General features: G+C 43.3%; 3 protein-coding genes and 2 pseudogenes across 5 annotated transcripts in view; 1 reads left to right on the forward strand and 4 right to left on the reverse strand.

Moving 5' to 3' along the window:
- The window catches only part of ANKFY1 (ankyrin repeat and FYVE domain containing 1), a 102,293-nt gene extending 88,932 nt beyond the window's left edge, over positions 1 to 13,361 (reverse strand). Inside the window, exon 1 of one of the 3 annotated variants that reach the window (XR_002724901.1) lies at positions 13,305 to 13,323. Coding sequence is in view for 2 of the 3 variants with exons in the window: in XM_023184509.2 (XP_023040277.1) it covers positions 13,305 to 13,314 (10 nt within the window). In the remaining variant the exon portion in view is untranslated. Of the gene's footprint in view, positions 1 to 13,304 lie in introns of all 3 variants that reach the window. The other 2 variants (XM_023184509.2, XM_023184508.2) reach the window with 2 other exon arrangements.
- Positions 13,362 to 19,659: 6,298 nt separating this feature from the next.
- On the reverse strand, positions 19,660 to 121,522 carry UBE2G1 (ubiquitin conjugating enzyme E2 G1). The gene is made up of 6 exons (XM_023184506.2): positions 121,118 to 121,522; positions 59,381 to 59,483; positions 45,581 to 45,678; positions 38,065 to 38,243; positions 31,057 to 31,180; positions 19,660 to 22,931 (listed from the first exon to the last, which is right to left on the reverse strand). Exons 1-5 carry the CDS (start codon positions 121,161 to 121,163, stop codon positions 31,094 to 31,096), a joined length of 513 nt encoding a protein of 170 aa, XP_023040274.1. The 5' UTR covers positions 121,164 to 121,522; the 3' UTR covers positions 19,660 to 22,931; positions 31,057 to 31,093.
- Positions 29,374 to 29,485, reverse strand: LOC111521390 (annotated as a pseudogene).
- Positions 51,665 to 52,875, forward strand: LOC111521242 (annotated as a pseudogene).
- LOC111521245 (60S ribosomal protein L23a) lies at positions 53,423 to 54,012 on the reverse strand. The gene has a single exon (XM_023184507.3). The coding sequence runs from the start codon at positions 53,990 to 53,992 to the stop codon at positions 53,522 to 53,524; it is 471 nt and encodes a 156-aa protein (XP_023040275.1). The 5' UTR covers positions 53,993 to 54,012; the 3' UTR covers positions 53,423 to 53,521.
- Positions 121,523 to 126,509: the final 4,987 nt, after the last annotated feature.

Raw genomic sequence — 126,509 nt, forward strand, 5'->3', positions numbered from 1 at the left:
AGGTTCTAGGGTGAGACTGACTGGGATCAAACCTAGTTTGGTTACACCTTAGGCAGGTGACTCATTCTCTTCATCTGTAAGGATGCTGTAAACACTGAAAGTGCTAATACACGTAATAACCTTAGAATACAATCTGCCCCGCAGTAGGTGGTCAAAAGATATTAGCTATTATTACAATTCTTAGAAAGGCAACCCGGGGTGGTCAGTCCTGTGCTGTAAGATTCTCCCTGCACACTGATAGCCCAGAGCATGCATTTGAGAGCCTCACTGACTGGGTTTGACCCCAGCTTACCCATTTACTAGCTGTGTGACCTTGGGCAAGTTACTTACTCCTCTCTGTGCTTCAGTCTTCTCAAGTGGAAAATGAGACTAATGATATTATCTCAGAGCAGGGGACCCCAACCTCCAGGCCGTGGACGGGTACTAGTTTGTGGCCTGTTAGGAACTGGGCCACACCCAGCAGGAGGTGAGCTGCAGGGGAGCCACCTTGCCCACCTGAGCTCAGCCTCCTATCAGATGAGCAGCAGCATTAGAGTCTCACAGGAGCGTGAACCCTACTGTGAACTGCGCATGCGAGGGATCTAGGCTGCACGCTCCTTACGAGACTCTAATGCCTGATGATCTGAGGTGGAATAGGTTCATCCTGAAACTACTCCCTTCCCTACTCCATCTATGGAAAAACTGTCTTCCATGAAACCAGTCCCTGGTGCCAAAAAGACTGGGGACCACTGTCTTAGAGAACGATGTGGAAAGTCATTAGGATAGGTTACATCACTCGGAACAGTGTCTGGTTTAGTAAGGTTTACCACTGCTGCTGCTTCTCCGCCTACTTATTCTTCATCCAGTGCCCAGTTTTCAGCCGTGGTTTTTTCTTTGTCCCCTTCCAACTTTCATTTGAAAAGCAAGCCTAGAAATTTAATTAGCTGGGCATGATGGCGCATGCCTGCAGTCCCAGAGATGATGCCACTGCATTCCAGCCTTTGAGACAGAGACAGCCTGTCTCAAAAAAGGAGAGGAGAGAGGAGAGGACAGCAAACCTAGAAATTTAAATAATAGATAAAACTTAGAGTTTCACGAAAAAAGCTACACTAAGTATCAGTGAAGAATGCCAGGAACTTCCAATTTTCTCATGTTTCTTTCCAAATAATATCTATCTGTTCTCCATGAGTGCAGTCTATGGTCAGACTTTCAGTAAGTATCCTTTCTGAGAGTTCATCACTGTTAACAAAGCATGCTTAAGACAAAAAAAATCTGCATTCATTATGAATAGCCTAAAATAAAGACTGTAATGTCTATTGCAAAAAAGTAGTTAATCAGCAAATTACCTCTTCAGAAGTTACATGGCACAGTCAGGAGAGAAACCAAGAATGGACTTTTAGAACACTCTTCCTTTTAGTTCAGGAGTTGGCAAACTTTCTGTAAAGGGCTAGATAGCCAATGTTTTAGCTCTGGGAGCCACACAGTCTCTGTGGCCCTACTCAACTCTGCCAGTTGTAAAACAAAAGTACAAATGAATGAGTGTGGCTGTTTCCCTAAAAATACTTTATTTATGAACACTGAAAATGGAATTTCATGTAATGTTCACATCATGATACACTGTTTTGATTTTTCTTCAACCAGTTTAAAATATTTAAAATACAGTTAATATGTATAAGCTATTTTTATATGTTACATCTATAACATATAAACAAATTCTTAGCTTAAGGACTGCACAGCAACAATTCAACAGGTTTCAGGTCAGATCTGGCTGAGAGGCCATACAAGCCCTGCTCCCCTGCCGGTGATTTTAAAGAATTAGGATGTTAAAATGACACCCAGAGCCAAATGAAAGGGCAGAAAGCAGTTTATCTATCTGGAAGGCCTAGAGTTCTGTAACCTCTCACTTCTTACCACACCCTAAGCCACAACAGCAGCCACTGCATCTTCAAGATATGCCTCTCTCGAAGCTTACCTCCTCACCCTCAGAAACGAGCTCACAGTACCGCCTTCCACCCCTAGACAAATACCTCTTCCACACACTTACGCTCTTGACTGCCCCGTCTATCATACTTTTTGCCTTCTCTACCAATTTCTGAAGAGTCCTCTTTACTCACTACTTCCTCCCTTGCCTCCAGAACCTTCTGAAACTTGGCTCCTACCCACACCCCTCTGCTAAACAGTCACAATGATCAAATCACCTACTTCGATGACCTTTTCTGTATTCTTCAAGCTCCCCAACCTCTCTGTAGCCTCTCAATCACCCCATTCTTAAAACTCTTGCTTTGGCTCCCTAACTCTGTACTCTAGCTTTCTTCCTAACCTTGTTACAGACCCTTCATCTATTCTGACTACCCACTTTCTAAAAAGGCAAGTGCTGCAAGGTTCACACCTACAACGGAACTTTTCCTAAATCTTCTTCTTTGAATGTGGTCTCATGCACACCCATAACTTTACTGTCACTGCTATAAAAATGGACCCAAATCTCTCTTTCCTTCAACATCTCCTGCTGAAAGAATGATTGACTGGTACTATAAACTCAACAAGTCCAAAATCAAACTTCATATCTTCCTCAAATCAAAGTCTTCTTCCTACTTCATTTCATGTTACCAAAGCCCTAAGTTATCAACGTACAGGCTATGGTAATGCGTTTATACAGCACATCAAACATACGAACTATTTAGAGATAAATTTAACACAATGTGCAATGCATGCGCACTGAAAACTATAAAACATTGCTGATAGAAATGAAAGGCAACCTAAATAACCAGAGTGATATACTACGCTCATGGATTGGAAGGCTCAATAGCTCAGTACTGTTAAGATGTCAGGTCTCTCCAAATTGGTCTATAGATTCAACACCTTCCCAATAAAAATCCCAGCGAACTATTTTTGTAGAATTTGAAAGAATGATTCTAAATTTTTTTTCTTAGAAACAGGGTCTCCCTCTGTCACCCAGGCTGGGGTGCAGTGGCCTGATCACAACTCACTGCAGCCTCGAACTCCTGGGCTCAAGTGATTCTCCTGCCTCAGTCTTCCAAACAGGGAGAACTATGGGTGAGCACCACCGCACCTGGCCAATTGTTTTGTAGAGACAGGGTCTCAGTATGGCGCCCAAGCTGGCCTTGAACGCCTGCCCTCAAGGGATCCTCCTACTTTGGTCTTTTAAACTGCTGGGATTACAGGCATGCACAAGCACAGGCAGCTGATTCTAAAATTTGGGTGGAAATGCAAAGTTCCTAGAATAGCCAAAAAAAATTCCGCGTGGGGGGAAAGAAAAAGGTTTAGCATTTACCTGACTCAAGGCTGCGTATAAAGCTACAGTAAATAGGACAGCATCATACTGGCATCAAGACAGATATCCAGAGCAATGAGTAAAGAGCAATGGGACCAGAACAATTGGAGATCTATATGGAAAACACAAATCCCTATTCCTAGTTACCGCTACATACAAAAACTAACTCAAAATCACACATATCTAAATGGAAGGGTTAAAACTGTAGCCCTTCCAGGCCGGGCGCGGTGACTCACGCCTGTAATCCCAGCACTTTGGGAGACCGAGGCAGACGGATCACGAGATCAGGAGATCAAGACCATCCTGGCTAACACAGTGAAACCCCAACTCTACTAAAAATACAAAAATTAGCCAGGTGAGGTGGCGGGCGCCTGTAGTCCCAGCTACTCGGGAGGCTGAGGCAGGAGAATCACTTGAATCCGGGAGGCAGAGGCTGCAATGAGCCGAGATCGCGCCACTGCACTCCAGCCTGGACCACAAAGTGAGACTCCATGGAAAAAAAAAAAAAAAAAAAGCAGAGGGAGATTTGACCCACTCAGAGTAGAAGGTCACGTGAACACAGAACAGAGAGAAATGTGAAGATGCTGTCCTTGAAGACTGGAATGACGCAGCCAATAGCCAAGGAATGTCAGCAGCCTCTTGCAGGTGGAAGAATCAGGAAACAATATTCTCCTAGAGCCTCCGGAGGGAATAGGGTCCTACTGAGAACTTGATTTGACACCAGCGATGCTGATTTCAATCAGACTTCTGTCCTCCAGAATCATAAGAACACGTTTCTGTTGTTTTAAGCCATCTAGCTTGTGGAAATCTGTTACAGGAGCCACAGGAAACTAAAACAGCTATACTTACAAACCAAAAATTCTGTTTAGTGGAAGATTTTAATGCCCTGGTAACTTTTTGCCAGATTAGTGTCAACATCATTTGATGGGGTAAAAGGAAATGTACACTTTCCTGTCATATTTTGCAATAAAGAGAAAGAGGGAATTAGTACTTTTTGTCTCCTATGGCAGTTAAGTTCTTCACATTCATCATCTCAGATTCTAACTATATTGAAAAAGTAATATACTAACAGTGAAATTCACTTGGGTTAAGTGGGTTGCCTAAAATCACACAATTAGCAGAAGACAGACTCGAGATTTGGGATCTCAAGCCAGAGCCCATCCCATTAATACCATGACGCCAGATTTCAGCTCCAATATCAGAACATCAAGATCAGTCATTAATTAATGCAGGAACTAAATGAGCTCCTTCCATTTCCTACCGTAAATGCACTCTACTGCCCTCTGGCCACTCCAGTTCTAACCCGCACTGTATTCGGTGTTTTTCGATTACCACCACCCTGGCATTGCCTTTCTCTACATTCCTATAGTTCTTCTATTCTAGCCAAAACTTTAGCAGTGAATTAGTGTTCGTCACGTAATTTTTTTTTTTTTTTTGAGACAGAGTTTCGCTTGTCGCCCAGATTGGAGTGCAATGGTACGGTGCAATCTTGGCTCACTGCAACCTCTGCCTCCCGGGTTCAAGCAATCTCCTGCCTCAGCCTCCTGAAGTAGCTGGGATTACAGGCGCCTGCCCCCACGCCCAGCTAATTTTTTTGTACGTTTAGTAGAGACAGGGTTTCATCATGTTGGCCAGGCTGGTCCTGAACTCCTGACCTCAGGTGATACCCTGGCCTCCATCTCCGAAAATGCTGGGATTACAGGCATAAGCCACCATGCCCGGCCTCTCCATGTAATTCTTTAATGACTAAATGACTTTATTCCTATTCTGCTTCAACTATGTCCATCAGATAAAAGAGAAATGATTGTAAAGGTTGTGATAACATTCTATTTGGAGAACTACAAGAATAATTTTTTGTTTCAGGCTTATATTAGGATCTTCCACATAAAATATTTCATTAAAGTGTCAGCTTCTCAGAAAATACTATCTTCCTTGTTGGCATCAGATTACAAGAGCTCTTCACTGGTGATGAATTACCACCACTACTACTGTTCTTTTTTTTTTTCTTTTGAGACAGAGTCTCACTCTTGTCACCCACACTGGACTCCAGTGGCACGATCTCAGTTCACTGCAACCTCCGCCTCCTGGGTTGAAGCAATTCTCCTGCCTCAGCCTCCCGAGTAGCTGGAATTACAGGTGTGTACCACCAAGCCTGGCTAGTTTTTGTACTTTAGTAGAGACGGCGTTTCACCATGTTGCTCAGGCTGGTCTCAAACTCCTGACCTTGTGACCTGCCCGCCTTGGGCTCCCAAAGTGCTGGAATTACAGGCATGAGCTTCCACCATGCCCAGCCCACAAATCTGGATGTTTAAAAGGTCCCAGGTGACTGCACCGTGCAGGGTTCTCCAGGTTGAGAACTATGTACTAAAGGAATGAAGGAGAGAGGAAAGCACAGATGTGAGAGGTGTACAGCATCCAGGGGATTTGGTGACTAATGCAGACTTAGGGGGGAGTTGGGGATAACTTTTTGGTTAGTGACTTGAGAGTCTGGCCGAACAGTAGTGCCATTAATCATGAATGTAGAAGAGAAAACCCAGTATAACTAGAAAACAAAACACGCATGCTTATTTGAAATACTTTGCCTTCCCCTCTCTGTTCTGCAAGTTCCATTAAGGTTAAGGTTGTGTCTTGCTCATTTTGTCATCTCTGGCATAGTAGCTTGCACCTACCGTAAAATACATTTTTCCTGAATGCAATTCAACTCTGTGAGGTTCATCTGCCTCATGTTACAATCAGTGGCATGACTTACACATCTTTCAAAAGCTCACCGTGTACAGCAGTGACGACTGGGCTGGTTTCATAAGAGATGCACAACAAATATTAGGTAACTAGCTACTTCCACCCCAAACTCCTGACTGGAAACACTTTCAACTTAGACACCACCACATAGAAGTATACTGGGCAAAGCAAGTATGTCCAAAAGTGAGGTCAAAATATTTGTTCTCAAATCTATTCCTCCTCTACCTCTTAGCAGCTCAGCCATTTGGCTGAGTCATCCAGACCTAGAACTCTTGAGTCATCTTTGATTCCCTCTCAACATTCAACCAGATTTCAAAAGTCCCGTCTTTCATATGTTCTGCGGTCTTTCTCCCATCAGTCCTCTCCAGCCCCACAGCCCCTACCAAATGGTTCACTGCTACAGCTTGCTCTCTGACTTCCTTTCTTCTCAATCCATCCTCTACACTGCAGTCATTTTGTCATGTTCCAGACAATTCCAGTTATGTCGCTACCGTGGCTGATTCCTTTCAGTAGTATTGCTCCATGACTCTCAGAATAAAATTCAAATGCTGAACCAATGCCCTTAATAACCTGGCCCTTAACTTACTCTTCCAACCTCACATCCCTCTAATCCTTCCACCTAGAACAGTGACCTTTCCTCAATCTCATGTCCCCACGTCCAAAGGAGGGCCATTTTTCAAAGCTCAGCTCAAGTAATGTCTTCTGCAACAAGACTTTCCCTGAACATCTAAAATACATTCCCCATTACTTCCTTAAAAAATCTCTCCCTGGCCGGGTGCGGTGGCTCAAGCCTGTAATCCCAGCACTTTGGGAGGCCGAGATGGGTAGATCACTAGGTCAGGAGATAGAGACCATCCTGGCTAACAGGGTGAAACCCCGTCTCTACTAAAAAATACAAAAAACTAGCTGGGTGAGGTGGCGGGCGCCTGTAGTCCCAGCTACTCGGGAGGCTGAGGCAGGAGAATGGCGTAAACCCGGGAGGCGGAGCTTGCAGTGAGCTGAGATCGTGCCACTGCACTCCAGCCTGGGTGACAGAGCGAGACTCCATCTCAAAAAAAAAAAAAAAAAAAAATCTCTCCCTATTCTGAGTTTTCAAAGTAACTCCTAAGCATTTTTTACCTTTCACCTTACAATATAGTTTTTCATACACAATCTCTTTTATCACCCCTCCTACACTTCAGAACTCCCTGTGAATAAGCTTTAGTTCTGGCTATTCTTGTTTAACTACCAATTACTTCTCCCTCTATACCCATTCCATGGTTATCTCCTCTTCCTCCTGACAGTACCTTACCAAATGGAGTTTAATAAATACCACAGGTTCAACAGGAGATTCTGGGGACACAGCAATTTCTCATTTTGTTCAGCAAGGCTGTAAATCATGATAATATCTCAAGTTGCCCACAGCAAATCACCCTGCCAGTGACAGAATCCTGTGTATCTCAGCACAATTCAGTAGCTTTATTTTGAAATGTCCACTAATGGATAAATTTTATTTCTCAGTAAAAACAATCCACAAGGAGAAAGCTAACAGCTACAGCTGGTGACAGCACTGAAAGCAAGGAAAGGGAGAGAAAAGAAAACAATGGTATAACAGGAACAGTCCTCGAGAGGTCTCTAGACTACATATAATTACCAATGACCTGGGACATTTGTTCAGTAAGTAAAACAATAAACAGATAAATTTCAAAAGTAGAAACAGCAAAGTTCCTTCTTTCCTTATTTCTACCAACCTACACTAATGAGGCATTTTCTGGAACGGTACTATCCAAAGCACTTCTTCTGGCAATGAGGCAAGTGTTCTATTAATCTGTGCTGTCCATTGGGGGAGCTACTAGCCACATGGCAACTGAGTACTTGGAACAGGACTAGCACAACTGAGAAGTTAATTTTAAATTTTATTTAATCAAATTTAAGTAGCCACACGTGGCTAGTGACTAATGTGTTGGTCGATGAATGCCCAGGACATGGAATGTTTTCCCCATGTTACTCGGGTTGTTGTCAAAAGTATTTTTCTGATCAAATTCCATCAAGTTAATAAAAGTTTATGATAAATTTTCTGTTCAATATACTATCTACCAAAAAAAAACCTTATTTTTTTTTTTCAATTTTTACTTTTACTGAGAAGAAGAAGTGGAGAGTGATTTTAGAGGAGACTCGAGGGAAAGACTGCACGCCAGGGTGAAACCATCAGGCGCTGTGGGAAAAGCATCAGGCGCTGTGGAAAAAGGCTCTTCCTGCGCCTGAGAAATATCCTAGGATCCCGACAGCTACTTGTGAGCTACAGATGATCCCCCTTTTAAAGCTGAGGACACTGAGACTGAGAGCAATTAATTGACTTGCTTATGATCATAGCTTGAACTAGGATTTAAATCTATGTCCAGCCGCAGTCTGAGCTCTTAATACATTTTATTTTATTATTATTATTTTTTGAGACAGTCTCTGTTGCTCAGGCTGGAGTGCAGTGGCGCAATCTCGGCTCACTGCAACCTCCACCTCCTAGGTTCAAGTGATTCTCCTGACTCAGTCTCCTGAGCAGCTGGGATTACAGGCATGCACCACCACACCTGGCTAATTTTTGTATGTTTAGTAGAGATGGGGTTTCACCATGTTGGTCAGGCTGGTCTGGAACTCCTGATCTCAAGTGATCCGCCCACCTCAGCCTCTTAAAGTGCTGGGATTACAGACATGAGCTACTGTGCCCGGCCTTAAACATTATACTTTAGTTGCTAAAACAAAAATGGGCAGGATGAAAAGTAGGTTAGGGCCGGGCGCGGTGGCTGAAACCTGTAATCCCAGCACTTTGGGAGGCCGAGACGGGCGGATCACAAGGTCAGGAGATCGAGACCATCCTGGCTAACACAGTGAAACCCCATCTTTACTAAAAAAAAATACAAAAAAAACTAGCCGGGCAAGGTGGCGGGCGCCTGTAGCCCCAGCTACTCGGGAGGCTGAGGCAGGAGAATGGCGTAAACCCGGGAGGCGGAGCTTGCAGTGAGCTGAGATCCAGCCACTGCACTCCAGCCTGGGCAACAGAGTGAGACTCCGTCTCAAAAAAAAAAAGAAAAGAAAAGTAGGTTAGGTAGCTCTCAGCAGACTTGTTATCCAGAGCATAATAAAAGCTGGACCAGCCAGTTTGCTTGGCAAGAAGCTAAGGATGTATCCAGGCAACTTTTCTTGATGGCTAGCAGGTGATGCTTGTTAATTCACACATTCCTTCAACCACAGCCATGATTCTAAGCTGGGCCATACAGGAGTGAGCAAAACAGAACAAGTCCCTGCCCTCATGGGGTTTATATTCCAGTGAGGGACGCTCTCTAATGAGATGACAACTGAACAGGCACTGAGTGAATAAAGTGGGTCAGCTGTGTGGAGAAGCAGTGGAGGACTATTCCAGGCCAAGGCAACTGCAGGGACAAAGAGGCAGAGATAGCAGCATGTTGGGCACGCACAAAGAACAGCAACAAAGTCAGTGTGGCGGGGCACAGTGAATGAAAGCAGGAAACAAGCTCGAAGTGTTAGGTGGGGCCCACACCCTGTTAGTACTTAAAGGTCATTGGGAGAATTGGAATATATTTTAAGATTACGGAGAACTGTGAGAGTTGGGCATTGAGGGGCAGGAGTATTAAGAAGAGCGGGAGAGACATGATCTGACTGATGTCTTAAATGAAACACTAGAAACTGTGTGAAATTAGAGTGTGAGAAAGCAAAATCTAGGCGGAAAAGTTAAAAGCAACCTTTTAATTGGAACTTCTGAAGTAGTTCACTTGGGTTACAAAGGAAGCTTAGGGCTGGGAGCGGTGGCTCACACCTGTAATCCCAGCACTTCGGGAGGCCCAGGCAGGTGAATGGCTTGAGCCCAGGAGTTCAAGACTAGCCCGGACAACATCGCGAAACCCCAACTCTACAAGAAATACGAAAATTAGCCGGATGTGGTGGCACGCACATCTGCACTCCCAGCTACTTGGGAGGCTGAGGTGAGAGAATCACTTGAATCTGGGAGGTGGAGGTTGTAGTGAGCTGTGATCACGCCACTGTACTCCAGCCTGGGTGATGGAGTGAGATCCTGTTTTGGGGGAAAAAAAAAAAAAGTACCACAAACGAAGCTTAGATTAGCAGGACAGCTACAGAGATGTAGAGATGGGGAATAAAACTAATTTTACGACAGACTTTAGCTAAATATATATGGTCAAATCCATAGTCATGGATAGATGGAAGGAAAGAAGGTTGTCCTCTAAACAAGTCACATAAGAAGCTGTATACTCAGTCTCTCAGGAATTCTGTTTACTATTCCTAGGCACTATCTCCCACATTCTCACACAGCCAACCAACCATTATCAGGGCAGTTCCCACAGTGTGTTCACAGATCATTCAAGTTATATGACACAGATATCTGCTATTTATTTATATTTAAATATGTCTCTCCAAACAAGCATAGCAGGCTCTGAGAATCTGATTAAAGCACAAGCAGGATTAACATCCCACAAACATTTTCTACCTAATCTTGTCTTCCTTGGCATAGCTTCAGGTTAATGAGCTAAATGGCCCAGAATGCCTCCTAGTTGAAGTGTGCAACATCGTTTCTAAAAAGCTTAAACCCTAACAAAAAGTTGGGACACAAAAAAGGTAAAAGCAAAACTGGCTTACACCTGCAATCCCAGCACTCTGGGAGGCTGAGGCGGGCAGATCAGCTGAGGCAGGGAGTTCAAGACCAGCCTGGCCAAGATAGTGAAACCCTGTCTCTACAAAACTTAGCCGGGCATGATGGTGGGTGCCCGTAATCCCAGGTACTTGGGAGGCTGAGGCGGGAGAATCACTTGAACCCAGGAGGTGGAGGCTGCGGTGGCCGAGATCGCGCTATTGCACTCCAGCCTGGGCAACAGAGTGAGAGGGGGGAAGGGAGGAAGGAAGGAAGGAAGGAAGAAAAACTGCAAAGTCCAAACTTCATGACTGCTTACCTAGCTATCCCCCTGCTAACCCTGAAAGGATGTTTTCTGCGTGTGTTTAAGGAGAGATACCCCACTGACGGGATGTCTCTCGAGGTACTTGCCAGATGATGAGTATGGATGATGAGCATGCTGACTCGGCCTGTATGCGCTCCTCAGGGGTTGGAACTCCACTGCATAGCACAGCAGGGGGTCAGTAAAGCTCCTGAATGAAAAACCCGCCGCCCTCCACAATCTCAACCTTGCTACTGTATTCCCAAAACACTGAACTTACCTTCCTAGTGTAAAAGCGCCAGACTACCCATTACCTCACAGAAGACCTTCCTGAACCTTTCTACCCACCTCACTCCTGTGAGGAACAGCTATTTGCTGTGTACAACAACATTCTGTGATTGACCCAAAAAGTAACTTCAGAGAATGTCTTGGGTTTTCGCTCCTTTTCTTATTCCCCTGCTTTCACCTCAAGTTTCCCCTCCAGGGATATGGCAGAAAAAGCAAAGACAAAAACTGGCTGCCTGCTAGGCGCAATGGCTCATGCCTGTAACCGCAGCACTTAGAGAGGCCAAAGCGGGTGGACTGCTTGAGCCCAAGAGCTGGAGACCAGTCTGGGCGACATAGTGAGACCTACTCTCTCTCTTTTTTAAGACAGGATCTTGCTCTGTCGCCCAGGCTGGTGGAGTTCACTGCAACCTCCGCCTCCCGGATTCAAACGATCCTCCTACCTCCCTAGTATTACTGCTGGGACCACAGGCACCCACCACCACTCCATTCACTCCAGGCTGGAGTGCAGTGGCACCATCTCAGCTCACTGCAACCTCCGTTTTCCGGGTTCAAGTGATTCTCGTGCCTCATCCTCCCGAGTACCTGGAATTACAGATACGTGCCACTACACCTGGCTAACTTTTGTATTTTTTGTTGATACGAGGTTTCGCCATGTTGCCCAGGCTGCTCTTGAACTCCTGGCCTCAAGCGATCCTCCCACCTCGGCCTCCCAAAGTGCTGAAATTACTGGCGTGCGCCACCACACCGGGCCAAGACCTTGTCTACACACACACAGACACAACTTTTTAATTAGCCGGGTGTGGTGGCGAGCGCCCGTGGTCTCAGAAGGCTGAGGCAAGAGGATCGCTTGAGCCCAAGAAGCTGAAACTGCAGTGAGCCGTGACCGCACCACTGTACTCCAGCCTGTGGGACAGAGCGAGACCCTGTCTCAAAACACACACACACACCCCAAAACCAACTGGGTGCCAGTGCCAGCTATCTCTGTAACTTTGCCTAAATTCCTTTATCAATAAAGGGCAAATATACACGTCAGGCCTCCTTCACGAGGTTATCTAAAGTCTAATGCAAATGAAAAAAGCCGACCAACTGTCACGTGCTGCCCAAATCTAAGATCCATCAAGAGAGAGGTTCAGTCAAAGCTCAAAACCAACAGGACAAGTCGTGACCAAGCACACTGCAGTCACTCAATAAACAAGGGTCAAATAAGGAATATTCTTCTCCAATAATGGTGTAAAGAGGAGAACCACGCTGCCCAGATACAAAAATGTCGCTGCACGATTCCTGACAGGTAACTCCCAATCTCTGGGCCTTCTTTCCCCCCCACCTACGTGTACAATAAGGCTTTGACAATGAAGGCTTCTAATTACTGCTACATTAAGAGAGGCAGATTCTGAGAGACCAGAGTGCCTTAACCTGCAATGTCATAAGAAGTGCACCAGACCAGAGGGTAGGCACTGGACTGGGAGGCAAAGGCACAGAGGTCTGGTTTGAGCAGCCCTCTTGTGAGCAGTGTGACCTTGGCCAACTCCCTTCCCGCAAACCCCTTCCTCCCGTCTTCATCGGTACGCCTGGCCTGAAGGCAGGGGCTGCTGCGGAGCCGGAGCCGCCAGTGCGCCCGCCTGCTTGACCCCAGCCCGAGGAGTCCCACGCTCTTCCGCAAGCAAGGGATGGACCCCTTCCGGATGCAGGACGTGCCAGGACAGCAGTTTCGATTTCCTAAAGAGAAGGCTTACTTCCCCCGGCGTCCCGGCACCGCCGGCAATCAAGAGCCTCCCCGGCTGCCCTCGGGGCCCCGCGGCTGCACGCTGCACCGGCACGAGACCCGCCAGCCCCGCTCCGCAGCCGGCCGCAGTCCCGCGGGGTCGGCATCGCGGGAGGGGCGTTGTCATAGGAACCGCGCTCCGGACCCCAGCCCGAGCAGCTCAGAAGAGGCCGCACAGAAAGGCTCGCGAGACCCGCGGAGCCCCCATGCAACCACGCCCGGCCTTCCCCTCCCAGGGCAGCTTCTCCCGGCCAGCAGCGCCCCCACAGCTCCGCGTCTTCCCGCGCGGCTCCACAAAAAACCCTACCTTCCGCCATGTCTGGCCCGGCACTGCCTGCAGCCTCGCGAGAAGTGCGCGGCTCAGCCGGGGCGGTGCAGAACGGAATCACCAAGTCTCGCGAGAATCATGGGAGGCGCGGCAAAGGGCGGAGCCGAGGGTAGGAAAGGGGTGAATGAAAGTGGAGGGGGATGCTGGGCTCTGGGGGAGGCGGAGAGCCGGGTTTATTTTTACCGGGTGTTTTTGAGGCTCGAGATTTATTTTTTTTTTTTTTTTTGAGACGGAGTCTCGCTCTGCCGCCCAGGCTGGAGTGCAGTGGCCGGATCTCAGCTCACTGCAAGCTCCGCCTCTTAGGTTTACGCCATTCTCCTGCCTCAGCCTCCAGAATAGCTGGGACTACAGGCGCCCGCCAAATCGCCCGGCTAGTTTTTTGTATTTTTTTAGTAGAGACGGGGTTTCACCGTGTTAGCCAGGATGGTCTCGATCTCCTGACCTCGTGATCCACCCGTCTCGGCCTCCCAAAGTGCTGGGATTACAGGCTTGAGCCACCGCGCCCGGCCGAGGCTCGAGATTTATTAAGCACTGACTGAGCCCTGTCATATTCCACGTCCTTGGCAGGGCACGGAAAAGGATGACACAACGAATGCAGACTACTCCTCGGAGAAGCTTGGCAGTGAGAGGGTCAAGAGAGGGGGTTTGTTGGTCCTTAGCTTGTAAAGATAGGAGAGGCTGGGAGAAAGGAGCCAGTGGAGAGGTGCCTGGGGACGTGGGAAGCTCGGCAGGCGATGCAGAACTCAGGAAAACGGATTAAATTTGGCCTAGAGGGAGGTCACCTGTTATTCCACTAAAACGTTAGGAAACAAGAACATGCGTGCAGATACATAGGGGAGAAGAAAATCAGGGAGATTATTTGATGACATCGATTTTATGGGTGAAGTTATGAGACAAGGAAGGAGACCAAGAAGAGCGAAGAAACTTTGGAAGAGGACGCTGAAGTTGGAAGGCCTGGTTTCAGAAAATGCCTCATGTATGTCTTGATGGATCACTTTTTTCTAGAACTCAGCCACCAGGCTGTAGTAGCAGATACATTGAATTCTAGCATTTGTCCAGGGCTTGGGATTGTATTGCCCAAAATAAATTGAGGGTGCTATGAGACGACAGCCCAGGCCATCAAACATGGGATGCAGACTGGCTAGGAACTGACGGAGGAGCCACGAAACTGCAGGTCTCTAATAACTGAAGGCCAGTGCAGTGCAGGCAATGTTGTGAGAGCTTGGTGGTTACAGTAGCAAACAGGTTCATAGTGAAGTAGCACTAGGAGATGACAGAAGTCCAGGACAGGCCGGGCCTGGTGGCTCACGCCTGTAATCCCAGCACTTTGAGAGGCTGAGGTGGGTAAATCACCTGAAGTCAGGCGTTCAAGACCAGCCTGGCCAACATAGTGAAACCCCATCTCTACTAAAAATACAAAATTAGCTGGGCATGGTGGTGCACGCTTGTAATCCCAGCTACTTGGGAAGCTGGGGCAGGAGAATCGCTTGAACCTGGGAGGCGGAGGTTGCAGTGAGCTGGAGGTTGCAGCCAGCAGGAGGTTGCAGCCAGCCGAGATTGTGCCACTGCACTCCAGCCTGGGCAACAAAGTGTGACTGTCTAAAAAAAAAAAAAAAAAAATGTCCAGAGCCACGGAATAGAGGGCTGAAGTGGAAATGAGAAGCCAGGAAAATTAGATGTTGGGATTTAGAGGTAGGAAAGGAAAGGAGCTTCAAGTGCTAAAACCTTTGGCGAATATGGGGAGGACTAACTATATGATTAGTTAGACAATTGCAGAATGGAAGGCTAAACAGTAACATAGCTGAATAGAATGAGACCTTTCTTGTTTTTGTTTCTGTTTGTTTTTTTTTTCAGAGATGGAGTCTCTGCATTGACCAGGTTGGTCTTAAACTCCTGGTCTCAAGCAATCCTCCCACCTCAACCTCCCAAAGTACTGAGACTACAGGCATGAGCCCCCCTGCCCGGCCTGGCATGAGACCTTTTCAAAAAAGACTTTTACCCAAGGGAGAATCAAAAGAATGCATCAATAGTTCAGGATTGCTGGGAAAGTGGTGGCCTTGGAGGACAGCCAGAAGTAAGAGAGAAAAGGTTGGAAGGAAGGATCTAAATTAGCTATACCTGGTGATGTAGGCGTTTAGTTGTTGCTACTTGGGAGGCTGAGGCTGGAGAATCGCTTGAGTCCAGAACTTTGGGATTGCAATAAGCTATATCCTGCCGCTGCCACTGCAGCCTGGGTGACAGAGCAAGGCTCTGTATCTAAAAATAAATAAGAAAAAGAAAAGAAATTTTAAAAGAAGGATCTGAAAACGGAATTAGAGTGTCAGAAACGAAAGGGAGGATTTTTTTTTCTTTTTGAGACAGAGTCTTGCTCTGTCGCTCAGGCTGGAGTGCAGTGGCCCGATCTCGGCTCACTGTACGCTCCGCCTCCCGGGTTCACGCCATTCTCCTGCCTCAGCCTCCCGAGTAGCTGGGACTACAGGCTCCCGCCACCATGCCTGCGTAATTTTTTGTATTTTTAGTAGAGATGGGGTTTCACCGTGTTAGCCAAGATGGTCTCGATCTCCTGACCTCATGATCCGCCCACCTCGGCCTCCCAAAGTGCTGAGATTACAGGCGTGAGCCACCGCGCCCGGCCTAAAGGGAGGATTTAAAGTTGGAGAAGCTTTAGGTGCTGTTAAGGATAAGCATTAGTGGATAGTGAGGTGGAGTGGAGGAGGAATTTGGAGCTGAGATCATGGAAACATTGAGTCAAGCACTAAATTTTTGAGGAAGAGTAGGAATTCTGGCTGACAGGTACCTGGGAGATAAGAGACGGTGTTGAAATGTGTAAGCCTTTTTGTTGTGGCAGGAGACCAAAGGCGTGAAGATGGTATGAGTTAGGGAGGTGCTTAGAGGAACTGCACTGAGCAAGCAACACTGAGACAAAAAGGGTAGGGGAGAACTTTCCAGGCTCCATGGAAGGGCCATCGCTCAAAGCGTCCCTCTCTGTTGAGAATGGTTTATAGGTGTGCCCAATGGTGAGTCTTTGGGGCCTTCAGAGTGGCCAGGCAGGCCAGGCTCCTCTGGATGCAAGCAGCCTCATCTTTTTATTGTGGAGTACCCTGCAAATATTGCCTGGGCCATAATGTAAAAGCGACATGGAAGTTGTTGTAAAGTACTGGCACAGCTGACTCCCGATTTTGCGTGATGACTATCATTACCTCAGCAGCAGCAGCCTAGGGTCTGGAATATAGCAGGCGCTCAAGATGTTTGATGAAGTGTTTCCACTGCGTGCTATTCTGGGAGTTAAGAGACCTGAGTTCAAGTGTGACTCCACAGCTGACTTGCTGTGTTGATGATGGGCAAGTCCTTGCAAGCCTTATGCTGCATCTCAGATTTTACCTGTTTCCTGAGGAAATGGGACTAGAATCCATGGTTCCTAAAGATTCGGAGAGCCGTGACCCCCTTTGAGAATTTGATGAAAACCAGAGACCCTCTCCCTTTGAGTAGCACACATGCAGGAATAAACAAACGTGTGCCCTTTCAGAGTGTGCTTGGACGAGATGTCCATGATCGAAGAAGAACTCGCCTGAAGGGATTGCTCAACTTGGGGGCTTGACTGCCTCTTCATCACAACCTCACGCTCAGGAGCCCTCTACCAGAGGTGAAAGTACCCATCTTAGAAATGACTTAACGGTATCCCTGGGCCCTTGTCTGTTGTTTTTGTTTGTTTGTTTTGTTTTTTTGAGATGGAGTCTCGCTCCGTTGCCCAGGCTGGAGTGTAGTGGCGCAATCTCAGCTCACTGCAACCTCCACCTCCCTGATCCTCACTGCCTCAGCCTCCTGAGTAGCTGGGACTACGGGCACAGGCCACCACGCCCAGCTAATTTTTTATTCATAGTAGGGACGGGGTTTCACCATGTGGTCAGGCTGGTCTCGAACTCCTGACCTTGTGATCCACCCACCTCGGCTTCCCAAAGTGCTGGGATTACAGGCGTGAGCCACCACGCCCAGCCACCCGTTGTCTTTTGAGGGAACTCTTACTGGCCTGTAACCCCAGAGTTACAGAATGTAGTAAAGCCTGTGAAATAAAGCACTCGTAGTACTCAGTAAACTACAACACCCACCAGGTTTGGATGGAGCTATAACATTAGCTATAACCAGAAGTACAGATGTCTTGAAAAAGCTGAGCACTGGAGCATGGTTCAGTTTAGACCCACTTCAGGTTTTGCAGTCAGATTCAGAGGAACTTAGTGTGGTGTTGTCTCAGGCACGGTCCATGAAGAACAGGAAAGGAATAAATGCTGTCTGCCTTAGCTTCAAGAGCACAGGGGAACAGACGGGAGGCAGTGCGGTATTACGGCAGGGTGAGAAGAGGAGGACGCCTCCGCTGGTACTCGGATGAACTGGGTCAAGCACCAGTCTCAACACATCCATGCTCTCTCTGACCCTAGAAAAGTCAGTGTTCCTGGGCTCTGGTTTGCTCACCTGTGAAGAAGGGCTAATAGCACCCAGTAGGTCAGGGAGGCGGTGGAACTGAATCCCAGCCATGCAACTTGTGTGCTCTACAGCGATGGCAAATTAACCTGAGCCTGTTTCCTCATGAGAAATGATTACTTTGGAAGCTTCTTCTAAGAATGTGACTAAAACCTTTAGGAAAAACACATAGCACAAGCTTGCCACAAAAGAGAGGCTCGACAAAAAGAAAAACCTGATTTCCAGTGCTCTTGTTGGGAATAAATGGAAGTCACTGTGAACATTGGATACTGCTGAGAAGAGGAAAAAAATCAAGTTTCTTGCCTAGGACTGTCTGTGCTGCTCCTATGTCTTTGGATGTGTTTGGTTGCCTTTTGTGAAAGGCTTTTCCTTCAGTTTGTTTACCTGTGTGAACAGAATTCAAAATTCTTTCATCATTTCACTAAAGCTCAGTGAGGAGTACCAACACAACAAGCCAAAAAGCCTAATCCTGCCTTGGCAGCCAGATTACACACATCTGAAACTGACCAGAAATACCATGCCCAGCAAATAATGTGATCTGTGAACTGAATCCTGTGAGGGTTGTGGGCCTCTCCAAGGCAGGAAGGGTTGAATTTGATAAGGTTGTTATTAGCCCTATCCCATGAGAGGGAGAGGGAGATCCACATCTTTCCTGGAAGCCTAGTAGTGCCTCACATACACCATCGAAAACCTGTTCATTTGCAATTGAAGCAGCATGCAAATAAAACGTTTTGGCTCTATACCTTGAGTAGCTGATTATGTCTAAAACTGATGTAAGTTTGGGGATATTGTCTAGACCCTTCCACAAGTTTATTCTAAATATATTTGTCGAGGATTTGCACTCTGGAAATAACCCCTAATCTTCCCAAAACTCCTCTTAGGGGAATTCCTTGTTTATAATTTAGCTGAATAAGAGGTGTGACTCCATGTTCATTTCTCCGAGTTTGTAAGGAAGAGGCCTTAATAGTCACTAGCGGCCGGGCGCGGTGACTCAAGCCTGTAATCCCAGCACTTTGGGAGGCCGAGACCGGCGGATAACGAGGTCAGGAGATCGAGACCATCCTGGCTAATACGGTGAAACCCCGTCTCTACTAAAAAATACAAAAAACTAGCTGGGCGAGGTGGCGGGCGCCTGTAGTCCCAGCTACTCCGGAGGCTGAGGCAGGAGAATGGCGTAAACCCGGGAGGCGGAGCTTGCAGTGAGCTGAGATCCGGCCACTGCACTCCAGCCTGGGCGACAGAGCGAGACTTCGTCTCAAAAAAAAAAAAAAAAAAAAAAGTCACTAGCAATTTATATCAAGGACAAAGAAGCTTTCAACACCTAACACTAACTCCGTACGAACTATCTGTAAGGATTCAGGATAAAAAGCTGGATGTGGATATCTTGTATATCTTGTAAAGAAGGTCCTCTACTCAGTCTTACCTCTTTCGTCAGTAACTTACTAAATGACCCCTGGGCAGATATTGGGGCATTTTCCCATCTGTTTAGAGGACAGAGGTGGTGACTGTGACAGTTCACATTTGAGTCTGGGTTCCTCACCTTCTAGCTCATCTTTATGGTAGAGCCAGTTGAGGCCAAAGGCAAAATCCCCAATAATGTTCTAATATGTGCTCACTCGAAGGTTCTAAATCACAGTGCACACAGACTCTGAGTTAAAATGGTGCGTGGCCAAGTCCTGGAAATCTAAAGAGCATCATTATCAGGTTGGAAGGTAAGCTAACGTCTCTGGTTCCTTCTTTAAAGTCTGTGAAATTCGAGGTTTCCCTGTGGTCCCTTTGGCATCATATGCTGTTTATACAGAAAGAGTCCCACAATTTGCTTTTGAGACCTGCATCCTAAAACCAAAATAGCTCATGATACAGCCTCTAAGTCGTCATTTATTGATTTATAGAGCACCCATCACATGAATGAGGTGCTTTACAATACAGTCAACATCACAACAGAACTCACATAGTTAAATACAATCAACAAATTACAGAACTAAAAAAACTGAAACGAAGCAACATTTATGTCAAATTTCAAAGATGCTGAGAAGTGGCAGTACAAAAAAAGGTAATTCCACGAACTGGAGACCAGAGGGGCAAAGATACACAGGCACCACAGCCCAGAGCGGGCCAATTTGTAGAGGGTGAGCAAGCACATCAAATCAAATTTCACAACCAAGAATGAAGGCCGTTAAAGATACTGACACCCACGTGATCACAGTACTAGTGGAATAACCTCACACACGTTACCTTAGAATAACAAGAAGTCAACCTCATATGGATTTTAAACTCAAGAGGCCAGAAAGCCACTGAGATTGTCTATCCCATACGAGCACAGACTGCAATCTACATGCCTCTACGAGAACTTGGAATAAATTCAGGAAACAGCCAACAGTTCTACAATCCGTAAGATCTAAGGAGATGTTGTTGATGGTTGGCACAAGTTTAGGGGGAAAATATCGTTTTCCTAAAGCAGAGAAGAATCGCCTCACATCGACGGTGAGGCACTGGTGGAACAAAAGCCACCTGGTTCAGTGTCACCTGAGTGTGGGTTTCATATCACATGTAGAGGCATTTAAATTTACATTATCAGATGAACACTGAGAAAGGCACAGATGACATCTCTGACAGAGGAAGGGAAGTCGTAACATCTAGGTAGGCCTGTTTCAGTGTGTAACAGAGTCAGGGCACTAGATGGAAAAGCACGTGGAGAGAGACGCACTCATTCCTGGCTCTTCCACTCCCGTAGAGCTAGCCCTAAAAAAAAAAAAAAAAAAACCACATGGTTTTATCAAAGTAACTGCATTAAAGTGGCACTTAAAGTTCAAAAATAGTTGTCCCTGAGTTACTAGGTCATTTGCTGCTTGCTGAAGAGTCAGATCCCAAGTTTCACCTCAATAGATTGCTGGTAGAATTACAGCAATAGGAGAGCAAAATTCTAACTCCATTTTGCCACAAGCAACCACCATGTGAACAATTTCTGATTCAAGAGTAAAAAGGGAGGGATCCCATCTCTTAAAAAAAAATTTTTTTTTTTATTAGCCAGGCATGGTAGCATACACTTATAGTCCTAGCTACTCAGGAGGATCACTTGAGCCCAGGAGGTCAAAGCTGCAGTTAGCTATGATCGTTGCCACTGCACTCCAGCCTGGATGACAGAGAGACCCAGTTTCTTAAAAAAAAAAAAAAAAAAAAAAAAAAGAAGTAAAAAGGATTGCATTCCAAGTCCCTTGAGGGTGTACAGTGCTGACATTTTGGGGCAACTATTTTTACAGAGTCTTTGGAAATAAACCAAGTCACAAAGTTCTTGAAGAAAACTGGTTTCCAATGAATCAATTTCCAGTCACAACACATTTATGGGTTTTTATAAGGTTTCTGGGTTTGTATAATGTTTACGGATTTTTATAATGCTTCAGAGTAGAGAACAGACAGGGGTTAGAAAAAAAATCACTCTCTACTGTGACGACATCCTCAACCATTTTATTTCTGCTTAAAAAAGGACATACAACGTTTGTAGAGGTCTGGGCTCTTGGCAGCACTTCCTTCACTCTTCTGCCAAAGCATTTCTGCAAACCCCACAGAGCAGAGATGCACGAATTCTCACTGATTCTCACAATCAAACACCATGTCCCATCTGCTACTGTTTCAAGTTCTATCCCTTATAAGCCAAAGACTACTTCCCACACACAACCTCACAATCAACATAAAGGAGCCTAGGGCCTGCCTTTAACACTGCACATGTTCATTTTACCAATTGCTTAAGTTGTTTCAGAAAACGGTATGATATGAAATATAAGCTCAAACATTAATCAAATCCAAGTGTACTACTGTTAGTGATGGGATACGTCAAATAGCAAAGTGTTTACCCCTGTAATGCTTTTAGATTCACATAAGAGTCTGGATAGAACCAAATACATATACTGCCATGGCCATGTGATTTTCAAGTATTAAAAGTTCATTTGCATAAGGAATCAACCTGAGATTTTCCTAAACCACTTCTCTGGCATTCAGTATTATAGCCTTCATTCAGTACAATAAAAGCCAACAACTTGACAATTATTGAAAAAAAAATTATATTTTGGAAGAACTCACTACATAAGGTGACAGAATTCCAAAATCAAATTACATGAAAATATACATCGCAATTTCTTTGTACAATAGGTGAGAAAAATCTGCAGTATAGAAGAATAGAGGCAAAGAAATATGAAGGACTAAGGAGAAGAGTATGAGAGTAAATAGTATTTGTAATAGCAAACCCAGAAGTTAAGGAGAAAGCCTGTAGCTGTGCATGCTTCATTTATCCAACCTTAATACCAGGCAACTGAAGGGGGAAAAGTCAGATTTGCTATTGTTTGGGGGAAATTTTCCGTAAGTTGAATTAAGAACCATCTATTTTTAGTTCTCGGGGGGTAATGACTGGGATCAAGAGCTCACAACAGCCAATAAATGTTATTGCTATATCCAATCCAAGAGGTGGGTGCAACTAGAATACAAAAAGGACAAAGCACCTAGTGATGACTCCTTCGAAGTCATCATTAAAAATCAAGTAATTGCTCATTAAGTATTTCAGTATTGGAACTAAATCATTTGAGAACATTCTGGCAGATAAGAGATAAAAGCAAAGGGGAGTGTGTCAAAACAAAGAAGATACAAAAGTTTAGTAAGTGAAAAGAGTTTAATGAAGCCTCAATGGTTTAAGGGAAATTAAATGGAAACTTTTAATCCTAATTGCTTTTCATCTGACATGCTTAAAGGAATCCTTTTAAACTGATAAGAAACAATGAATAGGAAAGAAAACCTGCTAAAATCTTTTAGAATTTACATGATTCTTATTCTACTACAAGAAAGCATTATTTGGTACAAGGTGTATTTGTGGATGTACATGAACAGTATATATATTATCCGGATCATGTTGTGCTATGTACAGGTCTTTACAATTCTTCCTGAAGGTTAAAACAGTTCATTAGAATTCCAAATGCGTAATCATCTGTAAGTTGGCACTTGTTAGGCTCTTGTCAGCATTGATAACTGGCATGTTTTATTGCAGCCCAGTTCCAGCCAGTGTTTGCCAACTTGTACAACAGAAGTCCAGCAATAGGTGGGTAGAGTGCAGGAAAAACAGTGCCATGTTTCTCAATTGGAGACCTACAACAACAAAAACAACATTATATAGTCAATTTATCAATTACAAAAAAAATTAACTGTAAGTAGGTTTTCTCCATATTAGATTTATTGGGCAACAAATCTTTAATTTCATTCTGAGCTCACTTTGTTTCTGTCTATTATGGTAGCTCACAGCCACGTGGGTCTATTTAATTTTAAATGTAAATTAATTGACATTAAGTACAATTTACAGTGTAGTTCCTCAGTCATGTTAACCACATTTTACGTGCTCAACAGTCACATGTGGCTAGTGACTGGCAAGCTGAACAGCACAGCTATGTCTTTATCATCACAGAAAGTTCTAATGGACAGCGCTAATTTAGATTTTTCAATACTTCAAATGTCTTTCAACTTATATTAAATCTAGAATCCATAAGAGAAGATTTAAAAGTCAAGTGATTTGGAAATTTACAAACATTTGAGGATATTCAGAGAAACAACTTAAGATTGCCATACTTCCCAACTTGCTAAATTCTATCCAACTCACTATAGCTCCCTTCAAACCCATTTTCTCCACAAAGCCTGCCACAAATGACCCTCCATCCCAATTACAGTTTCTGTTTTCAATCTGTTGGCCTCGTATCATCAAATTAGACTGCAAGTCAAGAACACATATACGTAAAAAGCAGGACCATCTCATCAAGTCTTACATGCCCAGCAGCATGCTAAATGCTTTACAAACTCATTTTCTGAATGCTCACATCACCATTATGAAGGCATCTCCCCGTCTAAAGGTGAGATAAGTGCACATAGCCAATAAATGGCTTTCCTGTTCAAAAAGTTAGAAAAACACTAGGTTGAAGTTTTTGTTTGTTATTTATTTGAGACAGGGTCCCACTCTGTCCCTCGTGCTGGAGTGTAATGGCATGAACACGGCTCACCGCAGCCTCCATGCTCAAGTGATCTTCACACCTCAGCCTCCCAAATAGCTGGGACCACAGGTGCACACCACCATGCCCACATAATTTTTAAATTTTTTTTGTAGAAACAGGGTCTCACCACGTCACCCAGGCTGGTCTTGAAACAGGCCCCAGCAACGCTGCCACCTCAGCCTCCCAAAGCATTGGGATTACAGCCATGTGCTACTGAACCCAGTGGTTAAAGCTTTAAAAGTCTCGTCTGACCTATTAGACTTTTCAGAGTCTTTATTATATTAATATGCGCTTTGAAAGGGGGGTGGGTGGGGGCACCAAGGACAGCAGAAAAGGAAACACCTATTAGGATTACATCTTTAAGTCAAGTGTTCCAAAGAACTCAGAAACTCTGAATCTATTGCCATGCACAATTTTGGGCAAAAGAATTCAAACAGAAGATGACTAAGAAATCAAGGGATATAATTTTAAATTCCTCACAGAGAAGCCAAATATACTTAAGAGTTATGGCAAATTTTAACTCACACCAGACATGTTCAAAATTCAGCGTGCCTTCTGAAGCCCAACATGAATTTATCAATCTTTTTTTCTGTTTTCTTTTGAGACAGAGTCTCGCTCTGTCACCCAGGCTGCAGTGCAGTGGCGAGATCTCAGCTCACTGCAAGCTCTGCCTCCCCGGTTCACACCATTCTCCTGCTTCAGCCTCCCAAGTAGCTGGGACTACAGGCGCCCGCCACCATGCACCACCATGCCTGGCTAATATTTTGTATTTTTAGTAGAGATGGGGTTTCATCCTGTTAGCCAGGATGGTCTCGATCTCCTGACCTCGTGATCTGCCCACCTCGGCCTCCCAAAGTGCTGGGATTGGAGGCGTGAGCCACCGCGCCCAGCCAAATTTATCAATTTTACAATCACTCAAATGCAACCATAGCAAAAAGCTCTGTTGTGGGGAGAAAGAAAGCTGTTTAGACGACCTCCCTGCAAGATCCTGAGAGGTAGAACGACTGCTAAATGTCTTTCCAAAATACATGTACCCATCAATGTAAATGGCCCTTGGCAAAGCATGAAATGTACTAAATAACAAATATATCACCTTCACCAGATACACATATGCACATACATATTTTTATTAGAAAATCAAAAGACATACACTGAAACTCAAGAGATGGCCAGGCACAGTGGCTCCTGCCTATAGTCCCAGTGCTTTGGGAGGCCAAGGTGGGAAGACTGTTAGACACCAGGAGTTCAAGACCAGCCTGGGCAACAGGAGACCCTTGTCTCTACAATAAATGATATAATTAGCCAGCCACGGTGGCACATGCCTGTAGTCCCAGCTACTCGAGAGGCTGAGGTGGGAGGATCACTTGAAGCTCAGAGTTCAGGGCTGCAGTGAGACATGAGTGTACCACTGCACTGAAGCCTGCGTGACAGTGAGAGTGAGACCTTGTCTTGAAAAAGGAGCAGAACAGGGCAGGGGAGGATGCCGCTGCACTCCAGCCTAGGCAACAGAGCAAGACTCCCATCTTAAAAAACACAGAATCAGGTGACCTAGCCTTTTAATAGCATAGTTCCAGTTTTAGATAGCATTACCCTTTTCAGCAGAGGAAAAAGAAAATCCATCCCTCTTCCCTTTTAAGAAAAGTTATACTAAATTCTAAAGAGACAGGGCCTCAGTATAGAAAAGGCAGGTTTTGTCATTCTTTTCTCCAGAAAGGTAAATGTGAAAACTGAATTACCAGCACAGCACTGCAAATAAATGGTGCTGACTTGAAACAGTCATTTACATTTTAAGCATATCCACTTCATAGAATTTATGTTTCAATATTAATTGAAATTATATCAATTGCACCGGTCATTTGCCTCAAATTTTCTCATAATTATGCCTGCTTTTTTTTTTTTCTTTTTTTTTTTTTTTTGAGACGGAGTCTGGCTCAGTCGCCCAGGCTGGAGTGCAGTGGCCGGATCTCAGCTCACTGTAAGCTCCGCCTCCCGGGTTTACGCCATTCTCCTGCCTCAGCCTCCCGAGTAGCTGGGACTACAGGCGCCCGCCACCTCGCCCGGCTAGTTTTTTTTTTTTTTTTTGTATTTTTTAGTAGAGACGGGGTTTCACCGTGTTAGCCAGGATGGTCTCGATCTCCTGACCTCGTGATCCACCCGTCTCAGCCTCCCAAAGTGCTGGGATTACAGGCTTGAGCCACCACGCCCGGCCATGCCTGCTTTTTAACCTAAAAATCTGGAGATGGTTTACCACCAAAGAACTTGAGTGTCTTATTCCATTTATTAATATGTCTAAAACTAAAGTCTTTAATTTTCCATATGGCTACAAAACCTAATCTTCTAAAAAGATCTAAAAAAATATATAAAACAGACCAATGTGCTCCCAAATAGAAGCCACTTTTTGATGTTAATGACAAAAATAAAAGTAATTCTTCAATCACAGGCAAGTATTTCAATGATCTGAAGTGTTTCAATAATCTCGTAAGTGAAAAGAGCCAATACCAATGAAATTTTCCCCATTACCCTTCACAAAAAAATGCTTCCAAAAGTTCCAAATCGCCCTACACAGTCACCCAGTGTACTCTTGACCCGTCACCAATCCACTGACTTCTTCTCCCGCACTGGGGCCGTGCTGCTCCTCCTCTTCTACCATGAGATTGGTGAGCAGCTCTAACACCAACTTCCTTTCTGAGCTCTCTGTGAGAACTCACTCTCCTAACTCTCCTGCATGTTACCAAGCCAGTCTGTCTCTTCCTCCTGTCCCCTAAATGTGCAGTCTCCAAGCTGTTGTCCTTGACCCTGGTAAGTACTGCGCTCTCTACACCAGATCTTCATCTCTACTCTGGAGACTTGCAACGTCACCAGCAGCCCTACTTCTAACACCCAAAATTGAGTCATGGTCTGCTTCTAATCCCACTGAAGCCTTTTTTTGTTTTTTGGAGACAGAGTCGCCCTCTGTCACTCGGGCTGGAGTGCAGTGGTGCAATCTCCGCCTCCCAGGTTGAATTGATTCTCCTGCCTCAGCCTCCCGAGTAGCTGGGATTACAGTCGCGCACCACCACACCAGCTAATTTTTTTCTATTTTTAGTAGAAAGCGGTTTTGCCATGTTGGTCTCAAACTCCCACCCACCCACCTCAGCCTCCAAAAGTGCTGGGATTACAGGCATGAGCCACTGCCCCTGGCCTCCACTGAAGTTTTTAATGTGGTTTAACCTTACTTTATTTTATGCTTGGTCTACCTGGCTAGACAACCAGCTCTTTACAGGCCAGTATAATGTATCTGTCGCATTCTATGTGTTCCCTCCTTCCCCAAGAGGACAGTGCCTTTGCAAATGTGTGAGAAATTACTATGGATTCATGCCCCACATCTGCAACCAGGTAAGGCAGGCAGCCTTCTACCTTACTGTGCTGAGTTACACAATACATAGTACTTACTCTGGGTCAGTTCCCTAGGAAACGGATTCTGAGGCAGAGATTTGAGGTTTGTCAGGAGGTGCTCTCAAAAACAAGAGTGAGGGATGCAAGCTTAGACAAAGGGAGAAGATAAACTAATTCAAGGTAGTTGAAACAAAGGCCTCAGTCAATACTATGTTAGAATGACCTTCCCGAGAATTCCCAAACAAGACAAAAGAGCCAGTTGACCAGGCCTCTGTACCAACCCAGCTCCACCCACCTAATCCACTAGTCACCGAATGCAGCTAAGCACCAGGGATTCCAGAAGCTTGGGAATGACTGCTTCCCTCAAGGCAGTCTGCCGACACCGGGCTCACCCTTTCTCACCTGCTCCCTCTGATGAAGCCAACTGCCATGTTGTGAACTGACTTACGGAGAGGCCTGCAGGAGACAGAACTAAGGGAGAACTCTAGCCAACAGGCAGTGAGGAGGAACTCAGTCGTGCTTGGAAGCAGATGCACCCCAGTTGAGTCAACACCTTGACCACAGCCTTGTGAGGGACACCTGGAGTCAACCAAGTCACACCCAGATCCCATGGCCATGGAAATCATGAGATAATAAATGTTGTTTCAAGCCACTACGTTTTAGTAATGTGTTAGGTAGCAATAAAGAACGAATACAGTCCCTCTAGCCTTAATGCAGAGCAGAGCCCTCCTTTCCAGTGGTATACAGTAGCCATGGTGCTGATCTGTGCCAAGGGGAGGATTTGTTTCCTTTTCCTCTCTATTCTTCCTACCCCACAGCTGAATTAGAACATAAGGTATAAAAAACTAATAATCTCTATATAGGGTGAGGTGTAAACACTAACAAAATGTGAGATAAAGCCTGGGCCAAGCAGCATCCACAGTAATCCATGCATTTTGAGAAAATATGTGTGGCTCATGGACTTGAATGTAGATAAATATGTATTTTCAAATAATCTTAAATTGATTTCATTTTCAGTTCAGCCCAGACAGACTGTACATTTTTCAAGAGTTTATACTGAGTTTGCGTTCACATCTATGTCCCCTCGCATGACTGAAAACACAAAAAATACTCAAAGTGCGTGGTGACAAAGCTGTGAGAAAAGCCAGCCTCCAACAAGAGACAGGTGAGGCTGCTGACTATTCAGTCTACAAAGCCGGACTTGGGGAAACAGGTATCTTTATACTTTTTTTTTTTTTTTTGAGACAGAGTCTCACTTGCTTGGCTCACTGCCTCTGCCTACTGCAACCTCCGCCTCCGGGATTCAAGTGATTCTCCTGCCTCAGCCTCCCAAGTAGCTGGGATTACAGGCATGAGCCACTGCACCCGGCCGCAAAGGGAACATTTATCCTTGCCAACGGGACTATGTAAAGAAGGAACACTTTAGAAAATAATTTGGCATTATCTAGTCAAAATGACATACGTGTACCCTTGATTTAACAATTCCACCCCTAAGTATATACCCTAGAGAAACTCTTAACAGTACATGCAAATCAGGAAACAAGGAGAGCCACTCTCTATCACAGAAAAAGAAAAAACACCCCTACACCAATTCAGAAAATAACTGCAATGACAGTAAGGAGTAGAGCGGTAATTTACCAAATGAAACAGCACACTCCTGAAATATACCTATTTGCAACAACACAGATCAACCTGAAGAATGATGAGCAATAAAAGTAACAGAAGAATACATTCATTATCATTCCACATATAAACAGTTCAAAATCATGAAATACATTGTTTAAAAATGCAAATTTGGTAAAATTATGAAGAAAAGCAATAGTAAACCCAGAATTAGGAATCTGAGAAAGAGACAGAAGAAAGCAGTGGCGTGTAGGGGACAGAAGATAATGGTAATGTTCGTTTTCTTAAAATAGGTAGATTCAAGACGTATCATGAAGTGTGATTTTTTTGGACACTGTATTTCAGTTTCTCCCTTAACCCTCACAAATCAATAGGTCTTTTATTGCATAATTTAAATGTCACAAATATGTCTTATGAATCATCTGGCATCTTGTTTCTGTAGCTGGACAACTCTTAGACCTTATTCACAAACCTGCAGAACTATTCCTTTTTCAGAGACACAGATACTAAATAAATATTTTCTGCTATGTTTTTAACTGTTGCAGCTTGCTGAATCAGAGCAGCTGAATTTGAAACAAGCTCGATGTTGTATCCTTTGGTGCTCTAAGCCTTCAGTAAACTTCTATAGTAACAAACTATAGAAATGACCCCTGAAAGGATAGTCTTCATTTCAGTTTCTATCATTTCAATATTTAATTTTTTTTTTTTTTTTTTTTTGAGACGGAGTCTTGCTCTGTTGCCCAGGCTGGAGTGCAGTGGCCGGATCTCAGCTCACCACAACCTCCGTCTCCTGGGTTCACGCCATTCTCCTGCCTCAGCCTCCTGAGTGGCTGGGACCACAGGCGCCCACCACCTCGCCCGGCTAATTTTTTGTATTTTTAGTAGAGACGGGGTTTCACCGTGTTAGCCAGGAGGGTCTCGATCTCCTGACCTCGTGATCCGCCCGTCTCGGCCTCCCAAAGTGCTGGGATTACAGGCTTGAGCCACCGCGCCCGGCCTCAATATTTAATTTTTTAAAAGAAGAGACCAAATAACCCACATGTGGGCAATTAATCTATATTATTTCCTCTTCTAAGGTAGATGGGTGCCTTCTATCTTTGACTCCTTTCTAGACCTAACATAAATCTGTAGACAGATGTTATACAATGAAAGGGAAGTTTTTACTACTGGCCCTATCTGTAAAGACCAAGGAGATAGAAGACCAACTTTTTTTTGTTTTTTGCTTTTTTTTGAGATAGAGTCTTGCTCTGTTGTCCAGGCTGGAGTGCTATGGCATGATGTTAGCTCACTGCAACCTCCACCTCCCAGATTCAAGTGATTCTCCTCCCTCGGCCTCCTGAGTAGCTGGGATTACAGGTGCACACCACCACGCCCAGCTAATTTTTGTATTTTTAGTAGAGGCAGGGTTTCACCATGTTGTCCAGGCTAGTCTCGAACTCCTGTCTTCAGGTGTTCCACCGACCTCGGCTTCTCAAAGTGCTGGGATTACAGGCGTGAGCCACTGCGCCCGGCCAGAAGACAAACCTTAAAGGAATAGGTAGATGGCTAATAGTCTTGCCTATACCCTACATAATACAGTATATGAAGATATAAGAGGCCGGGAGTGGTGGCTCATGCCTATAATCCCAGCACTTTGGGAGGCCGAGGCGGGCGGATCAGGAGGTCAGGAGATGGAGATCATCCTGGCTAACACTGTGAAACTCCATCTTTACTAAAAATACAAAAAATTAGCCAGGCGAGGTAGCAGGTGCTGTAGTCCCAGCTACTGGGGAGGCTGAGGCAGAAGAATGGCGTGAGCCCGGAGGCAGAGCTTGCAGTGAGCCGAGATCGCGCCACTGTACTCCAGCCTGGGCAACAGAGCGAGACTCATCTCAAAAACAAAAAAAGATATAAGAAACATTAGCGCCCAAGTGATCAAGATGCTAGATCAAAAAGTCAAACAAAGAAACTACACTGAAATAAGAACCTTATTATTAGAAACTTTACCATCAGTGAAAAGTAAAAGGCCACCAGCATACTAACCATATGAAAGCAGAATATCTAGTCAAAAACAGTTGATGTCTTAGGAGAAAAGCAAGCAGATTATACAGCAGTTTTAAGAACCAGACTACTGGATAATACCATTAAAAAATGAAGTCAATGAAAAAATGTAATTCAAATACCTAGATCACACAATTTCCAAAAACTAATATGATACTTACAAAAAAACAAAAGTATGATATTTAAAATAAACTTACCCTGAAATAAGTGAAGTGACTAGCTGCTAAATAAATGTCACTCAAAAGCAGTCTCTTGGCTTTTTCTTACACAGCGGGCAACTTTTCTTTTAAATTCTCCATTTCTATCTTCCCTCCATTCTTTCTGTAGATTAAAAAAGCAGTATCAAGTGATTTCATGCAAACTCCTCTTTATAATCTTAAATATTTATTTTAATTTTGAATGTAATCCCTTGGTGACTTATCCACTTCAAAAATATTATAAAGCTGGTAAGGTAGAAAGCAGTTAGACATACTTTTGCAAGACACTACCAGGATATACAGGCAGAAATCTCCTATGCAAATTCCCTCTACATTAAAAATTATCTTTAAAAAAGAAAAAGGTCACAAAAGAACGTTTACAGTTTTGTATTACACTGAAAAAGAAAGTTAAAATACACAAATAAGACATTCAGGCCAGGTGCCGTGGCTCACGGCTATAATCCCAGCACATTGCGAGGCCGAGGTGGGCGAATCATGAAGTCCGGAGTTTGAGATCAGCCTGACCAATATGCTGAAAGTAAAAGTACAAAAATTAGCCAGGCGTGGTGGCCCATGCCTGTAATCCCAGCTACTCAGGAGGTTGAGGCAGGAAAATCACCTGAACCGGGGAGGCGGAGGTTGCTGTGACCTGAGATGGCGCCACTGCATGGCCGCCTGGGCGACAGAGCAAGATTCTGTCTCAAAAAAAAAAAAAGAAAGAAAGAAAGAAAAGACATTCAGTTGCTAATCTGAAGGATTACCAACTCTCCCTATTGGAAACTACCAGAATATAAACATAAATGTGTCTGCAACGTAAGGTAGGTAAGTGGGATGCATCATATTGAGATGATACTAAGTACCATTTCTAGTGTAGAGAAAAACAGATGACAGTTATCACTGTCACTGCCTGACATACAAAAATGGAACAGAACAGTGGGGTAATGAGGGGAGGGGAAGAGAAGGGAAGGAGAGAGAGAGAGCAAGAGAGAGAGGAGTTGGGGGAGAGTGAAAACAAAGGGAAAAGGGTCTATTAAACAGAGGCCTAAAGAAGCCAAAATTTGGAAATGGCAAATCTGAGAAGAGCCTGAATAAAAAGTGGGGCTAAGGCCATGCATGGTGGCTCACACCTATAATCTCAGCACTTTGGGAGGCCGAGGCAGGACCTCAGGATCACCAGAGATCAGGACTTCAACACCAGCCTGGCCACCATGATGAAACCCATCTCAACTAAAAGATACAAAAATCAGCTGGACATGGTGGCGCACACCTGGAGTCCCAGCTACTTGGGAAGCTGAGGCGGGAGAATCGCTTGAACCTGAGAGCCAATATTGCACCACTGCACTCCAGCCTGAGCAACAGAGCAAGACTCCGTCTCTCAAAAAAAAAAGAGGGACTGAAAATAGAGATTAACTGAAAGTCTGTATACTCAACATTTTTTCTCACCTACATCCAAAATGTTAACTTTCCCAAAATAATAATGATAATATATAAATTTTGTATAAATATACTGAAGAATACTATAATTAGAACTGCTAGGCTGGATGCAGTGGCTCATGCCTGTCATCCCAGCACTTTGGGAGGCAGAGGCAAGTGGATCACCTGAAGTCAGGAGTTCAAGATCAGCCTGGCCAACATGGTGAAACCCCCATCTCTAGTAAAAATACAAAAAAATTAGCCAGGCATGGTGGCGCACGCCTATAATCCCTGTTACTCAGGAGGCTGAGGTGGGAGAATCGCTTGAACTCGAGAGGCAGAGGTTGCAGTGAGCCGAGATCGCGCCACTGCATTCCAGCCTGGGCGACAGAGCAAGACTCTGTCTCAGAAAAACCAAAAAATAAATAAAAGAACTGCTAGTGTGGGTATTGGTGCCAAAAACAATTACTCCTTCATTTTGGAATTTAAATGACACCTCTTCCTCCAACCCTTACTTTCAGTTTAGTATCTGCTTTGTCTTCCATATAGCCATATAACCATACAGCTTTGAATGACATAAATACCATTTCTTTTTTCCCCAGACTGTCACTTCTTTTTTTTTTTTTGAGACGGAGTCTCGCTATTTCGCCCAGGCTGGGGTGCAGTGGCCAGATCTCAGCTCACTGCAAGCTCCTCCTCCCGGGTTTACGCCATTCCCTTGCCTCAGCCTCCTGAGTAGCTGAGACTACAGGCGCCCACCACCTCGCCCGGCTAGTTTTTGTATTTTTAGTAGAGACGAGGTTTCACTGTGTTAGCCAGGATGGTCTCGATCTCCTGACCTCGTGATCCGCCCGTCTCGGCCTCCCAAAGTGCTGGGATTACAGGCTTGAGCCACCGCGCCCGGCCTAGACTGTCACTTCTTTTTCTTTTTTTTTTTTTTTTTTTAGATAGGGTCTCACTCTGTTGCCTGGGCTGAAGTGTAGTGGTGATCATAGCTCAGTGCAGGCTTGAACACCTGAGCTCATGCAATCAATCCCCCCACCTCAGCCTCTGGAGCGTCTAGGACTACATGTGCACATCACCACACCCAGCTAATTTTTGTACTTTTTGTAGACTGGGTTTCACCATGTCGCCCAGGCTGATCTCGAATTCCTGGTCTCAAGTAACTCAACTGCCTCGGCCTCCCAAAGTGCTGGGATTACAGGCATAAGCTACCACGTCCAGTCTCAAAATAATTTAAAAGGAAAATTTCCCAGGGCTGGTAGTCTTTAAAATTAAAGCAAATTTTAATTTGGCATATTAAAAAGAGTTCACACAACTCTGTGAAATTTCCAAAGACCAACAATAAAGAAAAGAACCTAAAGACAATGGGGGAAAAAAAGAAAAGGGAAAAAAGAACAAGTCACCTAAAAATGGAAAAGAATCAACCTAGCATCAATTTTCACATCAGCAATAATAAATGGTAAAATATAAATTCTACGTAAATTTGATTTTCTCCCTATAATATTAGAAACCAAGCATCAATCAAGTATAAGAGAAGAATAAAAGCACCTTACATCATAAATAGACTAAGGATTTAATTGCCACATACCCTAAGACATTACTCTAGGATGAAGGAGGAAATCAAGAAAAAAAAGAAGAAATGGGATGCATGAAACAAAAGATTCAATTGAGAAGAGCAGTGAAGGGGTAATCTGAACAAGTCAGCTAAGCAGCAGGCTGAGAAAGTCAATCAAATCTGGGGCCAAAGCAGCCAGATCAGACATGAAGAGATCAAGACCATCCTGGCCAACATGGTGAAACTCCATCTCTACTAAAAATACAAAAAATTAGCTGGGCATGATGGCACGTGCCTGTAGTCGCAACTACTCAGGAGGCTGAGGCAGGAGGATTGCTTGAACTTGGGAGGTAGAAGTTGCAGTGAGTTGAGATTGTGCCACTGCACTCTAGCCTGGCGACAGAGTGAGACTACATCTTTAAAAAAAAAAAAAAAATGGAGCCAAAGAATAAAGGGATCCAGGAAAGAGGTGGCTAAGAAAAATGGGGGTTTCCTGGAATATGTACTGCTGATTGAGAGGTCAGAAAAACAATACTATGAAAACATGATCAAAGGTGTAGTATGCAAGAAGAAAAAGCAAGTAAGAACCGTAAACTGGGCCACGTGTGGTGGCTCACGTCCGTAATCCCAGCACTTTGGGAAGCCGAGGTGGGTGAACTACCTGAGGTCAGGAGTTTGAGACCAGCCTGGCCAACATGGCAAAACCCTGTCTCTACCAAAAATACAAAAATTAGCCAGACATGGTGGCACACGCCTATAATCCCAGCTACTCAGGAGGCTGAGGCAAGAGACTCACTTGAACCTGGGAGGTGGAGGTTGCAGTGAGCTGAGATTGTGCCACTGCACTCCAGCCTGAGTAAGAGTGAGACTCTGTCTCAAAAAAAGAATAGTAAACTGTTTATAAGTCATGGTTTTTGGTTTTAATATGAGACAACTAACCAGTTAAATCAGAAGGAAGAACCAGTGGGTTTCAAGAAAAAAAAAAAGGAATAGATTTTGCACAATTTGTGGTGTTCGGACTAGAACTCATGTTTGCATATTTCAACTTCACATTAAGGCCTATTTCAACACATAGGAAAATGTTTAGCATCAAGAGAATAACTTTACTTTGGCAGTACATTTGGCTTTTTTTTTGGATTCAGCTATTTTGAGGGTAAATAAACATTTTTGCATAGTCATGGTCCTGGTTATTGGCTATTAATTTACTCTTCTTTAAGATAAAAGAGCCAGGGCAGGGGCCTGTGGCTCATGCCTGTAATTCCAGCACTTTGGGAGTCCGAGGTGGGCGGATCACGAGGTCAGGAGATCGAGACCATCCTGGGTAACATGGTGAAACCCTGTATCTACTAAAAATACAAAAAATTAGCCGGTGGTAGTGGTGGGCACCTGTAGTCCCAGCTACTCGGGAGGCTGAGGCAGGAGAATGGTGTGAACCTGGGAAGTGGATGTTGCAGTGAGCCGAGATCACGACACTGCACTCCAGCCTGGGTGACAGAGTGAGACTCTGTCACAAAAAAAAAAAAAAAAAAAGAAGGGCTGGACGTGGTGGCTCACACCTGTAATCACACCACCTTGGAAGGCTGAGGTGGGCGGATCAGTTGAAGTCAGGAGCCCGAGACCAGCCTGGCCAACATGGTGAAACCCATCTCTACTAAAAACACACAAAAAAATTGCTGGGTGTGGTTCCACACATCTGTAATACCAGCTGCTTGGGAGGCTAAGGCAGGAGAATCGCTTTAACACGGAAGGCAGAGGTTGTGGTTGCAGTGAGGTGAGATCACGCCACTGCACTCCAGCCTGGGCAACAGAGCAAGAGACCCTGTTTAAAAAATAAATACATACGTAAAATAAAAAAGGCAACTTGTCAGCTCTGATTTTTTTTTTTTTTTGAGACAGAGTCTCGCACTGTCACTCTGGCTGGAGTGCAGTGGTGCAATCTCGGCTCACTACAAACTCCACCTCCCAGGTTCAAGCAATTTTCCGTGCCTCAGCCTCCCAAGTAGCTGGGATTACAGGCGCGTGCCACCACGTCTGGCTAATTTTTTTGTATTTTTAGTAAAGACGGGGGTTTCACTATGGCCAGGCTGATTTCAAACTCCTGACCTTGTGATCTGCCCGCCTCAGCCTCCCAAAGGGCTGGGATTACAGGTGTGAGCCACCGCGCCCAGCCAACTCTGATCTTATTATTAAAATTGCTGATAGTTGAGCATGAACCAAATAAACATTCATCAGTTCTCTCTCAAAATGATTCCCTAGGATTTCTTTTAATGCAGCTATCACCCCTTCTCCCTTATCATCTCTTACATTGTTTAGACTAATACTTGATTAAATAGATAGTTTTCTGCAGTTTTTAGTTCAATTCCATTATTAATTTCAGTCACAGTTTTCAAAGGGAGTTATCTATAGTGTCTTAGTCTATATGTAAGATTCCACCCAAGTTATTATTAACCTAAGAAAAAAGGTAAAGTTTATGCCCTGGCTTTGGTATACAGTACTAACAAAGGTTCTCAGAATAAGAATGAAAGGCTTTTCAAAGAAGGAGAGAAGGCTAAGGAACTAGGAACGATTCTAGATTAAAGCAAACTAATAAAACTTGAATACAAACATAACAAAGGTTCCTAGACTAGCCACTGGATTTAAAAAGAAAAAAAGCTGTGGGATAGGGGCGTGGCAGCTATAAAGAATACGGGACAATCCAATCCAATGTCAATATAGATTGTATATAGTACCACATCAATGACAGACTTGTACTGTGTAAGTCTATAAGTAAGTCTGTCATATGGAAAGATAGCATTGTTCTTAGGGAACAGATCCTGAAACATTTTGGGGTGAAGGGTTATGGTATCTATAAACTACTCTCAAACTGTTTAGAAAAAAGTGTTGCAAAATTTCTACAATTGGTGAATCTGGGTGAAAGGTATGGTGGTGTTCATTTAACTAATACATTTTTTTCTATAGATGTGAAACTTTTGAAAATTGAGAACTTGGGGATAATAACATGACCTTTAGACTAGGCATTAAATTGTCTTAGATATGACAATCGCTTTTGTTTTTAGAGTCCAGGTCTTGCTCTGTCGCCCAGGCTGGAGTGCAGTGACGTGATCTCGGCTCACTGCAACCTCCGCCTCCGGGGTTGAAGCGATTCTCCTGCCTCAGCCTCCCAAATAGCTGGGACTACAGGCGCCCGCCACCACACACGGCTAATTTTTTGTATTTTTAGTAGAGAGAGGGTTTCACCGTGTTAGCCAGGATGGTCTCAATCCCCTGACCTCATGATCCGCCCACCTCGGCCTCCCAAAGTGCTGGGATTACAGCCGTGAGCCACCGTGCCCAGCCCCAATTCCTTACTCTTTATCTTTTGTGTTAACTACTGTAGGATTTTGCTCTGTGGTTACCAAGAGGCTTACAAAAAAATTTCATAGTTACGACAAGCCATTTTAAGCTGATAAAAATCTGACTGCATTGAAAAACTACACTTCTGCTCTGCCCATCCCCCCCCCAATTGTAAATTGGGTGTCACAGTTTCCATCCTAATAACAACGTACAGTATTCTTGAAAACTGCGGAGAGGAGAATTTAAGTGTTCCCACAACAAAATTAGTAAGTATGTGAGGTAATGCGTATGTGAATTAGCTCAATTAGTCACTCCACAACATATACATATTTCAAAACAACATGTTGTATACAATAAATATGCACTTTTGGCCAGGCATGGTGGCTCACACATGTCATCGGAACAATTTGGGAGGCCAAGGCTGGAGGACCACTTGGGCCCAGGAGTTGGAGGTTGCAGTGACCCATGATTGTGCCACTGCACTCCAGCCTAGGTGACAGAGAGAGACCCTGTCTCAAAAAAAAAATAAATAAATATGTAAACAAATATATTTATATTTATTTTCTCAAAAATAAGAACTATGGAAAGAGATACATACACACACACACATGCATGCACACATTCATGCATACTTACATACATACTAACTATAGTTCAAGTTTTATCACAAGGGAAAGTGAAGGGAAGACGTGTGACCGCCTTACCGCAGCATCAACATTAGCAGGTGAGTCTCCATTAGGGTCTGCCAGCATAGAAATGACACTAATCATGATGGTTTCCACTGTGTGGATAGGCAGCCAGCGTTCTTCTGGCTTTTCATAACCATACTTATCTTCCCCAGGCTCATGAAGAATAGAAATGCACACATCACCATTTTTATCAACTGCAAAATTCAAGAAGAGGCTTGTTTCATATATTGCTAATTTGGTTATACACAAAATTATCAATTACAAATGTGACCCTGATTCACACAGTACCTTTATCAAACATGACACATACACAGAAGTTAATGTCCAAAATGGAACGTGTTGACTTTTTTAGGAAGACTATAGTATAGATTTTACCAAATACACAGGATCCATCTGACAAATCCAGTAGGAATGTAAGCTATCTTTTTCATTTATGTAAAACATAAAGCTATCTAGTATGTAGATGGTGCCTAACATTTACATGTCCTAAGTATAATATAATAAATGAATAAATAGCAACTATTGGATGCATTCTTCATTTGCAGAAAGCATATTTTTCCAAATACCAGCAACTGAGTTTCTATGTAATGGCTTCCTAGTTTCCCCACTAACTTACCGACTTAAATGAGTGATAGTCAAAGGCCGAGAGATTTTCCTAAGAAATGTGTTTTTACAATCATATAAAGGCAAAATTGTATTTTCTGGGAAAGGAGTATATTCAGATTCACAAAACAAACATGCCATACTGCCAATGAAAACTCATCAACATATATGACACTCATGAGGCCTCCTTTCCATGAACACATTTAATAAGAAAAACATCCTTATTTTTAGGAGACATGTATTGACCTGTTTAAGTGGTTCGGCAAAAAGTAAAATACTACTTATTGATTTAAAAAAACATCTTAATCCACTAATTCATTTATACATCATACAAATAATCCCTATTGTGAAATGAATCTTTTATGGTAATGTTTACCCACTGTAAAATTTTTTTAAAAGCATACTTTGAGGAAGAAATTTTAGAAAGGAATTTGAGTAGTGACAATATTTATGTATATTTCATTCCTAAGTTATCCTATATAGTCTAACAAATTTGTGAATAAATATAATTCTAAATGTTAGTTTTCATTTCATGACATCAGTATTTCTGCTGTTATGAACTCTGGGTAATCAGAATCAAAGTCTGTATATACCAATCAATATCACTGCTCTCTTAATTCAACAAATTCTTATTTTTTGGTGTTGTTTGTTGTTGCTGTTTTGGTTTTTTTCGAGACAGGGTCTCACTTTGTCACCCAGCTGGAGTGCAGTGGTATGATCACAGCTCTATGCAGCCTTGACTTCCCAGGCTCAAGCGATCCTCCTGCCTCAGCCCCTGAAGTAGCTGGGACCATGGGCACATGGCATGATGCCTGGTTAACCTGGCTTTTGTTTTTTTTTTTTTTTTTGGTAGAGATGGGGTCTCACTATGTTGCCCAGGCTGGTCTGAAACTCCTGGCTCTAGCAATCCTCCCACCTCAGCCTCCCAGGCAGTTGGGACTATAGGCACATGGCACCATTCCTGGCTTTTTTTTTTTTCTTGGTAAAGATATCGTCTTACTATATTGCCCAGGCTGGTCCCACACACTTGGGACACTCCCACAATCAGCCTCGCAAAGGGTTGGGATTACAGGAAAGAGCCCCTGCGCCAGCCAACAAATGCCTACTGCATGCCAGGCACACATGTGACAGAGAAGTACAGCAGTGAATGTATGACAGGAAAGGCCCGCGTCTTCAATGTTTTATGTATGAGTTTTTCTATAATTAAGGTTCCTCTTCCCAATCCATCCCTATCTGCTAGTAAAATCTATTAACTAAAATAGAATCAGGGCAAGAGTAACATTGAGGGCCAGGCGTGGTGGCTCAAGCCTGTAATCCCAGCACTTTGGGAGGCCAAGGAGGGTGGATTACCTGCGGTCAGGAGTTAGAGACCAGCCTCGCCAACGTGGAGAAATCCCATCTCTACTAAAAATACAAAATTAGCCAGGCATTGTGGTACACGCCTGTAATCCCAGCTACTCGGGAGGCTGGGGCAGGAGAACTGCTTGAAGCCAGGAGGTGGAGGTTGCCGTGAGCCAACATGGTGCCATTGCACTCTAGCCTGGGCAATGAGTGAAACTCCATCTCAAAAAAAAAAAAAAAAATCGAAACTTGTAACGCTACAAAGTTCAGCATAGAGTATTACTATTTTACAATGTTTTCTGTACTTATTGTGTAATAAGAATTTTTTCCAAATCATTTTTCTTTAAAAATATGCTATTAAGTATGTGCACAGAATTCTAACACCACAACGTAAGATCCATTTTCCTTTTTTAAAAAAAATCAAGCTATCGCTAATCCGGGATCTTTACATTTTTAACCTTCTCATGTCATTTTAAACATACAGTTTATTTTAGAATGAGAAGATTTTTTAGGCTTAATACCTATTATCAAACTATATTTTAAAGGATTGTATCAATTTATACTGCCATCAGCAATCTGAGATGTCCATTTCATTGCCTCGTCAAGATGAACATTTTCCTTTATTGATGCTGTTTAAATTTTATACATGACATCTGGTTTAATTCACTTTTCTAAATGCTTTGGGGTGACAACTTTCCACGGATCTCACCTGTATGTCTCTCCTCTTCTGTGAAATGTCTGTTCTTATCCTTTAGCCAGTTATGGACTTCATGTTTACTTTTCTCTTGCCAAAACGTTTCTCAGTTTTCCCCGTATAATTTTTGCCTGTTACTTTTTTCTTTCATTTCAGTGTTCACTAGAGATGGAACTAAGCTACCTGGGCCGGGCACTATGGCTTGGCCCACTGTAATGTACGGCTGGCCTGTAATCCCAGCACTTTGGGAGGCTGAGGTAGGCGGACCTCCTGAGGTCAGGAGTTCGAGACCAGCCTGGCCAACATAGTGAACCCATCTCCAAAAACAATACAAGAATTAGCCAGGCTTGGTGGCACACACCTGTAATCCCAGCTACTCAGGAGGCCGAGACAGGTGAATCACTTGAACCCGGGAGGCGGAGGTTGCAATGAGCCACTGCACTCCAGCCTGGGCGACAGAGTGAGACTCTGTCTCAAAAAAAAAAAAAAAAAAAACCACTCAAACCAAAACAAACAAAACCAAACTACCTAAACAACGCATACACTTCTAGCTATCTCCTTTTTCTTGAGGTCATGCATCTAAAATTCTGAAAAACTGATTTACCCTCATCTTCTCTATTTACTTACTACTCGGGTATTCCTTTATTCTCCTAGAAACTGGCTTCTTCTCCCTAGCAGGATGCTACAGCTGTGTCCACAAGTGGTCTGGATAACATATTTATTCTCCTGGGTACTTTTACCTACCTGAAGTCACCCCTCTGGGCCAAGACAACTAATACTATGACAACACTTTGCTGGATACATTTTCCTCCCCTGGCGTCTGTGGTACTCTTGTTTTCCCCAGGTTCTTGAACCATTGTCTCACTCACTTTCTAGTTTTCATCTTCCTTAATCTGACCTTGCATGTTATCCTAATCCCCAACATTAACTGTACTTTCCCTAGGAAAATTAACCCATTCATTATCATGTTATCTATCATCTTGATACAGTAACTCCCAAGGCCCTTAAGCTCAATGCTGAACCCTAGACTAGTTTTACCTAATTATCTAACTGGATGTAGCAAGTATACCACAAGAAAAACTGAATATATGTAAGGTCAGTCACAAAAAAACTATTTCCCTATAATAATTTTATAACATCTCTATAATTCACCTACTATACAATTTACCTATTTGAAGAACACAATTTAATGGTTTCTGTCTAGTATGTCTACAAAGTTGTACAATCAATACCACAATCAATTTTAGACTATTTTCACCCTACAATGAAACCCAGTACCAATCAGCAACCATTCCTCAATCCCCCCACTTCCCCTCCAGCAGTAGGGAACCACTAACCTACTTCCGGTCTCTATGGATCTGCCTATTCTTGACATTTCATATAAAGAGAATCGTAACCTGTCACCTTTTACGACTGACTTTATTCACTTAGTGTAATGTTTCCAAGGTTCATCTATGCTGTAACATGTATCACTACTTCATTTCTTTCTTTTCTTAAGAAAACAGTATCATGTAATTCATTTCTTTTTATTGCCAAATAATATTCCATTACATGGATCCACATTTTGTTTTTCTATTTATCAACTGATGACATTTGGGCTGTTCCTACTTTTTGGCTGTTATGAATAATAAACGCTGCTATGAACACTCATATTCAAGTTTTTTCTGGACACGTGTGTTCAATTTTCTTGGTTATGTTCCTAGGACTGGAACTGCAGGGTCATATGGTAACTATGCTTAACCTTTTGAGGAACTGCCACACTCTTTTCCAAACATCCGCACCATTTACCTTCTTGCCAGTAGTGCACTGGAGTTCTAATTTCTCTAATTCCTCATTGACACTTGTTATTATCTTTTTGATTATAGGAATCCTAGTGGGTAAAAAGTGGTATTTCATTATAGTTTTCACTCTATAATTATTTTTGCAAATGGCCAGTCAATCCTAAATTCTTACTTTTCCATTACCATCCACCTCTGGCAGTCAAGTCAAAGAAACTAAACTGCCCTTCCTGCGACACTATTCTTAGTTCAAGCTTTTATTGTTTTGTACTCAAATTATTGCTAAAATGCTCTACCTCCCTGCTATCTCTCTGACTTCCCCTTCCAATCTTCTATGAGTATAATCTTTCAAGAAGGAAAATGTAAGAGGAACCTATTACATAGCTTTTATATTTTTTGTCATTTTCTCTTTTTGTCATGACAACCTACTATTATGCACAGCTTTAAAAGTCATTAATTAAACAAGGCCTTACAGCCTCAAGAACAAAGTTCAAGCCAAGCATCATCTTCGTTCAAAATTCCATCTAAGACCGGGTGCAGTGGCTCATGTCTGTAATCCCAGCACTTTGGGAGGCTGAGGCAGGCGGATCACTTGAGGTCAGGAGTTTGAGACCAGCCTGTCCAATATGGTGAAACCCTGTCTCTACTAAAACTACAAAAATTAGCCAGGCGTTGTGGTGGACGCTTGTAATCCCAGCTACTCAGGAGGCTGAGGCAGGAGAATCACTTAAACCTAGGAGGCGGAGGTTGTAGTGAGTCAAGATCGTCCCACTGCACTTCTGGGTGACAGAGTAACACTCCATCTCAAAAAAAAAAAAACGAAAAAAAAAAAAAAGAAAAGAAAAAAATAAAAAGTCTCTTCAATCTGAAAACAAAACACAACACCATTTTATCAGTTGTCCTCTTAAACTACCTAGGTGATTGCTATCTTCTTACCAGAAGGGAATTCTCCCATGTATTTGCTTACATGTATGTTTTCACTTAATTTTCACAGATAGAAAACATAGGCCTGGCATGGTAGCTCATGCCTGTAATCTCAGTACTTTGGGAGGACAAAGTGGGCAGATCACTTGTGCCCAGGAGTTCAGGACCTGCCTAGCCAACAACATGGTGAAACCCATCTTTACAAAAAAAATACAAAAATTAGTTGGGCGTGATGACGTGTTCTTGTCGTCCCAGCTACTTGGGAGGATCACTTGAGCCCAGGAGGTCAAGGCTGCAGTGAGCTGTGATCATGCCGTTGCACTGCAGCCTGGGTGGCAGAGTGAGACCCTGTCTTAGAAAAACAGGACGGGAAAGGATGGGAGAAAGGGAAGGGAGGGAGGAAAGGAGCGAGAGAGGGAAGGAAGGAGAAAAGGAGGGGCAGAGTTGGGGAAGGAGAGACGGAAGGAGGGAGGGAGGCAGGCAGGCAAGCTAGCTTAAGGATCCAAGACGGTTTGCCTAGAGTTACACAGCTAATCTGTGGTGAAGCCAACATTCAGAATCTGTTTTATCTTCTTCGAAACAGGTACAAAACGATTGCCTATTATAATCAAGTAATGCAAGTGAAGGTAGAAAAGAAACTGCCAAAAGCCTAGGAAGAGATAAAAGTCAAAGCACAAGAGGCAAGTGTCACCCATTCATGCATGCCCGCATCATGCAGGAATACGGTTAATGCATTCTGCCACAAACTGTTAGAGATATTTTCCCCTTCTTACTGGTAGGAAAAATAACTCTCTTTTATGATCACTGCTGCCTTAGATGCAATAAAATATGCTAAGTCCCTTGGCTCCCAGTACTTTTCCATTTGCCAGTTCCAGTCTCTCATAATGCCCATCTGTTTTTCAAGCCTTGGCTTCTATTACATATTCCATATCCTTCTGATAAATCCTTGTTTAACTTCATTCAATCATTCATTCCTGTCTGATTCCAGCTTAAACTAATATATACGTGTTTCTATTCCCTGCACCCAGAAGTCTTGATGATGAGAAGCAAAATGCAAATTAGTATAATAGCCTAAAGCGACAACTCTGATTACACAGTCAAAATAATTAGAAAAGAAATCTCTGCAAGTTCTATCATACAAAACAAAGCCAAAAGTTCAGAGACTGTTTTACAAATAGAGCTTATCTAGCCTAACCTTTGGGGATTTTATTTTACTTTATAAAAACAGAGAAATTTTCTTTTTATTTTTTAAATAAGACGTAGCTACTGGGGGCTTATACACAGGGGAGAGGGTCCAGCGGCAGCTGGCTAGGCAGGAGAACTGCCGCCATGTGGATCTGAAGTGGTAGCTCTTCTTTAAGTAAAAAAAGTCAATGTCATCGCTACACGCACAGCCATACTAGACGCTTTCCAGGCTTAAAAAACATAATATGTTGTTTCATATGACACTGTCAGTAATCTTACACCTAAGAATATACATAGAAGAGTTGTCCATGGTATAAAAATAATAGGAAAACCTATAAATTACAAAACCAGGTTCCATAATTTCTGTGTTCTTTGTAATAGCCAGTGAATCACCTAATACCTTGATAATTATTCGCTTCATTATAGGAGCTCTATTGATGTCACGCTCCGTAACCATGCCTCTGGTTTAAAATACGAGTCTGAAACCAAACTGAAAACTAAGTAAATAAATAAAAAAATAACTTTTCCCCCATGATCTCTGTTTCTCTTTCTCTCTTTTTGAGACACAGTCTCACTCTGCTGCCCAGGCTAGAGTGTAGTGGTGTGATCTCAGCTCACTGCAACCTGCGCCTCCCGGGTTCAAGCAATTCTCGTGCCTCAGCCTCCAAAGTAGCTGGGATTACAGGTACGTGCCACCACGCGTGACTAACTTTTGTATTTTGAGTAGAGACGGCGTTTCATCATGTTTGCCAGGCTGGTCTCCGAGTCTTGACCTCAAGCGATCCGCCTGCCTGGCCTTCCAAAGTGCTGGGATTACAGGCATGAGCCATTGTGCCTGGTCTCTCCTCCTTTTACAGGTTTCAGTACACAGCCATGTGCACAATGAACACAGTACAAACATGCCAAAGCAATTTCACTGAGAAACAGATCTTTCTTATTGACCTTCAACACTTCAATGACAGGTCATCACATTTACAAACGTAAAAGTAAAACTAGATAAACTTACCATTTGGGTGCCAGATTTCTGTAATGAATTTCATTTTAGGAGGTCGGAGGGGATAATCTTTTGGGAAAGTAAGATGAGCCTTAAAAACACCACCTTCACTGGAAAAAAGAACAAAAAGAAGTTCTTGCCTATAAGTTCCTGCTTTTAAGTATAGAATTGTTAAAACAAATATAAAACAAGGGGGCTAGCACTAACACCGAAAATGAAGTCAACAAATAATCTGGATTCCCCACAGGCAGTTACTTTCTCAAATAACCAGTTGAAGAAACTGTCATCGCTATCACTTTAATTAAACTTTCAAGAGAGCTAGTAAAATGAAATCATCTGCTAAAAAGACATTCAGACCAGATCAGATCAGATCACATTACTGCTATGCTACAAACCCTTCCATCACTTCCCAATGCACTTAAAACAAAATTCAGAAGGTTTAACATCACCAGTTTCTCTACGCTGATTTCAAACTGTCATTCCTCTCTGTTCTAACCAGTCTTTTTTCTGTTCTTAAATACATCAAACCCTTTCTCATCTCAAAACTTATGCACATTTTCTTTTTCCTTATCTAGGAACAGATACACTGCCTCCATCTATCCGTTTATTCATTTGATCATTTAACAAATATTTACTCAGCATTTATGTGTCAAACTCTAGGGGTATAGCAGCGAAAAAAACCTCAACGAGTTGATATTCTAGTGACTTTCCAGAACAGCACTGTAAAAGAGAACTGTAATATTGGAAATATTCTGTTATTTGTGCTGTCCAATAATGTAGCCACCAGCCACGTGAAATAAGCCCGTGACTGCTACTTCAGACAACGCACCTCAGACCACTCACACTGAATTAGCAGTTACTCTCAAGGAATCACCAAAAGAACAATACAGTGACTTGTATACACTAACTAAAACCAAAGAGATCCAGTCAGCCTTAAAGGGCAAAAATACTAAATTCCTGTCTTGTGGCCTTGGCACTAAATGTTTCCTCTGTTGGAAATACCTTTCTCCCTTTGTCTTCTGATTAGCATTCAGTACTCAGCTTAAACGTTACCTCTACAAAGATTTTATTTGACTAAAATCTAAACTAGCCACCAGGTCCCCTCTAGTACATTGACCACTTAAAATTTCTTTATTGCAATACCATTTGTACATGTGATTCTTCTATTGTAATGTGTCCAACCATTAGAGTCATGATTGCGGTTGTTTCAGATCAGTGAGAAATGAAATTCTCAGCTCATTAAATGGTTTCCATTCACTGAACAAACACACAATGATTACTCAGGTACTCTAACCACTGGTCTACATAAAAGGATACAACAGAGAACAAAGCATCAGAGAGCACTGGGGAGCTTATCATTTTAGTGGCAGAAGGAAAATATCTACCAAGAAAAATTACCAGTAGTAAGTGTGGTCATAGCATGACATGAGGAATCTATTAAGTTTTTAAGAGCAGGTATTTCTAAAATTAGCTCACGTGTCTTTAAAGAAAAAGTGGGAGGCCAGACACAGTGGCTCATGCCTGTAATTCTAGCTACTCAAGAGGCTGAGGTGGGAAGGATCCCTTCAGTCCAAGAAGTTGAGGCTTCAGAGAGCTGTGATTGTGCCACTGCAATGCACTCCAGCCTGGGAAACAGAGCTGGGCCCTGTCTCAAAAAAAAAAGAAAAAAAAAAAAGAAGACAGGAAAGAAAAAGCGAAAAATTGGGAGTGTGTTGGTATACACATAGAAAAATGTCCAGAAACAGGACATCAGTACATAACAATAGTTAATTAACAATAGTGTAGCGTTACGAGATCTTTTACTCTCTGCTCATTTTAATATAGCTTGAACTGTTCACAAGCAAGTATGAATTTTTATCGCTTTTTCTGATCATAAGACATGGGGGAGGTGCAGATTAAGTTTAAAACAAGACACAGATCAGCCAGGTGTGGTGGCTCACGTCTGTAATCCCAGCACTTTGGGAGGCTGAGGGGGGTGGATCACGAGGTCAGGAGATTGAGACCATCCTGGCTAACACGGTGAAACCCTGTCTCTACTAAAAATACAAAAAAATCAAACTAGCCGGGCGAGGTGGCGGGCGCCTATAGTCCCAGCTACTCGGGAGGCTGAGGCAGGAGAATGGCATGAACTCAGGAGGCACAGCTTGCAGTGAACCCGGATTGCGCCACTGCACTCCAGCCTGGGCGACTGAGCAAGACTCTGTCTCAAAAAAAAAAAGAGAGAGACAGATCATTAACACCAAACATTCCTGAATAATTAGGAAATGTCACAGGACTCACAGTATAAAAAGTCAGTGACCTTGACCATACAATTTTTTAAGTAAAACGCAGTAAGAAAAAAAAACTGTAAAGGGTTAAAGAACAGGGTAGTAAAGTACTTAAGCATAATAAACAGGACAATTTATACAAAAAGTTTAACAGTTGAAGAAGATAGTAACTAGATGGGGAAACTGTACAAATCAAGGGCTTTAAAAGAGATATTCAGAAAAAATGAAGAAATGAAGTAAGGCCCACCATAGGGCCTTACTTTTCTTTTCTTTTTTTTTTCTTTTTGAGATGGAGTCTCACTCTGTCGCCCGGGCTGGAGTGCAGTGGCCGGATCTCAGCTCACTGCAAGCTCCGCCTCCCAGGTTTACACCATTCTCCTGCCTCAGCCTCCCGAGCAGCTGGGACTACAGGTACCAGCCACCTCACCCGGCTAGCTTTTTGTATTTTTTAGTAGAGACGAGGTTTCACCGTGTTAGCCAGGATGGTCTCGAACTCCTGACCTCGTGATCTGCCCGTCTCGGCCTCCCAAAATGCTGGGATTACAGGCTTGAGCCACCATGCCCGGCCGGGCCTTATTTTTCAAAACTGATGAGGTTGTCTAGTGAAGGGAAGAAGCCCGAGGGCTTAAGGGAATAGATACAGACTGGAACAGCTGTTGTCAAGAGGGCATTACACCAACAAGAGTTCAGTCTTTATCTTCTCATCCTGTTGCTCTATGTGAGTTAGTGCCAAAATGGGTCTTAAGATATATTGATTATTGGCTGGGCACGGTGGCTCAAGCCTGTAATCCCAGCACTTTGGGAGGCTGAGACGGGCGGATCACGAGGTCACGAGATCGAGACCATCCTGGCTCACACGGTGAAACCCCGTCTCTACTAAAAACTACAAAAAACTAGCCGGGCGAGGTGGCGGCGCCTGTAATCCCAGCTACCCGGGAGGCTGAGGCAGGAGAATGGCGTGAACCCGGGAGGCGGAGCTTGCAGTGAGCTGAGATCCGGCCACTGCACTCCAGCCTGGGCGACAGAGCGAGACTCCGTCTCAAAAAAAAAAAAAAAAGATATACTGATTATATTGACTATTTTTTCAAGCAGGGCTGCAAAAGCAATTTAATGAGTCACTAGCAAAATTTTTTTGTTAACAAAAATAGAAAACAGAGTTTATCACAAGTAGTTTCAGTTATATAATCCATGTATGTGTTTTATTCACTAATCTATATACACATATGTATGCACTGGGCCATGATGTAAAGTATTTCTAATTACAGGTTTGAAAGCCACAATTACACAAAACAGCCAATTGGTGGCACGCGCCTGTAATCCCAGCTACTTGGGAGGCTGAGGTAGGAGAATTGTTTGAACCTGGGAGGTGGAGGGTGCAGTGAGCCAAGATTGTGCCATTGCACTCCAGCCTGGGTGACAGAGTGAGACTCCGTCTCAATAAAAAATAAAATAAAAAAAAGAGTCTATGTAAAAGAACATCAAAGGCAGAGCCACAAAGCCCCTGCACTTGATTCTACTGGCAGCCACGTGCCACTTGATTCCTTGACAACATGAAGTCAGCTTTCCCATGTCACTTACTTTGGACTGGTTACATTCACTCAAAAGGTTCACAACAAACAGCTGACTGGAATCTTCATCGTGAAAAACTGATTTAGACCCTCTAAATTGTTTTCAATCTCTAAAATGTCAACGAAATTCAACTAAAAGGGTAGCCCTAAAGATTTAAAGCACACAACTTTCACTCTATCTGAAAATGGCCTTGCCCACTCTAAAGCAACCATGGTGTTTCTGTTTTCTCCTATCTGTGAACCCCTCTTCTTCTATTTTACCTGTGGAAATTCTACCTGTCCCTGCCTTTCTTTTTCTTTCTTTTTTTTTTGAGATGGAGTCTCGCTCTGTCACCCAGGATAGCACAATCTTGACTCACTGCAACCTCCGCCTCCCGGGTTCAAGTGACTCTCCTGCCTCAGCCTCCCAAGTACCTGGGATTACAGGCACCCGCCACCACGTATGGCTAATTTTTGCATTTTTAGTAGAGACAGGGTTTCACTATGTTGGCCACGCTAGTCTTAAACTCCTGACCTTGTGAGCCACGGCGCCCGGCCTACCTGCCTTTTTTTTTTTTTTTAAATGCTTAACTCAGTATCAGTAGTACCCGACTTGTGCATGCAAACTTCTACCAAGCAGCCAAATTAGCAAAGAGAAATCCCAAAACCCACAGAGAACAATAACACTGTTGACTAAACATTAACATGCCACATATTCACTCTTGATATACAAAGATGATTGTGGCCAGGCGTGGTGGCTCATGCCTGTAATCCCAGCACTTTGGGAGGCTGAGGTGGGCAGATCACTTGAGGTCAGGAGTTCAAGAACAGCCTGACCAATATGGTAAAACCCTGCCTGTATTAAAAATGCAAAAATTGCCAGGCGGCTCAAGCCTGTAATCCCAGCATTTTGGGAGGCCGAGACGGGTAGATCACGAGGTCAGGAGATCAAGACCATCCTGGCTAACACGGTGAAACCCCATCTCTACTAAAAATACAAAAAACTAACCGGGCGAGGTGGCGGGCGCCTGTAGTCCCAGCTACTCCGGAGGCTGAGGCAGGAGAATGGCGTAAACCCGGGAGGCGGAGCTTGCAGTGAGCTGTGATCTGGCCACTGCACTCCAGCCTGGGCGACAGAGCAAGACTCCGTCTCAAAAAAAAAAAAAAAAAAAAATTGCAAAAATTAGCCGGGCGTGGTGGCAGGCGCCTGTAATCCCATCTACTTAGGAGGCTGAAGCAGGAGAATGGCTTGAGCCTGGGAGGCAGCGGTTGCAATGAGCCAAGATCGCGCTACTGCACTCCAGCCTGAGCCACAAAGCAAGACTCCATCTCCAAAGATGATAATAATAATAATAAATAAAATAAAATTTTAAAAAGGCATCAATGAATTCAAAATATCTTTCATTACACATTATCTTCATCACAGATACTACAATACACTTACTATCATGATATTAAAAAGAGGTGTGTATGCCGGCCACAGTGGCTCACACCTGTAATCCCAGCACTTTGGGAGGCTGAGTTGGGTGGATCATGAGGTCAGGAGCTCAAGGCCAGCCTGGCCGAGATGGTGAAATCCCATCTTTAGTAAAAAGTACGAAAATTAGCCAGGCACGGTGGCAGGTGCCTGTAATCCCAGCTACTCAGGAAGCTGAGGCAGGAGAATTGCTTGAATCTTGGGGGTGGAGGCGGCAGTGAGCAACAGAGTGAGACTCTGCTTCAAAAAAAAAAAAAAAAAAAAAAAAGGAAATATGTAACCAGCAGTTTCAAATTTGAAAGGGTTGAAAAACCCGGGCCTAGTTCAAGTTTCTTCCATGAGGCCTCCTTTACTGTTTTGGTGTTAAATTATAAAAATCTTACAAGATCAAGTCCTACCTACCACTCTGCCATATTTATTTTATTTAAATGATGTGCTGCATGCTGCCGTCTGAAATTAGCTCAACATTTCCTGTTAATCTATAGTCCTGTTGTACCTGTCTCTTGTCCGATCATTTTATTTCCCACAGTTCACTATCTACTAGTCTAAGATATGTGGGAGTCATGTGATCACTGCCTTGGCTGTGCTCTGCGGGCACTGCTTTCCGCCGGGTTCTGGAGCCATCACCCCTTTCGCCTCTCGGTCTCCCGCAGGTGCAATGGAGGAGAAGGATGAGAAAGCATGGCTGCCGCTGGCCCTTCTGTGGCCTCCAGTCGCCTGTCTGTGACTTTTGATGCTGTTATTGATGTTCTTCCTTGGCTTCAGCAGCTATTTTTGCTATAATAATCCTGCTGCCCTTTAGACTCAGGATAAACGGGATATGCAGGTGAACACCATGAAATTCATGCGGCTATATGCCTGGTATGCTTGGCCCAGTGTGGTTTTGTGTTTCTTTGGTGGCTTTTTAAAAGACCAAGTATTTGGAATATGATGGGGCACAATTATTTTTAGCTGTTTCATTTACATTGGACAGGTTGTTTTTGTTCTGGGTGGAATATTTAATGTTTTTTGGCTGATGGAATTTGAAAGATTTGTGTTTGGGATTGGTGGGGAGTGCTTAGCAGTTGCCCAGAATACATATGCTGTGAGCTGGTTTAAAGACAAAGAATTAAACCTGGTGATTGGACTCCAACAATTTAGCCTGGCTAGAATTGGAAGTACAGTAAACACGAACTTCATGAGTTGGCTGTATTCTAAGATTGAAGCTTCATGGGGTTCTGCTGGTCACACAACCCCTGGAGTCACACTTAAGACTGGGGGTAACATGTCTTCTTTCACTAATATGTGCCTTCCTTGGCTCTTGCTTACTTAGATCCCAGAGCAGAGAGAATCCTTTATAAAGAACAAAAAAAGGCGGGGGGGGGGGGGGGGGGGGAGTTTTTTAATTAACTGACGTAAAGGATTTCTCCTTACCCCTGTGGCTCATATTTATCATCTGTGTCTGCTAGTGTGTTGCCATGTTCCCTTTTATTAGACTTGGGAACGTTTTCTTTACAGAGAAATTTGGATTTTCTTTCCAGGCAGCAAGTGCAATGAACAGTGTTGTATATGTCGTATCAGCTCCCACGACCCCGTATTTGGGCTCCCGGTGGACGACACAGGGAAGAACAGCATCTGGGTTCTGTGTGTGGTCGCAGCCACTCTTGTGTCCCACATGATGCTGGCCTTTATGATGTGGAGCCCTTGGGTTGCTATGTGTCTTCTGGGAATCTCCTAGTCATTGCCTGCCTGTGCATTACGGCCAATAGTGGCATCTGTAGTTCCTGAACATCAACTGGGAACTGCATATGGCTTCACGCACTCCATTCAGAATCTTGGGTTGCCCATGATTTCCATCACTGCTGGGATGATACGGGGTACTCGGGGATATTTGTTTTTTACAAGTTTTCTTCATTGCCTGTGTTTCTATGTCACTGTTATCTATGGTCTTACTCTTATTTTGTGAATCATGCCCAGGGTGAGAACCTCAATTACTCCACAAAACAAAGGGGAGAAATAAAATTTGCCCATACTTAATAAGTTTAAATGACTGTGTCATGAGAATGGGCTTTGTGCATCATTGGTTTGAAAATCTCCATTTTAAAAAATTTAGTCATTAGAAAAAATAATGGAATGGCAAGTTATATTTATATCCAAATACACCTATTTCAAAGTGTATCTGTGAGAACTATTTTAGCCTGGGTCTTCCGTACTGTATGTTGCTGAAGAATTCTACAAAAGGCCAATCAACAATGAAAGGTTTAGAAAACTGCTCTGGAACATCCAGGTGAACTTCAGAAAAGAACAGTGAAAAAAGAAAAACACTGGAGCTTCTGTTATCTTCATTAAGTATGTATCTTAGGGATACGATCTTTCCTTTATCTTATAGCAGAAAAAGAAAATGGCATTGTCATAGGCATTCCCTGTAGTGGTAGGGAATAATGCCAGAAAATATGTGAAGATTTTTATGAAGTCTCTTTCTGTTCACAACCAGTAGCTTGTGCTCTACTCTGTGGTTATGTGGACTACTGAGCAGTGACCCTTCTGAGTTTATTTCTCTGTTACTGAGGACCCTAATTTCTTCTTTTTTTTTTTTTTTTTTTTTTTTTTTTTTTTTTTTTTTTTTTTTTTATGTTGAAAAGATATATATATATATATTTAGAATTGGGCAGCTGGACTCAGTTTAGATGATCCCAATTTTGTTGGCAACATCCAAAGCGTCGTAATCAGGAGCTAGTCGAACATATGCCTTTTTCTCTCCATCAGGCCGAATCAGGGTGTTGACCTTGGCCACATCAATGTCATAGAGCTTCTTCACAGCCTGTTTAATCTGGTGCTTGTTGGCTTTAACATCCACAATGAACACAAGTGTGTTGTTGTCTTCTATCTTCTTCATGGCAGACTCAGTGGTCAGCGGAAACTTGATGATAGCATAGTGGTCAAGCTTGTTTCTCCTGGGGGCGCTCTTCCGAGGATATTTGGGCTGCCTCCGGAGTCGCAGTGTCTTGGGCCGCCGGAAGGTGGGTGACGTGCGGATCTTCTTTTTTTTGTGGCTGTGGACACCTTTCAACACTGCTTTCTTGGCCTTTAAAGCCTTCGCTTTGGCTTCGGCTTTAGGAGGGGCAGGAGCTTCCTTCTTCGCTTTCGGCGCCATCTTGTGAAAAGCGAGGACCCTAATTTCTTAGGGACACAGTATTATAGTACAAACTCTCCATACAGTTTTTCATATAATCTAATTAGTAACTACAAAGTATCCTTCAAATTATAATTGACATTTACAAAGATAAATAACAAAACCGCAAAAGGGGGAAAAGTAAGATTTTTTTTTTTTGCTATTATAAGCAACAGAACATTGAAAGTTTGAAACATTTCCTAAGCATAGGGTTTTTACCCTAGAAACGAAACTGTTAAGACCAAATTTAAGTAATTGTTCAAAGTCACTCAACTAAGAAGAGTGGTAGAGTTAGAGAGCTAACCAAAGGCAGTCCCCAAAGTCCATGTCCTTGAACACTACATGATAAACAGCAAGGCATTACCACTGATCATTCAATTTCTAAGCAATGCAGGCACTAGGTTCATTCCCTCCAGAATTTCATTACGGAACAGATGGCTTCTGCCTCTACATCTTACATAGGACAGTAAAATAATTCATAACTGGAATAGAATTTTGCAACTGTAAAATAATGTAATTCCGAGTTTTGGTTAACTGATTCTTCATTTCCTACATCCACCCAAGGTAAGGCAATATTATAAAACACATAATCTTAAGATTCTCCAAAATTTTCATACCATTGCCAGTGCTTTAAAACAAAATAAATAAATAAGGCATACTCCTTGAACAGACCAGCCACTGGTGATGAAAGGAAAAGAGAGATAGAAGATACACAGACATCGTTCATTAATAATTTATAAAATGTTATAATTATACAGTGATATCCAGGTTTCTTAAACTTTCTGGGTTTTTTGTTTGTTTGTTTAAGACATGGTCTAGCTCTGTTGCCCAAGCTAGAGTGTAGTGGCATGATCTTGGCTCACTGCAGTCTCCTGGGTTCAAGTGATCCTCCCACCTCAGCCTCCTGACTGCAGGCATGCATCACCATGCCTGACTTATTTTTGTATTTTTTGTAGAGACAGAATTTCACCATGTAGCCCAAGCTTGTCCCCAACTTCTGAGCTCAAACGTTCCACCCTTGGCCTCCCAAAGTGCAGGGATTATAGATGTGAGCCACTGTGCCCATCCTAAACTTCATTACTGCAAACCTATTGCCACTTCTACCTGAAATTTCAATTTCTGTGGATGTGAGTGGTTATCCATACTGCTTGATAATCAGTCTGAAAATAGTTGGTATACCTTACCAGTTCACAATGTATATTTCCTAGAAAAACCTTAAAGACTACTGCACTGGAAAGACTCATTAATAAAAATAAACATGTAATGCAATATAAAGATGAGTATGACTGAATTAAGACTTGTGGCAACTATAGGAGTCTCAAAGTAACCCTTGAATGTACCAGTTATCAATCACATAGACTGAAGAGAGTGGAGTGCCCTCTAGTGACTAACTGAGGGCTAATGAGGGCACGGTGAGATAATCACACCAGCTTTTACAGAATTTTGGTTCAGTATTATTTCTATTACCTAATTATAAAGTAGTGAATTAACCACTTAGGTCTGGGTACCATCTGAGCCTATACTAATTTATTTTCAATCCTGTGACACCCCTACCCCCCAGTACAAGCCTCTACTTCCCTTCACAGGCAGTTATTTATACATAAGGTGTATACATTCACTCCCAACAGCGCTCTTCCAACAATTCCAAGATGGCCTCTACTCTCTCCATTCCACTGAAACAATTACAAGAACATCACTACTTTCTTACTTTCTGTTAAGACAACCTTTTTTTTTTTTTGGAGACAGAGTTTTCCTCTTGTTGCCCAGGCTGGATGGAGTGCAGTGGCACGATCCCAGCTCACCGCCAATGTCTGCCTCCCGGGTTCAAGTGATTCTCCTGCCTCAGCCTCCCGAGTAGCTGGGATTACAGGCACGCACCACCATGCCCGGCTAATTTTGCATTTTTAGTAGAGATGGGGTTTCTCCGTGTTGGTCAGGCTGGTCTCCAACTCTTGACCTCAGATGATCCTGCCTGCCTCGGCCTCGTACACCACCACACCCGGCCAACAACAAATCCATTCTATGAAGTACATGATCCTTGGTAGCATTTTAAAAGGCTTACTTCTAACAAACCTTTCTTCATCCCCCTGTATCTTCCTTTGCCTTTCTCAGGTCCTGACCCAGGAACATCTCTCTCTCTTTCCTGAGCAAAGGCTACTGATCTCAGGAAGGCACAGTCCAGAAGTGACCGCCAGAATTCTCAGCAGCATATACACACTCCAGAGGAGCTGCCAGAAATACTGCTGTGACTCACATCTCAATTCAACAGCCAACACTTTTAAAAATGTATACCAAAGACCAGAAACGGTTTTGTTTTCTTTTTTGAGATGGAGTCTCGCTCTGTCGCCAGGCTGGAGTACAGTGGTGTGATCTTGGCTCACTGCAACCTCCGCCTCCCGGATTCAAGCGATTCTCCTGCCTCAGCCTCCTGAGCAGCTGGGACTACAGGTGTGCGCCACCATGCCCAGCTAATTTTTGCATTTTTAGTAGAGACAGGGTTTCACCATGTTGGCCAGGATGGTCTCGATCTCCTGACCTCGTGATCTGCCCGCCTCGGCCTCCCAAAGTGCTAGGATTATAGGCGTCAGCCCCAGCGCCCGCCCAGAAATGGGTTTTTATTAGTGAAAAGAAAAAGTGTTTGTCTTTGGTGGAGCTGGAGGTACACAGCATACAGTCAGTTATGCGAGGCTTTACGACAGGGTTATGATCTGAGAAAGGCGTCCTTGGGTGACTCTGTACATCACAGTGAACATACACAAGCCTACAGGGTATGGCCTACTTACATACCTGGGCTTTAGGATACAGCCTATAGCTCCCAGGCTACAAACCTGTACAGCATTTTACTGTACTGTATACTGTAGGCGATTATAACACAATGGTGTACATCTAATCCTGAGAGGTCAGGGGTTCGAGACCAGCCTGCTCAACATGGTGAAACGGCATCTCTACTAAAAATACAAAAATTAGCCAGGCATGGTGGCAGGTGCCTGTAATCCCAGCTTCTTGGGAGGCTGATGCAGCAGAATCACTTGAACCCAGGGGACAGAGGTTGCAGTGAGCCAAGATCACGCCACTGCACTCCAGACTGAGAGACAGAGCGAGAATCCATCTCAAAAAAAAAAAAAAAAAAAAAAAAAATTTTTTTCAATGAGGCCCTTAGAATTGAGCTCCAATCTGGATTCCCAACCAATGCTCAATACAGACATCAGTTTAGGAGAGTTTTTCTTGTTTTCATGTACGTAATACAAGGGTAACTAGATTCTGTCACTGAAATGTTGCTGTGTCTCCCAAGATGGTGATGTTGAAAAACTACAAGAATAGATCTGAACTTCACCTGGCTCACATCCCAGGTGTGGTAAGTGGGTAAGGATCTGGCTGCATCAAACATCTTTTGGTGAAAAAATTGTTAGGAAATGTGCTTTCAAATAACAGTAAGGTTAGGAGGAAGCACTTCCAGATGGTCTTCAATGGCTACTGTTATCTGCCAAAAACCTTAATCATGTGGGGTAGCCAAATTCAGTTATCTCAGTTTGTAAAACTTATCAATGCAAACTACAATCAGGAAACACATCAGCAAAACTTCAGATTGGCAATCGTTATCACAAACACAAATGTCCACACTGTGGTTCAACTCTGTATGTATCAGCTTAGCCTGGCACAGAAATAGCTCCAAATCTTCTTTTCTATTAGCTGTTTTCTGAGGAGGAAAAGAGCTACTAACTAAGAAAACCTAAAAACAACTACTTGACCATCACCAAAAAAAATGTTTGATGCATCCAAATCCTTACCCACTTAGCAGCACTGAGATGAAGGTTAAATGAGAAAGTATAGTCCAGACCTCAAGAAACTCAGATCTAGATCTGTCCCTGTCACTCAGTTGTATGGCTTTAAGAAGGTCACTTCCTTTTTTTCCCCCAATACCTGAACTGCTGCAAAAAGCATGGAAACTTGTATCAGTCACCAATGTAAGGAAGTCTTGATGCATCTTTGTGTGTGTGTGTGTGGGATGGAGTCTCGCTCTGTCACCCAGGCTGGAGTGCAATGGCGCTATCTCAGCTCACTGAAACCTCCATTTCCTGGGTTCTAGCGATTCTCCTGCCTCAGCCTCCTAAGTAGCTGAATTACAGGCGCGTGCCACTACACCCGGCTAATTTTTTTTGTCTTTTTAGTTGGGACAGGGTTTCACCATGTTGGTCGGGCTGGTCTTGAACTCATGACCTCGTGATCTGCCCACCTCAGTCTCCCAAAGTGCTGGGATTACAGGCGTGAGCCACCGCGCCTGGCAGATGCATCTTACAAAACAATACATACTAGTAAATTTAAGTTAATCTGCAAACATTCAGAGCAGAAAATAAGACTGTGGTCTTTGCATCTAGAAATGTACTACACGAAATATTTTTAAAATTCTACTTCTCTTCTTCTACTCTTATTTAATACCACTACATTGTTGTCTATCCTTAAGTCATTGGTTTAACAATTAATAGTCAGTTAACAGATTATCATATAGTCTAACAATAACTTCCAACAAACTAGGAGAAAGTGACCATTAGTTTAGTTTAGGATAAGAACACCTAGATTCTAACCAGTATTCGGTGGGGACTCAAGTAGAGAACCACAAAAATAGACGATCTTGAAAATTCTCCTTAGCCTTCTTAAAACATTGATGTGTATAACACATTCTCAATTAAAATGTCCAAAAAATACATAATTATCCTGCCTCCTGAATTCAAGTGATTCTCCTGCCTCAGCCTCCTGGATAGCTGGGATTACAGGCATGCCACCACGCCCAGCTGATTTTCATATTTTTAGTAGAGACGGGGTTTCACCATGTTGGCCAGGCTGGCATCAAACTCCTGACCTCTCAGGTGATCCGCCCACCTCAGCCTCCTAAAGTACTGGGATTGCAGGCGTGAGCCACCACACCCGGCCTGAAACTATTATTTTTAATAGCAACAGGTCTTAGACATTAGAGATTCAAGGAGAACACAAAAACTCTTCAATGATCCAATTCAGTACAAAGGATACGGAATACAATCATTTCTCCTGCTCCCTAAAAAATAATTTCATTTCAGTTTGCCAAAATACTTGTGTTTTTGATTTGTTTTGTTTTGAGATGGAGTCTCATTCTGTCACCCAGGCTGGAGTGCAATGGTGTGGTCTCAGCTTACTGCAACCTCTGCCTCCTGAGTTCAAGTGATTCTCCTGCCTCAGCCTCCTGAGTAGCTGGGACTACAGGCGCGTGCCACCACACCCATTCCCAAAGTGCTAGGATTACAGGCGTGAGCCACCGCATCCAGCCTGCCAAAATAGTTTTTCATTCAATGTATTAAAAGAGCTCCATTTTGAAGATGTCAGTTCCATTATACTTACTAAAGTGTATCTGGAGGGCCAATAATAAGGACTTCCCATCGGTAGAGATCATTGTCATCTATTAAACCTGCAGAAAAGCCTTCCACTGGATTTTTGTTGAGTTCTGTGGAAAAAGCAAAGTTTAATCAATACATTTAAGCACATAATTTTCATCCAATAGATAAATTACAGAACTTGAGCATAAATGTTATATATAAGTTTTAAACCATCAAACAGATACACCTTGCTGGGCAAAATGCTACTTGATGGCCAAAATATTTTCATGTCTATACTGTAAGAAAGTCCTGGGTAAAGCAAACTCTCCAGAAGATCAACTTCTACTGGTGTCCAGCCAGGCTCGTGTCATTCTGGGTGGCCCTACAGTGGTCTTTTAAGGAAACTTATTAAAATGCAGATATTCGTTCAGAGGGAACCCCAGAAATCAAATCAAGTTGGCAATTCTTAAGCTGCTGTCTTTAGGGTATGCTTTCAGAGTGTCTGATCATACCTTTTCATTGGAATGTACTGAGCTTAATAACTTTCATTTGTACTAACATTTGTACACCTATTTGACATGGCCCTGTAGTCGTGGGGACCTGCTCCTACAGTGCTCCTGTGTGCCCATCCATCTCTGAGCACAAGGAGAGCAGAGGTCCCATAAGTCTTGTCTGTGTATGTTGACCCTCTGAGAGCCACAGCTTCTGGGACACAGGAGTAGCTTAAGAGTAATAGCTAGAGCATACAGGAATGGCTGTAGCATCATGAGGTTCTTGTCTTCTAAAGAGAGTGCCGCCACATGGAGAAAGAATGACAGGGTGGGAAACGAGAGGCGAGGAACTAGCGAGGTGGGGGCACACAAGCCAAGACAGGGACCTTAAGGAGCAGGTGAGCAGGGGTACAGGGCCCAAAATGTTTCCAGAGACACCAGACTTAACTAAGTACTGGCCTACTAATGGTGAGCAGACCATGTGAAAAATTTTTAAACAGTTTAATGAGGTATAACTGACATTCAGTGAACTGCACAGACTTAAATTACACAATTTGGCCAGGCACGGTGGCTCACACCTGTAATCCCAGCACTTTGGGAGGCCGAAGCAGGTGGACCACCTGAGGTCGAGAGTTTGAGACCAGCCTGATCAACATGGAGAAACCCTGTCTCAACTAAAAATTCAAAATTAGCCAGGCGTAGTGGCGCATGCCGGTAATCCTAGCGACTCAGGAGGCTGAGGCAGAAGAATTGCTTGAACTTGGGAAGCAGAGGTTGCGGTGAGCTGAGATCGCACCATTGCATTCCAGCCTGGCCAACAAGAGTGAAACTCTGTCTCAAAAAAAAAAATTAAAAATAAATAAATAAATACAAATTTAAAAATTAGCTGGGCATGGTGGCGTGCGCCTGTAATCCCAGTTACTCAGAAGGCTGAGGCAGGAGAACTGCTTGAACCTGGGAGGCAAATGTTGCATTGAGCCAAGATCACGCCATTCATTGCACTCCAGCCTGGGTGACAGAGCAAGACTCCATCTCAAAAAAAAAAAAAAAAAAAACCCAATTTAGTAAGTACTGATATATGTATACACCAGAGGAACCAACACAACAATCACAATAGTGAATGCACGTATCAATCATCCACAAAATTATCACGTTTTACCTGCCAGTGGAACTGGGTACTCATTGGCTCAAATTGGAAAGTGGGGACAAAGAACACTCAAGAGTAGACTGATTTGAAAAGGACTTGGTGGGAGTCTCAACAGGTGTATAATTCTCGTGTACGACCTGCCATCATTCTCACGCAGCTTTGTCTAAGGATGAAAGACAGTATAATACAACTCGGAGTGCTACCAAGGACTGAACCAATGTGTAGGTAACTGAGGAGATATTAATTTTGGGGGTAATCAGAGATAGTATTATTTCAACAACTAGGATTTAACAACATGCCAGCAAAATATGAGAAAGTCAATAGTGAAAATTTATTATTTAGGCCGGGCGTGGTGGCTCACACCTGTAATCTCGACACTTTCAGGAAGCCAAGGAGGGTGGATCACTTGAGGTCGGGAGTTCAAGACCAGCCTGGCCGACATGGTGAAACCCTGTCTTTAGTAAAAATACAGAAATTGGCCAGGCATGGAGGTGGACACCTGTAATCCCAGCTACTCAGGAGGCTGAGGCAGGAGGATCACTTGACCTGGGAGGCAGAGGCTGCAGTGAGCCGAGACCATGCCACTGTACTCCAGCCTGGGTGACAAAGCGAGACTCTGTCTCAAAAATAAAAATAAAAAATTTATGTTTAAACATGGAAGTGCTTCTTTTCTTGAAATTTGAGGGGAGATTTGCATAAGTCTAATATTTTTGCATAACAGGCAAACTAGACTTACAAACAGTTAAAATCAGCGCTGTATTTCAATACACAAGAAAGGTATTTTTACTTTAAAGTGGCTAATCTAAAATACTTTTTAAAGATATTGAAAGTGCAAACACATTAAGATGGGAATCGCATTTTCACTGTTACTTTGCTTATGCATGCATATGTGTACTGAGTGCCAACTATGTTGCAGACGTTCTAGTAACACAGAAAGTCACACTTTCCTGTCGACTGAGGGATGGAGTGGAGCACACACAAATGCGCTGTGAGGAGTTGTTTTCTACAAGCGTGATTTCATTTCCAATCTTTTTCTAGATAAACACCATTACATTACTCGGACCATTTTCTGCAACACTGTACGCAAGAGTCTTGTGAAAGATTCTATAATATATCCAGAAATTACCTAGTTGCTGCATTTTCCACCAGAAGTCCAGGGTTTATAAACATAGGTGAGTAAGCTCTGAAATAATTTATTACAAAATTACATGGTCAAAATTACCCTTGAAAATTTCCTTACACTTTCCATAAAGTATATCATTGCTTCTTACTCTTGTCAAAACCCCCAAGTTCTTGAAATATTTTGCCCATTCTTTCCATGCATCTCTTCTGCAGGCCTAATTGTGTTCTTTGCTTGTTCCATGGAAGTAAATACAAAAGCAATGCTGAAAAATGTCCAACGCCTCACTTTTGTCATGGCTTCTGCCCCCAGCATGACTCTTCCTAGGTCTAGATGCATGAATATTTAACAGGCTTAATCCACTTAAAGCGATAGAACCGTACCATACCTTCATGAACGCTTCCTTCAAGGTCCCTATCAATACTAGCCCCTCCATGAAGTCTTCCCTAAATCATTTATCAAATAATCTTTGGCTTCTGCTAAATTCCTATTGATTGTACTTCAGTCTGTCTACATCTTCTGGCACTTGACCAACATCGGCTCCTGATCCCCAGAGAAGTAAACAGGCAATTACAATGTGCTCCAACAATAGTACAAGAATTTGAGGGCACATAAAAAAGAAGGACACATAACATAATCATGAGGAATAAGAAAAGGCTTCTACAAAGAAAAGAAATAAAAGATTTGGGTGAAGAAATTCAAGGTTCAGAATCTGAACCTCTGCTTTAGATAGAGGAGCATGTACAAAAACTTGAAATAGGGCAATCAGTATATGACTGGAACGGCGGGGGGCAGGGGAGCAGCTGAAACTAAACAGAATGTCAAAAGCTGGACAGCAAAGGGCCTTTGTAAGCCCTGCATGCTTGGACTTCATCCAGAGGGCAATGATAAGCCTTTGAAGGGTGGTTCTTTTTTTCTTTTTCTTTTAAACAATGGGGTGACCTCATGAGATTTACATTTGCAAAAACCAATCTTGTAGTATGTAGAAGATTGTGTAAATAAGGCATGATGAGGACAAAGAAACAAAAAGCAAGCAATTCAAGTAATCCTGAAAAGTGTACCTCAAGTATATAGCCATTGAAACAATGAAGAAAACAGGGATACTTAGAAGACAGAATCAATCACCCTAACTTGGCGATGTTAAAGAAGTAGGGCTTAAAGTAGTAAGTCAAAAATGACATGAGCTGGGCGTGGTGGCTCATGCCTGTAATCCCAACACTTTGGGAGGCTGACGTGGGCAGATCGTTTGAGCCCAGGAGTTTGATGCAACATGGCAAAACCTTGTCTCTACCAAGAAAAAAAAAAGAAAAAAATTAGCCAGGCATGGTGGTGTGCACCTACAGACCCAGCGACTCACGGAGGCTGAGGTGGGAAGATGAGATCAGGAGGCGGAGGTTGCCATGACCTGAGATGACACCAGGGCACTCCAGCCTGGGCAACAGAGCCAGATCCTGTCTCAGTTTAAAAACTAAATATGTATTTTTTTTTTTTTAAAGGAAAATGACATATGATAAAAAAGTTGAGCAGAGTTACCATATGACCCAGCAATTCCACTTCTAGGTATATACGTAACATCTGTCCACACAGAAAGTTGCGCATGAATGTTTGTAGCAGCATTTGTTGTAATAATCAAAAGGCAGAAACTCAAACATCCATCGACAAATGAATAAATTGCAGTATATACATACAATGAAATATTATTCAGCCATGGAAAGAAATGAAGTACTAATATATGAAGCTCAATAACATCAGGCTAAGTTAAAGAAGCTGGACATATAAGGTCACACATTATACAGCTTATTTTATATGATATATCCAGAATAGGCAAATCCAGAGAGACAGAAAGTAGATTGCACAATGAGAGAGGGAGAAATGGGGCATAATTACTTAAGGGGCATAGGTGTGATGAAAAAGTTTTAAAACTAGAGAGAGCTGGTGGTTGGTTGCACAACATTGTGAATACACTAAATACTACTGAGTGGTACACTTTAACACCGTTACCGATAATGTGAATTCCCCCCACTTTTTTTTTGACACCAGATTTCTGTGCAAGGGTAGAAATCTGTTCATTCACTGAAATGAGAAACATAGGTAGTGGTACTGGTTTTCCAGGAGAGGGGAAGAAATGGTGATGGGCTTAGTCTTAAATGCCTTTTGTTAGGGACAAAAAACACATTGTCTTAAAAATAAATCTAGCCGGGCACAGTGGCTCACACCTGTAATCCCAGCGCTTTGGGGGGCTGAGGCGGGAGGATCATCTGAGGTCAGGAGTTTGAGACCAGCCTGGCCAACATGGGGAAACCCCATCTCCAGTAAAAATACAAAAATTAGCCAGGCATCCAGTAGTCCCACCTACTCGGGAGGCTGAGGCAGGAGAATGGTGTGAACCCAGGAGGCGGAGCTTGTAGTGAGCTGAGATTGTACCACTGCAGTCCAGCCTGGGCGACAGAGCGAGACTCTGTCTCAAAAAAAGAAAAAAAAAAAGGAAGCCAAGAAAACATTTTATTAAAGCTAAAGGAGTTGCATTTAAAGGAGAAACTATCCAACGATGATAAACACATACAGCTCAGGGAAGAAGGGGTCTATATTCATCCACTGGATTCAATTAAAAAAAAAAACAGGCCACAGTTGCCCTAGGCATAAGCAGTGTCAGCGTGAAGGTAAGAGGGAATCCATGCAGGAGACGCTGAGTCGACAAAGAGAAGATGAAGTGGAAAAACCCAAGAGGAAATTTTTTCTAAAAGTTTGACGGTAGATGGAAAAGTGTAGCAGTCACAGGTAAACGAAATTCAAGCAAGTTTTATTTTAACGGAAAAGGCTGAAAGATGTTAAAAGATCCTATCTGTGTTTAAATGTTGATATGGATACCTCACACTATATTCAAATCCAGACAGATTACAGATATAAACAAAGAGGTATAAAACCTAACTAAAAGCAAATACAGAATTGTGTTTTTTCACATCATTTTGAGTGGAGGTGGTCCTCCTATGCAGGACACAAAACAGTCAAATAATGCTACACAAAATACTTTAAGTGCAGTACAGCAATAAAGTCTAAATACAAATGACTGGGAAAGAATATTTGCAACATACGACAGAGCAAGACTCGGCCTCAAAAAAAAAAAAAAATTTGCAACATAATAGGGAGAAGTTTAAAATCCCTAATACAAATAGAGCTTCTGTAAATCAAAAGGGAAACTAAAACCAAAAAGTGACCATGTTTGACCTTTATATTCCTAAGGTATTAGGAGTTTCAAGAGTGCCAAAGATGAAGATAACATCTTTTCTGAATGCTATCTAGAGATAGAATTAAGACTTGGAAAGGGCCTAGAAGACCTCTCTTTCTCACAAAAGTCATGAATGCTAAAACACAAAAGTTTACAGTTCTAAAGGCGGCAAAACTAACCAATAGTATTGCAAATCAGGACAATAGCATTTTCTCTCTGTGTGTGTGTGTCTTTTGGAGCGGGAAGTGAAAGCAGTATCTGGGAAGAGGCATGGAACAGACTTCTGGTGTACTGGTACAGAGGCATGCTGTCCATAACATGTATGTACACACATATTATGTATATAGATACATAATATGTATGTACTTTCCTGTCAATGTTATACTTCAATTTTTAAAACTAGTAAATCCTGGAGTGTCTGGTGACTGTTAAATAAGAGTTGTGCTTGCATGCTATGAATCTGGAAATCACTGTGGGCCAGAGTGGTCTACAAGCCATGAATAAAAAAGAAACCCAGGGACAAGGAAATGTCTTGAGAGTAATGATTTCGGTAAGTGTTAAGTAATGGAAAATAATGCGTGAGCAGACTTGCTAAGATAGAGTCATTACCAAGAATAAGACTAAAAAGAACAGAAAGAGCACATGAAAAGTAAAAACCTTGTATTTCTGAATCGGAATTGGAAGAATCAATATAAAATGATATTGCTTTCAAATATATAGTTATCAGGATCTGTCCACTGAAAAAGCCTCGAAAAAATGAACAGCCCAGTAGTACCCAGAATGTGATCTCTAAATATGAATTTATCACTAAAACGGACCAGAGCTCTTCAGAGAAATGGCTGACTCCAGGTCTAGAGCAAGAAATGTTAGGTTCATCTCACACATAGCAGACAAAAAGGAAGCTATCAAGTAATACTATGGTATTGTGAAAGGGACTCAAGAGCCAGCTTGAAGAGGCCTCCACTGGTCAAACATGGGACAAATGACTGAATATGCAAGTTTAAATCCATGAGTTTATAACTGTGAAATCAAAAACAAAAAACTAATTTATCACCACTACAGGATGCTGGTAAATCAGTTTGTTATTCTGAAAACCAATTTTAAAAAGCAAAAGAATCAGTATTTAGTGTGATCCTTTTTTATTACACAAATTATATTGCCAAGTAATCAAAACAGTAATTACTATTTGATCAAATGAGGTTTTTCTCTATAAAACTATTCCAGCTAAAAAATGAAAAACAACTGAAACATTGGCCATTTTATCATTTAATCCAAGCATTTTAAAAGACAACCAGATATTACACGTCTCCTGAAAAATGAACAAACCCCACATATGAAGTAAAGTCACCTCACAAACCTAACCTGTTTGAGCCCCTAAGTACAATAACTAATTCACAAAGAACAGAAACAGAGAAATATGTTCGAGGACATCCTTGGGACACCATTAGCAAGATCTACTCTAGATATTCTAAAGAACAAGACCTGGAATCTTCAGCAAATATACTGAAAGAGCACAAAAGACAATGAATTCAAACATTTTTTAAAATTTATGAAAATTATGACACAAATGAAAATGTGAAGAGTAACAAGACATTAGACAATATCCAGCAATTGTTGTTTCCTTTTTTGAGTCTGGCAATGGTGTTGTGCTGGGGATTTTCCTACCATTTTTAGAGATACATACTGAAATATTTACAGAAAAATGATCATGCTTAGTATGTACTTCACAGTTATTAGGGAGAGGGCTAAGATGGGTGAAACGAGACTGACCATGACCTAATCACGCCAGGGGCTGGGGGAGCACACGGAGGCTCATTATGCCTATCTCTATCTGTCTACTTTGGTATTATTGGGCATTTAAAAGTTTCCTCAAAAGATTTTCTTTAATCTAAAAAAAGTTTAATATAGCCTAAAATAATGTTTTCAGTATTGTTGATCATTATGTAAAAATAAACCCTCACTGCACCTCAGCAAAATACAGATTCTCAGAATAACATTCCAAGACCCAACTAGATGTCATTTTGTACTTGACTACTAAAAAAATAAGCTACTTTTGGCCAGGCGCGGTGGCTCGCGCCTGTAATCCCAGCACTTTGGGAGGCCCAGGCAGGCAGATGACGAGATCAGGAGATCGAGACCATCCTGGCTAACACAGTGAAACCTCGTCTCTACTAAAAATACAAAAAATTAGCTGAGCATGCTGGCGGGCGCCTGTAGTCCCAGCTACACGGGAGGCTGAGGCAGGAGAATGGCCTGAACCAGAGGCGGGACTTGCAGTAAGCCGAGATCGCGCCACTGCACTCCAACCTAGGCGACAGAGCAAGACTTCATCTCAAAAAGAAAAGAAAATAAGCTCCTTTTAACTGTAAGTGTACTTTGCCAAGACCAATTGTTGGCTAAGTCTAACTTCTACAAAGCCAAATACAAAGAGGGGTTTATAGCCTAGTAACGATTTTCCTTTGTGTCTGGGTGACTGTGGTCTCCTGCACCGGGAATATGAGTTCCTGTCAAGTTTATTTATACAACACAGTTGGCTGCAAGGTGTATGTCTGTAAAGTAACTATTTTTATAGCAGCTTCACTTTGAACTTCTGAGATCATAGATAGACCCTTTTATCCAAACAGTACATAATTACTCCTAACTATTGAGATAATTTGTCAAAATAATTTTGACCTTATCATCAGAGGAATAAATTGCCATGTTACCGTAAAACATAAAAATGCCACAAACCAAGTCACCAAAGGTAATGGCAAAAACGTTCCCGTCCTTCAACCTTCCATTAATTAATACTGAAAAAAGTCAAGTATAGCAATCACAAAGGTTTATTTCCTCTTTAGATTTTAAGATGCATCAATTTAATAATCTTTTACAAATTTCTGGTAAACTTTAAAAATTTGCTTAAAATTAAAATTTTTTATTTATACCACGACATGGGCTACAGGCTAGCTGATTTCCTAATCAAAAACATTTTTGGCCAGGCACAGTGGCTCATACCTGTAATCTCAGTGCTTTGGGAGGCCAAAGTGAGAGGATCGCTTAAGGCCAGGAGTTCAAAACCAGCCTAGGCAACAGCAACATACAGTGACCCAGTCCTAGCTACCGGGGAGGTTGAGTCAGGAAGATTGTTTGGGCCCAGGAGTTTGAGGCTGCAGTAAGCTAAGAAGGTGCCACTGCACTCCAGCTTGGAGCAAGACCATGTCTCTTAAATTTAAAAAAAAAAAAAAAAACAAAAAACAATTCAAGGCCAGGCTCAGTGGCCTCTTATCCCAACAGCTTGGGAGGCCGAGGCAGGAGGATCACTTGAACCTAGAAATTTGAGACCAGGCTTGGCAATATAGTGATACCCTGTCCGGGTGTGGTGGCTCACACCTATAATTCCAGCACTTTGGGAGGCTGAGGCAGGGGGATAACCTGAGGTCAGGAGTTCAAGACAAGCCTGGCCAGCATGGTGAAACCTCATCTCCACTAAAAATACAGAAATTAGGCAGGTGTGGTAGTAAGTGCCTCTAATCCCAGCTATTCAGGAGGCTATGGCAGGAGAATTGCTTGAACCTGGGAGGAGGTTGCAAGGAGCTGAGATCGCATCATTGCACTACAGCCTAGGCGACAAGAGTGAGACTTCATCTCAAAAAACAAAACAAACAAACAAAAAAAATTAGCCAGACGTGGTGGCATGTGCCTATATAGTCCCAGTTACTCGAGAGGACTGCTTGAGCCTGGGAGGGAGGGAGAAAGAGCAGTGAGCCAAAACCACACCAATGCACTCCAGCCTGGGAAATACAGAGTGAGACCCTGTCTCAAAACACAACAAAACAAAAAATATCCAACTCAATTTCTTTTACCGTGCTTCAAAAACATAAGGAAAATGAAACAGACAAGCCAAGCAGATCAGAGATGATCTCTTAATAAGAATTTGTCAATATGCTTCCCAAAGGGATGTGCTTGGCAGAATTCTGGACCACACTGTTAAAGTAACACTTACTGACATTCTGCTACCTGCAGTAGTTCACCCTGCTTATCACAGCCTCTTCAATCACAGGTGTAAGAGTTCTTCAATATTAAGTCCTAAGTACGTTGTTGCTTGCGCATAAATTATATGCAATAGCATAAGCATACATCTCTGCCAAGATGTGTTGCCGCAGGAGCTCCTCGCAATACTGAAATTATGCCCTAGCGCTAGTCTACAGTGTCACACAAACAGCTTACTTTGATCTCGCCTATTGTATACAAATAAATTTGATAAAGATGATTTCTGGGGACTTCTGAATGTCACTTCACAATGGAAAATTTGGGCACAGCATATGATATTTTGTCAGTATTACTAGCCTGGACAACTTAAACAGATCATTTCTATTTTTTGAGTCTCATTTTCTTTATCAGTAAAAGATGGCAAAGCCCATAGTAACACAGAGAGTTGCAACACAGAGAGGAGACACTGTATATGCGAAAGTCTGACCCATCTTAAGGTACAATAAATGTTAGTTGTCCATTTTCTTCCTTTAAAATCGCTCATTAATTAGGCTACAGGATATAAAAGGAATACATCTATGTTCTTCAGAATCTTGAGAACAAGCCCATGCCTGAAATATTTATTTTGGAAAATACTACCCGGCTTCAAACATCACACCCAACTATGTTTCTAGTAGGACTGCCAGACAAGGCCCCCCGGACCCCAAGGCCACAGGAGGGAGTGGTCTTTCAGAGTGGGGAAGCTGGGCTATAAAGGCCTGAGAGCTGCCAATAGCCACAATTCAAGTCTCAAGGAGAATGAAGCCAAAACAAAGAATAAGCAACAAGAAGAGATCCAAACAGGTATTTGATTTCTTACACCTGGTACTACTCCTGCCCTTCTATAAATTAGTTAAAAGTCAGTTTTCCTTTTTTGTCTAAATTTATTTTAGTTAAATTCCTGTCACTTCCAACTAAGAATGTCACCTTCTTCATTTGTAAAGCCCTATTTTTAAGTTTACATCCCAGTTGGTCTCTAATCAGTTTCCCCTCGAACACACCAGTGGTTCTCCCCACATTACACGGAGCAAAAAGTGATTCTCAGGCTGCAGTGAGCCGTAAACATGCCGCTGCTGAATGAAGCAAGCACAGTCATGGGATTCTTCAATTTCCAATTCACTTTAAGTTCATTTCAACCACCGAATAATACATGTAAAAAAAAACAGAAGGACTTCAGAAAAACAGTCTCAAAGAAATTACAGAAACATATTTTTTAAAGAAGACTCAAAAGAAAACATTATAGAGCAACAGGAGACCTTATAGGAAAGCGAGAAACAGACAAAAAACAACTAAAAAAAAATCATGGTCATAACTTTAAGAAATACTTCTAATGAAAAGATAAATCAATATTTTAAAAGAGTAAAGATAATAAACAAAGGAGATTTACATAAGTTAAACTGGCATTCCTGAAGAGATCAGAATACGGCATAAATCTACAAAGCCTTCTATGATAAGTAAAAAACAGATTGAAAACATATCCCACAACTCAGAAAAAAACTGGTACAAAATAAACAGTAAAACATCTGTCAAATGAGGCACTAAACTTTAGGAAGGGAAAAAACAAGTCCAATATAGGTGGGTGGGTAGAACCAACCAGGTTAGCCTCAGATTTCCCCACAATACTCAATGTAGGTAAGTAACAGTGACGTGAATAAATACAGAATCCTGAAGAAGAATGTGATACAAAGAATGAGAAATGCAGCCAGGCACGGTGGCTCACACCTGTAATCCCAACACTTTGGGAGGCCCAGGAGTTCAAGACCAGCCTGGACAACACAGGGAGACACCACCTCTACAAAAAATACAAAAATTAGCTGGACATGGTGGCAAGCGCCTGTGGTGCCAGCTACTCAGGAGGCTGAGGGGGCAGATCACTTGAACCCAGGAGGTCGAGGCTGCAGTGAGCTGTAAGCATGCTGCTACACTCCAGCCTACGCACCTGTCTCAAAAAGAGAAAGAGAGAGAGAGAGAGAGAGAGAGAGAGAGAAAGCCCAAACAAGAAGTCAAAATAAGATGGCAATACACATTCATAAGTATTGTAAACTTTAAGGACTTTGGTACTTTTTGAAATAAATGCTGGGAAATGAATCAAAATAAAGAATTCTGTCATAGAAAAACGGAGGTGAAAGGGACCAGTGTAGTTACCAACCTCATGTAAATGCATAAATAAAACCAAACCACCATGAATGCTATAAGCTTTTCTATAAATATATATATATTTAATAATATATGCTGCGATTGCCAAGGGCCACACACACACACGTGTGTGTGTGTGTATTATTTTCTTGTTGCCATTGGTCCTGTTTTTACATTATCAGGATTTATATATAAATTTATATTATCAGGATTTTACATTGTTTTTTTCTGTATTATTGTAATTTTACATTATCAGGATTTCTATGTTAAAAAATAATAACAAATTACTAAATATATATATTTATGGTTAGAAAACGAGAAGGAAATGGAGGGAAGGAAAGGCAGAGAGGTACTAAGGAATACATATGTGTTTATTCCCTTATCCTGGACATCAATAAGTCAGTGGGTTCTGTCAAGAGTCTCAAAACTATTTAGAGGTTTTTATCAATTTTCTTCTCTCAGCTTTGACTCTTTTAGAAATTAATCTCTTCTCGAGATAAATATCTATCTATAGGTCAATAATTTCTTCAATATTACCTTAGCTGGGATGTCATTCACATGCAACTTGCAACTTGAAGTATATAAATGGCATACCTATTATAACCCCAGATTTCAGCCTGCATACATGCCCCGAAAGGTAGATGCAAGGACGTCCAACAATGGGAGGTATCTGTAGGTGCTGGTTGTTATTACCAAGTAGTAGAATATTTTCAACTTTCTTTTATATACTTTGATTTTTTTAATTATGAAAAAAGGCCATTTATCTTAAAGTAACATAGGAAAATAAAATAGAAGGTATGAGACACTCCACCTTCTTGCTCTCCAAAGACAACCACTGCTAACAATTTGCTGTGTATTCTTTCAGATTTGGGCTACACCACCATATACTATACAGAAAATGGAATCACCCTTTTCTAACTGACGGCCACTTAGCACAGTCTGAACATTTGATACTTCGTTTCCACCACCACACCTCTTTTTTCCCCCCTCAAATATAAATAATGCTGCCTAGGTATAAGCTGAGAGGAGTGAAAAAACAAAAAGAAAGGTAAAAAGAAATGATGAGTATTTAAAAGTCTTTTTAAAAATAAATAAAAGCCGGGTGCGGTGGCTCAAGTCTATAATCCCAGCACTTTGGGAGGCCGAGGCGGGTGGATCACAAGGTCAAGAGGTCGAGACCATCCTGGCCAACACAGTGAAACCCCGTCTCTACTAAAAATACAAAAAAATTAGCTGGGCGTGGTGGTGGGTGCCTGTAGTCCCAGCTACTCGGGAGGCTGAGGCAGGAGAATGGCGTGAACCCAGGAGGTGGAGCTTGCAGTGAGCTGAGATAGCGCCACTGCACTCCAGCCTGGGAGACGACGAGACTCCGTCTCAAAAAATAATAATAATAAAATAAAATAAATAAATAAAAAGAAAAAATAATGCTGCCATTGCCAGGCGGTGTAAACCTGTAGCCACAACTGTTCTGGGGGATGAAGTGGAAGAATCTCTTGAGCCCAGGAGAGTTTGAGGCTGCAGTGAGCTATGATCGTACCACGGCACTCCGGCCTGAACAAAAGAGCAAGATCCCATCTTAAAAAAAAAAAAAATTAATTTAATTTAAAAAGAGTACTTTGCACTCTCCTTGTACATCTGTGGAAGTATATCTAGAATATAAACTATAAACTGAACTCTAAGTCAAAGGAACATATATATCAAACCACAAAATGTTTACTTCAATGTATTATCCCAGAAACATTATAGGTAACTATTTCCCTCCAGTCTTGCTAACACTGGGTATTTTTACCACTGGCTAACACCGGGCATCCTTCTGCCACTGGCAATTTATCTTTGGTGCATTTATATATTTTTATTTCCCCACTCCTTTTTTTTACATTGAGTGATTCTCTTTTTTCTTATTATCTGGATGGGCTTTTTAAGCACTGTGGCCTTTTTTCTTTTTTTGGAGACAGAGTTTCACTCTGTGGCCCAGGCTGGAGTGCAGTGGTGTGTTCATGGCTCACTGCAACCTCTGCCTCCAGGGCTCAAGCAATCCTCCCACCTCAGCCTCCTCAGTAGCTGGGACCACAGGCACAAACCACCATGTCTGACATTTTTTTTTTGTATTTTTGGTAGAGACAAGGTCTTCCTATGTTGCCCAGGCTGGTCTTGAACTCCTGAGCTCACCTCCCACCCCTTACCCCACCCACCCAAGTGCTGGGATTACAGGTGAGCCCAGCCAATTTGCACAATGTTTGTTGCTATTACTTAGAGTCTAAGGTATGAAGGCAATATTTACATTTAAACCCCCAATTTTCCGAGGCTATTAGTGTGCCATTCAAATGTGTGTCTATAAAATTTATTATAATTAAAGCAAAAGTCTGAAATGTGAAAAAGAAAATTAGCAACATAATATAATTTTTCTTTTGTATATTTCGATTGGACTAAGTATGACATGACACTCAAAAGCTAAACAAGTCAGAATGACAGCTTTGTCTACATTTTAAAATACAACAATCTGAATGACAGGTTTCTAACATATGACCAAGTATTAAACTACATTTAATGCAAGTATAATAAGTAGATTCACATAAAATGCACAGTTAAAAACCGGAACAGGTAATACAAATACAAAATGTTCTACTCACAAACACATATTAAGATGGTGTTGATTCCTCATTCCTCTAAGTAGTCTCCACCCACTTCTTGACATAAGAAAGAAAGAATAATGTAAGCAGCAGACCATGCCAGGTCCAATCCAAGATTTCTTCCAAAGGGGAACAACAGGTGTGATTATGTCGAAGTAGCTGTGATATACTGACACTAATTCTGTCTCTGCTGTATCTTCCTATCATGCCTTGAACTCCTCCTCAAACCCTTCCCTAAGACGGCATTAGGAGATCATGTTTCTCTAATTCAAATAACTATTTATTTGTACGTGCTGCTTCTCCTTATAATCACATTAGCAAAAGAAGAGAGCCCTGTTGCATGATCAGAAATGTTGTGCATGAAATATAACTTCTACTGAAAGGCATCTTGTACATGATCTTCTCCATATTAAGTAAAAATGGCTTCTAAGAAAATGGGATGTCCTGGGAAAATATAGGTGAACCTAACTAAGAGGCCTAGGAAAGCACATACATTGAAAGAAAAAATTGGAAGTAACGCATTTGTTAAGGCAAGGGAGCCAAAAGTCAAGTCCATGACTCTAAGTATATCCCCTGCATCACACATAAGACTGTTTCTATGCAAGAGAAATACAAATGAAGGCAATGTTGATGACTTGGACATAGCATGGTGTTTTTCTAACCATTACAGTAATACTTTATACAACAAATTCATAACCGCAAGCAGCATGGAACCACTGAGCATTGTGTGGCAACAGCACTGTGCATTTATTATCTCCAAAGTTATGAAGGTGAAAGTGGAGAAACAGGAGAATCTGGTGAGCAGCTGAGTTGCAAAGCAAACCCTGAATTGTTTGAGAGGTTTAAGAACAGCACATAAATGCATAAATTAAATATCATTGATAAATAAATTAGCTTCTGCTGATAGCAAGACTGCAACAAACTTCCCCCCAATGAATTGCAGAAAACTATTTTTTTTTTTTTTGAGATGGAGTCTTGCTGTGTTGCCCAGGCTGGAGTGCAGTGGCGCAATCTCGGCTCACTGCAAGCTCCGCCTCCCAGGTTCACGCCATTCTCCCGCCTCAGCCTCCGAGTAGCTGGGACTACAGGCGCCCACCACCACGCCCGGCTAGTTTTTTTGTATTTTTAGTAGAGACAGGGTTTCACCGTGTTAGCCAGGATGGTCTTGATCTCCTGACCTCGTGATCCACCCGCCTCGGCCTCCCAAAGTGCTGGGATTACAGGCTTGAGCCACCGCGCCCGGCCAGAAAACTATTAATAAAGATAGAAATATTGGAAAGCAAATTTATAACTGACAAAAACAGACCTTTCTTAAGGAATTCAATTTGTGCTTTTTGTAAGATAAGAAAATGTGTCAGGCTAACATTGCTTTTCTATTTAAAAAACTGAGAGAGATGTTAAGCTAAATAAAGCCTTTGCTGATATACTCTGAACACCCAACAATACTTAAGACCAACCCATAAAACAAACGCAAGGACTCATCACAACCTATGACATCAAATGTCAATTACTGATGCAGTTTCTGATGCAGGATGATGATGAAGACAAAACTCCTTTAACTAAGGACTTTAAGGAAGAACCTAAGAAGGCATATGAATTCATCAAAATGAAAATGAATTAATCAGATAAGAAACCAGTCCCTTTCAATTTATTGCTGACCTCCAAAGTTTACAGAAAGTCATCTCCCAAAGCAAAAATTATTAGATCTTACTAAGAAGACTGGGTTGAGAGAATAGCTTTGTCGTCCAGGCTGGAGTGCAGTGGCACAATCACGGTTCACTAAAGCCTTGACCTGGGCTCAGGCAACCCCCCGAGCCTCCTGAGTAGCTGGGTCTATAGGTACATGTCACCATGCCCAATTAATTTTTGTATTTTTTGTAGAGGCAGGGTTTCACCATGATGCCCAGGCTGGTCTTGAAGCAGGCTCTAGCGATCTGCCCACCTCGGCCTCCCAAAGTGCTGGGATTATAGGTTATGAGTCACTGCACCTGACAGAAACTAGTATTTTTAATGCTTTATATAATGGAAGAAAGGGGTGGAAATTTGTTACATAGATATATTTAGAGCATTTCAGTCGCAACCCTTAATATAATAATCCAGGCAAGGATGATCAATGGATGCTAAAACCATTCAGTGAAAAGGTCACTGGAGAACAGAATATGATGCCCAAGCATCATCCCCCAGATTACTCACCAGCACAAAGAGATAATGCATCTTGACAACGGAGAAATCTGGCAATCACCAAATAACTGTTCAAATTGGAACCATTAACCCAAGAACGTGTATCTTCTTATCTGATGCAAAACGGTATACACAAGCTTCATCTGTGACATACTCTTGCCCCTCCCCCGAAATGTTTACACTGAATCAAATCAAGCTTCTTAGACCTGCACTTTCTAATATAATAGCCACTAGTTGCATGTGGCTACTAAGCACCTAAGAAGTGGCTAGTTTTAGTTGAGATGCGCTGCAAATGTAAAATATAAACTGGATTTTTGAAGACTTTGTGAGAAAAAAAAGTTATGCTGATTGTATCTTGAAATTTTATTTTAGGTATATTGTTAAATAAATTATTAAAATGAATTTTACCTATCTTTTTACATTTCTAAACGTGTTTACAATTTTAAAAACACATATTAGGCTCTCATTTGTGGTTCCCGTATTTCTATTAGATAGTACTGCTATAGTTTGCAGGAAATATAGGGGATGTGGAAATAAGCAAAATAATTGCTTTATTTATAAAGTGAGATGGGATCTCACTATATTGTCCAGGCTGGTCTCCAACTCCTGGGTTCAAGTAATCCTCCCAACTCGGCCTCCCAAAATGCTGGGATCACAGGCACGAGCCACCATGTCCAGCCAGTTAAATGATTTATTGAGAAAATAGTTAGAAAAATCCACAATGTTGAATAGGATACTCTACTTAACACCTAGTTTAAAATCTTCAAAAATCCAATCTCAAGAGGATTCTTAAGGCCATCAAAGTATTCTGTATGATACTATAATGATAGATACACGTCAAATATTTCTCTAAACCCATAGAATGTACAACACCAAAAGTGAACCCTGATATAAACAATGGATTATGGGCGATGACGTATCAATGTAGTTCACCAGTCATAACGAATGTACCATTCTGGTGGAGGGTGTTGATAAAGGGGAGGTGCGCATGTGTGGGGTGTGGGGTATAGGGGAAATCTCTACTTTCTGCTCCATTGTGCTATGAACCTAAAACTGCTCTAAAAAAATTAAGTATTAACAAAAAGGCAAAGAATTGTTGGGCAGGGGAGGGATGCAACACATAAACATTGAGCAGATCCAGGATCAGAAAAAAATAGCTATGTTACACATTCTGGAACAACTGGGAAAAGTTTAATAGCTGTAATTAATGTCAAAATGATACTGTGATTATGGATGAGAATATACTTTTTTGTTTTTTTTTTTGAGGCGGAGTCTTGCTCTGTCGCCGGGGCTGGAGTGCAGTGGCCGGATCTTGGCTCACTGCAAGCTCCGCCTCCCGGGTTTACGCCATTCTCCTGCCTCCCGAGTAGCTGGGACCACAGGCGCCCACCACCTCACCTGGCTAGTTTTTTGTATTTTTTTAATAGAGACGGGGTTTCACCGTGTTAGCCAGGATGGTCTCGATCTCCTGACCTCGTGATCCACCCGTCTCGGCCTCCCAAAGTGCTGGGATTACAGGCTTGAGCCACTGCGCCCGGCTGGATGAGAATATTCTTATTCTTAGGAATGGCAAACTAAACTGAAAAGTGAGGTATCATGTCTGCCACTTACTCACACTTAAATGGTTCGACCAAACTGGGGCAAGGAGAAGAGGAAATGAAGTATTTTATTTAGTTTGCGGATTTTTAGTAGGCTAGAAAAGCCTTGTTTTTTCCCCCACTTAAAATAATCAGGCCAGAAGCTGGGTGCAGTGGCTCACGCCTGTAATCCCAGCATTTTGGGAGGCCAAAGCGGGTGGATCACTTGAGGTCAGAAGTTCGAGACCAGCCTGGCCAACATGGCGAAACCACCCCATCTCCACTAAAAATACAAAAATTAGCCAGGCATGGTGGCCTGTGCCTATAATTCCAGCTGCTCAGGAGGCTGAGGCAGAGAACCGCTTGAACTCAGGAGGTGGAGTCTGCAGTGAGCCGAGATCACACCACCGCACTCCATTCTGGGCGACAAAGCAAGATTCCGAGTAAAACAATAAAAAATAATTTAAAAAAAAGTCTTGGCTCAAAAGCCAGATTTTCCTAAAATCTTCCTAAGTCAGAAATGCAAATTAACTTTCTTGTCTATGTTACCAGGCACTATTTAAATGTATGTTATAGGGCCAGGCATGGTGCCTCACACCTGTAATCCCAGCATTTTGAGAGGCCAACCCAGGCAGTTGGAGGCCAAGCCAGGCAGATCATCTGAGGTCGGGAGTTCGAGACCAGCCTGGCCAAAATGGTGAAACCCTGTCTCTACTAAAAGTACAAAAATTAGCCAAATGTGGTGGTGTGCGCCTATAGTCCCAGCTACTGGGGAAGCTGAGACAAGAGAATGGCTTGAACCTGGGAGGTAGAGGTTGCAGTGGGCCAAGATCACACCACTGCACTCCAGCCCGGGCGACAGAGTGAGACTCTGTCTCAAAAATAAACAAACAGGCTGGGCGCGGTGGCTCAAGCCTATAATCCCAGCACTTTGGGAGGCCGAGACGGGCGGATCACGAGGTCAGGAGATAGAGACCATCCTGGCTAACGCGGTGAAACCCCGTCTCTACTAAAAAATACAAAAAAAAAACTAGCCGAGCGAGGTGGCGGGTGCCTGTAGTCCCAGCTACTTTGGAGGCTGAGGCAGGAGAATGGCGTAAACCCGGGAAGCAGAGCTTGCAGTGAGCTGAGATCCAGCCACTGCACTCCAGCCTGGGCGACAGAACAAGACTCCATCTCAAAAAAAAAATAAATAAATAAACAAACAAATAAATAAATGGCTTCAAGTCTTTTTTATGGGTTTGTCTGTTTGCTTGAGACAGGGTCTTGCTCTGTTGCCCAGGCTGGAGTGCAGTGACATGATCCTGGCTTACTGCAACCTCCGCCTCCTGAGCTCAGGTGATCCTCCCACTTCAGCCTCCTGAATACCTGGGACTATAGGCATGTACAACCATGCAGACTAAGTTTTTGTATTTTTTGTAGCGATGGGGCCTCACCACGTTGCCCAGGCTGGTCTCAAACTCCTGAGCTCAACTGATTTACATGCCTCAGCCTCCTGATGTGCCGGGATTACAAGCATGAACCACCGCTCCCAGCCCTCAAGTCTTATTACAATACCAGTCAGCTGTAACAGGCAAGTATTTTCTAGCTACTTTATTCTTAATCTCATTCCCTCCCAATACTGGACAAAACGGACTACAAATTTAGACCCTAACTAAGTGGTTTCTGGAGCAAAGTGTTTTCAGATACGTACTCAAGATTCCCTACTCTTGCTACACCACTAGACTGTTCTCCCAGGCTCCCAGAACTCAGGTAACCCTTAAATAATAACACATATTCAAATCAGTATTCTTCCTAGTGCATCCTGAATAATATGGTTCTGTTTTCTGACTTGGGCTGACTTTTCATGCTCTACTTCAGTGGTTTTAAAACTTCAAACAACTATTTCTTCACCTGCTAGCAGTTACATGGTATTTGTTTTAAAGTAACTCTTAAAATTGTACATATCTACATTGCATGTATCACACATATACCCACTATTCTGTATAAGTGAATATATGAAAGAGACATATGCTGGAAAGACCAAAAAGTAAAATAAAGAGCGCTTAATAAATAAAGAGCGCTTAATAAAGTAAAATAAAGAGCGCTTCTAAACAACTGAATCTTTTCCTTAAACACAAAAAAATCCACCCAAAGGAATTTACAAATACAATGTAATCCCTGTATCAAAATCCCAACAACTTTTTTTGCAGAAATAGAAAAACCCATACTAAAATTTACATCCCAAATCGCCAAAACATGCTTGGAAACAAGAACAAAGTTGGAGAACCCCCATGTCCTGATTCCAAAGTTTACTACAAAACGACAATAATCAAAACAGTGTGGTACTGGCAAACAGACAGACAGAAATAAAACCCTTGCACATACGGCCAACTGATTGTCAACAAGGGTGACCAGACCACTCAATGAGGAAAGAAAATCTTTCAATAAACAATGCTAGGGGCTTGGGTGTGGTGGCTCAAGCCTGTAATTCCAGCATTTTGGGAGGCCGAGACGGGCGGATAACAAGGTCAGGAGATTGAAACCATCCTGGCTAACACGGTGAAACCCCATCTCTACCAATAATACAAAAAAAACAGCCGGGCGAGGTGGCGGGTGCCTGTAGTCCCAGCTACTTTGGAGGCTGAGGCAGGAGAATGGCGTAAACCTGGGAGGCGGAGCTTGCAGTGAGCCGAGATCCAGCCACTGCACTCCAGCCTGGGCGACAGAGCGAGACTCCGTCTCAAAAAAAAAAAAAAAAAAAACTAGGGAAACTGGATATCCATAAGCAAAAGAATGAAGGTGGACTCTTTCCTTACATGATATGCAAAAATTAACTCTAAAGGAAATGAAAACTTAAAAGAGCTAAAACTATAAAACTCTCAGGTGAAAAAATAAGAGAAAATCTTCATGACACTGGATTTGGCAACAAACTCTTGGACATGACACCAAGAGCAAAGGAGACAAAAGAAAAAATAAACGATTTGCATTGAAATTTAAAATTTTTATTCATCAAAAGCAACCCCCAAAAAATGGGAAAAATATTTGCAAATCACATACCTGATATAGGATTAATATCCAGAATACAAAAAGAACTCATACAACTCAGTAACAACACCACCAATGCAAAAATGGGCAAATGACTTGAACAGGCATTTCTCCAAAGACGAAAAGATGGCAGGTCAACAAGCACTATGCAAAGATGCTCCGTATCACTAATAACAGAAAAATTCAACACCACAATAAGACACCACTCCACACCAACTAGAACTGCTGTTACTAAACACACACACAGAAAATGACAAGTGCTGACAAGAATGTAGAGAAACTAGAACCCTGTGCATTACTAATGGGAATGTACAAAGATGCAACCATTGTGAAAGGCAGTATGGCATGTCCTCAAAATATTAAACTTAGAATTACCATATGATCCAGCAATTTCACTTCTGGTTATATATGCAAAAGAATTAATGCAGGGGCTCAAACAGATGTTTGCAAACCAATGTTCAAAGCAGCATTTTTCACGACAGTCAAAATGTGGAAATAACCCATGTCAACCAATAGATGAATGGATAAACAAAATGTGTAGTGTATACATACAACGGGATGTTATTCAGCTTTAAAAAGGAATGAAACTATGATACATTCTACAACATGAACGAACTTGAAAATATTATGCTAAGTGAAATAAGCCAGATACAAAAGGATAAATATTGTATGATTCCACTTACATGAAAATACCTTGTGGCCAGGCATGGTGGCTCACACCTGTAATCCCTGCACTTGGGAGGCCAAGGCGGGTGGATCACCTGAGGTCAGAAGTTTGAAACCAGCCAAGCCAACATGGTGAAACCACGTCTCTACTAAAATACAAAAATTGGCCGGGCGCGGTGGCTCACGCCTGTAATCCCAGCACTTTGGGAGGCAGAGGCAGGTGGATCACCTCAGGTCAGGAGTTCAAGGCCAGCCTGACCAACATGGCCAAGCCCTGTCTCTACTAAAAATACAAAATTAGCCAGGCATGGTGGCTCATGTCTGTAATCCTGGCTACTCGGGAGGCCGAGGCAGGGAGAATCACTTCAACCCAGGAGGCAGAGGTTGCAGTGAGCCGAGATCACGCCATTGCACTCCAGCCTGGGTGACAGAGAAAGACTCTGTCTCAAAAAAAAAAAAAAAAAACTAGCCAGGCATAGTGGCGGGCACCCCTCATCTGACTACTTGGGAGGCTGAGGCAGGAGATTCACTTAGAACCGGGAAGAAGAAGTTGTAGTGAGCCAAGATCGCGCCACTGCACTCCAGCCTGGGAAATAGAGTGAGACTCTGTCGCAATTAAAAAAAAAAAAAAAAGAAAGAAAGAAAGAAAAAGGAAATACCTTGAGAAGTCAAATTCAGAGACAGAAAATAGAATGGGGGTTGCCAGGGGCTGGGGATAAAGAGGGATGAGGAATTACCGGTTTGTGTGTTTGTTTATTAAGACTTAGTTAAGTACAGTAGTGAGAAGGGGGGAAGAGTACAATGGAGGAGTTTAAAAGTCCGATACACAAATCAGAAGTGTGGGACACATCAAATGGAAGCCAAGCATATTCCCACCTCCTTGTGTGGCAGATCCTAAAATACAGATGGACTGTGTCATTACTCTGAATCACCCTCAAGCCTTCGATGCGGCCCACACCCAAAGAAGGCACCATTAATAATCTACTATGTACTTAAGATTCCTCCCAATTCAGTACTCAGCAGCCACACCCGCCAAATAAATCCATGATGAGACATCTGCCATCCTTGCCTTAATATAAGTGACCTCTGAGAACAAATCTGCCCTCCTCTTCCTTCTGCAGGAACCCTTTCTCCTTTCCTTTCTGTAGAGCTTCTCCTATGAAAGGCCCATTTTGGCCCATGTGCAGTGCAAGTAGGCCGATACGCTCAGTCTCACTGTTAAAGAAACAGATAGTAGAAATAACTCCAAACTTCTTAGTTTTGGAAAGAATATCGAATTCCACCAAGTTGCAAGTCATCATTTTACAGAATGGAAACTTAAGCCTTGACTAGAATGATGGTTAATCTGGTTCTCCCAGCAGAGAACTCATATATTAAGATAAACTAGTCTGGCTCTATCTAAAAATTAAGTAAACAAAATGAGAAATGCTTTTCACAAGTTAATTTTTAAAGTAAATGTACAAGGTGTATATTATTTTATGATGTCTAAAATATCAACATATTGGATTTTTTGCAAAAGCCCTTTACTATCTATGCATACAAAAAAAAGTTCTTCCCTTGGGTGATTTAATAGACCTAGTAAATGTCAGATAACTTAAATATTTTGGCTAACAAGAGATACAATAAAGTCTATGATTCTGATCTGAATTCATTGCCCTATACCCTGACTACTGCAGAGAACGCAATAAAGTAAGAGGATGCTGTCATGCTTGCTTCTTAGCTTCTTTTGCATTCCTCTGTATCTTATTCCATTTACAACAATTTATCTGCATGACATACCAAGAACCCATAAAATAACCCTGAAATTATTTATACATTTATTCAAACTTATAAAAGAAACCTAAGCACATAGAAAATTGGAATTCACCTAAAATTTTTTCAAAATTAAATTAGGAAATTATGTGACTACCACTTGATGGGCTTCTGTGCTGCATTAAAAAATGATAATGGCGGCCTGGTGTGGTGGCTCACGCCTATAATCCCAGCACTAACGGAGGGGGAGGCAGGTGGATTGCCTGAGCTCAGGAGTTCGAGATCAGCCTGGGCAACATGGTGAAACCCCGTCTCTACAAAAATACAAAAAATTAGTCAGGCGTGGTGGCCTGTGCCTGTAGTCCCAGCTACTCTGGAGGCTGAGGCAGGAGAACTGCTTGAACCCGGGAGGCGGAGGTGGGAAAAAAATACACCAAAACCATACATTATTGTATTCAGGTGAAATGAGACTGAGGCTGGGCACACCAGCTCACACCTGTTAAAATCCCAGCACTTTGAGAGGCTGAGTTGAGTGGATCGCTTGAACCCAAGAGTTCAAGACCAGTCTGGGACCAGTTCTGAGCCCAGGAGTTCGAATCAAGCGGATCACTTGAGCCTGGGAGTTTAAGACCAGTTTCAGCAACATGGCTAAACCCAGTCTCTACAAAAAACTTTTCAAAAAAAATTAGCCGGGGCCAGGTGCAGTGGCTCACACCTGTAATCCCAGCACTTTGGGAGGCTGAGGTGAGTGGAGCACCTGAGGTCAGGAGTTTGAGACCAGCCTGGCCAACATGGTGAAACAACCCCCCCCCCCATCTCCACTAAAAATACAAAAATTAGCCGGGTGTGATGGCACGCGCCTGTAGTCTCAGCTACTCAGGAAGCTGAGGCAGGAGAGTCACTTGAACCCAGGAGGCGGAGGTTGCAGTGAGCCGCAATCACACCACTGCACTCTAACCTGGGTGACAGAGTGAGATTCCATCTCAAAAAAAAAAAGTTAGCTGGGCATGGTGGCATGTGCCTGTGGTCTCAATTAACGGGGAGGCTGAGGTAGGAGGATCACTTGACCCTGGGAGGTAGAGGTTGTAGTGAGCTCAGATGGCACCACTGCACTCTAGCCTGGGCGAATGAGACTCTGTCTCAAAAAAAAAAAAAAAAAAAAGACTGAGACTCTTCTTTCCATTATTAATCAACTTCTTAGAAGATACTATTTCCATAATTTAAGGACTTTAATATATTTAAAATGTAAGACATTTTTGTGGTTAAGGATTTCAACCACAACTGAAACCACGGTTGTCTTCAAAATAATACTGAAGTATCTTTTGTAACCAATTCCTAAACCATCTCTCTCTTCCCAGTATAACTTTTTCTTACTATCCTGACTAGTCCATTGCCATTAGGCTTTTTTAAAGGTATGCTTTTTTTCCCTTAAGATTTATAGTAATGTCAGTAAGGTTCTCTTAGACTAAAACTAAATAAGGACTAAACTATCACCAGTAGCAATTCCTAATGGAATTAAGCCAAATATTGAGCAATTCCCTGATGACAATTCATGACTCACTGGGAGAACGCTTAAGTATCATGCTCTTTGAGTGGAAAGACTAGTTTAGCTAGACTACCCAGAGCAATGAGCTATGTCTCATGAGTCTACAACGTTTTACACCTATGAAGTACATTCATGGAAGTGTCTAACAATTTAACACCTTCTACAGTATGAGGCAACAGGAGACATGAAGACAGCAACAATCGAAAATCTAAATGATGGCAAATTTCTAACACAAGCCAAAGCCCAACTGTTTCTAAATCAATTGTTGCCAAGTTTCTCCCAGGCACTTTTCCATACCCCACTCCAAATTCAAAGCTATCTTCAAATTTTTCCGAGTCTTACTTGATTTTAGGAATGGGCAACATTAGTCTAAGTGTCAAGAAAATAAATGGGAAAGCCGCCGGGCGCGGTGGCTCACGCCTGTAATCCCAGCACTTTGGGAGGCCGAGGCGGGCGGATCACAAGGTCAGGAGATCGAGACCACGGTGAAACCCCATCTCTACTAAAAATACAAAAGGGGGCGCCTGTAGTCCCAGCTACTCAGGAGGCTGAGGCAGGAGAATGGCGTGAACCCAGGAGGCGGAGCTTGCAGTAAGCCAAGATCGCGCCACTGCACTCCAGCCTGGGCGACAGAGCAAGACTCTGTCTCCAAAAAAAAAAAAAAAAAAAAAGGGAAAGCCTACTTAATTGGATGATTTAAAAAAATAAAATTTCGGCCAGACGCAGTGGCTCACACCTGTAATCCCAGCACTTTGGGAGGTCAAGGTGGGCGGATCACCTGAGGTCAGGAGTTCGAGACCAGCCTGGCCAATGTGGTGAAACACGGTCTCTACTAAAAACACAAAAATTAGCCAGGCGTGGTGGCACAAGCCTGTAATCCCAGCTACTTGGGAGGCTGAGGCAGGAGAATTGCCTGAACCTGGAAGGCAGAGGTTGCAGTGAGCCAAGATGGTACCATTGCATTCCAGCCTGGACAACAAGAGTGAAAATCCATCTCAAAAAAATAAATATCATTCATTCATTCATTCATTCATTTATTTGAGACGGGGTTTCACCATGTTGGCCAGACTGGTTTCAAACTCCTGACCTCAAGAGATCTACCCACCTTGGCCTCTCAAAGTGCTAGGATTACAGGCATGATGAGCCACTGTGCGCTGCCCAAAAAAATAAAATTTCTAAATGCCAAAATAGTGATGAAAAATTAAAAGGCAAATAATTGCTCATATAAACCTTTCACACACGCACACAAATTCAAAACTGTCAAGGTATTCACCTTTCTTGGGAATTTTTAAAATAATTCTTTTTACCTAGCAGAATCAAACATTTTTTTAAAGTTCCCGGTGGTATGAAGAACACAATAAAAAGTGGCACTTTGATACAGTTAATAGTGGAAATACAAATTAGCAAAGCCTTTCTAGAAGGCAATCAGTAATAATTATGAAGAACCTCAAAAATATTTATTTTCCTTGACTAAGAAATGAACAGAAATTTATCTGAAGAGAAATAATCAAGGATTATGTATAAATGTTTTCATAAGGAAAATCCACAGAAGCATTAGTTATAATTTAAGTGGTTTACAATTATAATTTGAAAACCTAGAAGTCAAGATGTGGGGAATATGATAGTACCAGCATATGAAAGAATGCTCTGCATCTATTTAAAACACTTTAAAAGAACATTTCAGGACATGGGGAAATATTCACAATTTTTTAAAAGATAAGATATTCTAAATATATCTAACTCTTAAAACACATACACTACACACTTCTGACAACAAAAAGCTTTGGCCGAATCCTGTCTTCTAGTTTAAGGTGTCAGTGTGGGCACGTGTGCCTATCTCCTCTCCCTCCTAAGAAGTTAAATAAATTTTTCTAAAGAAATTTAAAAATAACTTTTTAACTTAAAATATTTATTAAAAAGACCAGGTGGATTGCCCATGGCTCTGGAAGATGAAAACGATGGAAGAACGTGAACTGAGTAAGCAGAGTGGAGGGAGCAGGGAGCAGAATACTCACAGAGGAGCTGCAGCGAAGGAGGAAGGCTAATCTTCTGGGCAGAACCCCAGAGAGGCGCCAGTTCAGTGACCGTCGTACGAGGAAGGTCAGTAGTGAGAAGTGGGACTGAAAACATCTGTCATAGCAAGAAGTCAACAGAGAATGTCTAAAGTTGATAAACCAAAAAATAAACACTATAAATATATTATTTAGAAGCATGGAGTTAAGCCCCCAGGAGATCTGAACCTGAAAGGTTTTAAAAGCAATCGCTTCTGGGGAATTCTTCATTATCCTTCACTGAATGCATTGTTCACTGTTAGGCCTCTAGAATCACTGCTATTTGATTATTTGGGTTTTTTTTAAGCTAAGTATATACACACATATATATATATAATCTTGATTTTTAAGTTTTTATTCTTTTTTTAAATTTTACATTGTGTTCACTTTGCTTTCACACACAAACCTCAATTTTACTTCTTGTCCACTAAGTCAGAGGCTATATCCTATCTGGCAGTATTTTTCAACCTTAAGTCACACAATCATGAAATAGATCTAGTGGGACATAACCAGCACCTATTTTTCCTAACGGAAATGAAAAATAAAATATGGATATTGTTGGTGAAGCTTTCATTTCTGCTATAAATGTTTAATAAAACACGTGTGCTGGGGTACCTTCCCTATTGTATCTACTCTCAACCCAGCAGGCAGAAGTAACCCTGGAAAAACGTGAGTCACGTCATGTCACTATACCAACGGCTTCCCATTCTCACTCAGAGCAGTGGCCTGTATCATGGCCTATAGGGTCCTTCAGAATTAACCAGCATCTCTCTCCAACCTTCAGCTAACTGCTCTGCCACCTCCCTCCAGCACACAGTACTAAGGCGCTTTAACCAGCATCTCTCTCCAACCTTCAGCTAACCGCTCTGCCACCTCCCTCCAGCATTCAGGTCAGCCCCCTTTCAGGGCCTTTGTGCTTGCTGTACCTAGCCTCTACATGATTCACTCCTTCACCTGAGTTCCTCAGTCCACTGTCACCCTATTTTTAATGAAACCCCACCCCCTTACACACTCCTTATTTTATCCTCTTTGCCTGTTCTAGTTTCCACACAGCACTCTACACTTTTCTATTAATTCTTCTCTCTCCTACCCTGACTACAATGCAAGCTCTGTAAGAACAAGGGTTTTCGTTTATTTACTGATATAGCCCCAGGACCTGTGACAGTCTCTGGCAGTAAATATTTGCCAAATAAATGAATTACTTAAAAATATGTATCACTTCAGGAAAAAGCCATGTCACTGGCAGTGAAACACAACAATCCTTAAGTTTGGAACACAAGAAATTTGGATAACAATTTTGATGGTTGAGGATAAGCTACAATTCAGATGCTAGATCGTAAATTCCACCTATCGCAATATCGAGTAAGTTGCTGGCATACTCTAAATGTGCAAGTCTACTGAAATAACCTTTGTTAACATCAAAAGTAATGTAAAGAATGTCTGTATCTCAGCCATCATTTCAAAAAAAGGAAGAGAAGAAAAAAACTTACGGGAGAACCTGTTCTCTAAACAGCTAAACTATTTAAAATGTAAAAGACAGGCTGGGCGCAGTGGCTCATGTCTGTAATCCCAGCACTTTGGGAGGCCAAGGCGGGCAGATCACCTGATCTCACGAGTTCGAGACCAGCCCGGCCAACATGATGAAACCCTATCTCTACTAAAAATACAAAAATTAGCTGGGTGCTGGCCAGGTGTGATGGCTCACACCTGTAATCCCAGCACTTTGGGAGGCTGCGGCAGGCGGATCACGGGGTCAGGAGATCAAGACCATCCTGGCTAACACAGTGAAACCTTGTCTCTACTAAAAATACTAAAAATTAGCCAAGTGTGGTGGCACACGCCTGTGGTCCCAGCTACTCGGGAAGCAGAGACAGGAGAATCTCTTGAACCCAGGAGGCAGAGGTTGCAGTGAGCTGAGATCGTACCACTGCACTCCAGCCTAGGTGACAGAGACTCTGTCTCAAAAAAAAATAAAATAAAATAAAATAAAAGACTTATACCTTTTGCATAAATCGCAGTGAAAGTCTCACTTAGTAACCACAAGTTGCACACGTTTACAATTTTCACTATTCCCTTCAGCCCTGAATGAAGACCAGGGGGCTTATCACTGATACCTTCATTTCTTCAGAATAAAACAAAGAGGCGACTGGCATTCAGGAGAAAATCACATAGCAGGTCTTGAATTGTGGCACATGAATGGCAGAACATGTTATAATTTCCATGAATTTTTTTTTTGGACAGGGTCTCACTCTGTTGCCCAGGCTGGAGTACAATGGCATGATCATGGCTCACTGCAGCCTAGACTCCTAGGCTCAAGCCATCCACCTGCTTTGGCCTTCTAAAGTGCTGGGATTATGGGCATAAGCCACTATGCAAGGCACATTTCCATTATATTTTTCCAGTATATTTTGTAACTCACTGAATGAAGAAAAATCTTCAATAGATTTTCAATGACGGGGAAAAAGTCATTGAACACTTCTCCCTCATAAACAAAAACACATAGCAAAATCAGATTTCTACAGTGTACAAAAGTTTATCCAACTGCAAAAAACAGTATATCTAAGCCTGCAAATAATGGCTTTTCTATATTTCATGCCATTAATAAAACTCAAGACTTCATAAAACCATTTTACTCATCACTTCTTAGAGAGTAAATTTTAATATTAGCCACTGTGTAACTGGTTTTAACCTGTCTGCTCAAAAACAATGTGGTTTTACCTGTTTGTTTGTTTTTGAGAGGGAGTCTCTGTCGCCCAAGCTGGAGTGCAGTGGCACAATCTCAGCTCACTGCAACTTCTGCCTCCCCAGTTCAAACGATTCTCCTGCCTCAGCCTCCCGAGTAGCTGGGATTACAGGTGCCCACCACCACGCCCGGCTAATTTTTGTATTTTTAATAGAGACGGGTTTCACCATGTTGGCCAGGCTGGTCTCGAACTCCTGACCTCAAGTGATCCACCTGCCTCAGCATCCCAAAGTGCTACGATGACAGGTGGTTTTACCTGTTTCACTGTTAAGTAAAAGCTTTTTTAAAAAGAGGGAAATAAATGAGACAAGTTGAAAGAACAACTCACAGACATAAATATATAAAATTGAATGAAGTACTGAAGCCACTGGCAAAATGAAAACCACATCACATATAGGAAGTAGTCAGCCTGATACTGATGAAAACAAACATGACATCAAACAAAATCTCAAGAAAATTACATCGAGCACAGCAGAAAAGAACAAAGAAGCATTTAGAAAACTAATGAAATGGAAGACAGGAAATGAAGACAAACTATCGTAAAATTGATGTTTCTTGAGTAAAGAAAAACAAAAATGAATCATATTAAAAGGTATATAAGAAAATATTCCTGAATCTGCAGTTTGAATGGCTTACCATTTAACAGGAAAATGTAATACAGAATCACACCAAGACCGAGTTATATCCTGATGAAGTTACTGAACTTCAAGGATAAAGAAAGAATTCTAGCAATACTCAGGCAGAAGTAGGTCACCTACAAAGGGAAAAAAACAGTCAGGCTGGCCCAGACTTTTCTAGAGTAACCCTAGATGCCAGAAGATAATGGAACAGTGTCTGCTGGGTATTAAGGGAAAGGGAAATGTAGCCCAAAAATTCTGTAACCAGCCAAAACATCATTTTGCTTGTGAAAGCCACTAACAGACATTTTTAAACGTAAGAGCACTCAACCACTCCTGAAAAAACTATTTGATAAACACAAAAGATTTAAATATATTAAAGCTATAGCTTTATAATACCCACAGAACTACAAACTACCATGTTTATTCTAAGATGTACCTTTTTCACATTTGTCTATCTGAAATCAGCATGCATATTTCAATCAATGGAATGTCATACTTTCTTTGACAGCATTTAACTGTATTAATGGTATACAAAATAACAAAGCACACAACCACCAATGGTATCTGAGACATAACGAAATACAGTATATAAGAGAGAAGGGAAAGCAAATAAAGAAAACCATGTAGTTTAAAAAAAGAAAACCAGGCCAGAGGCCATAGCTCATCCCTGTAATCCCAGCACTTTGGAAGGCTGAGGCGGGCGGATCACTTGAGGTCAGGAGTTCGAAACCAGCCTGGCCAACATGATGAAATCCAGTCTCTACTAAAAATACAAAAAATGAGCTGGGCATGGTGGTGGGCGCCTGTAGTCTCAGCTACTCGGGAAGCTGAGGCAGGAGAATCACTTGAACCCAGGAGACGGAGGTTACAGTGAGCCCGAGAACATGCCACTACACTCCAGCCTGGACAACAGAGCTAGACTCTGCCTCAAAAAAAAAGAAAAGAAAAGAAAGAAAACCAAAAGTAAACTATAGATGACAACAAAACAAATACACTAATATTATATAAGCAAAGCAAAATATGCAACATTAACGTAAATGATTAAAAGCATCTCAAATTGAGTCAAGACTAACCTTGATCCAACTACAAGGGTCTATAAGAGACAAACCTAAAATAGAGACTTTGATAAGTTAAAAGTAAAAGGTTAGATAAAAGTATACCTAGCAAGTATAAACACCCTTTTAAAACCAGCTGAATTCAAACTGAAAAATTAAAGGAGGCAGAAAAGGGTCATTTCTTATAATGATCAAGATTACAATCTATAAAGATATGTTATAAAACTATATGCACCAAAATCTTCATAATACATAGTTAGAACAAAAACTTTTTTTTTTTTTTTTTTTGAGACGGGGTCTTGCTCTGTCGCCCAGGTTGGAGTACAATGGTGTGAGACTCACTGCAACCTCCGCCTCCCGGGTTCAAGTGATTCTCCTGCCTCAGCCTCCAGAGTAGCTGGGATTACAGGCATGCGCCACCACACCCAGCTAATTTCCGTATTTTTAGTAGAGGCGACGTTTCACCATTTTGGCCAGGCTGGGATTACATGTGAGCCACCACGCCCACCCAGAACAAAAATTTTAAAGAAATATAAGAAAAACCTTTAGGCAGAAGTAAGAATAAGAGGATTACCATTTCCTGAAAGATCAAATACATAAACGACAAAATGGCTGAACATATGAAAGAATGAGATCAAGTCTCTATGCAACAGTTATAAAAACTGATCATCTATTTAGGCCATTAACACCTCAAAAATTTCAAGAAAGCAGAAATAGTCAATACCACAATCTGACAATGAAACGATGAAGCTACTCCCCTTAATGCAGTAGACTTGACAGTTATGTACTATCTCTCCTTAAATTACTTCAAGTAATTGAATGCAGTAATGTAAATCAAAATCAATAGCGATTACCTAGAAAATAATAATGATAAAAACTGCCCATATAAAAATCTCTGGTACGACTGGGCCCAGTGGCTCATGCCTGTAATCTCAGCACTTTGGGAGGCTGAGGCAGGCAGACTGCTTGAGCTCAGGAGTTCAAGACCAGCCTGGGCAATATGGCAAAACCCTGTCTCTACAAACAATAAAAAAAAGTTAGGGGGCATCCTGGCGCATGACTGTAGTCCTAGCTACTTGAGAGGTTAAGGTGGGAAGATCCCTTGAGCCCAGGAGGTTGAGGCTGCAATCAGTTGTGTTCACGCCACTATACTCTAATCTGTGTAACAGCGGGAGACACTGTCTCAAAAAAAAAGGAAAGAAAGAAAGAAAAGGAAAAAGAAGGGTGGGTGCGCTGGCTCACGCCTGTAATCCCAGCACTTTGGGAGGTTGAGACAGGTGGATCACCTGATGTCAGGGGTTCGAAACCAGCCTAGTCAACATGGTGAAACCCTGACTCTACTAAAAATACAAAATTAGCCAGGCGTGGTGGCGCATGCCTGTAATCCCAGCTACTCGGGAGGCTGAGGCAGGAGAGTCACTTGAACCTGGGAAGTGGAGGTTGCAGTGAGCCAAGATCACGCCATTGCACTCCAGCCTGGGCAACAAGAGTGAAACTCTGTCTCAAGAAAAAAAAAAGAAAGAAAGAAAGAAAGAGAGAAAAAACCTTTGGTACACTAATAAAGTTATACTCAGAGGAAGAGCCACAGCCTAAACACCTTCAACTGAGCAAGAATTAAATGAGCATTCAACTCAAGGTTAGAAAATAAACGTTTAAAAATCAGAAAAAGGGAATTCAAAGTTACTCAAGTAAGAGAACAGAAGCCAGCAGAATTAATTCTAAAACCTAGGAGCGGCCAGGCATGGTGGCTCACGCCTATAATCCCAGCACTTTGGGAGGCCGAGGCGGTCGGATCTCGAGGTCAGGAGATCAAGACCATCCTGGCTAACACGGTAAAACCCCATCTCTACTATAAATACAAAAAATTAGCCAGGCGTGCTGGCATGTGGTTGTAGTCCCAGCTACTTGGGAGGCTGAGGCGGGAGAATCGCTTGAACCTGGGAGGCAGACGTCGCAGTGAGCTGAGATCGCGCCACTGAACTCCAGCCTGGGTGACAGAGTGAGACTCCATCTCAAAAAAAAAAAAAAAAAAAAAAACCTAGGCACTATATTTTGATGGGAGGGGAAAAAAAAACAGACAAACTATTAGCTGGACTAAAACAACAATTATATGAAATGAGGGACTGAAAAGGAAGTAAGATAATAGAGAAGAAATCAAAATAAGCATAAAATACGTTTCCAGTAAATCCTAAGCTGCTAAATTTTAAACATAGATACAATGGATGATTTTCTAGGAAAATATAAATTGTCAAAAGCATCTAATAGAATCAGAAAACACTTCAACAACTTCTGAACATTCGCTTAAGTTACACAGTTAGCTCCCCACCCACTCCAAATACCAGTCTCAGACATTTTCATAGTAAGTAAAGGGTAATTTCAATTCTTTTATTAAACTATCCTATGAAACAGAAAGGCTTCCCAATTCATTTCCTGAGCCACTGTGCATAGACAGCAGAGTATACTCAATAAAAATTCTAAATTATAATAGCAAACTCTGTATTGTATTTATCTCAGACACTGGTCTAACTAGGCAGTATGCGTGCTTCAACTCATTTACTCTCAAAACAATTTGATGATCTGGAGTGAGAGTCAAAATATTTAACTCCTGGCCTCAGCCTCCCAAAGTGCTAGGATTACAGGTGTGAGTCACCGCACCCAGCTGAGAGCTTTTTTCATATGGAGTTTCACTCTTGTTGCCCAGGCTGGAGTGCAGTGGCATGAACTCCGCTCACTGCAACCTCCAACTCCCAGGTTCAAGTGATTCTCCTGCCTCAGCCTCCCAAGTAGCTGGGATTACAGGCACCTGCCACCACGGCTGGCTAATTTTTTGTATTTAGTAGAGACAGGGTTTCAGCATGTTGGCCAGGCTGGTCTTGAACTCCTGACCTCAGATGATCCACCTGCCCTGGCCTCCCAAAGTGCTGGGATTGCAGGCATGAGCCATCACACCTGGCCCAAGCTCTTAACTCATTCTTAACTCTTTTGGGCAGATCACCTGAGGTTGGGAGTTTGAGACCAGCCTGACCAACATGGAGAAACCACACCTCTATTAAAAATACAAAATTAGGCAGGCGTGGTGGCGCATGCCTGTAATCCCAGCTACTCGGGAGGCTGAGGCAGCAGAATCACTTGAACCCGGGAGGTGGAGGTTGCGGCGAGCCGAGATCATACCATTGCGCTCCAGCCTGGGCAACAAGAGCAAAACTGCGTCTCAAAAAAAAAAAAAAGGCCAAAGCCAAATTTTCTTAAAATAACAATACAATTTATTCCTTCTCTCTTTTCCTTTTTCTTTTCTTTTCTTTCTTTTAATGGAGTCTCACTTCTCTCCGCCTGGGGTTGCACAGGCTGGAGTGCAGTGGTGCAGTCATATAGCTCACTGCAGCCCTGGGCTCAAGCTATCCTCTCACCTCAGCTTCCTGATTACCTGGGAACACAGGTGCATGTGGCTATTTTTTTTTTTTTTTTAACTGTTTGTACAAACAGGGTCTCCCCTATGTTGCCCAGGCTCGTCTCAAATTCCTGGGCTCAAGTGATCTCATACTTTGGCCTCCCAAAACGTTGGGGTAACAGGCATGAGCCACCATGCCCAACCTAATAAAACTTCTTTATATCTCGTCTTTCATTCTTCCATCCTCCATCTTGCCCTAAACTGATACTGAGGTTCTGATGTTCTTAGAGAACATATCTACTGAATTTTCAAAATAAGAATATACTTAAATCCAGTGAGAGTTTGAGTAGATTTTCCAAGTACCTCTTGTTTCCAACTCTCGTTCCGATGTTCCCACTTTATCTGCACTAACTTTACAACTGGTCCTAAAACTACAATTACCATATATATGAATACGTGATTTCTTTACTACTTCTGCTCTAACCAAAATGAAAACAAATCCCCTTTTCCATCACACAATGTTACAACTTTACTAAAGGAACTTTTATTCACATGATACGGTTTGGCTGTGTTCCTGCCCAAAATCTCATCTTGAAATGTAATCCTAAATGTAATCCCCACATGTTGAGGGAGGGACCTCATGGGCTGTGATTAGATCATGGCGACGTTAACCTATGCTAGTCTCGTGATAGTGAGTTCTCGCGAGATCTGATGATTTTATAAAGGGGCTTTTCCCCGCTTCCCATTGCACTTCTCTCTCCTGCCGCCATGTTGAGCATGGATGTTTGCTTCCCTTTCTGCCATGATTTTAAGGTTCCTGAGGCCTCCCCAGCCATGCAGAACTGTGAGTGAATTAAACCTCTTTCCTTTATAAATTATCCAGTCTCGGGCAATTCTTTATAGTAGCATGAGAACGAACTAATATCCAACATACTATTTATTTTTTATTTTTTTCTTAAATAGAGATGGGGTCTCACAATGTTCACCAGGCTGGTCTTGAACTCCTGGTCTCAAGTGACCCTCCCATTTCGGCCTTCCACACCCGGCCCCTTTATTCACATATTAAAAAAAAAAAAAAAAACCTTCAATACAGAAAAAAACATTCAACACCGTAACATGAACATAACAAAATTACAATGTTTCTGATTAGAACTACCAAAATCTTGTGTTTCCAGGGTGAGTTTCAAGTTGATATTCTGTGTGAGTAGCACCTTTGGTGCCCAGTGTCTTTACAAAAAAAAAAAAGATGGCATAACTAGAAATTACTGACTGAGCCATCTGGCTCAAATGAAAAGCCAGTATTTTCAGAGTATTAGTCACACACTGAAAGAAGCTGGTCATGTAAATCACATTGTAACTTTATAAATATTACAAACTTAACAATTTCAGTGAACACTTACTGAGTACTATGTTCTGTAATCATCCCTTTATAAGTATTAAACTTAATACTCACAAAAATAATGAGATAAGTATGAAAATGTTCCCCATTTTACCCAGACGTATCTTCTAACCTGAATCTCTGCTGATGTATTTACTTCTCTACCTTCTCTCATGTTACTCTGGATCAACTGCCCTTGCTCCTAATAAGGCTTCCAAACTGACCAGTAATTAGATCTCATCTCATTCTCCCCACTCAGATGTCCTCAAAGACACTGCTCCAGAAATTCCTACCCTCTCCTGTGTCATCAGTTCTTCTCTCTACTAAATTCAATCCCATCAGCATCAAGCATGCTACTAGCAGTTCTCCAACCTTTACACACACACACACACGCAGATGCACACACACACACACACACACACAAATGAAGCCCACAAGCCCTCCAGTTACTGCACCATTTCTCAACACTCCTTTACAGTACAACTTTAAGAGTTGTCTTCATTCCTTATCTCCACTTGCTCTCCTTCCATTCTCTCAGGCTCATACCAATCCATTCAGGGCAACTGCCTTTCTCAAAGTACCATTCACCTCTAGTGGTCACTCATCCGTCCTTATCTTACCCAAACTCTTTTTTGACACAGCTGATCTCTCTTCCCTTGAAGCTTTCTTCACTTGGCTTACAGGCCACGGCATTCTGGTTTACCTCCTCTCACACCTCACTGATGCCACTCACACTCCTTCACTAGCTTCTGGTTATTTATCTAGCTTCTCAATGCCAGTGTGTCCCAAGACTTAGTCCTCAATCCTCTTCACCTATCTACCTTTACTCCCTTATTGAGCCCATCCAACTTCATGGTTTATATGCAAGCCATATGCTAACAATTTCCCACTTTATATCTCTAAGCCAAACCTCCTCACTGAATTCCAGATCAAATACAGTAAGCTATGTGACTTCTCTACTTCCATGTCTAAGAGGCGAATCAAAAGTAGCAAATTCAAAACTGAGCCGCTGGTAATCTCTCCTCCTTGTCCTGCAGTCTTTCTTTTCCATTTCAGTTAATGTCAACTCCATCCTTTCATGTGTTGAGGCCAAAAACCCTGAAATCATCCTTGACACACTCTCTCACACACTCTACCCTCCAAATATTGTGTTCTTCTAAGCCAGGCGCAGTAGCTCATACCTGTAATCCCAGCATTTTAGGAGGCCAGGCTGGACAACAAAGTGAGACCCCATTTCTACAAAAAATATTAAAAATTAGTCAGGCACAGTGGAGCATGCCTATAGTCCCAGCTACTGGGGAAGCTGAGGCTTGAGCCCAGGGGTTCGAAGCTGCAGTGAGCCATGATTGGGCCACTAAACTCCTGCTGGGCAACAAACCGAGATCCTGTCTCAAAGAAAAGGAAAAGAATTCTATTCCACCAGCAAATTCCAACAGCTCTATTTAGGAAATATACCCAAGAATCAAACCACTTTGTCCTCGGCTCCAATACAGGTCCAAGCTAGTATCATGTCTCATCTGACTCTCCGTGCAGTCTATATTCTCAGCATAGCAAGCCAAGAATGATCTCATTAAAATGTAAATCAGGTCATATCACTCCAGTGCTGAAAAACCTCACGGCTACCTCACTCTGAGTAAAAGCCTAAATCCTTACCTGTAAAAAACCACACAGCCTCCCATCCACACCCTTTGCTGCTACTCTGACACTGCCAGGCCTCTCTCCTGCCACAGTGCCCCTGTACCGTTCCCCACTTGGCCTGGAAAGCTCTTCAAGACCTCAGTGCTCCACCCTCAACTTTTCATTCCCTTTTCCTGCTTTCTTTTCTCTCCAGGGCAATTATTATTTTCTCTCCAGGGCACTACCTAATACACCACATTTTTAACTTAATTATCTAGTTTATCATCTGTCTTCCCACACTAACTGCAAAACTTTGTACCAGCAAAACTTTCATGTCCTGTTCTTTAATGTACTGCTATGTTTACAAAAGTAGGCACTCAAATATTTGTGAAATGTAGAATTAAATTTGAAGATTATGTGTGATCTGTCAGCACTTTAAATTGAAAGTGCCAATGTAAGGTAATTTTTACATGATTTTATGGCTTAAAGGCTCTAAAATTTTATATTAATAACAAGTCCAGGCCAGGCGCGGTGGCTCATGCCTGTAATCCCAGCACTTTGGGAGGCCGAGGTGGGTGGGTCACCTGAGATGTAGTCCCAGCTACATAGGAGGCTGAGGCAGAAGAATTGCTTGAACCCAGGAGGCGGAGGTTGCAGTGAGTCAAGATCACGCCACTGGATTCCAGCCTGGAAGAAGAGTGAGACTCCATCTCAAAAAAACATTTTTTATGTCCAAGCGCTCTTTTTATACATACGAAGGTTGGTTTGGGTGGCATTTCACTATACTCTTCTTCAAACCTTTTTTCAAGAGGAGTGGAAAAATTTACACAGGTACATTTCTCCTCAGTTGCAACAGATATAAACTCTGGAGACTAAAGCTCTGGGGGTGTTTCTGGAAAAAAGCAATGACTATTTGCCAAAAGACAAAAACAGGCAAATACAATGGTACTCCAACAGGTTTCTAAAACAGCACTAAGTCTTTCATTTATTGAAGGAGGAGCCAAGGTTATTCTCAATCGTAAAGCAAGTTCATAGGAGGAATAAATAGTGTACTAAGAAAGAAAGCAATCAAGTTTAAGTACTTAGAGCTATTAACACTGAGTGTTACACAAAGTGTGTACCACAAAGAAACTACAATCAAGAAGCCCAGCTTGGCGCGGTGGCTCGCACCTGTAATCCCAGCACTTTGGGAGGCCGAGGCAGGTACATCACGAGGTCAGGACATTGAGACCATCCTGACTAATGTGAAACCCCGTCTCTAGACTATAAAACTATAAAAAATTAGCCGGGCATGGTGATGGGTGCCTGTAGTGCCAGCTACTTGGGAAGCTGAGGCAGGAAAATTGCTTGAATCTGGGAGGCGGAGGTTGCAGTGAGCCGAGATCATACCACTGCACTCCAGCCTGGGCAACAAGAGTGAAACTCCGTATGAAAAAAGCTCTCAGTCAGGTGCGGTGACTCACACCTGTAATCCTAGCACTTTGGAAGGCTGAGGCCAGGAGTTTGAGACCGACCTGGGCAACATAGTGAGAAACCCCCATCTCTACAAAAAGCAAAAATAAAAATTAGGTGGGTGTGGTGGTGCACCATGTGGTGGTAGAGTCCTAGCTACCTGGGAGGCTGAGGCAGGAGGATCACTTGAGCCCAGGGGTTTGAGGCTGCAATAGGCTATGACTGTGCCACCTCCTTGCAGCCTGGGCTACGGAGTGAGACTCTGTCTCTAAATATATAAAAAATAAAAGGGATGAGAGTTAAGGTATTAAAAAGTAAGTATTTTACCTGCCTTCAGAAATTTCCCACAATTCAAAATTCAAAAATGTTTATGTGGCTAAGAAACAAAGAATCAAACTTCAAATTACAAACATAATTACTGAAAATTTTAAATGAGCTTTGCAAATACATTAATTCAGAATTAAAAGTCTGATATGATGTCACATTAAAGCAAGAAGCCCAGAAGGGACAGACAGAGTGACAGCACCAAATGGGTGGCCAGAAATACAAGGAAGTCCAAGCCCCTCATGAGCAACTTAGTGTTCATGACTTTTTTCCAACTTTTATTTTAGATTCAGGGAGTTATTACTTTTTTTGAGTGAAAAGGGTGTCAAAAAGTCTCCTCTGCAATTTTTAGCCAAAGGTAATATAATAAAGAATCAAATAATATTTCCTACACAAGCCTCGAGCAGATTCTAATGGCCTGAAAAGTACAAATGGTGCTCAATTTGAATTTTAAACAATATTGTTCCACTTTCATTCTATAAAGAAAATGAAAATATAATTTACTCTGAAAGGCACTTTTAAAAATTCAATTCCTGGCTTATTTCCAATAACTTACAAATATTCCCCATATATTACTTTCATTGATCCCTTTAAAACTTTAAAAATCCCACATACAGTAAATAAACCTTCAGTAACACTATAAAAACAATTACTATTACTTCTAGCAATTACTTATCAAGGCTAGTAAACAGCTGCTGAATTGACCATTGAACTTTCTTTAGTCATAGTAACAAGAGATATCTGGTACTCCGCTGCCTTTACTGAAAAAATGTTTACAGACTTAAGACTTGTTTACTCTTCTGATAGTCACCTACTACACAATTCTCATCTTACATGAGAAGGTCTCTTGTTGATCTTCAGAGCATGAAATCAGAGACAGCTTTAGTATGTAGATCCACAAGTAAAAATAGAACAGATTCCAGGGACTCAAAATGAGAAGGCGGAGGAAGAACAACTCTTATTTGAGAAAACAACCTACAGTTCTATTCAAAATCATAAAATGGATGATTATATTTCATATAATTTGGATACCAAACGTTGAATAATTCAAGATTGCACTTTTAGAATTCATTTTACCTTGTGATTACTAATAGGATTCTAGCATCTGCTACTGATAGTTCAACAATATACGATTCAGAATTGCTAAACAATTTCCTCTTTATAAAAATGACTAACCTTAAAATACAATCTGATTTTCAACCAGTAATCTGAAGACCGATTTTAACACTCATACTTTCCGCCTTCTGAAAGCCTTTTACACTAATTAAACATCAAATGTTAGTACTAATCAACAATAACCATGAATACCTCCGAGTAAAAGCCTAAATCCTTACCTGTAAAAACCACAGCCTCCCCTCCCCTTCGCTGCTCCTTATCCAGACTTATAATGAAATAATCCTAAATATGTATTAGACAGCTAATACACTTCGCTCATATGGTCCTTCACAGTAGATGAGTTTCTGCAGTCTCATCCATACAGCTTACATTTTCTTTCTTTCTTTTTCTTTTCTTTTCTTTTTTTTGAGACAGTCTCGTGCTGTTGCCCAGGCTGTAATACAGTGGTGCAATCTCGGCTCACAACGTCCGCCTCCTGGGTTCAAGTGATTCTTTCTGCCTCAGCCTCCTGAATGGCTGGGACTACAGGTATGCACCACCACACCCGGCTAATTTTTGTATTTTTAGTAGAGACGGGGTTTCACTATGTTGGCCAGGCTGGTCTCGAACTCCTGACCTGGTGATCCGCCTGCCTTGGCCTCCCGAAGTGCTGGGATTACAGGCATGAGCCACTGAGCCCAGCTCCAGCTTACGTTTTCAATAGAAGTCAGTGAGAATGGTGTGACCCTATATATGTTTTTCTTTAAGGATGGTTTAGAAATGGAAAAACGTTAACAAATTTGGCAATTACTTTGGATCACCTGCCATCATAACTGGCTGCTACTTGTCATTCACACAACACCAGGACTTAAGACAAATGGAACTGATGTCATCTTGAACTCTTCATTTATTTTGACTGCAATTTCTTTGGAATGAAGGCATTGTTTTTAAGAAAAACATGTCATGTAGTTGTCTAAAAATAAAACATTTAACTGGCCCGGCGCGGTGGCTTACACCTGTAATCCCAGCACTTTGGGAGGCCAAGGCGGGCAGACTGTAAGGTCAGGAGATTGAGATCATCCTGACTAACACAGTGAAACCCCATCTCTACTAAAAATACAAAAAATCAGCCAGGGGTGGTGGTGGGCACCTGTAATCCCAGCTACTCGGGAGGCTGAGGCAGGAGAATGGCGTGAACCCGGGAGGTGGAGCTTACGGTGAGCCGAGATCGCGCCACTGCACCCTAGCCTGGGCAACAGAGCGAGGCTCCATCTCAAAAAAAAAAAAAAAAACGTTTAACCTCAAATTAAATAAATAAATAAAAGGACACTGTAATATAACATCTTCACCATACCCAAAATGAGTTTCAAAGGCCTGTTACTTATAGCATACCTCCAAAGTGGGAGAGGGGGCCCTCACCATCTTGCTCAGGCTGGTCTCAGACCTCCTGGAATCAAGCAATCCTCCTGCCTCGGCCTCCCAAAATGCTGGGATTACAGAAGTTAAATCACTACACCCAGCCCTTAAAACTTTTTCGGAATCTTCTTTCTTATACACAAATGAGCAAATTTCTATCTTACATATTATGGCTAATGTAATTAACTTAGAACATTGTCGGCCGGGTGTGGTGACTCACGCCTGTAATCCCAGCACTTTGGGAGGCCGATGAGGGTGGATCACCTGAGGTCAGGAGTTCGGGACCAGCATGGGCAACATGGTGAAACCTTGTCTCTAACAAAAATACAAAAATTAGCCAGTCATGGTGGTGCGCCTGTAATCCCAGCTATTCAGGAGACTAAGGTAGGAGAATTGCTTGAACCTGGGAGGTGGAGGCTGCAGTAAAGCTGACAAGTGTGCCACTGCACTCCAGCCTGGGCAACAAAGCAAGACCCTGTCTCAAACAAACAAACAAAAGAACAGTGTCAGGGCAGTTAAAACAAGTATCACCTTGAACATTTCAAAATAAATAATAAAGGCCGGGCGCGGTGGCTCAAGCCTGTAATCCCAGCACTTTGGGAGGCCGAGACGGGCGGATCACGAGGTCAGGAGATCGAGACCATCCTGGCTAACACAGTGAAACCCTGTCTCTACTAAAAAAAAATACAAAAAAACTAGCTGGGCGAGGTGGCAGGCGCCTGTAGTCCCAGCTACTCGGGAGGCTGAGGCAGGAGAATGGCATAAACCCGGGAGGCGGAGCTTGCAGTGAGCTGAGATCCGGCCACTGCACTCCAGCCTAGGCGGCAGAGCAAGACTCTGTCTCAAAAAAAAAAAAAATAAATAAATAAATAAATAATAAATAATTCAGAGAATGTCTGGCTCTGAACAGTGTCATTCTCCAAATTAAACTAATTGTAAAAATGTGCACCCAGCAACTTGGACGTAATTATTTAGATTGTAAGGTATCTATTTAAATCACTCTTAGATAATAGCTACATCATTTTCCTGATAATGATGTCTTTGCCATTCCTACAGAGAAAATGTTTGAATCCAGCTCATTTAAAAATAGTATGAGGCTGGATCACCTGAGGTCAGCAGTTCGAGACCAGCATAGCCAACATGGCAAAACCCCGTCTCTACTAAAAACACAAAAAGTAGCCGGGTGTGGTGGCGTGCACTTGTAATCCCAGCTACTCAGGAGGCTGAAACAGGAGAACTGCCTCTGCCCAGGAGGCAGAGGTTGCAGTGAGCCTGGCCGACAGAGGGAGACTATCTCATGGGGGAGTGGGGGGTGGGGGAAAGAGTTAAAAATAAGAGAAACTGAATGCAAGGTATATAAGAACTCTCTGTACTGTTCTCACAATTCTTCTGTATATCTGAAACTCTTCTAAAAAGGTTTATTTAAAAACAAAAAGCCTACCATAGTCATATTGCTTCCCCAACAGCCATAGCATATGACGTAGATGCCCAAGAGGGTAGCAGGCAACACAATACCCTCATCTGTGCCACTGCTGCACCTGCAAGAGTTAAATATAAACCAAACTGGATAACAACAATTTTGTTGTTTCCATTAGGCAAATGCTAAGGGCCGAAGAAGAGCAAAGATGCCATCCTAGGGCAGAGATGCAGAAATAACCAGAGAAGACAGCGAAAATACAGTCTTTTCCTGGGGGAACGATCACACCATAAATGTTCACAGCAGTCTGAAAATAAGAAATTATTCCGAGCTTTGTCAGTGACAAGTAAAAAAAAGAAAAAAGAATGAACAGAAAAAAGAAATTATCACAGCCTAAAGTACTAATGAGGATAATATAAACCTTACGCACTGCTAAATACAAAAAAAAAATAGGGAAATACAATCCTCTCTTTACCTAGGGTGAAAGAATATAAAGGAAGACCTCAGAATAACACTCCTCTCTGTATATAAACCTTAAATAAGCAATTTAGTTTTAGAATCCTAAAGCACAAAAGATGACAAACAGACTCAAAATACCAGATGCGGCCATTACCAATAGTTACTAGTTCCCCTTCTAAAAGTTACAAAGACTTCAGAATTTAACAGACAGTGTGCAGTGGTATAAAATGCAGTGGTCTTGGCTGGGTGCGGTGGCTCACGCCTGTAATCCCAGCACTTTGAAAGGGCGAGGCAGGTGAGGTGAGGAGTTAAAGACCAGCCTGGCCAACATGGCGAAAACTCCGTCTTTTATATATATTTGACTCACCCTCAAAAACAGTGACAAAATCAAAGGATCGTATGACCCCACAGGCTCCCCAGGGCCTAAGTAGAAAAGGGATCATCGTATCAACATTAATTTTTGTATTCATTCTCTGTGTAGATCTAACTTAAATATTGTTTTTCGCCGGGCGCGGTGGCTCAAGCCTGTAATCCCAGCACTTTGGGAGGCCGAGGCGGGCGGATCACGAGGTCAGGAGATCGAGACCATCCTGGCTAACATGGTGAAACCCCATCTCTACTAAAAATGCAAAAAAATTAGCCGGGCGTGGTGACGAGCGCTTGTAGTCCCAGCTACTTGGGAGGCTGAGGCAGGAGAATGGCGTGAACCCGGGAGGCGGAGCTTGCAGTGAGCCGAGATCGCGCCACTGCACTCCAGCCTGGGCGACAGAGTGAGACTCTGTCTCAAAAAAAAAAAAAAAATATTGTTTTTCTAAGACAGGGTCTTGCTCTGTCAACCAGGCTGGAGGGCAGTGATACGCTCACGGCTCACGGCGGCCTCCAACTCCTGGGCTCAAGCGATCCTCCTGCCTTAGAATCCCCAAGTGCTGGTATTACAGGCGTGAGCCACTGCACCCAGCCTAAACTTTGTTAAAGGACAAGTTCAGAGATTCATGAAGTCTAGCTGTCTTGGTTCTGCTATTGCAAATAAGTGAAACTTAGTTTTCTCTTTTGGAAATTATGGACAGTCAGCTGAGTAGGAAATTTAAGACCACCAAGGCAGAGGACTAGACAGGAACTTCAGAGACGGGGGAGGAAAAGCCAGAAAGAAAACAAGGTTAATTTTTGTAGTAATTTTTAAAATTACACAGAAAAGCTACAGTCATAATAGAGTTGTTCATTAAAGAAAATACTTTGGGGGCGGGCGTGGTGGCTGTATTATAGATAATACAGCTATATCATTTTCCTGATAATGAGGTTTTTGCCATTCCTACCAAGAAAATGTTTGAATCCCGCTCATTTAAAAATAGTATGAGGCCAGGCGCGGTGGCTCACGCCTGTAATCCCAGCACTTTGGGAGGCCGAGGTGGGCAGACTGCCTGAGCTCGGGAGTTCGAGACCAGCCTGGGAAACACGGTGAAACCCCGTCTCTACTAAAATACAAAAATTAGCTAGGCGTGGTGGCGCACGCCTGTAGTCCCAGCTACCCAGGAGGTTGAGGCAGAACTGCTTGAACCTGGGAGGCGGAGGTTGCGGTGAGCCAAGATCGTGCCACTGCACTCCAGCCTGGGTGACAGAGTGAGACTCCATCTCAAAAAAAAAAAAAAAAGAAAACTTTGACAGAAAAATAAGGACCTTGATGAGACACTGAAGGTGTTTCAACAAGTGTCACTTACTTAAATTAAGGAAATGGAAAAGGAAAAAAAATGTAAGAAGGGGAAGAATGCCTATAATATTGTGGTGAAGTATCTATATTGTATTATCAACTAATATAAACTAGTGTCAATCAACAAAACTCCATCTCTCTCTCTCTCTATATATATATATATATATTAAATTTTATACCCCAGCGTCTTTTGTTATTTTTTTTAGATGGAGTCACATTCTGTCACCAGGCTGGAGTGCAGTGGTGATCTTGGCTCACTGCAACCTCCGACTCCCAGGTTCAAGCGATTCTCCTGCCTCAGCCTCCTGAGTAGCTGGGATTACAGGCATGTGCCACCACACCTGCCCAGCTAATTTTTGTATTTTTAGTACAGATGGGGTTTCACCATGTTGGCCAGGATGGTCTCGATCTCCTGACCTCGTTTTCCATCCACTTCGGCCTCCCAAAGTGCTGGGATTACAGGTGTGAGCCACCATGCCCGGCAAGATTTTTTTTTTTTTTTTTTTAGACGGAGTCTCACTCTGTCACCCAGGCTGGAGCGCAGCGGCACAATCTTGGCTCACTGCAGCCTTCACCTCCTGGGTTCAAGAAATTCTCCTGCCTCAGCCTCCAAGTAGCTGGGACTACAGGTGCGTGCCACCATATCCAGCTAATTTTTTGTATTTTTAGCAGAGACAGGGTTTTACCATGCTGGCCAGGCTGGTCTCGCAACTCCTGACCTCGTGATCCGCCCACCTCGGCCTCTCAAAGTGCTTGGATTACAGGCGTGAGCCACCGCACCCAGCATTTTCTGTGTGTGTGTGAGACGGAGTCTCACTCAGTCACCCAGACTGGAGTGTGTGGCACGATCTCAGCTCACTGCAACCTCTGCTTCCTGGGTTCAAGAGATTCTCCCGCCTGGCCTCCCAAAGTGCTGGGATTACAGGTGTGAGTCACCGCACCTGGCCTACCCCAGCATTTTTAAGGTCTTCCACAAACGTCAACCTTTTCCAGATAGTTTTCCCATTAGTTCAGTTTATCATATACTCCAACTATACAACTTCTTTCACCATAAACTTTGTCTTGCTTGTTCTTTTCCATCAGCCTTAAATATTTTCTGCGTGTCAAATTTGACAGATCTTTTAAAGGTCAAGCAGAAGTGTCATGAACTCCTCCTCCAAGCCCTCCATGAACCAGACTGGTAGAAGCCAGCTTCTCTTGACTTTTTCTATAATGACAACCCTAAAGCAGCTGTATTATGGAACTTTTATTTTTCTACAGAATACGAGTTCCTGAAACGCCCAAACAGCATCCCGATAGCACACAAAACAGGCATCAAACTTGCTGATTTAAGAGACGGCATTAGATCTGCATAAATGAGCTTCACTCCACAGATCAAAGAACCCTCTGAAATTACACACCAAATTATGTATGTGTGCTTTTCTCAGGAGGCCTTTTAACTCTTACCAGATTCTCAAAGGAAGCTAAGAACTCCCAAAATATTAAAAAAAAAAAAAAAAAACACTCTGGGAAGGAAAGGGCTCGAGTTTTATCAGCAAATAAAACTTTCTGCTAGCCAGCTCCATCAGCATTTAAGAGGGTTAGACTGGAGAAATTCCCAATTTCTTTATTTACTTCAAATATTTGGCTGGGGCAAAGATTTGACACAATGGTTCATGTGCCTAATCTCAGGACTTTGAGAGGCCAAGGTGGGAGGACTGCTTGAACCCAGTACTTCAAGACCAGCCTGGGCAACATGGCAAAACCCCATCTCTACCAAAAAAAAATTTTTTTTAATTTGCTGAGCATGGTGGTGCATGCCTGTGGTCCCAGCTATTCAGGCAGATAAGGTGGGAGGATTACTTGGTTCTGGGAGATTGAGGCTGCAGTGGGCCATCATCACATCCTTGCACTCCAGCCTGGGTGACACAGCAAGACTTTATCAAAAGGAAAAATTAGCCAGGTGTGGCGGTGCATGTGTATAGACCCAGCTATAGGGAGGGAGGTAGGGGGATTGCTTGAGCCGAGGAAGTGGAGGCTGCAGTGGGCCTTGATAGTGCCACTGCACTCTAGTCTGGACAACAGAGCAAGACCCTGTCTCAAAACAAAACAAAGATTTGCTGTGATTTGCCTCACAAGCAGCTGGGACTACAGGCATGTGCAACCATGACCGGCTAATTTTTTTATTTTTAGTAGAAACGGGGTTTTACCATGCTGGCCATGGCTTGTCTCGAACTCCTGACCTCAGGTGATCCACCTGCTTCGGTCTCCCAAAGTGCTGGGATTACAGGAATGAATCACTACGCCAGGCCTGCCAGACTATTTTCTTAGAAATTCATTTACTGGGGCCGGGCGCAGTGGCTCAAGCCTGTAATCCCAGCACTTTGGGAGGCCGAGACGGGCGGATCACGAGGTCAGGAGATCGAGACCATCCTGGCTAACACGGTGAAACCCCGTCTCTACTAAAAATACAAAAAACTAGCCGGGCGAGGTGGCGGGCGCCTGTAGTCCCAGCTACTCCGGAGGCTGAGGCAGGAGAATGGCGTAAACCCGGGAGGCGGAGCTTGCAGTGAGCTGAGATCTGGCCACTGCACTCCAGCTCAGGCGACAGAGCAAGACTCCGTCTCAAAAAAAAAAAAAAAAAAAAAAAAAGAAATTCATTTACTGGCTGGGAGCAACTGGCTCAAGCCTATAAATTCCTAGCACTTTGGGAGGCCAAGATGGGTGTTATCACCTGAGGTCATAAGTTTGAGACTAGCCATGGCCAGCATGGTGAAACTCCATCTCTACTAAAAACAGAAAAATTAGCCGGTTGTGGTGGCGCACGCCTGTAGTCCCAGCTACTTCTGAAGCTGAGGCGGGAGAATCACTTGAACCTAGGAGGGGGAGGTTGCAGTGGGCCGAGATCGTGCCACTGCACTCCAGCCTGGGCAACAAGAGTTTAAAAAAAAAAAAAAATTAATTTACTACTGGCTGCTCTGCCTATGGAGTAGTCATTCTTTTTTTTTTTTCCTGAGACGGAATTTCTTGTTCCCCAGGCTGGCATGGTGTCGGCTCACTGCAACCTCCCCCTCGCGGGTGCAAGCGATTCTCCTGCCTCAGCCTCCTGAGTAGCTGGAATTACAGGCGTGCACCACCATGCCCGGCTTATTTTGTATTTTTAGTAGAGAGGGGGTTTCTCCAAGTTGGTCAGGCTGGTCAGGCAAGAGCCACCACACCCAGCAAAGTAGCCATTCTTTATTCCTTTACTTTCTTAATAAACTTGTTTCACTTAAAAAAATAAAATAAAAAAGGCCGGGCATGGTGGCTCATGCCTGTAAACCCAGCACTTTGGGAGGCTGAGGTGGGCGGATCACCTGAGGTCGGGAGTTCAAGACCAGCCTGACCAACATGGAGAAACCCCGTCTCTACTAAAAATACAAAATTAGCCAGGCGTGGTGGCACATGCCTGTAATCCTAGCTACTCGGGAGGCTGAGGGAGGAGAATCGCTTGAACCCAGGAGGCGGAGGTTGCAATGAGCCGAGATCGTGCCATTGCACTCCAGCATGGACAAAAAGAGTGAAATTCCGTCTCGAGAGAAAAAAAAAGGATATAACCTAACGCTATTAAGAGAACTGAAATGTTGATTCTGCTGTATACAAACACAGTATTTTTCCTATGAAGCCTTACCTCATCTCCCTGTACTCCCCCCATAATTAAACACTTCTTCTTCAATGCCACTTTCTGTTCCTTGTACATATACATATATGTATGCATTAAAACTCTGCGGCCAGGCGCAGTAGCTCACGCCTGTAATCTCAGCACTTTGGAAGGCCGAGGTGGGCAGATGGCCTGAGGTCAGGAGTTCAAGACCAGCCTGAACAACATGTTTAAACCCCTTCTCTACTAAAAAAATACAAAAAATTAGCTGTGCATCATGGCACACGCCTGTAATCCCAGCTACTCGGGAGGCTGAGGCGGGAGAATCGCTTGAACCCAGGAGGTGAAGGTTGCAGTGAGCCGAGATGGCGCCACTGCACTTCAGCCTGGGCAACAAGAGTGAAACTCTGTCTCAAAAAACAGTTAAATAAATAAATAAATAAAAATAAAAATCTTTTTTTACATAGTGCTACTCAATGTAGCACCTCAAGGTTGGGATATCACATGAATTACCTTTGTGTTCCCATAGCATCTCAATACAATGGCATATAAGGGCTCAATAAATAAACTTTTATGCTGATGCTTTATTCCATTTTCCAAGCAACCACACAAGTTTAAATGAAGACTACTATTTAAAATTAAGATGGTAGCTGTGCGTGGCAGCTCACGCCTGTAATCCCAGTACTTTGGGAGGCCAAGCCAAGAAGATCGCTTGAGCCCAGGAGTTCAAGAGCAGCCTGAGCAACACAGCAAGACTTTGATCTCAAAAATAAATTAAGTAATAAATAATAAAAAAAATAAGATAGAATTTCTGTCTTAAACTACAGGTTTCTCTACTTCAACTTCCTGTTCCTTGAACATGTTAATACAGCAACCATGTAGTTGTGTTTGTAACTACAAATATTAAGTTCTTTGTTTGAAAAAGGATGAATAATAATGCATGGTTACAGGTGACTTTTTAAAAAACTTTTTATTCTGAAATACAGTCCCATAGGACAAGTGGGAAATGTACAGAAAGGTTTCTTGTAACCTTTACGCTGTTTCTCCCAAATGTTAACATCCCGTATAAGTCTCTAGCACAATATCAAACCCAAGAAATTGACAGTGGTACAATCCACATACTTTATAGTCCCCCCACCAGTCTGAAAATATTAAATGGAAAATAACAGAAATAAACAATTCCTAAGTTTTAAATTTTGTGTTGTTCTGAGTAGCATGATGACATCTCACACTGTCCCTCCTGCCTATGACTTAGCAGTGCTTGGGTTCAAGTAACCCTTGTTTTACTTAATAATGGCCCCAAAGTGCAAGAGTAGTGATGCTGGCATATTGTTATCATTGCTCTGTTTTATTATCGTTGTTGTTAATCTTACCATGACTAACATAAATTAAACCCGATCACAGGTATGTGATCATAGGATACCTGTCATAGGAAAAAGCACAAGGTTCAGGACTATCTGTAGTTTCAGGCATCCACTGGAGGTCTTGGAAAGTATCCCATGCAGGTAAGGGAGGATTATTGTATTCAGATGTCATCAATCGTGTTGTGTGTGTGTGTGTGTGTGTGTGTGTCTCTCTCTCTCTGCAATTTTATCACATTTGCAGATGTGTGTAATCACTATCAAGATACAAAACTCTTCATCACTACAAAGATTCCTCATGTTGCTGTATACCACATATCTCTCATGTCCCTAAATCCCTGAACACTATTGTCCATCACTATAATTTTGTCATTTCAAGAATTTTATACAAAGGTGCCAAGACCACCTAATAGAGAAGGACAATCTAGTCTCTTAACAAATGGTGGTGGGAAAAGTTGTAGATATCCAAAAGCAAAATAGTGAAGTTGAACGTTTATCTTGCACTTTACATAAAAATTAACTTGGCCAGGTGCAGTGGCTCACACCTGTAATCCCAGCACTTTGGGAGGCCGAGGTGGGCAGATCACAAGGTCAGGAGTTCAAGGCCATCCTGGCCAACATGGTGAAACTCCGTCTCTACTAAAAATAAAAAAATTGGCTGGGCGTGGTGGCTCAAGCCTGTAATCCCAGCACTTTGGGAGGCCGAGATGGGCGGATCACGAGGTCAGGAGATCGAGACCATCCTGGCTAACACGGTGAAACCCCGTCTCTACTAAAAAATACAAAAAAAAACTAGCCGGGCGAGGTGGCGGGCGCCTGTAGTCCCAGCTACTCCGGAGGCTGAGGCAGGAGAATGGCGGGAACCCGGGAGGCGGAGCTTGCAGTGAGCTGAGATCCGGCCACTGCACTCCAGCCCAGGCGACAGAGCAAGACTCCGCCTCCAAAAAATAATAATAATAATAATAAATAAATAAATAATTTTTTTATTATTGTATTTAAAAAAAAAAAAAAAAAAAGTAGCTTGTAGTCCCAGCTACTCAGGAGGCTGAGGCAGAACTGATTGAACCTGGGAGGCGGGAGGCTGCAGTAAGCCAAGATCGCGCCACTGCACTCCAGCCTGGGCAACAGAGCGAGACTCTGCCTCAAAAAAAAAAAAAAAAAAAAAAGACCTCAATATAAAACCTAAAACTGTAACTCCCAGAAGAAAACATAAGAGAAGAGCTTCATAACACTGCACTTAGCAATGATTTCTTGGATAACACCAAAAGCACAGGCAACAATAGCAAATAGACAAACTAGACTACACCAAACTTAAAATTGTCGTGCATCACGGGATACGATCGACAGAGTGAAAAGGCAACCTACCAATTGGGAGTAAACAACTGCAGATCATGTATCTATTGGGGTTAATACCCAAAAAGAAATACCCAAAAAGAACCCCTACCACTCTGCAACGAAAAAGCCAAATAACCTGACTGTTTCAATGGCAAGACTTTAAATAGACGTTTCTCCAAAAATGACAAATGGCCAAAAGCATGTAAAAAGACGCACAACTTTGTAACCATCAGAGGAATGCAAATCAAAACCACAATGAGGGCCAGGTGTGGTGGCTCACACCTGTAATCCCAGCACTCTGGGAGGCAGAGGCAGGCAGATGGCTTCAACTCTGGAGTTCGAAACCAGCCTGGGTAACATGGTTGAAATTCCACCTCTACAAAACAAAATACAAACATTAGCCTGGTGTGGTGGCATGTGCCTATAGTCCCAGCTACTCAGGAGTCTGAAGTGGGAGGACTGCTGGAGCCCAGGAGTTCGAGGCTGCAATGAGCTGAGATCACAGCACTGCACTCCAGCCTGGGCAACAGAGTGAGACCCTGTTTCACAAAAACCAAAAAACAAAACAAAAACCACACAATGAGATTTCATCTTACACCTATTTGGATGACTTTTATCCAAAACAAAACAAAACAAAAAAAAAAGTGTTGGCAAAGATGTGGAAAAACTGCAACCTTCCTTTTACTACTGATGGGATTGTAAAATGGTGCAAGGCCTATGAAAAAGTTTGGAAATTCCTCAAAAAATTAAAGATAGAACTACCCAAAGTAGGTTCATCATTTGTAACATTCTGCTGTGTGATGCTGACAATGAGGGAAGCTATGCTTGAGTGGGGGCAGGAGGTATTTGGGAAATCTCTGTACCTTCTACTCAATCTCACTGAGAACCTGAAGCTGTGCTAAAGAATAGCCTAGGCCGGGCGTGATGGCTCACGCCTGTAATCCCAGCACTTTGGGAGGCCAAGGCAGGTGGATCACGAGGTCAAGAGATCGAGACCATCCTGGCCAACATGGTGAAACCCTGACTCTACTAAAAATACAAAAAAAAGAAAAAAAAAAAGAAAAAAAAATTAGCTGGGTGTGGCGGTGCGTGCCTGTAGTCCCAACTACTCAGGAGGCTGAGGAAGGAGAATCGCTTGAACCCGAAAGGCAGAGGTTGCAGTGAGCCAGATCCACCACTACACTCCAGCCTGACGCCCGAGTGAAACCCCATGTCAAAAAATAATAATAATAATAATACTCTATAGGTTGGACACGGTGGCTCACGCCTGTAATCCAAGCACTTTGGGAGGCTGAGGCAGGTGGATCACCTGAGGTCAGGGGTTCAAGACCAGCTTGGCCAACATGGTGAAACCCCTTTCTACTAAAAATACAAAAATTAGATGGGCGTGGTGCCAGGTGCCTGTAATCCCAGCTACTTGGGAGGCTGAGGCAGAAGAATCACTTGAACCCAGGACACAGAGACTGCACTGGGCCAAGATCCCGCCACTGCACTCTAGCCTGGGCAACAAGAGCGGAACTCCATCTCAAAAAAAAAAACAAAAAAAATAGGCTGGATGTGGTGGCTCATGCCTGTGATCCCAGTACTTTGGGAGGCTGAGGCAGGTGGATCACTGAGGTCAGGAGTTCAAGACCAGCCTGACCAACATGGAGAAACCCTGTCTCTACTAAAAATACAAAATTAGCCAGATGTGGTGGCCCATGCCTGTAATCCCAGCTACTCGGGAGGCTGCAGTGGGAGAATCGCTTGAACTCGGGAGGCAAGAGGTTGCGGTGAGCCATGATTAGGCCACTGCACTTCAGCCTGGGCAACAAGAGCAAAACTCCATATCAATAAAAAAAAAAAAAAGAAAAGAGGAAAAAGAACTCTTTGCCTAGCATTACTCTGTCTTAACATAGAAACCCTAGAAAATATATACCTTACATAAGAATATGATAATGTAATTAAAATGCATGTACATTCAAAAGCAAATGAAAACAGTGTCTCCTGACATAAAGAACGTTTTTTAAAAATTCCAATTTGATAAACTTACTTAAAAGCGCTTTACAAGATTAAAGCAAACAACAAACAGCTGCCAGGTAAAAATTTAAGTTCTTTGTTTATATTTTTAACACATCCCTAGCCAATAGAAAAGTAGATAAGAAAAGCTAAAGGGAAAAAAGCAAAGACAGAGCAGTAGCAGTTTTTCTAAATCACTGGACATAGGTCTAAAGGTTAAATAAAAGGTAAAATAAAATATTTCCCCTTATAAAAATTAACTTGTTGCAAATCTAGAACATAACTTCATAAAAAGAGGTATACATCTCTAGACAGCAACAGCAGTACATTAGAGTATTTCTTCCAGAAGTTTCTCTGAGGGCCAGAATCTATCAATGGAACAGCACTGATAAAAACTTCTGATTAGACCAGGCGCAGTGGCTCACGCCTGTAATCCCAACACTTTGGGAGGCTAAGGAGGGCAGAGGAGATTGAGACCATCCTGGCCAACATGGTGAAACTCCGTCTCTACTAAAAATACAAAAATAATCCAGGGGTGGTGGTGTGCGCCTGTAGTCCCAGCTACTCAGAAGGCTGAGGCAGTAGAATCACTTGAACCCAGGAGGCAAAGGCTGCAGTGAGCCAAGATCTCGCCACTACACTCCAGCCTGGGCGACAGAACGAGGCTCCATCTCAAAAAAAAAAAAAAAAAAACTTCTGATTAACTCAAATTAGCCCAATACTATCTTGCACTAAGGGGAAAAAGTTTAGAATGTTCTATTGTAACATTTAAATATCCTATTTCCTGGAAATACATTTTATTCTTTATCAATTATCTGTTTATAATAATCATGTTCATTACCAGAATTCGGAGAATGTTTGCTTTTTGTGATTTGTACTTTTCTGTACCTGAAATGCTGTTAACCATATAAACCTACACTGTGTTTACCTTGCCAGAGTGTTTCCATAAGCCCACAATTCCTTCTCTGAAAAGTTATTTCCTACAAACCAATGAAAGGTAACATTAGACGTACCCTTAGAAGTCATCTAAATTCTAACAAAAATTTAAATCTAAAAAAAATTTCAATAATTAAGAAATGCCAAATTATTTATCCTAAATCAAACTGATCTCATTAAAAGAGTGCTTAATTAATACTTTACTTGCTTAAAGCAAAAGAATGCCCACACTACAGTTTACCATAATTTGGCATACCCTCCCACCAACAAAAAAAATTGTACTGAAGTACCCAAAGCCGAAAGAGGCAAGGATTGAAACTCATCTTGACGGTGCTATCAGACATTCTTCACCTGAGAAAAGGAAGTCAAAAGGCAACAATAGGGGACAGGGCGCGGTGGCTCGGGCCTGTAATCCCAGCACTTTGGGAGGCCGAGGCAGGCGGATCACAGGGTCAGGAGATCGAGACCATCCTGGCTAACATGGTGAAACCCCGTCTCTACTAAAAATGCAAAAAATTAGCCGGGCACAGTGGTGGGCACCTGTAGTCCCAGCTACTGGGGAGGCTGAGGCAGGAGAATGGCGTGAGCCCAGGAGGCAGAACTTGCAGTGAGCCGAGATTACATCACTACACTCCGGTCTGAGAGACACAGGGACACTCCCTCTCAAAAAAAAGAAAAAAGCAACAATGATAGTCACTGGATTAATGATCAATGCACCTAATTTGACAACTATATGTGAAAGTATCACACAATATAATGTGTATTAACAAACTATATAATAAAACTGGCCTGGCACAGTGGTTCATGCCTGTAATCCCAGCACTTTGGGAGGTTGAGGCAGGTGGATCACCTGAGATTGGGAGTTCAAGACCAGCCTCACCAACATGGAAAAACCCTGTCTCTACTAAAAATACAAAACTGACCAGGCATGGTGGCACACGCCTGTAATCCCAGTTAATTGGGAGGCTGAGGAAGGAGAATCGCTTGAACCTGGCGAGGCAGCGGTTGTGGTGAGCCTAGTTCATGCCATTGCACTCCAGCCTGGGCAACAAGAGTGAAGCTCCGTCTCAAAAAAAATACCCATATGCAATAGAGGGGCCGGGCGCAGTGTCTCACACCTGTAATCCCACCACTTTGTAAGGCCAAGGTGGGGAGATCACCTGAGGTCAGGAGTTCAAGATCCACCTGGCCACCAAGGTGAAACCCTGTCTCTACTAAAAATACAAAAATTAGCCAGGCGTGGTGGTGGACACCTGTAATCTCAGCTACTCGGGAGGCTAAGGCAGGAGAATCACTTGAACCCAGGAGGCGGAGGTTGCAGTGAACCAAGATCACACCACTGCACTCCAGACTAGGCGACGGAAAAAGACTCTGTGTCGGGAGAAAAAAAAAGAAAAAAAAAGCAATAGAGGCCAGGCGTGGTGGCTCACGCCAGTAATCCTAGTACTTTGGGAGGTCAAGGCAGGCAGATCACTTGAGGTCAGGAGTTCGAGACCAGCCTGGCCAACATGGTGAAACCCCATCTCTCCTAAAACTACAAAAATTAGCTGGGCATGGTGGCGGGCACCTGTAAGCCTAGCTACTATTGAGGCTGAGGCAAGATAATCCCTTGAATCCAAGAGGCAGAGATTGCAGTGACCTGAGATTATACCACTGCACTCCAGCCTGGGTGACAGAGTGAGACTCCATCTCAAAAAAATAAAAATAAAATAAATATATAAAGTACTCAGCACAGTGCCTGGTACATGTTAGTCCTCAGTAAACGTTGGCCTATATAAACATACATACAAGAACTTCCCTGAAAAGACACATTTGTCAGCCAGGCGTGATGGCTCATGTCTGTAAATCCACCACTTTCATGGGCCGAGGCAGGTGGATCACCTGAAGTCAGGAGTTCAAGACCAGCCTGGCCAACATGGCAAAAACCCCATCTCTACTAAAAATACAAAAAATTAGCTGGGCATCGTGGCACACACCTGTAATCCCAGCTACTTGGGAGGCTGAGACACAAGAATCGCTTGAACCCAGGAAGCGGAGGTTGCAGTTAGCCGAGATTGTGCCACTGCACTCTAGCCTGGGCGACAGAGCAAGACTGTGCCAAAAAAAAAAAAAAAAAAAAGACATTTGTCAGTGATGTGTTACTTCCATGAAAAGAACTTGTGGTCAGGGTGAAAAGACTATGCTTTTTTGTACTCTTTGCATTTTTAACCAATGCTTATAATACCTTTTCAAAAGTTAAATGTTTTAAAAGTATCTCTTGTGCTGAGGGATTTCTTAATGTTTAACATAAGGCACTGCAAAACTTGAATTGCCACCGCTGAATTTGCAAAGGAGTAAGTCATAGTCTAATAATACCCACAGAGAAATACACAACCTATCTGATTTCATGAATATGTTAGGTGTCTTTATCTGCTTAACAATTAGCCATAATGGTCTTTTCTGAAACATTTTAACTCAGTAATCTTCAACCTGGGATGATTTTGTCCCTCAGGAGACATTTGGCAATAGAGACATTTATGGTTGTCACAACTAAGGGAGGATGCTACTGGCATCTAGTGGGTGAAGGCCACGTATGCTGCTCAACATTCTGTAACGCACAGAACAGGCCCGACAACGAGACTCAACCCAAAATGTCAGTGGTGCCAAGACTGAGGAACTCCACAACCCAAGGAACCATTGTGTTCAATTCCCAAAGTAACCAGGTTCTTCATTAGGTTATCAACAAAACATACCCCATATATTCTCCCAAGTAATTAATTTAAATCCTTAAGGACTGACAGACTAGAGGTTCAATAAATGTCGCCACTGCTGGCTACTGTTTTAAGATTTTGGAGATTTCATACAAAAATTAGCCTGGCGTGGTAGTACACACCTGTAATCTCAGTTACTGGGGGCGGGTGGGGGTGGGGAGGAGCAGGGGATGGGGCAGGAGACTCGCTTGAACCTGGGAGGTGGAGGTTGCAGTGAACTGAGATTATGTCACTGCACTCCAACCTGCGTGAAAGGTGGTGGTGGCTCACACCTGTAATCCCAGCACTTTGGGAGGCCGAGGTGGGTGAATCACCTGAAGTGAGGAGTTTGAGACCAGCCTGGCCAACATGGTGAAACCCCGTCTCTACTAAAAATACAAAACTTGGCCAGGCATGGTGGCAGGTGCCTGTAATCCCAGCAACTCAGAGGCTGAGGCAGGAGAATCACTTGGATGTGGAGGCAGAAGTTGTCCTGAGCCAAGATCTCGCCACTGCACTCCAGTTTGGGCAACAAAGTAAAAACTCTGTCTCAAAAATAAAATAAAACAAGGCTTTTATTTCACACTCTGTGTAGTTATCAAATCTTTCCAATAAATTTTATATGTTTATATTTCAATTGAAATTCATTTGCCTTGCCCTACTACTCTGTATATTTTGAGCATGTTAATTAACATGCTGCAAATTTTTCAAAACATATTAAAAACAATCCCATTGTTCCTCATCAAGAAGGCAGAAAAACTTAAATCTGCAGCTAAGTAACTTTCCAATGAGGCCTGAAAAAATACAAATTAAATTGCTCTCTCCTCTATCTTAAAGTGTATTTTAGTATGCCCCATCAGAAAGTCAATCATTAATAAAGAGCTTTGGGATGTTTTATTAATATTTGCTATATACATTGTCAAAAAAAAGAGGGCAGAACGGAACCAAGTGACCATCAAAATCTAGAGCTGATTCAAAAACGGATAGGAAATCGTTTTGACACTGCTGCTGCTGACACTATTATGTCTTATTTTACTTTCTTAGTAATGCATAACTTCTTTTACACCTTTTAAATGTTTATCTTTTCCATTATGTAAGAATTCAATGTTTTAATACCTAGTACTTCAATGTTGTTTAACAATTCACCACATAAAACTTATTCTGATTAAAGAATTATTAGGGAAATCTTAATTCCCTCCTCCAAACAAAAAAGTATACAGAAAAGGTGTTTATAAATGTCAAGATGCAGACGGGCGCGGTGCTCACGCCTGTAATCCCAACACTTTGGGAGGCCCAGGCGGGCGATCACCAGGTCAGGAGTTGGAGATCAGCCTGGCCAGCATGGTAAAATCCCGCCTCTACCAAAAATACAAAAAATTAGCCGGGCGTGGTGGTGCGTGCCTGTAATCCCAGCTACTGGGGAGGCCGAGGCAGGAGAATCACTTGAACACAGGAGGCGGAGGTTGCAGTGAGCAGAGATGACGCAACTGCACTCCAGCCTGGACGATAGAGGAAGACTCTGCCTCAAAATAAAAAATAAATAAAGATGCAATAAAGTTCTTCATTTTTTCTTTTTTGAGACAGAGTCTCGCTCTGTCACCCAGGCTGGAGTGCAGTGGCGCGATCTCGGCTCACTGCAAACTCCACCTCCCGGGTTCACGCCATTCTCCTGCCTCAGCCTCCCCAGTAGCTGGGACTACAGGCGCCCGCCACCACGCCCGGCTAATTCTTTGTATTTTTAGTAGAGACGAGGTTTCACTGTGTTAGCCAGGATGATCTCAATCTCCTGACCTCGTGATCCGCCCGCCTAGGCCTCCCAAAGTGCTGTGACTACAGGCATGAGCCACCGCGTCCGGCCCTTCTTTTTTTTTTGAAGAGTCTCGCTCTGTTGCCCAGGCTGGAATGCAATGGAGCGATCTCAACTCACTGCAGAGATGCCTCCCGGGTTCAAGCAATTCTCCTGCCTCAGCCTCCCCAGTAGCTGGGATTACATGAGTCCTCCACTACGCCCGAATAAGTTTTTGTAGTTTTAGTAGTGACGGGTGTTTCGCCACATTGGCTAGGCTGGCCTTGAACTCCTGTCGTCAGGTGATCCGCCCGCCTCAGCTTCCCGAAGTGCTGGGATTACAAGCGTGAGCCACCGCGCCCGGCCTCAGTGCCTTTCTGGTACATAATTTTGATGAGTATCCTGTAGTATCATTAGAACTTCTCCATTCACTGGAAGCGAACTCCCCCGCGCATCTAGAACTTTAATACTTGTCCGAACCTGCTTGCTCATGGTCTAATAATAAACCCAATTATACTATCTGTAAGAACCCCTGACAACCTTTTCCTTAAGAAGCTATAAAGGTGATTTAACGAACACCTCAAACTCTTAGTAAATGTATTTCACAGACAGATTTCATCACTCCAGTTTTTGGCTTCTGCTGAGGGCTGGAGGCTACTGGTTGTAGAGTGGGTAGGGGGAAGATCGCTTGAACTGAGAATGACACACGCCGGGCGTTGTACAGCAGGGGTAACTGCTGGTTCATTTCTCTTTAAATCTGGCAGCACGTGGGGCTGCATTGTGAAGCCACCAACCCGCCTCCCCCCTTCCACTCCGCACACGGACGTCTCCAGTGCGCATGCTCTGCGCGCACAGTCCTAGCAGAGTAGGAGCCAACCCCCTAAAAAGTCAACCTGGAAGCCGCAAACGGCCGGAGGCCGGGACAATGGGGGAGGGGGGCCGCAGGCTCCTCGGAGAGGCCGACCGGGCCGCCGCCCCGGGCCAGAGTCTGCGGGCGCAGCTCCGGGGTTTGCGGGCCTGCGCAGGAGCCGGAATCGCGGCGAGCACAAAGCCCGGAGCCGGCCAGCGAGCGGCTCTCCCCGCGGCCCGCTCCTACCCTCCCCCAGCCGGGCGGCGCAGCCGGAGCCCGTGCCAGGCGGAGGCAGGCGAGGCGGCTTTCCGCACCCCGCCAGGGTCTCCGGCACCCGCGCGCCCGCGTGGAGGCCGCCGAGGCCGGCGCTTTTGTTGTCGGCCCCAACTCCGCGGACCCAGCGCCGCCCGGGGAGAAGTTTTGTGCGCCTCACCTATCCCGCCAGGGCAGGTCCCTTCCGCCCGCCCTCGCCCCCCGCGGCTCAGATACCGAGCCTGGGACTCGCAGCCACGCTGGGCCTGGACGCTCCAGCCGGCCCCGAAGGTCCTGCGACCCCGGCAGCACCTGAGCCCGGGACCCGCCCCTCCAGGCTGGCGGCCCCGGCCTGAGGATCCGCACACAGCCCCTCCCCCGCAACGTCCTACAGAACGGTGGGGGAGGGGGCCGCCTCCTCTCCGATCCCCCGGGCGCCAGGCCCCGTCCCCGGGCCGGAGCTGGGTCGCGTCCCCGCCCCCAATGCCCTCCGAGAGCCAGGCGAGAACGGCTGGGCCCAGCCGGGACCGGAGCCTCGAAGTACCCACCCTCGCAGGCCCGGACCCCTTCGGCCGTGTGGCCGCTGGCCCGGGAGGAGGAGAAGAGGGACCGGGCAGCGGCTGTCTGCGATCGCGGCCGGGCCCGGCGCCCCGCCGCCCGCCTGCTCACCTGCCAGCTGTCTTCGCAGTAGCAGTGCCGACTGCAGCTCCGTCATCCTCCCCGCCGAGGGCCCGGGCTGGCGCCGGGGCTTCCGAAGGGCTGGGGACAGGCTCTGGGGGCGGCTGGAGCGGGGTGTGCCGAGGAACCCGGGCCCCGCGACCGGAGCGCCGGAGCCGAGGGAGGCCGGGCTGAGGCGGCGGGAGCGGCGCCTCGCTGCCGGTGCGAGTCCGCTCGCTTCAGCTCTTTTCACAGCGACTCACGCCCGGAAGGGGAGGGTGCCCGGGCTGCCGCGGCGCGCACTGGGACTTCGCTCGCCCGCTTTCCTCCTTCAACCCGCCCGTCGGCCCCACCGGTGCCTTCCCCCGCCACTGCCTCACTGCGCGCAGGGCCACTCGGCGCAGGCGCTCTGAGACTGCCGACTTGGGAAGCGTCCCGCCCGCTAGCCCGACCCCTCGGCCTCCCGCCCCGCCCCCGGCGGCGGAACCCCGCCCCCTGAGCGCAGTTGTCCCTGTCGCCGCCATTTTGGGAAGGTCGACGCCCGGCTGCCAGCCCAGGTCTCCGCTGGTAGACGCCCCGCGGACGCCATGACAAAGAGGTCGCGGAGGGTCAAATACAGCATCTGGATTGAAGCAGTGGATATGGGAGCGAAGGGGCCAAAAGAAGTGGTAGATGTCTTGTAGTTGGCGAGCGCCCAAAAGCCATCTAACACTGCCACATGGTGTGCGAATTAGGAATTGTTAGAAAGCCGAAGTTAGTACTGGTGTGCCCCATTTTAACCAAACACCAAAATAGAGGCAATATATGCTGATAATTCTCTTTACATGAAGAGTGCACAAAAAGATTTTTTTTTTTAGACCGAATCTCGCTTTGCCGCCCAGGCTGCAGTACAGTGGCGCGATCTCGGCTCACTGTAACCTCCGCCTCCCGGGTTCAAGTGATTCTTCTGCCTCCGCCTCCTGAGTAGCTGGAATTAGAGGCGCCCGCCACCACGTCCGGCAAATTTTTCGTATTTTTAGTAGAGACGGGGTTTCACCATGTTGGCGAGGCTGGGCTCAAACTCCTGGCCTCAAGTGATCCACCCGCCTCAGCCTCCCAAAAGTGCTGGGATTATAGGCATGAGCCACCGCGACCGGCCCTATTATTATTGAGCCCTCGCGACCGGCCCTGTTATTATTATTATTTATGGACGGCAATTCTCTCTGTCGCCCAGGCTGGAATGCAGTGATCATAGCTCACTGCAGCTTGGAACTCTTGGGCTTAAGGGATCCTCCCATCTGAGTCTCCTTAGTATCTGGGATTACAGGTACACACCACCATGCCCTGCTATTTTTTTATTTGCTTTATAGAGATGGGGGGTTTCAGCGGGGCGGGGTGGCTCACGCCTGTAATCGGAGCACTTTGAGGGGCCGAGGCAGGTAGATCACCTGAGGTCACGAGTTTGAGATCAGCTTGCCCAACATGGTGAAACCCCATCTCTACTAAAAATATAAAAATTAGCCCAGCCTGGTGGCAGGCGCCTATACTCCCAGCTACCTGGGAGGCTGAGACAGGAGAATTGCTTGAACCCGGAGGCAGAGGTTGCAGTGAGCGGAGGTGGTGCCACTGCACTCCAGCCTGGTGGAGAGAGAGAGACTCCATCTCAAAAAAAAAAAAAAAAAGAGAGAGAGAGAGACAGGGGTCTCTCTGTGTCGCACAGGCTAGTCTCAAACTCCTGGGCTCAAGCAGTCCTTCCAACTCGGCCTCCCAAAGTGTTAGGATTACAGATGTGAACCACTGCCTCCCTATCAAATAGACCAAAGGGACAATTTTGATGTTTCACTTTAACAAATCAAGGAGATTTCCTTCTATTCCTACCTTCTGTCGCCCAGACTGGAGTGCAGGCTCACTGCAACCTCCGCCTCCTGGGTTCCCTGGTTAAAGCAATTCTCCTGCCTCAGACTCCTGAGTAGCTGGGACTACAGGTGCAGGCCTCAAGGCCAGGCTAATTTTCTTTCGTATTTTAGTAGAGATGGAGTTTACCATGTTGCCCAGTTTTACTCTGTTTCAAAACGAAACAAAACAAAACAAAACACACTTTTTTTGGAGATAGAGTCTTTCTCTGTTGCCCAGGCTGATCTCGAACTCCTGAGCTCAGGCAATCCACTTTCCTCGGCCTCCCAAAGTGTTAGGATTATAAGCGAGAGCCACTGTGCCTGGCCTATTCCTAGTTTCTTAAGATTTATTTTTTGTAATAATCTCCAAATCTGGTGAAAGATGAAGGTTGGATAAAGGTTTGGAAATTGAACTTAATCCTCAAACCATGGGAGGCCCCTGAAAAGTTTTAACTAGGAGTAGAAAAATAGCAGACTTGCATTTTGAATGTTTTGCTGTGGCTGCAGAGAATAGATGAGGGAGGGAAGGTCAAGACCAGTGCCCTGCAGGCTGTGGTGGCTCATGTATGTAATCCTAGTTCTTTGAGAACTCCATGCAGGAGGATCACTTGAGGCCAGGAGTTGGAAACCAGCCTGGGCGACAGAGCAAGACCCTATCTACAAAAAATGTGTTTTGTTTTGTTTTGAAACAGTCTCCCTTTGTCACCCAGGCTGGAGTACAGTGGCACGATCTCAGCTCACTGCAACCTCTGCCTCCCGGGTTCAAGTGATTCTCATGCCTCAGCCTCCTGAGTGGCAGGGATTACAGGCCTGCGCCACCAGGCCTGGCAAATTTTTGTATTTTTAGTAGAGACAGGGTTTCACCATCTTGGCCAGGCTGGTCTTGAACTCCTGGGCTCAAGTGATCCACCCGCCTCAGCCTCCTAAAGTAGTGGAATTACAGGCAAGAGACACTGTGCCCAGCCCAAAATATTTTTTTTTAAATAAAAAATTTAAAAGACCAATGGCCTGGAGACCCTTATGGAGATTGTGGTAGTAACTAAGGCTTGGATTAAGGAGTGTCCATAAAAATATTTAGGCCTTGGTGGCCAGGCGAGGTGGCTCACGTCTGTCATCCCAGCACTTTGGGAAGCCGAGGCCGGCAGATCACCTGAGGTCAGGAGTTTGAGACCAGCCTGACCAACACGAAGAAATCCCATCTCTATTAAAAATACAAAATTAGGGCCTAGCGCAGTGGTTGACTCCTATAATCCCAGCACTTTGGGAGGCCAAGGCAGGTGGATCACGAGGTCAGGAGTTCAAGACCAGCCTGGCCAACATAATGAAACCCCGTCTCTACTAAAAATACAAAAATTATCTGGGTGTGGTGGCCACCTAATAGTAGTCCCAGCTGCTTGGGAGACTGAGGCAGAAGAATCACTTGAACCCAGAAGACGGAGGTTGCAGTGAGCAGAGATCGTACCACTGCACTCTAGCCTGGGAGACAGAGTGAGACTCCGTCTCAAAAAAAAAAAAAGCAAAATTAGCCGGGTATGGTGGTGCAGGCCTGTAATCCCAGCTACTTCGGAGGTTGACGCAGGAGAATCGCTTGAACCTGGGAAGGGGAGGTTGCTGTGAGCTGAGATGGCACCTCTGCACTCCAGCCTGGGCAACAAGAGTGAAATTCCGTCTCAAAAAAAAAAAAACAAAGAATATATAGACCTTGGTGATCTATTGGATATAGGAAAGAGCGGGGACCACCATGGGTGACTGGGTGCCATTGGTATGACAGACCAAGTCCGGGGAGTGGGTCTCACTTCGTTGGTTAGGCTGGTCTCAAACTCCTGGCCTCAAGTGATCCTCCTGCCTTGGCCTCCCAGTGTGCTGGGATTACACGCGTGAGTCACTGCACCTGGGCCCTATCGCTTTTGAGGTTAATGACATCCAGCTGCAGCACTTGCCACTCCCCTTTGGTCCTGTGACCTGCAAACCCATTCATCACGGACTTTTCCTCCTGCCTCAGAGTCCTTCTCTTTATTCTACTCCAGCCCTCCACCTTGGGGACCTAATTACCCACGTGAATGACCCATCCAGTACGCCTCCCTGTCATCCACTTAACTTCTCTCCTTCCCTTCCCACCAGCTGGCCTCTCCATGTTCCCGTGGGACAGTCTTGCCACCCAAAATTCCACCACACCCCAATACTTGGTTTCAAGTCATGCACCCTGACCACCATTCCTTATCTTTTCAGCTTACTTGCTTTAGTGTTCACACCACGCAACTCTTCCACCTCAACAAGACCCCGTTCTGTGTACCACTTTTGTTTTTTTCTTTTTAAAACAGAGTCTCGCTTTGTCACCCAGGCTGGAGTGCAGTGGCGCGATCTCTGCTCACTGCAACCTCCGCCTCCCGGGTTCAAGGGATTCTCCTGCCTCAGCCTCCCGAGTAGCTGGGACTATAAGCACGTGCCACCACGCCTGGCTAATTTTTTTTTGTATTATTGGTAGAGATGGAGTTTCACGGTGTTAGCCAGGGTGGTCTCAACCTCCTGATCTCATGATCCGCCCACCTCGGCCCCCCAAAGTGCTGGGATTAGAGGCGTGAGTCACCACGTCCGGCCCTGTGTACCACTTTTTTACTATCCACCATTTCCTTCCTGTTCTCTCTTCCTTCTCTTCTGAGCTTAGAGAATAGTCCATTACTACAACCCTTCTCTCCATACACCCTCAACAAACTTGGCTGTTTGTCTCCCTCTCTCTTCATTTTAGTGCCTGACTGATCCTTAAGCCTGATTGAACCCCTGCACACCCAACTGTCTAACTGTATTGCTTTATTTAACAAATATTTACTGAGCAACTACTGTGAGCTAGACACAATCCTAGGACTTGAGGTCTAGGTGTAAACTACACGGACCAGGTTCCTACCCTCATGACACTAACATCTAATGGGACAGAACAGTCAAAAAGTAAACAACAGCCAGGTGCGGTGGCTCACGCCTATAATCCCAGCACTTTGGAAGGCTGAGGAGGGTGGATCACCTGAGGTCAGGAGTTTGAGACCAACCTGGCCAACATGGAGAAACCGTGTCTCTATTAAAAATATAAAAATTAGCCCAGCATGGTGGCAAACGCCTTTAATTCCAGCTCTCGGGAGGCTGAAGCACGAGAATCACTTGAACCCGGGAGGTGGAGGTTGCAGTGAGCTGAGATCAGAATGAGACTCCATCTTTTTTTTTTTTTTTTTTTTTTTTTTTGAGACGGAGTCTTGCTCTGTCGCCCAGGCTAGAGTGCAGTGGCCGGATCTCAGCTCACCGCAACCTCTGCCTCCTGGGTTCACGCCATTCTCCTGCCTCAGCCTCCCGAGTGGCTGGGACCACAGGCGCCCACCACCTCGCCCGGCTAATTTTTTGTATTTTTAGTAGAGACGGGGTTTCACCGTGTTAGCCAGGAGGGTCTCGATCTCCTGACCTCGTGATCCGCCCGTCTCGGCCTCCCAAAGTGCTGGGATTACAGGCTTGAGCCACCGCGCCCGGCCGAGACTCCATCTTAAAAA

Source organism: Piliocolobus tephrosceles, chromosome 16, assembly GCF_002776525.5.
Source record: "Piliocolobus tephrosceles isolate RC106 chromosome 16, ASM277652v3, whole genome shotgun sequence".
Taxonomy (NCBI): domain Eukaryota; kingdom Metazoa; phylum Chordata; class Mammalia; order Primates; family Cercopithecidae; genus Piliocolobus; species Piliocolobus tephrosceles.

Excerpts from the sequence above, each read along its gene's own strand:
- LOC111521245 (XM_023184507.3), bottom strand. The coding sequence starts at position 53,992 with ATGGCGCCGAAAGCGAAGAAGGAAGCTCCTGCCCCTCCTAAAGCCGAA.
- UBE2G1 (XM_023184506.2), bottom strand. The coding sequence starts at position 121,163 with ATGACGGAGCTGCAGTCGGCACTGCTACTGCGAAGACAGCTGGCAG. Across the intron at positions 59,484-121,117 it reads ACTGCGAAGACAGCTGGCAG|AACTCAACAAAAATCCAGTG; the intron begins GTGAGCAGGCGG and ends CTTTTTCCACAG. Across the intron at positions 45,679-59,380 it reads GGCCCTCCAGATACACTTTA|TGAAGGTGGTGTTTTTAAGG; the intron begins GTAAGTATAATG and ends TCTTTTTTCCAG.